General features: G+C 36.8%; 8 protein-coding genes across 10 annotated transcripts; 3 read left to right on the top strand and 5 right to left on the bottom strand.

The window, feature by feature from the left end:
* The first annotated feature begins 2,654 nt into the window (after window positions 1–2,654).
* On the top strand, window positions 2,655–20,481 carry LOC146157163 (uncharacterized). The gene is made up of 21 exons (XM_083388104.1): window positions 2,655–2,706; window positions 3,191–3,322; window positions 3,728–3,848; window positions 5,464–5,644; window positions 5,798–5,868; window positions 6,362–6,470; window positions 6,885–6,951; window positions 7,444–7,541; window positions 8,428–8,515; window positions 8,770–8,905; window positions 9,409–9,579; window positions 10,605–10,737; window positions 11,375–11,470; window positions 12,226–12,303; window positions 12,731–12,886; window positions 14,071–14,255; window positions 15,116–15,320; window positions 16,127–16,385; window positions 16,914–17,036; window positions 17,521–17,533; window positions 17,909–20,481. The coding sequence occupies exons 1-21, from the start codon at window positions 2,655–2,657 to the stop codon at window positions 20,412–20,414; spliced, it is 4,980 nt and encodes a 1,659-aa protein (XP_083244230.1). The 3' UTR covers window positions 20,415–20,481.
* A 4,899-nt stretch (window positions 20,482–25,380) lies between these two features.
* LOC146157162 (beta-1,4-galactosyltransferase 7-like) lies at window positions 25,381–31,071 on the bottom strand. The gene is made up of 6 exons (XM_083387625.1): window positions 30,608–31,071; window positions 29,751–29,877; window positions 29,284–29,382; window positions 28,764–28,847; window positions 27,207–27,314; window positions 25,381–26,236 (listed from the first exon to the last, which is right to left on the bottom strand). Exons 1-6 carry the CDS (start codon window positions 30,925–30,927, stop codon window positions 26,069–26,071), a joined length of 906 nt encoding a protein of 301 aa, XP_083243751.1. The 5' UTR covers window positions 30,928–31,071; the 3' UTR covers window positions 25,381–26,068.
* Window positions 31,072–35,620: 4,549 nt separating this feature from the next.
* Window positions 35,621–40,339, top strand: LOC146157161 (ketimine reductase mu-crystallin-like). Its single transcript, XM_083386687.1, has 8 exons — window positions 35,621–36,093; window positions 36,308–36,458; window positions 36,772–36,834; window positions 36,991–37,092; window positions 37,646–37,838; window positions 38,576–38,697; window positions 39,130–39,214; window positions 39,515–40,339. The coding sequence occupies exons 1-8, from the start codon at window positions 35,939–35,941 to the stop codon at window positions 39,592–39,594; spliced, it is 951 nt and encodes a 316-aa protein (XP_083242813.1). The 5' UTR covers window positions 35,621–35,938; the 3' UTR covers window positions 39,595–40,339.
* A 1,035-nt stretch (window positions 40,340–41,374) lies between these two features.
* Window positions 41,375–42,973, bottom strand: LOC146157160 (inhibitor of apoptosis protein-like). Its single transcript, XM_083386686.1, has 3 exons — window positions 42,914–42,973; window positions 42,482–42,733; window positions 41,375–42,361 (listed from the first exon to the last, which is right to left on the bottom strand). Exons 1-3 carry the CDS (start codon window positions 42,952–42,954, stop codon window positions 41,914–41,916), a joined length of 741 nt encoding a protein of 246 aa, XP_083242812.1. The 5' UTR covers window positions 42,955–42,973; the 3' UTR covers window positions 41,375–41,913.
* Window positions 42,974–45,566: 2,593 nt separating this feature from the next.
* LOC146157159 (lipase member K-like) lies at window positions 45,567–53,629 on the bottom strand. The gene is made up of 9 exons (XM_083386882.1): window positions 53,047–53,629; window positions 52,846–52,964; window positions 52,342–52,480; window positions 52,063–52,127; window positions 50,575–51,000; window positions 49,835–50,061; window positions 47,945–48,168; window positions 46,797–46,963; window positions 45,567–46,353 (listed from the first exon to the last, which is right to left on the bottom strand). The coding sequence occupies exons 1-9, from the start codon at window positions 53,246–53,248 to the stop codon at window positions 46,216–46,218; spliced, it is 1,707 nt and encodes a 568-aa protein (XP_083243008.1). The 5' UTR covers window positions 53,249–53,629; the 3' UTR covers window positions 45,567–46,215.
* A 6,586-nt stretch (window positions 53,630–60,215) lies between these two features.
* On the top strand, window positions 60,216–64,641 carry LOC146157158 (cerebellin-1-like). The gene is made up of 2 exons (XM_083388103.1): window positions 60,216–60,692; window positions 64,319–64,641. Exons 1-2 carry the CDS (start codon window positions 60,216–60,218, stop codon window positions 64,508–64,510), a joined length of 669 nt encoding a protein of 222 aa, XP_083244229.1. The 3' UTR covers window positions 64,511–64,641.
* Window positions 64,642–82,990: 18,349 nt separating this feature from the next.
* LOC146157157 (renin receptor-like) lies at window positions 82,991–88,012 on the bottom strand. The gene is made up of 7 exons (XM_083387577.1): window positions 87,879–88,012; window positions 86,659–86,814; window positions 86,452–86,549; window positions 85,816–85,944; window positions 84,912–85,127; window positions 84,300–84,452; window positions 82,991–83,943 (listed from the first exon to the last, which is right to left on the bottom strand). Exons 1-7 carry the CDS (start codon window positions 87,916–87,918, stop codon window positions 83,644–83,646), a joined length of 1,092 nt encoding a protein of 363 aa, XP_083243703.1. The 5' UTR covers window positions 87,919–88,012; the 3' UTR covers window positions 82,991–83,643.
* A 5,048-nt stretch (window positions 88,013–93,060) lies between these two features.
* Window positions 93,061–102,409, bottom strand: LOC146157156 (fibroblast growth factor 13-like). 3 transcript variants are annotated; one of them, XM_083386583.1, is made up of 4 exons: window positions 102,012–102,409; window positions 94,783–94,997; window positions 94,417–94,612; window positions 93,061–93,946 (listed from the first exon to the last, which is right to left on the bottom strand). In XM_083386583.1, the coding sequence occupies exons 1-4, from the start codon at window positions 102,109–102,111 to the stop codon at window positions 93,873–93,875; spliced, it is 585 nt and encodes a 194-aa protein (XP_083242709.1). In that variant the 5' UTR covers window positions 102,112–102,409; the 3' UTR covers window positions 93,061–93,872. The 3 variants fall into 3 exon arrangements, with proteins under 3 accessions (XP_083242709.1, XP_083242711.1, XP_083242710.1); XM_083386585.1 differs by lacking the exon at window positions 102,012–102,409 and adding an exon at window positions 96,312–96,651; XM_083386584.1 differs by lacking the exon at window positions 102,012–102,409 and adding an exon at window positions 95,863–95,987.
* Window positions 102,410–118,987: the final 16,578 nt, after the last annotated feature.

Below are 118,987 nucleotides of genomic sequence, written 5' to 3'. Positions count from 1 at the left end.
GTTAAAGGATCCTTTTGTTAAGGAGACACGCCTGATACGCCCCAGTGATTTTGATTCATCTGTTGGTAGCTATATTGACCAGAGTTTCTCAACCGCCGGCACGCGGACCGGTGCCGGTCAGCGTCAACTTTCCTCCGGTCCGCAAATATATTAAAATTTGATATCTCAATTGCAAAATTCAAGATGTTGAAGGCTTATCCATCAAATTTAGAACTTCGCCAGCTCCGTAATTTGTAGCATTGTGACGTAACAGAGATAATGATATTCTTTGGACTTCATTGTACGTCACAATGCTGCAACTGTTTAAAAGTAGGCTACAACTCGTAAGTCCTAAACTTTAAGACCAGTTGTATGTGAAAGCTGAGAAGCGTTTTAGTTGCATACTATTGCGTAATTAAATTTTGGGTTAACTTTGATGTTTGAAGGTCCACCGGTCTGCAAAATTTGTTTTGAAATTTGACCGGTCCGTATGCTTAAAAGGTTGACAAACACTGATATAGACAGTAAAAATGTTATTTGGGTTATTGTGTTTTTACAATCCATTCGTTGTCTTTTAAATAACTGTAGCCCCGAACGCTTTATGTCATTTTTCTCGCAATGTGTTCAAATTGTTCGTATAAAAAATGCATACAATTTTTACAACATAAATGAAATCAGTTATCCATCCGGCTTTTGTGTAGTACGGTCGTGAGTTTTAATATCTAGCCAGTTCGGACTTATTCAATATAAAATGGTAATATTGAATGATGGCAAAGTGAGATATTAATGACCGGTTTGGAGTAGACCTTTCATTTTTTAATCAAAGTTTACCATAAAAACGGTCAAGTAAAATATTCTCTCAACGCTGTTTAAAATTTCCCCGTTTCTGTGTTTTTGCTACCAAAGAAGTGTTGCGTGTTTTGTACGTTTACCATTACCACCTTAACAAATTTAATTATGCGAATGCTCCCAACGGCATCCCGGTAAAAGATTTGCTGCCGGCACGGCGAAAGACGCGCCTGTGTTATTTTTTACCAGGCTATCTCGTCATCTTCTTGAATGTATTTAAACTAAGATTTTAGTTGCATCTTTGTGCACTACACCGACAAAAATCTCCGTTGTGAGGTAACTTTGTGACGTCATCTTTAAAAAAGCATTTTTGTGTTGTTTCGCTGAGAAACTTATCTACTTTTACTTGTGAATATTCCTAAATGTGAATTTAGCGTTTGTTCTTATGATCAAATCGCCTGCGTTTTGTTAGTGTATTGCTGTTACGAAGATCTATGCACCTTTATGCATTGTTTTTTTGTCATGAGCTTATTTTCGTATTTTTGTTGACAAAGAAATATGGCGTTATAGACTTCAAACTTGTTTGACTAGCCGCAAAAGTTTGTAAGTATCTTCTAAGTGCGCCAAATAAGAGTGTATTTGTAATATTGCTATCGCTTGATAATGAGAGGCAGTTTGTTTGGCTGGCTTTTAGATCAAACCAATATAGGTAATTATGTGAGACCATTCAAAAGTTATTCACTTTTTTTGGGCTTCAGCCATAGAAAAGTCTATATTTTCCAGCTGCAATCTATATAAAAATATATATGACATTTCGTGGTTATCATAAGAAAAGTAAATTTAGCTACTCCTTTTCGAAATGTTAGATTAGGGATTTGTGATCACAGTGGTTTCTTTGATAGCAATATCGCTTCAAAGCTGAATAAAAAAATGCAACAGAGGATACGAAAAACATTTGGTTTATAGTCGTCGTTATCATAATAGTTCAATTGCGACGTTTTTGCGTCGCTTTTAACGAGCCTCTTCTTTCGCTGACAGCGGGCATTTTGATATTCAATGTGGCCGTGAAGTTTGGCAGCTATACGTAGCAGACTGTTCGCGTATGCCCTGCGGGTCACAACACAACGTGTCTTGTCTGACTGGTCCTCGGATCCTGGCCGCAGTTGACATTTTGGAAACTCTAAAAACTAAACGGCTGCTCAATTGGTTGCTGGAGTATTTTAGATTGGAATACGTTCAACTGACGGCCTTTCGATAGCTGTGAGATTTTTTTAGCGGCAGATTTTCGTTAGCAGTAAATCGTAGTTTAATATCAGGCTTTAAAGCTAGCCATGTAGTGCTCATAATAGGTATAATGTTATTTTACAGCTGGGAGTGCCGTTTAAAAAAAGATTCTCAGAGTAGCAAAAGTGCAATAATTTTCGTAGCGAAACGATGAACAATTTTGTAATTGGATGCATACACATTTTAGAGATGACGTCACAATGTTACGTCATAACGGTACATCTAAAACACTCAACCCGAGAAACCCGAGATTTTTAGATACATTCATGGAGATGGTGGGTTCGCCTCGTGAAAATATAAACAGTTGGTTAAAACAAGAACATTTTTTTACCGGCACGGCATTACTTCAAAAAATGTCTTAAAAAAGCCGTTTTAGCAGCATTAATTTTAAGGTTTACTTTAACCACTGCGTTTATTAAACACTAGTCTGTAAATAAAAATTACGCCAAAGTTCCCACCGTTGGTGTACCAGCTCAAGCAAAAGAAAAAGCAATGGTTTAATACTTTTAATTCAAACAGTTTTACATTTTAGGCCTTGTAAATGAATATTTATTCCTAATAGCCTACTATAGAATTTGGAAATAGTTGCCGAATGAGTGGACATGGAAGTTTGGCAAGCAATATTATCGGCTGTCCTCGTGGTGAGATTGGCAGGTAAGTTAGTAGAATGCTTAGTTGTCACAAATCTAATCAGCTGTTCTCTTTATTAAATTGCGAATTTCAAACATAAGGTCATACATTGATTAACTTAATCCATTAAGGTGACGTTTTTTAAATTACTTATATATATATATATGTATTTTAAGTATGAAACGCTACTTTAGGAAAAGCATAGAGTTTGCGTTTCTTGTTATCAACGAAAAATTCCACTTCGTAAACAAAAAGTCTGTATTAATATATATTCCCCATGAAATGATTAAATCAAATAGAAAATAAAAAAAAAGAACAGAAAAAAGAACAAGGTGTATGAGAAGAACCCAAAACAATAAAACTACTTTCAGACCCAAACCCTACTTTTTATAACTGTAAGCCTACTTTTGGCGCACTCTGTATATAGCGTACGATCGTAAAAGTCTGCCGGACTTTGCCGGGAAACTTAACGGCTGTGATTTAAAATCTATATAATTTCCTATTTCAGAGTCGGCATGCGTAGATAAGGGAGGCTGGTCGTTCTGCAACGCTGCACTGAAGGAGGTTGGAATGAGGTGCGCCTCACTGAAGACGAGAGATCGGGAGATGTGCCAAAAGTCGTGTCAGACGTGCAGCGATGGTGGGGATTAGGCTTACGCACTCACATTAGAAAATTAAATGTTGAACAACATTATCGTGCTTAACTTTCAGGCAGATATATGGAGGCCTTTTGTCAGATTTTAAAATGTTTCAATGTGTTTGTTTCACTGTAAACGTTATATTTGTGTTTAGAATACAGTTTATAGTGTAAAGGATCGGTAGCATTTTTTTAAAAAGGAGTAATTTCTAAAATCTAAAATCATTTTAATACAGCAAAGCAAATAATTCAAAACTAAGCTAAATAAGCCATTGAAAGTCAAGTTGTTCCTATAGATAAGTATAACTAAAACAAAAAAACAACTACGAACAATGTTTTGGTCGATTACCTGCCCACAGAGATACATGAGAGGCATATCGTTATTTAGTCATGTTTTTTTTTCTACAGCGGTGGTCATCACCCCACCCCCGTTCGCCCGTCCCAACCCACCAAATAACCCCCAACCCTTCCCACCTCGACTCCCCGCCCCCTATGTTCCCATCAACAACAACAACAATAGAAACAAGAGGTATGCATAGTTTGTTTACAATGTAAGCCTGAATATTAATAAATTGCAGTTTGGGCATATTGCTGGATTGTTTCGACTTACGTCATCTGGAAAGCCATATTGTCTAGGCCAGGGGCGGGCAACTTTTCCAGTCGGCGGGCCGGTTATGGTAAAATTAAGTACTTGGCGGGCCGTATTCCTGAATCGATACATTAATCGCGTATTTATCCACATATACAAGAAATATCGTATTTTGTTGTAGGCTACTGTTTTAAACGCAGCAACACTTTCATTGTACAGCAAACATACTGTATTTTTGCCGAATTTAGTAAAAAAGTAAGTATCTGGGCATTTAATCCTTTAAATTTGCGACACTCCTTGTCAACTTTTAGTTCACTGGCAAAATAGCTTGGCCTATTGAAACTTCTAAATCTAATTTTACCCACAAAGAAAACAAATAACCAAAGAATAACTATAACAGTCACTATTATTTGACGTGGAAAGCAAGTAGTGGGGATTGTGGCAGACTGTTGCCGCGAGCCACATTTTAATGTAAGACGGAAACTATCTGCGGGCCGCCCAAAATCCCGTCGCGGGCCGGCCCGCGGGTTGTATGTTGCCCGCCCCTGGTCTAGGCCAATGCTTTTCAACCTTTAAAGGAACCGTACGCACTTTTATTTCGGAAAATTTTCATCCGCACGAAACAAGCTTAATAAGTTTGCAGCCTTACGTTTTCCTTATTTGTAAAATAACAATGAAAGTTTTTGTGTACCGTATTAAAAACGTAAGCCTTAACCGATATGAAATAGATAGCTTAAGCCGTAATGAACCACTGAGAGACTATATTATTGTACCTGTAACGCATAGGAGGGAGCATCAGCTTATTTGTTTAATGCATTACACATATTGAAATATAATAATATGTACCATTTTCATCCGCACGACGCTTGTCATCCGCATTAATTTTTTTTCATCCCACAAGTTGAAAAGCACTGGTCTGGGCTATTTGACGTTATCTTCTTTGTATGAGCTACACGCTATACAACGAGGCGACAAACAATTTTCAATGCAAAAAAAATTGAGAAAATTCTTTCAACAACCAGTTTGGGTGAGGGGATTTTTGTGCTTTCGGTGCAGACAAAAATAAACGAAAAATATAACATCCCAATTGTCAAAATAAAACTTCCACGCTTTAATTTAAACAACAAATCTTATGAATGACATAATGCTCGGGACGACCGTGCTCAAAGTGTGCCATATCTGTATAGAAATAAAATACAAACTACATTAAACATCCCTTAGTGGAAGTATATTTGCGAAGTGTTTATACACATCGCAAAATCGCGCACAAAAATATTACACCAAAAGCAACATGACGTCAATAAATCCTCTATAGAACGTCTCTCATAAGACATCAAACCAGACACACACCAAATTAAAACCACCAAACCGAATGGCAAAATTTCAGTTCCCAAGATACAGTGGCCTCAAGAACGAAACTCCAGTGGTCAAACCAGGCCAAGATAAAATAGATGCAACACGATTGCATACAGGAAGCTGCAAGGTAGTGAAGTTAAGGTTTAGAAAACATAGTTTTACTTTACTACTGTTTTAAATTCAAATTGCTTATTTCCAGTGACTCCGGAGACCCGACATTTCCGATGTGGGCCGTCATACTTATTGTGGTCTTCATGATCGCCCTGTTCATCGCCATTACGGTGATCTTCTTCTGCTGCAAGAAGAAGCTGAAGAAGCGGAGGATGGAAAAGAATCGACTGCTCCTGAAAAGATCCGCCATGAACTCTTACCAGCAGCAGGTTTACAAAACTTGATCATTAATTGTCATATTCCGTTTTGCAATGCCTGCACGACTTAAAATGTATATATCATATCACCAAGCAAATCCAAGGGACACATGTATGTGACATGTACGGCAATTATTCTTATAAAAAAAACTTCTTTTGTTTCAGCCGCAAATTTCAGTTTGGGACGAGCGGCCCGAATGGACGAATGAAGCATTCGTGGAAGATGGAAACGGAAGGTAAATAAAAAAAACTAAGCAGGCTATAAAAAGTCAGTGTCCACATGGAGTAGGCTACTCCTGTATCGTGTAGGTCAGTGTTTCTTACACTTGTGACTTACGGCACCCTACGTACTGCAAAAAATACAAATATAGTTTGCGGCCTACTCACTTGCGTTTACCGTAAAATAAAAAGAAAAAAAAGCATTGTAAAACTATTTGCCAATTTATTGCATTCAAATCATACACAAACGATTGTACAACAAAGCGCACCTGTAGGGAAACAACAATTATAATAAGTTTTACACTTATTCAACAAATTTAGCTTAGTTTTGCACCCGGCAAACACTCTACTCAATAAAGTATTTAATTATTAACCGTATTTTAGCGTATTTGGGAAAATATGCCGCGGGCAGGAAGAATTAAACCAGTGGGTCGAATCTGGCCCACTGGCAATACTTGGGAGACTTCTTCCCTATGACATTGTCCACTTTTTTTATCTTTCCTCACGCAGAAATTCTTACCTTCCGGGACAGAATCGAAATAACTCTTCAGCTTGGATTCAGAACGACTTAAACGCAAGGGTGGAGTCAATGGTTCGACCAGATAACAGATATACCTTGGTAAGAACACCCCTTAAGTGATTTGAATTGCAATGAGCTGAGCGCGTCCTGCATATAAACAAAGTTTAATGTCAAACTCATATAAATTATCGAAAAAGTAGCGTGTAATGTGGCTGTGATACAATGTAACACATTGATAATAAGATAAAGGTTTATGCCATACTGCAAACACCTTCTGTTTTAGGACTTGTTGTCAGTGTGACAGGTAGCCTACTCGATGAAGCACGATTGTGCGAAAGCCTGTGAAGATATCAATACATTTTGTCGTTATACATTGCCACCTGATTATTTAGAATTGGCAAATACGACCATTTACGAAGATTCTTATTCAAGTTCCACTAAGTAAAACGCCTTTAGGCTTTATTTTAATGAGATTTGTTTTGCGGCTTTTCTTTTTAATGTTTCTTATTGCAGAAGAACGTGAACCTGCAACAGAACGCCGAAGGAACGATGAAACGTAAAGCACCAGCACCACCACCGGGTATGTATTAAAAAAGACTCCGAACCATTTTCCCAGGCGGAAGGAAATAGTCAAGTAGTGTCTACCAAATCTGCGGTTCGTCCACGATCATCGAACATATAAGACGACTCTATCGCTTGTCGAATTTATGCCAATTACTTCATTTGCCAAATCCCATTGAAGACTATAGCCTGCCTGTAAAATCAAATTTTAAAATAGCTTCAATTAGGCATTTACATGGTTTTGGAGCCGTTTAGTTTTGAAACAAGTAGGCCTATTGACTTTTTACGTTTGGATCAATCTTGCACCCACTCCCACCCCTGGAAAACACACTGTCCAACATAGGGCGTTAAAACTACGCCTCACTTAAAAAAAGATTATGAACAAACTTAAATAAAACTAAACGGATAAATTTGAAACGTAATGGCCAAGCATCAGCCATTATCTTTCAATTGGATTTGTGACAGTATGATTTAACCGAAACGCAATGTTGTATTGTTTGGCGCTTTGCAGAGCAAACGTACGAGAACCTACGATCGGATAAGGAGGGAACGAACAGGCATACATCGCGACGCGCACCTCCTCCCCCGCCCCCCACTGACCCGATGGATGTGAGTGTATGATTTGAGAGAAATACCACAATAGTTTTATTGATTGCGTTGCTATAATCATCAACTTATAATATATAGACAGGGTTACCATCTGCCAAGCGTAATAAATAAGCACGCTACTCAAAACTCGGGGGTGATCCAGTTTTTTTGGAGGGCATCCAAATCCAAATAATCCTAAAATCACTTAGTCTCTACGCCAAATGCACCAAATGCGCGTAAATACAAGAAACGCGCAATAAAAATTATAGTGAGGCCTAAGAAAATCTAAAATAAGACAAGGTGTCGGTATGCTAATCCTGTATATAGATCATCCTCGTTTCGGTATATAGATTTTCGTTTAAAGCCACAAGATGGCCGATACTTCGTTTTCTAATCCGATACCAATTCCCGTTCTTTTAGGCAAAAAGAAGCGCCGATCATATATAACCGGTACCATATGACTTAAGTAAGGCCAAATAGAGGATCAAATCAACACGTGCAAATCTAATGTTTTCCGGGATTTTACGAAAATAATATACTTTACCGTAAGGACACTTGGATACCTTTATTGTTGCTATGATATTTCTAAAAAATAGTTACATTTTTAAAGTGGAAAACGCTCAGTTATAGTTATAAAAACATGCTTGAAATGCTCGCATCAATAACCAGCCTAGTATCGGACAAGTAGCGATATTATTACTTGACGTCGGGTGTCTGCTCCGATCCGATATTGTCGAAGATACCTATTAAACGTAATTGAACCACGAACAAAATAATTTTAATTTAGTTCCATTCTTTTAAATTGCTTGTCATGGAATTTGTGCCTATTTGCCTGAAATGCATACTATTATTTATTCTGTAATAAGCTAGGGACGATAGTTACTCAGAAGCTATTATTATTTTAAAGGATTGCAGCACCGGTATAAACGAAGAAGTGCATCAATTCAGAAGTTTGCCCGCGATCCCAGTTCAAGAAAACCAGCAACAAAATACAAGTAAGAGAGACGATGCGGTAATTATCTGCTCCACTTCTAATTTAAACTTCTAATTAAAAAAGGGAACGATTTTCTTCAATTTATATGAGTTTTTTCATTTTGGTTTAAAATCATGTTTTTGTCGGTTTTAATTGTTTTTAATTTATTGTTTCTATGTTTTCTTTCTTTTATTTAATTTATGCTTGTTTTGTCAAATTACGGAGTTTAATGTTTTGTAGTTCATTCTGAGTTTTTATTATGCTTTGCTCTACTAGATCGAAGAACAATGAGTCACGAAGCTCCGAATGCAATGCAAAGAACAACGTCCACAGCGACATCTACCGGTACGCAAACTTTACCTGGAAAAGAAGAAGAGGGCGTCGACGAGCCGTCACCAGCAAGCACTACAGGGTAGGTCAAACTCCGAAAATGCACCCCAAAAATCACTGGTTTAAACGGTTGCCGTTCATTGGTCACCCCATTTAGAACTCGGCTAAGACTTGCATAATTATCTTCAAGATTTTTACCGAAAAGTACACGATTGATTAATGGTTTTACGAAGTTATGTAAAGAACAACAGAGCCACTATTTTACCGACAATAAGAGTAATTTAGCGGAGCTTTTTGCATCTTTTTCGGCGAAATAAACCCAGAATTAAAAATCTGCACGTTACTTTCAAAACGAACCAATATGTGTTTTCTAAAACGTAAATTTCTCAAATCGCAGCAATCATAAAAATGGATGGCGTATTTTTACATATAACTATGGTTCGTTGAATACTTAACACACATACATCAGAAAACAAACAGCTGCAAAATTTCTTATCATTTAATTTCGTTTCGTGAAGATATTGTTTCCTTAACGAAATCCGCAGTTTAATTTGTTCACGATCTTCATTAACTCCACGATTTCAGATCCGACCAAAGTTCTTCGTCTTCCGAGGACGAACACGTCCATCAGGAGGAGCAGGACGGTCGGCATCCGAGCAAGGCGGACTCGGAGGCGACCGGGATCGTGAGCATCCTTGGCGAGTGGATGAAGCACCTCTCGGCACAGAAGAACGAGCTCGAGGAATACTACAACAAGTAAGTCTCAGTGTCGGAATAAGGCTATTCGCACATTTTTTTATTAAGTTGTGCAACGAATGCCTTAAAGTGTCTAAAAGTGTTTTATTCGCAGCTATTTAAATACTGGTGTTATCGCGCAACTCGAGAAATGTTGAAAAGGCAGTCGCAATATATTAAGAGATTCATAGAACAAAGATGTAACACATGAGCTGCTATTTAAATATTTCGTGTATTCTCGAAAGGCGAAAAGAGCTTGAAAAGGCAGCTGCAACATATTCAAAAAGGTATACAAAATAAGTTTAAAATTGAAAGACATTTCTACGCTGCCAGTTAAGCGTTTTGTGGAACCACGCAAGTCAGCAAAGCTTGAAAAGGCGGTCTATTTAACGTTTTAACATTAAAATAAACGCAAAACGTTTATTTTGAAGGGCGCATTAACGTCATTTATTTACGCATTGTTTTGTAATATTGCTAAGTCTTATCGGAGAAGCAATTTTATAAATTTTAATTCCGAATATTTTAACATTTCGTGTCCCACTAAAATTGTTTTCCGAATTCTACCCAATAATTCCCTTTTTTACTCTTTGAGCTTTCAAACCCAATGTGGTCTTTTTGACCAAAAAGTGCTTTGGACAAATAACTTGACTACGACTTAAGACATTTTGTTAAATTATGTTTCCTAAAATTAAGTGTTTTCGTTTTAAAATTGGGTTATTTATTTCAAATTTGGAACGTAAAACAATTTGCTTATTGATCATCGCGTTTTTGATATTTTCGGTTGAAATAATCGGCCGATTTACCAATAATATTAGTTTACTGTTTTATTGTTACTTTAATGGCTTGAAGTTGACTTGCTCTAAAATTGTTTTGTTTTACGTTGGCAACTGATGATTTGGACTGGGACTGAAGTGATATTATTTGCAAAAGACTTGCCTTGAACATAAGTTATTTTACAAACGACTTCATTGAGACGCAGGTCATTTCAAAATGCCTAGTTTACAACACTGGTAAGCATCTTCCATTTAACTCCACTTTTTATCCAGTTTGACGGGCTACGTTGACGCACTGTCGATCCAACCAACCGACAGCGTATCTCAAGTCGGTGAAAACGACCACAATCTATTGAACCGAAACCTAACTGCCACCGATGCAATGCGAAGCAAATCACTAAATTACGTAAGTGACATCAGCGATTTTGTAAACGATTTGCGACAGTTAAGTACGATGCGATTGACAACGATCGGAAAATCGGTCATACGACAAACGGAGTAAAATTTCAAGTAAAGTTAAAACGTTGAGTTTTGATTCAACTTCAATCGGAGATTAATAACGACACCACCTAGGCACCTTTATACCTTTTAAACACCTAATGGTGTTACCTGGTCTAAATACTGCCTTCTTTTCCTGTTAATTTAATATACTGTTTGTTTGATTTTGTGTTAAATGGATTTTTACTCACGTAAATGTTTACACTGATGCTGAAATGATTTATGGCGAAGCGCTTGTAAATAACGCAAGTCAATGTTATCGAATAATATGGGAACATCAACGTACTAACAAAAACAAAATACTTTAAAAAAAACGTTAATTTACGTTGCTTAGTCGCCTTATACATCGACCGCAAAGCCATTTTTAACAAGGAAAACCCCTTTACAGCACATTTTTTAATGAAAAATATCACCAGTCTAACAACAAGTGATCTTCTACTAATCCGTAATTAAACGCTTTTACCGGTCAAAAGATAATTGCCTACCTTATAATGCGGCTTGTATTTCCTTTGTATCTGCTATACAGTATACACTATTGTCCGCAGAATGCCCGAATGCATCCGGATTTTCCCGACCCCCCGGAGTCCCTTTTGAACGGATGGAAAGAGGAGGACACCCATGATCTCCACAACCAGACGAAGGTGAGAAGATGCTTGTCAGATTAATTAACAACTACAGTGCAGCCACGGTCGTCGCAATTTACCAGTGTTGTAAACTGGTCGTTTTAAAATGACTTGTGTCCGAGTCAAGTTGTTTGTAAAATAACTGTCCAAATCAAGTATGTACAATAGAAACAAGTGAAATCCCATTCCAAGTAATAAGTTGCCTAGGTCAAGTCCCCAGTTCTTCTAAATCAATAATAAACCAGGTCAACTCCAAGTTAAGTCATTGGCAGAAAAGCTAAACGTTAACAAATCAAATAAGTAATCTCGTCCGATTGTTATAAAAAAACAACTAAACTAAAAATTAACAGTAAGGCATCATACACCAAGAAAGTTTGTTTAGCTTTGGTCTAAAAGACTGGAGTCATTTCATTTAAAAAACAGTGATTTATAAGTGCTCAAGTCGAGTTATTGAATTTAGGTGACCCAAGTCATTGAAGTAAGTTATTAGGCTACAACACTGCATTTAACGTACTGTTTTTCAAATTAATGTACTGTAAATGTACACCCTAACTTAAAAGAATAAAATACCAAATGATTGTCCAAATTCTGAATGTTCTTCTTAGACAATGAGTTCAGTTTATTTACAAGGATAACGTAGATTTTGTTTCATTCACAAGGATAAATGAAAAAGTAAATTTCGCAATGGTGAAAGGCAAAACAGTTTATAAACGTTTTGCTGAAGACGAGGCGTCTATAAAATTGAAAAACTAATATATTGCCCTATTCATAAGGTCGTTCGAGACTTGAAGTTGAAGTTGGCTGAACTGGAAGGGCTTCTCAAGGACGCAAGAGATTTTCAAGACGATGAGGTAACTAAAGGATAAGAAGCTGTCCTAATGACTATGTTTTATATGAAGCTATGTATTTTTTCCATGTTGCCTAGCGCGTTTGTTCGTAAATATTGTTATGAATACGATAAAATGATAAAAGGGAATCACAGATCTTTCAAAAAATCAATCCAATCTTCAAAATGTTATACAAAATCGCGAAACGCGACACAGTTGTTTACTTAGCTTTATATGATATAAAAATTATTTTTGGTAATGACAGAAATTAGTTTCTGGATATAATACTACAACATGTTATTAAATTTTCTGTTTTCCAAGAAAATTGTCAAACATTAATTTCGCTTTAGGAAACATAAAACAGCAAGTGTATTGCCGAAACGACATGCCAAAACGTTCAGTCTCTCATTTCTAATACTGAATTAACCGAATTTCTACCGCGTTTTTGTAGACAAATTACGAAACGCCGATTGCCCTCTACGACCTTCCCCCGCCCCCCAAACAGCAACCGGCGCGTACCTTGCCCCCTCAGCATACCAAGCAGCAAATGCAACAGAGAGCGGCGAAAACGCTTCCAACAAGAAAAGTGGGCAGCTTGACGATCCGGGTAAGCACCTAGTCGTTTAAAAAAGTCTTATGCCTAAGATTGTTTGAGTTCTTAAAAAAGCACAATGTCTAACTGGCGGCCGACTTAAGTCTAATTGCAAGGATACTCTGAAGACCTCAAAACTTTTGTGTAATATAAAAATGGTATTTTTTTGACCAACTCGGTAAATAGCGTTGTTTTCAGAATATAAAAATGAGTTCGCTAATTTAAATCAACAATTACGTTCTGCTCCATTTAAAACATAATATATTAAAATAAGCTAACATCTTATGTTTTTTTTTCCACAGCAAAATCTTGTTTCACTTAAATAAAAGTTTTAAAGGTTTTAATTGCTTGATAAGCCAAATGCTTCACACAAAATCAGACATCAAGGTTTAAAACTTACAATACAAAATATGCATATCATCAAGTTTATGGAATCATCTGGTTTTCTTTACAAATAAAAAGTAAAAATTAACAGATAGCCAGTCCCAGTCTATAAGCAATTTAAATATGAAGTCAAGTCTCTGTTGATGCAAGTCAATGAAATCAAAGACATTACCAACTGAAATGTCAAGTCATTTTAAAAAATAACAATTCAAGTCGAAGTCATGAGTTGCCTAAGATAAATCCCAAGTCATTGATATAATAAAACAAACGAAAAACCGTTAAAATTATATAACTCGTCCGAATATGAGCAAGATATTTTAACTTAAAACTAACAAAACTAACATGTTCCAATCTAGTCGTTTTACGTGCAAAACTTTGGATACATAGCTCAATATTATATTAAAATGTAAAATGAAAAAACACATAGTTTAAATCCAAGTAATTGTACCAAAACGACTTAAATCAAGTCAAGTCTTTTGAAAACAGTGACTTAGGTCAACTCATTCACTTAAGTCAATACAGTTCACTAAAATCAAAAGTCATTAGAAAAATATTCTTTAAACTTTCCTGTCTTAGTCAAAATCAGTCTTAATAGGTTGCGAAATATATTTCTCCTTTAAATAACTATAACTTATGAATGACTGACTTCGACTAAGACAGGAAAGTCTAAAGAATATTTGCTACCTTTAAATCATTGTCGTCATTTACGTGTAAGGAGTAAGGACGATGAGATATCTTCATATTTTACTCATTCAGTTTATCATCATTAGTAAAGTGACCTGTTCAACTAATCCCGATTAACGCGTCTGATATAGTCTCTTCTTTCGTCACTGGAACCTTTCGACGCGGAACGCTACGTGGCCAAGATCCGGAAGATCATGGAAGTGGCGTCTCAGCACGTTGCCATGGCGATGAATGCCAAGGAGTCCGACGCCCTGCCCTCCACCCGTCTCCTGCGCCAGATACACCACGTAATGAGGGACGTCTTGGAGCCTAGGATGTGAGTGGGAAGACTGGTCTGTGTAGGCTTTCCATTTTCTGGCCAATTTGGATTGATAGGCGTACCAAATAAGTGCAATCCCAAGTGTGGTTTAGGTTTAAAGTTAATTTGGATTATCTACAGTAAAATTCAAGGCAAAACTTTTGACAAAAACGTGTTATGTAGCCTACTACCAAAGTTTATTTCGTGATTTATATAGTTTACTTTCTTGTTTATTTTTGATAAGGCGTTCAACGATTACAAAAGAAAAAACACATGCTACAATTGAATCTAGTTTTGTCAGCTACATAAGCACCAAGACGACAAAGGCTAAATTATATTGTAGCCTATACTACACGTTTAACAACGAAACTTGAAAATTTTTAAATCCACAATAAAAACAATAAAAATCACACCATTCGGGACTAAGGTTTACCTTTAAAATACTTTTTGGTTCATATCGACAGATCACTTTAGTCTAAACAAGCGATGAAGTTGCATACATCAAACAGCTAAACTTATATTGATGTTTTATTAGGAGACACTTGTCTTCTCGGCGCAACATTGTTGTTTTTTACAGTCCGAAGTTGGCCAATGAATATTGATAATACTCGCTTATCACCAAGCCTTCTTAAAGAGCACGTCATTTAACTAGTGATTCTTAAGCTTTTTTAAACCAGGGTATACTTTTCAAAAAAAAAAGTGCCAGGCCCCACTAAAAGTGCTATATGTTTGCTCTGTCGCTACAGAAACACCTATGCCCGACCAAATGTATGCCAGGCTCAGGCCCCACTTTAATAATCACGTACTTAAGCAGAAACATGTGTAGCTTCCAATTCGGTGCAAACCTCTTTTGCAAAACGTTTCTGTTTTTATCGCAGGACGACCAACATCCTTCTCGCAACCCAAGCGGCGAACAACCTTACAGTCAAGCTCACAAGATCAATGGTCCAGGATCAAGCGGTTCTGCCAAGAGCAACAAGAAAAGAGGCCAAGGACTTATGCGATCGCCTTTGCTTCCTTGTAAAGCAGCTGCTCGAGATTTCGATTCAGCTGAAGAAAAATCTAAATGGGTTGCAGCAGCAGGTGTGTAGCGGCCTGAAAACTTTTTTCTAACATAGAAAATAAATCGTACAGTGTCTGACGATGTATGATGAAATTCAAACAGTGCTATTTATTTCAACATTACCACCTGAATTATACGATTAAATTATTTTTGTTTGATTGTATTTATAATGATTTAAAACGAATCTTTATTTATTTTGAACAGTTTTAGAGAGAATCCTTTTTTTGTTTCAATTTTAAACAGTTGGTCAAAAAACTCGACTTTTCTGATATGGTAATAAAGATAGTTTCATTCAAGAAAACTCCTTTCATAACACTTACAGCTGGCGGTAGATTTTTCTTCCTTTTTCATAAACTACACTACAAAAATAACACGATAAAGATTAAATTCGGTTACCTCCTGATCATTCTGGTAGGGAAAAAGTAAAGCTTTTAATATTATAAATTGGAGAAATTCTGACTACATCAGTATAAACAAGTAGTCTAAACGAAATGAATATAATTTTTAAATGAGTCAATTACAGTCAACAAATAGTAGTTTTCCACCATGGTTCCTTAAAACATAGTTTATTGATGTATATGCTGTATTTTTACCCTGTTAAAAACATTGCATAGAACCATTCGAGGGAGTCATTCTTTTTAGAAACATCTCGAGGGAATCATTTGTTACAGTTGTTCCCTCAGTTGTTCCAGGTAGTCGTTTTTTCAGGGGTTCCAGGAAATAGTTTTGCCAGGGGGTTCCAGGAAATCGCTTTAACAGGTGTTACAGGGAAAGCTTCTTTTGTAAAGTCTCAACTCACATAGCAAATACAACTTTCTTGTTCCAGGACACCATCTCCTTCGTCAGCGCGTTCTCTCGTCTCGCTCTGAAGGTGATGGAGAGCTGCTTCGGCCTGATGTGTCTCTTCCAGCGTTGCAAGAGTCCCACGCGCCAGGAGGATAGGAAGACTCTGCCATCTTCCGGGAAGCAGGAGCGGCACAGGAGCTACGAGAGCGCCTCCATTCCCATCAAGAACGCGCTGACTTCCGGCGACATCGCCAGGCTCAGTGACGGTCTGGCAAAGCTTGAGTCGCTGCTAAAGTCAGGTTTGTACAAAGCTTTTGATTTACCATGCTTGGGTTTCCAATTTGTGGTTAAACAAAAGAGTTATAAGTAAGTATAAGTCAGGTTATACAAAAATTTGGCTAAATGTTATGAACAATTTAAACAAACAACACGATTTCAGTTTAAGTCGTTGGCCGTCCAAGCCCCTTACTTTTATACCAAGTTTTCTGAATTAACCGCCCTAAATTTTTTCAGACAAGTTTCCTGATGTAAAATGTAAATCGTAGGTCAAAGCTAGAGCAGCCAAGTCGGTTAAATTATAAAGTTATTACACAAACAGATACCATTGCGCTTTTGTAAATCAATACAAAAACTAAAAAGTTAAAGCTTCAAGTACTCTTTAAGTATCATATTTTTAGTTTTAGTTTTACCGAAAAAAGCGCAACAGCAAGAGAACTCCTTGCTTTTCGCCACTGTTTAGTATAGGCCATGTCCTATACCTAAAAATGTAAAATAGTTGCTACTGTAAAGAAAACCAATTCAAATCTGTATTTATTTAATTTTGGCAGGGAAAATTCCGGAACTTGAATCTTCCACTCTTCCCAGTGCTTTCGCGTCGAGCAACTCTCGTCCGCCACCCAGCGAAACCGACATGGAATCGACTGTGACGTATGACAGCGAGTGCGACACATGCGTCAGGTTAGCTCTAACAAATAAACAACTAAAATTCAAATTGACCAAAAATTAAGTAAATTGCAGGAACAAACGTTTGTTTAAAACGAATATATAATCGCCTTGACGGGATTCGTTAATTCGAAATGTAGTCGTTTAATTCGAATGAAACCGTCCGAACAAACTAACAGGATGCTCTTTCGGCTATTTCTTATTTATTAACAAACTTATTTGAAACTTTTTGCGTCATGTGGGGCAAAGTTTCATTTCCTGATAAGGTTATTCTGTATAAGAAGTCGAAAAAAAATGAATTGTCAAAAAAACATCTCATTAGTATATAATGCCTCGCACTAACAGTAGGCCTATATTTACTGTCACAAATAAGTTAGTGATAAATAGGTCTTGCCTAAAACACCAATCTGCTATAATAAAGATGACAGGTATCAATAGACCTGAAGTAGGTTGCTAATCTAGTAGCAGCAAAATGACAGGTCTTTTAAAAAGTGTTGTACAGTAGGTATATGCCTTGGTTACATTGTTGAATAGGCGGCGGGCGAGTGCTGGTGGATTTGCATTCGGCGGGCGAGTGCTAAAAAATACAAATTGATACTAGTTAAATCGCAACAGACGGATGCGTTTGCTGGCCCTTAAACCCCAATAGACTCCACATGAAAGGCAAAGGCTTCCGGTAACGGCATTTTAAGACAGCTTACTCACATATAAAGAATATTAGAGCCAATACAGAAGTAGGTAGCACACTTTAAGGGCTTCAAATAGATTAAAATATGCTACCTACCTCTGTATGGGCTATGATATTAGTTCAACGTTTAACTTCCACCTTCAGCAATTATTATCCTTCGAAGCTTACTCACAAATATCCATTTAATTACAGTTGTTCGACGTGCGCCCCTTACGAGAGCAGTCAAGAGGGTTACGCACCCAGGAACCCCTACTACTTTCCCGGAGACCGGGAACGACAACATCAGCATGTGCTCCAGCAGGCCCCGCCCCAGATGCAAAGCCTACCATCGGTGATGCCAGCCCCGGTTGACCCTTATTCGAGGCCCTCAACTAGACCAAACAAAAGAGAAGAGAGATCAAGGTCCAGGGATGATATGGATCCGGTAAATGGGAGACCACCGACGCACGATCTTCCCTTTAATCCCGGAAACGATCGACGAAACGAGGAAGAGGAGGCACGTCATCAGCTCCTCTTGGCAAAGTATCTTAACGATCTGCTGCGATCGCAGGAGAAGAAGTCAAATCTTTACCCCAACTTTAAGCCACCACCGCAGGCTGTTGCACCAAGTGCGCCAGAGCCTAAAGCGCCTTCGGCACGCCCCCAGAAGCGTCCGGTTGCACCTAAGGTGGAGGTTGTGCGAAACCCGAAAGACAAGCCTAGCAAGAAGGACAAATCCGACAGAAAGAAGAAACCGAAATCACGCAAGTCTAAATCGAAAACAAAGCCGAGCGAAGACAAACCGGTTGACAAAATTGAAGATCCTTTACAAAAGAAAAGTATCCCAGAAGAAGCAAATCCAGACAAACCAGACGATAAACCAGGCAAACCAGAAAATAAGCCTGACAAATCAGGGGATAAACCAGACGAACCAGAGGATAGTCATGAAAAACCAGAAGATAAGCCTGACGAACCAGAAGACAATCCTGATGAACCAGACGATAAGCCTGACAAACCAGAGGATAAGCCTGAAGAACCAGAGGAAATTCCTGATGAGCCAGAGGATAAGCCAGATGAACCAGAAGATACCCCGGACGAATCAGTAGATCAACCAGACGAACCAGCGGATAAACCTGACGAACCAGAGAATAATCCTAACAAACTAGACGATAAGCCTGACGAACCAGATGATAATCCAGATAAACCAGACGATCGGCCTGACGAGCCGGAGGATAAGCCTGACGAGCCGGAGGATAAGCCTGACGAACCAGAGGATAATCCTAACCAACCAGAAGATAAGCCTGACGAACCAGAGGAAAATCCTGATAAACCAGAGGATAAGCCAGATGAACCAGAAGATAAGCCTGACGAACCAGAGGAAAATCCTGGTGAACCAGAGGATAAGCCCGACGAACCAGATGATAAGCCTGACGAACCAGAGGGTAAACCAGATGAACCAGATGATAAGCCTCACGAACCAGAGGAAAATCCCGATGAACCAGATGATAAGCCTGACGAACCAGAGGAAAATCCTGCTGAACCAGAAAATAAGCCCGACGAACCAGAGGACAAGCCCGACGAACCAGAGGATAAACCAGATGAACCAGAAGATAAGCCTGACGAACCAAAGGAAAATCCTGATGAACCAGAGGATAAGCCCGACGAACCAGAGGATAAGCCTGACGAAACTGAAGATAAGCCAGACGAACCAGATGATAAGCCTGACGAACCAGAGGATAAACCAGATGATCCAGATGATAAGCCTGACGAAACAGAGGATAAGCCTGATGAACCAGAGGATAAGCCTGACGAACCAGAAGATAAGCCTGACGAACCAGAGGATAAACCAGATGATAAGCCTGACGAACCAGAGGAAAATCCTGATGAACCAGAGGATAAGCCCGATGAACCAGAGGATAAGCCTGATGAACCTGATGATAAGCCAGATGAACCAGATGATAAGCCTGACGAACCAGAGGATAAACCAGATGAACCAGATAATAAGCCTGACGAACCACAGGATAAGCCTGACGAACCTGATGATAAGCCAGATGAAGCAGATGATAAGCCTGACGAACCAGAGGATAAGCCTGATGAACCAGAGGATAAGCCTGACGAACCAGATGATAAACCAGATGAACCAGATAATAAGCCTGACGAACCACAGGATAAGCCTGACGAACCTGATGATAAGCCTGATGAACCAGATGATAAGCCTGACGAACCAGAGGAAAATCCTGATGAGCCAGATGATAAGCCTGACGAACCAGAGGATAATCCTGACGAACCAGAGGATAAACCAGATGATAATCCTGATGAAACAGATGATAAGCCTGACGAACCAGAGGATGAACCAGATGAACCAGAGGACAAGCCTGACGAACCAGAAGATAAGCCTGACGAACCAGAGGATAAACCAGATAAACCAGATAAACCAGATAAACCAGATAATGAGCCTGACGAACCAGAGGATAATCCTGACGAACCAGAGGATAAACCAGATGATAATCCTGATGAACCAGAGGATAAGCCTGACGAACCAGAGGAAAATCCCGATGAACCAGAGGACAAGCCTGACGAACCAGAGGATAAGCCTGAAGAACCAGATGATAAGCCAGATGAACCAGAGGATAAGCCAGACGAACCGAAAGATAAGCCAGATAAAAAAACGAAAAAGCCGAAGTTCAAACTGCCAAAATTATTTGGCAAAAAGAAATAAACCGATTTTAGCGTCACATAACATTCGTTTCATTATTTATATTTGTTAAGTTGTTTTTATTTTTCCGCTTTCAACAATACAAGCTGCAAAGTGCATCTAATTACACTTTATTGCAAATAAAGCTGGATTTCATGGATCCCTTAGGATTACGTGGACCACTTTCAGGTAATCCACAAAGGCTGATTTAAATCTCGAGCAAAAAGAGCAAAAGTAGCGTTCCATTATTAAATTTGCCGAAGGCGCGAAACGTTGGATGAATTACATTCCTTTATTATACGATCATCCTAAAATAGTCCGGTCAAAGCCCTAAAACTGTATTCCGTTTATGATAGCTGGTCAGTTTGGGCCTTCAATATCGAAAATTATGAAAACATGCAGTATATTAGTTAGAGCTGTATAAAAACACACAACAAGACCCAAAAAGCAACAACATCTAAATCAGAATAATCTATTTTACCATAACACTAAAATCAACGACATAATAAAGCCAAGTTACGCAGTATTAACCACGACAAAATAAGTTCTAAAATCGTCTGAATAAAACCTAAATCTGTCGGAATAAGTCATTTAAAGGAATAAGACCTAAATGGCCAAAATAACGCCCAAACCTATAGGGACAGGTTATGGAACGGTTGGGGGAAACCTTATTCGAATTGGCCGTTTTGGTGTCGACCTTTGGGCACCCTACTTTGAAAGGCCCGGATTGTTTGCCTCTGTTTAGTGATAGGTACGGGTAGAATTAGAATTTGGATTAGGGTTGAAATCATTAGGAGAGTTAGTGATGAAGTTAGGGGTTGGGTGTTGGGTTAGGCATAAGGTGGTAGGCTAAAGGCCTTATTCTGGCCACAGGCCTTATTTTGGCAATTTAGGCGCTAATTCGACGAATTTACGTCTTATTTCGACTTAAACGTTATTACAAATATTATAGGTACCGTATTAGTCATATTTTGGTCTATTCCAAGCTGCGTTTCATGCCGTTGATGTTGTTCTATTTTCAGTCTTATGGCTGCGGAGTCCCGCTAGATATGTTGGCAAGTTCATCTTCCTCAGTTAGCGAATAGTCAACATTAGCCATTGGCATTTCAATGGAAGTGCTACGAACCCAATCATATTGCTTAATGTTTATTGATTGAAAATAGTGATGCAAGTTCATTTCCAGACGTGGTCCTTTATTTAAAACTAGACGAAATACCCGGCGTTGCCCAGGTTAAATAGAATATTTACCAGATATTTTAACTGGTTAAAAATTAATTTCACCACAATAATCATCATAATGTACAAAGTATACCTGAATTTTATCTGGTTAAACGAAATGAAACAATCCATCATACTGTGGGTTCTTCATCACTATTGCACGTTACGTTGTTACATGATAAACTGCTGGCCTCATGTTATATACCATGATTATGGAAGATAAAGGTAGTAATCAAAATATACCCAAAAAAAGTAATGTTACGGATAGCGTAAGAACTTCCTAAGAGGCATAAATAATGCAAACATATTTTTGTAATGTCATAACAAATTTGCTTTTTTCCTAAACGTTTGCACTGCGTGTCACTAAATAGAAATTTCAAATCATGTGATATGTTTCAAATCATGTCATATGGTGTGTCTAAAAAAAGGTTAACCTTGTGCTTCCCCACAATCAGAGTAACACCCCACAGCCTGTGTGAAAGCGGCATTAATAGAATGTCGTGTTTAATTATGTGACTTATCTGCGTGGCTCTAAAGATCTAATTCTTAGTCTCCGTAAATTGCCATTAAATTTTGCTTTAGTTGAAACAGTGTAAACATGTAAAATTAACGTATAAAAAGCAATTTTGTGTCTGAAATAGGTCACTAAAGGTAAGGCGCAAACGCACACCATTTAATCGCTAATCACGTGTTCCGGCATTGTATAATCTTCTTCCTGAAGCAACTATATGTTATAGCCGATAATTTAAAAAATACATTTAACATCAAACCAAATTGCAACGTTTTGTGTTTTTTTAAATGGAGCTACTAAACACACAACATTGGCTAAACACGTCTTGCCTATTTTACGTAACGAAAACCCGTGACATTTGTGGATCAAAAACTACCAACAAACGTGAAAAATGCGTAGCACCAATTGTTTAAATTGCGCGAAATTCAAGCAAATATGTCATCCCGGTAGGTAGCATACTGCATCCAACGAAAAAAAATCCCGTTTGAAAAGTAAATTTGCTTGGTGTTCAAACCGCTGCAATAAACGCGATATTTTGCAAACTCAGTCCAAATGTTGCGTAGTTTATACTCAGTTAGGGTTGCTGTACGTGTTTGTGTAAGTGTCTTAATACCTCATGAAAGAATCCTAATGAAACTTCTGGAATTAACGTAATATTTTACGCAACAAACACCCGTGACATATGTTGATCGAAAATCACTAACAAACGTAAAAAAGTCGTATCAGCAATTTTTTAAAATGCGCGAAATGTAAGCAAATACGTAATCCCGGTAGGTACCATGCATCCAACGAAAGAAAATCCCGTTTGAAAAGACAATTTGCTTAGTGTTCAAACCGCTGCACACGATATTTTGCAAACTTAGGCCAAATGTTGCGTAGTTTATATAAGTGTCTGTGTAAGTGTCTTAATCCCTCATGAAAGAATCCTAATGAAACTGCTGCAAAAAACGCAATATTTTGCGAACTCTGCCAAGAATTGCGTGGATAAACACATTGTAAGAAGCCATTAGGCTTAGACCTCAATCATTGTCACAATATTGTTGGTAAGGTTTGTGTTGTAGATATCCGTGTAGGTTTCCTCATGTTTTTATTAAAGTATGTTTATAAAGTGAAAAATGGTAAACCTTTGCACTAAACGCCAAATTAAGCTGCGTCCAACGTCAGAAAAACCCGTAACCCTTGCTTTTTACGTAATCCCGGTACCATACTTCTTCCAACGTAAGTAAAATCTCGCTTGAAACTGAAAATTGGCTACTATTAAAACCGTTGCAAGGATTAAATACCCAACGGCTAAGCACGTCAAACATATTTTAAGTTGAAAACAATAAAACCTATTTTTTATAAGGGCAATATACCTAATTTGATTTTTAATGTCCACGCGGGTAATTGCGCTTAAAAAAAGTTCTGCGCGGTTACGTTACGAGGTTTACAATTTGTCGCACGCGCGCCCGGGGAGAGGCGAGCACACGGCGAGGTGTCGCCGCTCCTTATGTTAGTCGACGACCCCTTGCTCTGCCAGCGACGACCGGGCGAACATCTTGCCACACACAAACACACACACATCTCACAAATATTTTCTTATGTTATGTAGATATAAATCTGAGTGGTCATTTTTGATTAAAGAATCATCTCCAAACAGCCTAATTTAACTTTCGTTTTCCAAATTCCTATTTTTTAAGAAAAGCTTTAATTTTATGTATGGATGAAAAAACATTTTCAGTTTTATTCTGCATTGATAATTTTAAACTATTCAAGTGTTGAAGTATGTCATTTAAATATTTCTAATTTTAATTCCAGAAGTCATATTCAAAAAGTTGCTAAGGTTAAATCCTACCATATTAATAAGACCAACGCCATAATAAAACCCAATACATTTTCGGTATATGGTCGAAGTGGCCTAAATAACATCTAAATCCGCAGGGAACAGGCATGAAACGATTAGGCGCCGCCGCCGCCGAGGCATTGGCTGTTCTAGTGTCGACGTGTATGCGCCATGTTTTAAACGGCGACGCTGATTTGACACCGGACTATTTGCCCTTGATAGGGGTTTTTGGCAGGTAATGGGTATAGAATTTGGGTTCAGAGTGGATTTTTGGAGGGAGGAGGTAAGTGGTTAAGTCAGCTGGGTGGCTTTGGAATTATGTAAAACGTTGTTTAAGTCATATTTTGGCGATTTAGGTTTTATTCCGCCTTTATGCTATTGGCCTATTCCGATCTTATTCCGACGATGTGGTATTCTGATTTTAAAGCTGGGAATCCACTAATTTCGGTCGCTAATTCTTAAAAATAATACAGAATTTTTGTAACTTTTTTCATTTTCTCACGACGCACCGGTTAAGAAACGCTGGTTTATTCTATTACGGTTTGTGTTTGAAACTTGTCTAGCCTGACCTTGCTTGAACGAAAACCCTGAACTGGTTAACTGATTACGGTAAGCCCCTCTGAAGGTTCGGCGTAGTCTAAGTCCTCTGAGATTAAAAAATACGCTCTGAGATTAAAAAATAAGTAGGACCATACTATAATTTAGTTGTAAATTTATTACACATCGAAGAGTTACTTTAACAGCAAGCAATCAATTGTCGACCGAGCCCTCTATGGCTACAATTTCGGCCAAACAAAATATTGGTGTGAATCTTTGACGGCCACAAATTATGGAATGCAGTTGTGGCACAGTGCAACATGCCATATAGCATGCATTGTGCCTATGGGCTGAATAGATTTGCTTAAAACGAAGATAAAACGATGGAAAAACTAGGCCAAAGTTCGCGTAATTTTTTTTGCGTATACGTAATTAAAACAGCCAAATATATAGGTTAATCCTTAGGTAGAGAAGTCTGGTACATCCTCGATATGCCCATGTGAATGTCATACCCATATATTTAAGAGAAATGGCGACTATCGTGATTGCTTTTTAAACTTAATATAGGAGTAGGCCTACTTGCCAAAACAAAGTATAAAACTGCAAACACAACAATTCTATGATCGAAATTGAGTATTTAAAAAAAAAATAAACAAACTATATGCCTCCTTTGAAACGATTGGGCCTTAACCTCGTCTGTGTATGGATGTGAACGCAGTGCACAGTGCAGACTTACGACGCTACAGCTAATGAAGGAACATTCAGTCTGCGAATATTATAACCTATACGGCAACTTAAATCGGTGTTGTAACAACTTAAGTCAATAATTTCTCAATAACTTGACTTCAGCGTTTTTTTATGTCATGGACTTGTCTTGAAATTGACTCTTTTTATTTCAAAATAGATGGACTTGGACTAAAGTTCTTTCAGAAATCAATTGTCTTGGACTTAATGAATTGTTTACAACACTGGTTGTAATGACTTCAGTCGTGCATTTACCTCAACTGCACTTCAACTGCACAAGTCATTGTTTTAAAATGACTTGACTTGACCGATGTCATTTACACAACGTACGTTAAGTTGCTTTATTTGAACACTCTTTAGCAAATGGTTTATTTAGGCTAGTTAATCAAATGTAAAAAATGTTGGTTTGGTATTTGCTTTGTATTTTGTGTTTGATTTGCGCAATGTTGGTCAGAATGCAACGTGTTTACCATTTTATAAGTTTAATTTTGATGCCAATGCTGTGACTTGAAATTGACTTGCGTAACCAATGACTTGGACTGGGACTTGACTTGCTATTTGTTAAACGTCACTTCGGCTTATTTTGCAAATGAATTTCCTGGGCCGTATGTCATTTTGCAAATGACTTGCCTGGGCCATATGTCATTTTGCAAATCACTTGTTTACAGTACTGACCTAAATTCACCCTCTCAAAGGCAGTCATCATGCAGCAGGAAAGCCCAGTCACCCGCGTACTTATATATAGCACCACGAGCAGCAAAGGTTGCAAAGCTCCGAAACAAATCCGGCAGCAGAGTAATCGAGCGATTCTTCTCGATACGACAGCGCTGCACACCGGGACAAAATCTAGCCTCCGTCGTATCCGGGATCGCACCAGGGCGTTTTGCTCGGATCACATTCCAGCATCACGTTGAAGACTGTAAGCGGCGCTCCTTCGATAACCATCCGCACTTTGGATTGTAGCGTGAACGCCACGTTGTCTACGCCGGAGTCCTGGTCAATTATGTAGTTGTTCTGCGAAAAGCATTAACGAAAGTAAGCTTAGTTCTTAATTTTGTCTGTTTAAGATTTTTTATTTGTTCAAGGTTAGCACCTAAATTTGAAGTAGTGATGTCCGACAAAACCGGATAAAAGTCGACACCCTATGCTAAGTCATACTATCGGTACTTTAAAAAATAGGATGGTATCGGTCGAAATTAAAATAGGAAATTCAGCCATAATTTGCGATAAAACGCAGAAAGTTTTATCTTGAAGTAAATATATCCAAAAATAGTGGGATAACAACTTAACCAAACACCTGAACACTTAAGCCAATTCTCTCGTTAGAACTTGGAGAAAATATCCTAGAACGTTGTAATTCATCTATTTTACTATTGTGCTTTTTTGGGACTTCTTATAAGGTTATTGGTATTGGATCGGGTCGCGATACTACTTGTCTAGAATTTCGGGTAATTTTCGGTAGTGTCGGGATGAGCAGTCATGTATCGAAAATGCCTAAACTTTAAATTACGACCAGTAGATAAGAGTCAAATCGACAACAACAACTAACAGTTTACAGGTTGAAATGAGCAAAAAATCGGCACATAAAGACCCGGTTTGAATTCGGCATTTTTATACCGTTTCTGTTTTATTTTTGTTACAATTTGTTGCTAGTAAATCGTGACCGAGTGGGGTTGGAAGTTTAGGCTGAGAAAATATTGATAAATTTCGCTTTCATTTAGCGAATACGAGCAATACAATCTGGAGGGAATATTTTTCTTGACCAAAGGCCTAATTGTAAAGCAGGTGGAACTCTATGATAAAATAACGACAAAGAAGGGAAATATTTCGACTGCCATAATGTCAAGTATTGCATGGTAAAGACAGCGATAGTAAGGGAGTTTTCTCTTAGCTTGGTTACGTTAAACTAATACAGGAGGGTGGCCACAAAAGACGTAAACTTCTAGAACTCTGCCAAATGAGCTTTTTTCGGAGGGTAACTTACCGCGTCCTCCTCAGCGTTTTTTCGAGCTTTATCTCGTGGCCGCACCGACTCGTCGTGTATGTTGAGGAAAGTGTTAAACCCACTTGTCAAGCCGCTTGGGCGTTGAACCTGAGGTAAAGGTTTGGGGTTAGGTTTTAAAGGTATTTTTTTGTCGCTATAACTACTGATCAGGGGCGTATCCAGAAATCCAAAAAGCGGCGGTTACGATTTTTCAAGTGAGGAAATTCCTTATTTACCGTCTGAAGTTAGTGATTAAGGACGTCATAAAACAGTGACGGGTATCACGTCCTAAAATAGTGATTGTAATGAGTGACGTTAAAAACAAAAAACTCTAATCAGAAACAGTCAATTGACATTCAGACCAATGGTTGTTAAACTTTTTGCCTTTTGTCTAATGTGGCATTTCTCTCCATAGCTAGAAGGCTGGATCAAAAACATATGTTCACGCGAAGAGAAAAAAAATTATATATTGCGTTTATCGAGAATATTTTTGTGGTAAATATTATTACATAAAAATAGAGACTTTCAAACGCGCGCGACAGTCAAGGTTTAGACCACTTTTAAGAGTTTGCTTTGAGTTAAAAAAAATTCTGTTACACCATCCAACAACGGATATTAGCGCAGAAATCGAATCGAAATTTTACGATTTATATTTTTGATTTTACTCTTTAAGTAATTCAAGTGCAGATAAGTGTGTATTGTGCTCCGTGTGTAACCGAGCAATATAAACAGGCCGTTGGATACAAATAAAAATCGTTGAACGGCTCTTAACAGGGGAAAGTGCTAAAAAACGCATTTATTGATAAAAATGAACCTCACGTCTACAAATATCCCTGAGGTGACGAATTGCTATTACAAAAAAAATTTACGGCTGCTTTCCTATTTTCGGGAATTCAAAAAATGCAAAAGTTTCCCCCCAAAAAAAGTTCATACTCTCAGTTAGCGATTTGTCTTTAGAGGATATATATCCTAATTAATTTAGAAAAACTGTCCTGCGATTTTGGAAATGAACTATTGCTTTAGAAATCACCTAATTTTGTTTTGTTAATTGTCTTTCATTTTATATTGGACCGCTACAGAATTTTTTAAAAAGGTTAAGAGTAACTGCTTTACGTTTATTGATCATTATATGCTATTTAGCCATAACCATGAAGTAATTTTATTTTATATTTTACGAAATATTTAGGTAGGGTATCAAAATAGAAAATGAAAAATCTGAATTTCTCTACGCTTTTCATAAGCCCAAACCTTAAAAAGCATTTAAATGGTGAAAAAAACAGCTGTAACATTAAATAAATGCGTAAATGAAGTTTTAAAATGTACATATAATTATAATGCAAACTTGTAAGTGAGATGAATAAATATACTAAATTGAAAATATCAATAGAAACGTCTTCTACTTCGGTTGGAATTTAAAACAACTATATTCTGTAAATATGAGCTGCAAAAATTAAAGATATTTAGTGTGCCCCAAGCTATAAACTTTGTGTTATCTAGTTTGGGCATACTTGCGCCGGCTATCAAAACAAACAAACTTGAAACAAAAGTGCCACGAACCTTCAGATCGCTCTGAAAAACTCTAGAACGCAGCTCACAATCTTCACCACCCCAACCCCACTTCTTGTTGGTCATACCACGAATCTGCACAAGGCATAGACCACATTTTAGGGAGCAGTTTTAACAATAATAAACTGGCTGTCAAGGTAATGGGATTAACAGGGTGGCCACACAAATTTATGAAAACAAGTCAAAAATATTCAAACTTTTCAAAGAAAATTTGTTGTTTTTTAAAGGCTTAAAATTGGACCACTAGATGATTTTTTTTATTACTTATGGTTTAAAAACAAAACGTTCAGTATCATTGTCTTGATCAACACAATCAAAACTAGTTTATTAATTTCATTTTTTACTGGCACTTGCTAAACACATGACTTAAGCTAAACATAAATAAAAGTTTAAAGACAAAATTTATAAATTTTAACCATACCTAGATAATCCTTTATCTGTTAGGGCAAATGTATGCACTAATATAATAAAGGCCTTTTGTGCCACAGGCATATCATAAGTGGCTGCAAACCTTTTTGAAATCTTTGTATGTGAACAACAGTATGCCACTGAAGAATTTTCCTCTGTGGTTTAATGGATGATACTCTGGGGGTGACAAGTGGTACGGACCCTTTAAAACAAGAAAAAAACTTTTTGTACTTTAAAGAAGGTTGGAATTAATACAAATTTCTAATCATTTGCAAAATTATTGTATTATATACATACATTTACTAAAAATCTAAACCTTCCAAAAAGGCAATAAATAAGTTGTAAAGCTTTCATCAATCAACAATTAAAATAGTCAAGAGTTATGTGAAACGGGAAACAATTTTTTTACATAAAACCACAGCCTTCTGGTAGACTGTCGGACACATGTTGAATATTTATATGCCAAACTGAAAAAGAGAACTACCACACTGCTTAATAAGTACGTCGAGGTAATTAAACACAACAATATAACATCATAGCACTTCTTGTACATATATATACTCACTAAACCTTGTCAGGATAGTCGTAGCGCAATGATGGGTTCAGTGGCAAAATGTCAATATCATGAATAGCAAAGTAGTCAAACTCATCTTCTGTCATCAAACAACCAACATTAATTAAAGATGCTCGATTGAACCTGCACATAACTGGGTGAGTTTTCACATAAGCATAAATCAGGTGATAAAAAACAATAATAGCTTAAGTTCAAGAAATTAAGAACAGTAGCTGCAAAATATAGTAAGGTTGTAGAATTTTTCCTATCCTTTAGTGGAAGTTTCCTATTCATGCAACTAAAATAATAAAATTGGAATATACAAATTTAAAATCCAATAAATTTTGCCAGTAGACTGTTGTATAGACCAGTGTTCCGTGGGATCCAGGTGTAACTTGATAAACTTTCCTTATTATTTAAAACTTTTTAAAATCAATGTTTTATTTAATTGGCGTCAAAAATTAAAATAGTTTTTTTAACAAAGTCAACTGCCAGAAAATGAGTGCATCCTAATTGTACAATAATAGATTTTAAACTTTATGCAAAAGCTGAAGGGAGATTATCTTCATATGCTTGCTTCAAAAAATATAGACAAAACTACAAACTATCAGGCTTAATTTTTATTGTAAGGGAGGTCAATTTTCAGGAGTCGTCTTAATTTTCCGGATTAAGACATTTGAGAAGAGTGTATAATCATAACATCAAAAATAAAGGAATGAAATAAATTAACTTTTTTGCCTCTTCTGCGCTAGAATAATATAATGTCTTGGCCGCCTTAAAAAAAAATTGCAGAGACCTGCTGTAGGGCAAAATTAAAGTTTCCTGCTAGAATTGAAATAATTAAAGATTCCAATCTGACTAAAACCAAACCAACCTGAAAGAATCCACTTGGTTGACAATCACAATCTCATGACGTGTTTTGTGCTCATTGAGGAATTTATGTAAATGCGGAACGAAAACAAGCAGTTCTTCGAATGCTCCTCTGTACGGGACCAGCACAGCCATTCGGTGAGGACCCCAGGCTTCTCTGTTGCTGCTACAAGCTTCAAAGCACGACAATTGAGAGGAAAAGCCATCAGGAGCAAGTCTACGCAGCACATGCCAGTTTGTGCCCAGCCGTGTTACTCCATACATTATAACAATAGCTAGGCCAGCAAAACCTAACAAAAATCGTTTGGACTGTCGTACGTTCATTGTTGACCATCTTAAAAAAGAATGATTTTAAAGTACATATGTGGCGCTTTTGAGGATATTGCACGTAGAAACAACAGAAAAAAGGTACAGTATCTAAAATACATTTTTTTAGCATTACATACACTAGGGGTACAACAGGGCATATTTTTCAATTTTCTTAACATTAAAAAATACCCCCAAATAATAACATCCCATTCGTGGATATAGCTCACAGGGGTCTATCGGAATTTATTATCAACAAACAATGTAAATAAATTTATCAATTACTTAAAGGGAAACTAACAAAGTAAAAGGGTATTAGCAACAAATTAAACTTGTTTTCTACGACACTTGAGCTAATCCAAACGTTTTGACACAATGCCACACCTGGCAGAACGATTAGTGGACCCTTCTGTAAGAGGCAAAGGGGATCTTTCAGAAATTCATTGTGGCCTGTATGTTGCAGTTAGAAAAACATGTTGAAAGAAGAAGCCTTGTCTGGTGAGGAAGCACAGTGTCAAACTAATATCTACATGTAACAACATCCGGCGGAAGGATGAACGGAACCTATTTTAAAAAGGAATTGGCGCTAGGTGACAGTTAAGATAACTAATTTGGTTCAGGGTGGTGGCCCCTCTATTAAATAAATGTAAAACTGACTTCCTTGGTTAATAGTTGTAACACCAGAGAGCTTTCTTGGGGGTGCGCACTGACTCTTAAAAAGCCACCTGCTAAACAATGCGATTTCCCTTTAAACCACCAGAAAATGGATAATGCACGTAAATAAGGGCTCTTTCAAAAGTTCAGGTGTCCCCTGTGCTGCCTGAGCAAAAAATTTGGATTGGCTGTTCTGCTGTGCATCACCAATTTGCATCAAACTTTGTAAATATTGTCAAGTTGTTAATGATACTGCTGAGAGAATGGTCAAGTTAAACACTGATTACTCATCGCTGATGATAATTGATGCACAGCACCACGACGTCGATACGTTAGCCTCTGCAAGTCGCAGAAAGAACACCGGCGATTGTTTCCGTGCTTTAAAAAATCAATCTTCACAAAAAAAATGATTTTTGTTAGTTATTTGCAATGCTTCTATGTGTTGTATATGCGTATTCCTTGTTGATGTATTACAACTAACATTTTACAATACTATTTGTCATCGTTTGGTTACAACATCCTATTTAGCAAGTTTGAACAATAGGGGAATTCCCATAATTTCAGGATTTGGCTGTCAGCACCCCATCCGTCAGAAATCAGTGCAGTTCTAAGCAAAAAGGTCTACGACAATCAGTGCATTCAAAGGATCAAAAAGTCCGACTTTTAGACTTTGAGGTCTTGGACAATGCACTAATTTGCATTAACAAATGTGCATAAGAAGATTAAGTTTAACAATACTGACCCAACCAAACCCAAACGCTAACCAGCGCCCTAACCCAAATAATGTGCGATAATTTAATAATTATAACGCTTCAGGCCCCAATACCTCAATTTGTGACGTAATAATCTTAAATACAATGGACGAGAAACCATCTTCTGTCAGCTAGGTTTGATCTCCATCGAACTTATGACACGACGAACCATGTCTGACTGATGACAATATTGTGGCGTCGTGCCTGAAAGCGACTCTGTCCTACCCATTGGCAAAGCGCGCGAACTTAAAAGCTAGGCTATATAATTCAGTCGTGATCATGACGGAGGCAAATTAAATGAAAACTTTGGAGATGTCAGTTCAGACTTTTTACACTTTCATTTCGATTAATTATCCATTTAAAACGCCCATATGTGTAATACTAAACTATTAATAAGTACAACCGGGGGCAGGCCATGTCAGATGTCACCATTTCTTAGATAACTGTAGTGTGTTGTAATTTCAAACAGATATTATCTGATTTAACACAAAATATGGGCACTCCTTTAGTTATGTATGTATAAATTACCCAAAACAAAGGTCAACAAATACCGCATACAGCAACGCAGATTGTTTGGGTGATGGTGGATCAAGTGTTATTATTACTAATAATAAATATAATAACACTTGGCCCACCCAAACGCTAACCCACATCCTAACCGAAATAATGTGTGTTTGGTATGCGGTATTTTTTGTTATGTTTTTTTGCATAACTTTCTATACGTACAAAAGTGAAGGAGCGCCAAAATAAGATATATCGCGATTTTAAATAGGAATATTTGCAATAAAGGAATTAGCATTTAGTATCAATTTTAAGAACCAAAAACTTTACAAAGCTTAAATTTGTTTATGAATTCAAAATGAATAAAATTGAAAGGGATGCGGAGCCTATTAGAAATAACTCGGGTGCAACTTCGGGACCCTACTTTTCAACATGTTTTAACCAGGGCTACCCAACATTTTCTACGAGCCCTTTTAGTTTTCCAAATTAAACTATTCACAACCCTTACAAGAGATAAAGGAAACATTTACAAGAAAAGCGAAATTATTTTTGTTGTCTAAATTATTTTTGTTGTCTTAATGCAATCATTTGTTGAAACATAGTTAATGTAGGCCTAGTTTTTGCAAAACGTTTTGCACGAACGCAGTTTGGAAAGTCCGAAGCCCTAATGCAAAGAGGTCACCTCCTAATCGTATTAATTGTCACCTAGCGGACATAGCTTTTTAAAATAGGGTTCTTTAATCCTTTCGCCAGATGTCACACCGTGTAGGTATTGATTTGACATTGTGTCTTCACAAAGAAAAAAGCTTCTTCTTTCCAACAATGTAAAGCTTGTGTTGTCTAACTGCAGCACATATTTGAAGAGCCCCTTCTTTTGGTGCAATATACATTTTCTGGTGGTTTAAAGGGAAATTGCATAGTTTAGCAGGCTCCTTTTGACGAGTCAGTGTGCACCCCCAAGAAAGCTTTCTGGCGGTTATAACTCTTAACCTAGGAAGTTAGTTTTACTTTATTTAATGGTGGGGGCACCTCAAACCAAATAAACTATCTTAGCTGTCACCTAGCGGCGATTACCCTTTACAATTGGTCATTAATCCCTTAGCCAGGTGTCGCACCATGTAGATTAGTTTGACATTGTAATTTCACACAGGACAAGGGAGACTTTGAGTGCAAATATTGCAATTGGAGGAGGGGGCATGATTAATATAGACAACTACTTGTTACTTGTTAGCCTTGGACGTAAATGTGGAGGCTGATTGAAAACAAATCAAACACCCATTTCTTCAAGGTAACATTCTGGAAGCTTCCTTAATGAAAACATAGGAACAAACTATGCAGTTATAATGCGTATATTCCTCCTGCAAACATTGTTTTGCGCAATAACGGCTTGCAAACAACCCCTGAAAATTTTTGATTCGCAAGAAAACAGCTGTCCATTTTGGCTAAACAAAACAATAAAATATCCTTTAAATGTATTTTTATACCATCACTGGTAGAATCTAATATCAGTTTTCACCAGGACTTATTGAATAAAAATGGCAAGTAACTACAATATCACTTTTGCAAAATGATTCTCTTTATTCATTTGCTAAAATTAAATCGAACGAATGAGCTTTTTACAAAAATGCAACAAAAATGTATGCACTTGTTTAAAACGAGTTGTGGAAAAATATGATCACATGCTGAAGTGTGAAACTATGAATATCATTGATTTGCCTAAGGGTTGTAAAAAAACAAGATTAATTTGATAAAACCCTGTTCCTTCAGCTTGACCCTAAATTATTTTTAAATTTATTTACCTTATTTTTGGGTAATCAATTTAGCTAGACTAGAGGTTACACTCTGTGTGATTTAGCTAGTTTGGAACGTTATTAATATTATTTGGGTGTGATTATCTCTGTTGAGAATATAAGAAAAAAAGCTCTGTTGTACCCCAAGTGTCTCTAATGCCGAAACGAATTATTTTGAATACCGTACCTTTTTATTTTGTATTGCTTTCTACGTGAAATATCCCAAGAGTGCCGTTTAGCTATATCTGTACCGGGACATGTAACTGGCTGCCACAACATTTCATGCTCGTTATGTGGTCCGCTCTAAAAAATAATTGCCCACCCCTGATGTAGACCGTGTACGACATAGGAGCACATCCGCGCCATTTAGGTATTGTATATTTCAACAGGGGTACATGACCACCGTCCACCATGCTATCTGAACTCTACTAAGTCGAAACTAAAACAAACTACCATTGCATTTCAAAGGGCATACTGTCAGGTCGCTTAAAAAATTATTCTACATTAAAAAATTCAGCGTAGCTCACTTTCAATAAACAACTTACAGCGCAGTAAAAACTAATCTCATCAGTTAGGTGTGCAAATCGTTGACTTGATTGCAGTAGAATTGAGATACGGCTAAACGTCCAGGAAAACCGAATGCTTTAGAGTTTAACTGGTCAGTTAACAAGCAGAATGCATTGGAAAGGAAATATGCCAAAATGTTTTTAACAAGAATGCACAATCAAAACGAACATGTTAAATAACAAATACAGACGCTTGCTCTCTACAGTATAAATATGCACACATGTGCACATTATGTTGTACCTCAACTGCGCACTCGGTGCACATCAAGTACACATTTGCACAATGTGCATGATTATTTTGAACCTGCCTCCATATTGTCTCTAACAAAATCACATCCATATATTTTTAGGTATGTAAAATGGAAGAAAAGTGTAACATTTTACCGTTGAAATCTGTGTAACATTTTACCGTTGAAATCAAGTGGTGAAAAATATGCAAACATGTTACTCCACAATTATATATTTCTGTTGGCCATATGGTATTCATATTTATTGCAACTTAACCTTGTCAATTCAGCAAAATACCTGCATATAACAAAGATTGTCTCAAGTAGTGATCCATAGGTAATAATACCAAAAGCTAAATGTATTTTCTCTGCAGTTAAAATCACAATTAGTGGTTATTTGTAACGTTTTTGCAATGTATGACTTTTTGCAAGAACTGCAAACTGTAAAAACCTGAAATTGATTTTGTTTTGTTTAGACATCCTAAAGTAGTCACAATAGAACAACTTGTTTAGTGTTGAATACTTGCAATTTCACAACAATGCCTAACATTCCAATAATCACTGAATCTATGGTTTCCAAGGCATTGAACTACTCCGAATTAATTCCAGCCATTGAGCAAGCACTTGCACTTTTTTCTCATGGCAAAATAGTTCAACCTTTAAGACAAACAACAACATTAAAAAAGCACAATGGGTAATAATTTATATAAGTTTGATTGATTTCCTACTTTTTACCTAAGATTCATTTTAAATTAATTAAATCCTCCTATAGTTAATGTTAAATTTAATATCATATACTCCTAACTATTGTTGCATTAAGTGCCATGTTTTGTTTTTTTAAATCTAACAGAAATACAGTCCATGTTACATTTTTATAGTTTCAAAATGTTATTGTATTCTTGTTTTAGCTTTTTGATGTCAATGTGTGCTTTTGATGAGAAAAATGACGCCATGTCACTGAAGTTAATTTCTCTTTATCCTGACAACCACCTAAAAGGATTTCCATCACACCAATGTAAAGTTATGCATTTTGAAGCAGCTACTGGAGTGTTGCTTGCAGTGAGGATTTGTCTTAACATTGTTTAAATGTATACTGGCCGGCCATATAAACTTTTATACAACCAAATACAAGGATATTCATTAAATACTCAAAGTATGTAAAAAAAAGATTTTTAACTACACGACTAGTGGTTTGCAAATCTTAACAATTAGGAATTTTAGTTGGACTAAAGCTTCTGAGATAGCTTAACTGACAAAGGTTTACATGGCAAGATGTGATATTTTGAAAAATCTGTTTGATAATTGTAATATCAAACCTGTTTAGGTATCAGTTAATATTTCTGTGAGTAAAATGATTTTTTTTTTGTTTCAGATAATAGAAGCCGAAACCCTAACTCATTTCAGGACAGCGGCAGCTTCTGCTGTTGCTACAAAGGTGAATTCAGAATATGTTCCATATGACTCTATAAGCTGCAACAAATCTTGTGATTATGCGTGTTGCATATAATCATGTTTTTAACTAAAATTTGCCATTTTTTTATGTCTTGCATATGGTGTCAGCTGTAAAATGTTGACTTTTTCTTTTCTGTAGTATTTGGCATCACCAAGCTCCAAAATCTTGGCAGTCCTTGGAGCAGGTGACCAAGCCCGGAGCCATTTATATGCTCTGACCACTTTGGCGAATTATGAAAAGGTTAGTCCTGAAAATCGTTAAGTTTTTATCCACAAAAGGTTTATTCCAACAAGATATCTAGCTAAAACGCTTTAAACACCTTGCCGGTAAAAACTGCAAAGATTTCTTGTAGGATTTTTTCAGCTAAAGCAAACTTTTAGACGCAAAGCGATCAAATGCTATGCCACCAAGCTCCACCTGTAAAATCTCTTTGTGTACAATCGTTAAGCTCTGTCATGTCCTAAACCTAGACAGCGAAATAAGTCTGATTGATTTTGGTACAAATAGAGAAAAGGCGCTCTACAGAGAAAATGTTTTGTGTCTATGGTCGACCCAGGTGCAAACAAGTGACGAAAGACAGCGTTTTAAGTCTGATTTTGTTTTTGCATTAGCTTAAAATGCTTGACCCAATTAAATTATAAAAAATTTCTACTTTGGACAGTGAGTTGAACCCTGACAAAAGGGAACAAAGAGGGGGCTTCATAATTTAATGGCCTGAAATATTGGAAAAAAACGAAAAATATCTTAAGAGTCTTTGGATAGGTCACATTTATTGTAACTACTTTTTGACTAGATTTTTATTTGGAATCGCACAGAGGAGAGAGGTCGAAAGTTGGTGGAAGAAGTCAAGCATCTCGCGCCAACAGTTCGCTTTTGCTCAACAGTCAGGGAGGCAGTTTCAGACGCCGACGTTGTAACAACATGCACAACCGCGTATGAACCTATTCTGCAAGGAGCATGGTTAAAAGACGGCGTTCATATAAACAGTTCAGTAACGCTAAGGCTTCCTATATAACACCTGTCACTGTCCGGTAAACATCGATTTAGCAACTAAGGTTTGCGAGAACGTGCAAGAGTCGTGTCGTATTTCGACCACCCAAGTTTCGCCTTTTAACGAAAAAGGCTTTTGACTGGCCGGTTGCTTTACACCACATAAAACAACCGTTTTCGAAACACAGGTCAACTGTGCACCCTTCCGGATTTTCCGAATTTATAGTATTTTGCTGGATTTGCAAGATTTTAATACATATGGCAGTGGTTCTGACCTTCGAAATCATAAATAGATTGCGGCCCCCATACAAGAATTTTCGTTAGTTCACTGTAATGTCATAATTAACGGAACTGGAACAACACGCATTAACTCTACGCAACGTAGAAAAATCTAATTGGATTTATTGCACTGTTCCAGTTCCGTTTATGGTGACATTCTAGCGAATCACCTACGGAAAACTCTTGTAGGGCTGCCGCAACTTATTTGTTGTTTCTAAGGGGTGCCGCTAGCCATAAAAGGTTGAGAAACTCTGCCCAAAGAGTTCTTGAATGTACCAATTGAGCATAAATCAGTCCTTAAAAATTCTCAAAAAGTTCTTTGCTCCCTTGAGCATAAAAAATAGAAACTAGGTCGAGAACCACTGATATATATCGTATTTGTTTTCAGTAAAAAAACAAAACAACATAAACTATCGCAATAGATTACATAATTGTGGGAAATTGCAATTGACAGGCGTCGGTGGTTGCAGGCCAAACTGGCGAGAAATGGACGACGACTGCATGAATATGTGTGACGTTTACGTGGACAGCTACGAGGGATCGAAAGTCGAGTCGGGCGACATTATTTTGTCCAAGGTAAACCCATTACTAAAATAAAAACATTACAACAAGTATGGTGGAATGTTTCTAATTGCCCGCCTTTACTCATTACCACTTCGGTTTCTTTTTTTTATAGCAAACTAATCTGTTTTGGTACAACTTTTATCTTTTACAACTATAATAGGCATTCTACAACTGTGGTACCAAAACTTTTTACACGGGCCCGGTAAAAATTATAAAACTGTTCACGGACCAAAAACTAAAGATCGAAGTGAATAGAACGCATAACTGTAATCTTTTTTGTATGTTCCTAAAGCCGTCTTTGCGCCTCCTAATACAAAATTTTAACATAAGCTATGTATTACTATTAGAGATAAGATTTACAACGAAACGGCTATTTCTTCAAATTTTTATTGAATTTACCCACAAATCAGTGTTGGTTTGAAAACTTTTATCTGTTATTTTCAGAAAGAAGTTTCTGGGGAATTGGGAGAGGTTATAATGGGAATTAAGCAACCTGTAAAAGGCAAAAACACAATCTTCAAATCTTTAGGTAACGTAACTTTTCCAAACGATAACGCGTATTAAGATATTTTATCCTTCAAAAATGGTTATAATAAACGATGCCAAGCAGCACAGGGCTCATAGGTTATGAAAAGTGTGCACCTCGTCAGAGTAATTTATGTAGTTGTTGAGTTTTTAAAAATTTGCTTAAAATGCAGTACTAAATAGTAAAACTCCATTTACTTACCTTTACTGTTCTGAAATGCCATAGTTTGTGCATTCCATCGTTTCGAAGGTCATTTATTTGTGTTATCAAAGGTCATTTGTTGATTTTGTGTTTTTTCTGTAGGAATGGCTGCATGGGACGTAGCGGCCGCATCGCTTGTGTGGCAGAAGTATAAGGACGGCAAGATTGTCGACGAATCATAAGCATAGCTAGCCCATTGTACTATTGTAGTATAGTTTTACGGGGAAGAGGGGTTATATTAAAAGTATGTCCCATATTATATACGCGGTGACGTAACGACCTGGTGCTACCCTTCAATAGTCCTGTCGTCCGCAAATGTCTATTTAAATAACAAGGTGTTACTTATTAATGCTTGATGTGATTGCGACGTGCTGCCACCTTCATACGCTTTGTAAATGTATTATAACCTACTTTATTGCGACCAATTTGTTGTACGGATAGCCTCTTTGTTTGTTATGTTTCTTTTTTACTTTGTTGTGGCAACAGAACAGTAATTTCACAAAACGTACCGGCCCTTACGAAGTGTAGTAAGAATAGCTTTTTTGCGCTCCAACGTACCCTATCCTTATTATAATGAGCAACTAACTATGCCCAGTACGATTTTTCTACCTAGGTTTACGATGTTTTTGTTAGCAAACAATACATATTACATATATACTGTATCTACACATCTTGAAATATCATATACTTATTACTTATGTTTCCTCTTACCGCTTGCCTTTAATGTAATCAATAATCTATTAATCATATTTCGCTATGACCGCTTTTATGCAGGTGATTTAGTCGCTATGCAAACCTTTCCACTCGCGAGCCGCATTTTAAATTCACTAATTTAATAACGAACCACATTGAGTTGATAACTTTAATACTATGGTAATTTTGTGGTGCAATGATGGCATAGAACGTGGGAGTATAAGCTGTCGCGAGGGCCACTTAATACTATGGTAATTTTGTGGTGCAATGATGGCATAGAACGTGGGAGTATAAGCTGTCGCGAGGGCCACAGCACAGAAAGCTGAACATGCGGTTACAAAATATGGAAACGGTGCATTTTAATGAACGGTTTTATTCGTTGTAACAGCCAAATAATGTTCTGCTTTGGTTATTTGATTCAGTACACTGTACAGTAGAGTTACATCACAGTGGATAAACCTGGTGAATACGAGGCTAGGAAATAACAATACTTATTTGTCAACTAAGGGATCCCATCTTAATCAATTTGGATGGTACTGTTTAGCTAAATTATTCCCAAACAAGCTGTAAGACACAACGAAACACGCATGCTGCTCGCGAACTGAAGTTTTCCTTTCCTTGCTATATGCGTTTCAAAACTATCGTTATTAGTCAAATTATATATCACTTTTATATTATATCGTGCGTATTTACTCCAGTGACTTTGAACAGTGTAACCTATTTTTGTATTTTCAAGTAGGAAATAAGCCTTCGCTATTGTGCAATATTGTTTTAGTTGACTGTTATGTTGTTGGGCTCATTTGCCACGTACGGCTTTCAGTTTATTTTCATTTTCTTGGCAAATTTGATATCACAATATTGTCGTGTGAGCCTATTTATAGAATTTTTAAATGTGCATTAGAAAAGCAAAGGCTTGTTTTACTAGGGGTGTGTGGTGTGTGGACGATCTCCTATTAACATACTATTTGACTATATTCGTTCATATCTAAAATATTTTCTACTAAAATATAATTACGTATTTTAATAAATGTTAGTTATTATTTAAAAATCCAATTCATGCTAAACATTGTTTATCTGATTCGATTACTATTTCTTCGCATGGCTTTGTATTACTAATCACTATGCATATTGTTGTTGGACTATCGCTATTAATTATCTGCCTGTTGTGTCGTAGTGGAATGTAGATCATTATTAATGACCAACAGAAATCTTTTGTGACCCTAACTCAAACTGTTTACTTATTTCATGACGGTAACAAATAAACTTTTTTCGCAAAATTGCAAAAATCTGTACTTTATTTCGAATGCAACCTTATTATTTTGTAAACTCAAGTCTAAATCAACCATTAATACGATTAGAAAATATTTTGTAAAAATTGCATACTATGTTTCAATCGTTCCAATAAAACCTACGACAGGTACGAAAAGTATAAAAAAAAGTATAAACATCACTAAAACTGAGAAAGCAGCCTGTTTTGTAACAACTCGCATGAGGAAAATGAATCGCGCCAATACACAACTATTTTCTCAATTTTTGCGCGGCAAATTGGGCAAGAGCGAATGGCGAACGCGCACACTGCACAGGCGCACAGATGACCACAGTCACTGTTTCTGAGTAAACAAATTCTACATATGTTATCCTGTTCGATGTCCTCAAATTCCTGCAAGATGTTGCTCCTCTTTGGCTGTAAAAGTTTAGAAGCTTGCCCTGCTGAAGAGCGGGCCATATCAGGGACAATGACGTCAAAAAAGCAGGCTTTTTTTAGTTCTTTTTGCTCGCGGGATGAAAAACGAGCCGCGCTGTCAAAATTAATGGAGCTGACATGATTTTGACCAATATTGTTGCTGGCAATTTCTTTTTACTTCGCCGTTAAGGAATGCTTCGTGTAGCTGAATCTCGCCTACAATATCTGTGACGGACTCAAAATGTCGTTCTTCCAGTCGCAATTTGGACTCTACCACGGCGACAACGATTTCAGGATCAAACCCAAAGTTTTGTGCCTCCTTTACCACTTCTGTTTGCATAGCTTGAGACAAAGTAGGTTTTTTTGTCAGTGTCCGAGTTGTACAGCGTAAATTGTTGATGCCACCCAATATTCTGACTTTGGAGCGAGTTGCAGTAGAACTTTCTGAAGTAACAGGATTGTTGTGCGAAGTGGGTCTTCGAAAAACATCAAAAGGTCGCTTAAGGTTGGGAAACATTTCGGCTATTCTTAAAACGTACTCCATTCCTTTTGTTTTCAGGACGTGTTCACAGCTGTAAAATATAGTGAAAAAATATTTAGCCTTAGTAAATATTAGTTGCCACCGTATAGTGTTCATATAATCGATGTTGTTTGTTAGTTTGTTAATTAATACAAACAGAAAGATAACTTACTCTGGATACCACTTGGCGTGCTCGAACCAGGGGTCGTCATTAGCCTCGAAATTTTGCAAACCCCCGTTGCAGTAAAAGCATTTTACACGATCGTAGCAACCGAGATAAAAGAGCCCGCTTTCCGCAAATTTCAACGGCGTGGCTCTTGTTTTTCTTGGCCACTTTTCGTCGAAAGTTCGAATTCTGTTTTTGAAAGCGGTCATGTTCGGATTCCATGGATTTTCGCATGAAAATATTTCTTCGAATCCTTCCCTACAAAAACAACAGTTTACTTTCATTACGGTTATTTGCGTAGATATTTTGTGTAAATTATCATTCAATAATATTATTAGCAACGCAACATTTGTTTCACATTAAGTTAAAAAAAATGCGACAACGAAATTAAAATTATTTTGTGAAATAAGATTGTATTAACAAACTAATATTTCTTACCGACAAAAGTATGATGAACACTCGTTTTTTCGCCGATACATTTTGTATAGTTTTTCTAAATTGATTTTGTTCGAGTTATGTTTCTGAATCCTACACCCCAACCTTTTATACATTATTTTTTACAGCACCAGTGCTTTCGCCACCAGCAGGGGAACTCCCGTGTCTTGCGCTGTTAGCTTACAACTATTATTGACAATGTTTGGTCACCGACGTAATTAAGCCCATGTTCTCCTTTAACATTGTTAAAGTTAGAGTGTTTTGTAATACCCCCGGGACCAACACCGCAATAGGATGGCCCACTCAACTGGCCCCATATATTTACTTTGGTACACACTTAAAAGGGGTTTGTTGGTACTGCCGTACTGGTGCAAACTAATTTTGGCGTGAATTTCAATGGTATTGTTTTGGCATAGATAGGCTACATACACAGATGAATTTAATGCAAATGATTCGCACCAGTTTCAACTGAATTATATCCAAAAGATGTTTGAAAACCTCGTTAAAATAATTTTCGAAGTAGGCTATAATGTTGATAAAAAAAACAACTCCTTTGGTGGTTTTAATTCTCTACCAACGTTTCGGTAACCTATGCAAGTCGCCTTCGTCAGGGTGAACAACGATTGTACCAGAGAAACCGTTTTTTGAATAATGTTACTGGTAGCAACAGTTTATATAGGCTATAATGCTTTCATCATATACAAATGTTTAATAATTTCAACATTTATTAGTATGACACAAAATTTTCCTTTCGCATTACTTTTCTCTATAAAGACTATGTCTTGGGCAAATGTTTCTATGTTAAATTTTTACTGATGTTCTGTTTTGCCTTTAATGTAAGTAACATGACGTAATGTCTGTGCAACAAAATACGTTTGCGTCAGAAAAAACACGTATCCCCTTCCGGGAATCCCCTATCGGTAATTTGGTTTGCGTACAAAGGAGAGATCTCAGTTGAAAATAAGCTAGTAAGTACAAATATTATAAGGATTAGACAAGAAAATAATGTTTTTGAAAATAATCTCAGAATAATTATTACCCGGCGTAAATGTTAGTTGGATTAAAATCTAAAAAAATGATTTAGTAATTTAAAGAATGTATGAACTATGAAAAAGCATCATTTTCATGATAAAATAACAATGATATTTTTTTTACTTCTGTGGGGAAATATTACTTATAGCCAATTTTTGTATATAATCACAAACACCCTTCCCCAATGTAAAACTTCTAAAAGTGAGTAATGTAACCGAACATTTGGCAACTGAGAAAATTTTCTAAAAGACACTTAACAGGAAGATTTTTACAATAACATAAACTAAAGAAGGTGAAGTGACGTTATATTTGACCAAAAGATTATTAAGTTAAAACTGGTTTAGGCTTATAAGGCTTGAGAGTAAATCTAAACCAACGAAATTTTGTCACTAATAGTACCGCTGGTAATTTCAATTTATATTCCAAACCTATTTATAACCCGAAATTGAACTGGTGCAATTTTAACCGACTGTACCATTGTAGGAAGTATACCCTGATGAGTGACAAAATTAAGGTTCCTCATTAGGGTGAAGGGAGAACTGGTTAGCTACAGCTGGAAGGGAAACTTTTTTTTTTCGGCTGTTGGTTGAACTTGTTTAGTTTCGTGCGGTTTCAGCAGTTCCTGCGCCAGCCAAAAAATGGCGTCTTATGTCCATTTGCGTTGTAATCATTATGACGCGTTCGTCCCGCTGTTGCAACATCAACGACAACTATGGTCGTATAATAAAGAACATCTCCAATTTGAAACTCGGGGTTGTTAGTCGCAATGCAGTTAGCGCCAGATGAGGCTGAAAGTTATACCAGGGGTCACCGATCTTTTTCATTAAGGTTTAGATAACTGTAAAGAATAAAATTCGCAGGCCTGATAAAAATTGTGTATTGACCTTGACCTAATTATTATAAAACAAAAGAATTAAAACGAAATTTTAAACAAATAAAAAGTAAGATTTATAAAATTGTTGTTCAATTTAACATTTCTTTTTTCGCCATTTGCACGAATCTTTTATTTTCTAATGTGTTTATCCTGTTTTGTGGACAGTATTTTAGCAACTATAATTCGCATATTTTGCGTTCATTAAAAATAAGCATCTTTTTATACATTAGCATCATACACTAAAAAATATCGTACCTTAGAATAACAAGCTTTGCCAACTTTTAATATTCCGCTTCCCCAGTATTTTTATTACATATTTTCTATATGACAATAAGCTGGAGCCGGGGGACTCAATTTTTTACGAGAACACATAATGTTTATACAATTCGACATTGGCATCGTGTGTTTAGGTGTAAATAAATGCGTTGTATAATTTTTCAAGCTTCGCGCAAACTTTTTACGTAATTTTTATGCAGCGTTACAACTGTGGAGCCAACAGCCGTCATACCATGTTTGTCAAAAACAAATTGATTAAAGCCAATATATCGGCACAAGTATAATGCTGTTTTCTGTTTTACGATTGAGTCGTGTCTCCTAAACTAAAGTTTATTTATGCCAAATAAACGAATATGTTGACTATAGCTTGAGTGTAATCCACAAATAGCATATTGCTTTTAATATGATATGTATTTTAAATCTGGGGGCGCAAGGCACAGAACAAGTAGGAAAGAGGCGCGATAGAAAAAAATATCAAGAACCATTGCTTTTATTTCACACTGTTTGCAAATTTACGTGACACATGAAAAAATACCCATGTCATTAAAGGCATATTCGCAAAAAAATAACATCTAACGAAAAGAAAAATAATGACATCCATCAGTGTAAAAAAGGCACTTACATACACACTACGAAGGAAACTATAAAATGAAACGGAAGAAGTGAACGTTTTTACAGGTTAGGAGGTTCTGATTCAAAAAGGTCTAACAATTCAAATAGCAGGTTACAATATTCCCGAGAAACAACTTGTACGAAAAATTAACAAAAAATTATAGTAAGCCAGTCACCTATTTTCGAAAATCAAAGACAATGCAAATCGCAGTTTAAGCATAAATATAATAGCGGATAACAAATGTAGGCGTCGCTTTACAAATCCACCACAAAACATCTCGAAGTTAACAATATTAAACGATTTTGGCATCTGATGGACTGCCCTGTGTTTCACAGTCTTCGATATAATGCACAGCAATCGCAGGTTTTTTTTCTTGTATTTTTGCTTTGAAAACTGTGCCAGCTACACTGAGCCACATATAATGGCCCGGGTACGCGAGGAATTAAACATATGGCGTCTTTGCGTTGCTACTTTTCAGACCTGGTGTATGTGCGGGTCGCATCAAAACGGTTACAACTCGTCGTTAGCGCGCCACTGTTTGTGGGTGCGGGCATGCTCCGACTCCCGCACGAACTCAATCACGTCCTTGTATACCGAGCCGGCCGCCGCCTTGCCCCACAAAAAATCCAAGTGGTCCCAGCCTTCGAGCTGCAAAAACCATGCTCAGTGTTATGCGAAAGTCTGTTTTCGTGCAGGCGAGTCTCGATCGCGAACGTTTTAAAAGCTACATCATTAAAATCGAGACAGCGTAGTGGAAAGAGTGTTGCTGAATCGTCAATAAAAGTTTATGAATATAGATCGGTTATGTTTTGAAAACAAAACGATGTTGAACGATGGCTTAGAAATTGTAAAATCCTTATACGTTGCAGAACAGATGTTTATAAAATGTAAATAAATACTGACGTTACTTTTTGAAGTTTAACTCAATTGATGACATGTTACTTTGCCAAACTACAAAAACGCCTTGGAACCAAAATTTAGAATTTTGATAAAAGAAGGAGAGAAAATTAGGTCATTGCACTTACGTTGTTAGATTAGTCGATATAATTTCTTTCAGTAAAGGCTTTGTGCGACGAACCAAAATTACTTACCAGTTTGTAGTGAAACAGGCTATTCAGTTTTGTCGCCAGCTTGGCACTGTCTTCTGGATCGGCCAGTTGGTCCTCGGTTCCAACAAAAAGGGCCAGGGGTGTCCGGATGTTAGACACGTTGTACTCTGGAGGCGTTTTGCTGCCGTACGCTTTTACGTTTTCAGATTCTGTAAGCAAATACTAACTCGTAATTTCAACTTATCATGGTTAAAGTTAAGCGCTAATTGTTGTTGAAAAATACTGACTTGATAATTTTAGACAACTTTGTACCAATGGCCACTTCAATTTCCATGAGATTGCCAATTAATTTCAAGCACAAGCCCACCGATTTAACATTATAACTACAATAAGACTGTCAAGTCATCTGCGAAAAGCAAGTCAAGTTACATTCGTTTAAGTCATGACGAATAAAAAGTGTTATCTAACTGGCAAATTCGTCCGATCCTGAGCGATTTTTTTGATTAAACAACAAAAACGTAACCAAAAAAGTAAAACTCTTACGGCCAAGTCAAGTCATTTATCCGAAAAAACTTAAACAAGTCAAGTCATTTGGTCAAAAGACTTAAAAGAGACAAGTCATTTAAAAGCCGCGACTTAATTACACATAATTCAAGTCAATCACTAAGGACCTTGGGTCGTTACAACAATGGTACAACTTGAAGTGGTTAAAGCTCCACTCAACGTTGTTTCGCCCCCACCCAGACTTGAACAACAAAATTTATTTTACCTTTCAAAAATTTGATTGGAATTAAAATAAGATCATTTTAGTTTTTCAAAACTAGATTGGAATTACTTAAATCTCAAAAAAAAAACTAAGTACAAACTAGAAATACATTTAATTTCTTTCACAATCAATTTAGTTTAAATCGCAGTTTATTCTAATCCGAATGTGAATTGCCAATATTTCTGTGGTATTTTTTATAGGTTTTGGCTTTTAAGGTAAAAAAGGTTTTGGCTAAGAGACTAAATATGCCGTTGGACAAAGTAGCATTTTTAGTAAAATCCGAATTAGATTAGATCTAGAATTAGAGCACACAGGCAATTCACAAATTAGATTCAAATCAGAATTAGCCGCATTTTGCTCTAATTCATTGAATTAGAAAACTAGAATGATCTAGTTGTCCAAGTCTGCCATCCACCCATCTTACCCGACATGTAGTCCCACTTCTGCATTCGCCCGGTCTCGACAAGTTGCGACATGTGCAACAGGTTGTGCAGCGAGGTGCCGGCGGGGGTGTGTGACGAGTAGATAGGCATGCGGTCCGCGTAGTAGTGGCCCGGATGGACGCCGCTCAAGAACATCATCAGGTTGTTGCCGTGGTAGGCTACGCTTTCGCCAATCGTGTGGTTGTGCGTCTCCTGGTTGTAAATCCTGCGAATTTATTCACTTGTTTTGCGAGGGATCTTAAATCAAAAAGGAATTCTGCTAAAGCTACGTGTCATATTGTGATCATAATAATCAGTGTTGTAAACAAGTCATTTTGAAATGCTTTTTAAATCCCAGTCAAGTCCTTTGTAAAATAACTTAAGTCTAAGTCAAGTCATATGCAAAATAAAAGTCCAAGTATTTTCGAATAAATAACAAATTAAGCCATCATTAAAGCAAATCAATTCCAAGTCAAGTCCTTGTCATAAAAATTACACGTTAAGCTATTAAAATTGGGTAAACTCGTCCGATTATGAGAAATTTCTTAACTAAAAATATCAAAAAGACAATAGAGGGCTAGCAAATAATTTTATGTGCAAAAATTAGGATAAATAACCCAATTTTACGAAAAAATGCTTGATGAAAACACTTAATTTTAACCCAAATCATTGTCTAAAAGACTTTTAAGTCAAGTCAAGTCATTTGAAAACAGTGACTTAAGTGCACTTAAGTCAAGTCATTACAACACTGATAATTACTTAATGACAATTAAACATGGAACCTAAAGCAATCTTACGTGTAGCGCTACATCCTCGGTAATGAACGAAACAATCATAATGCGTAAGAGCGGTCTGGCTAGATTTTAAAAGAACCAGTTGGCTATATATCACAAAGATCAATGGCAATATACTTTCAAATGTTGTATATGGTATGCCGCACACAGCCACGTACTAAAAATGAAGCTTTATTATATTAAAAGGTAATTTATTTTAAATAACTGAAGGAAGCGCAGAGACACCTATATGTAAAAAACATCGATTTTAGGTGCAAAATTTAGATGGTTAAATCAGAATACCAGCTCGATTTTAGGTGTTTTTAGATACTGATGATGCTTTCAAGAGCGAAATATATTTATGATGTAACATCAAAACAAATTAATTTTCGGTTTATTAAGTTCTGTACTTGTAGTTTAATCTTTATGATTGATGTGCAACCAGTAATCGTTTTTCACCATTCGGGAATCAGATAGATTCTGTTATTCGAAAGAAGATTCTGATTATATTAACACCAGCTCTATAATCTAAGCACTTTCGGAAATAAGGAATCTCCCGCAGACAATAAAATGTAAAAGAAGGATTCTTACTTTGATATCAGATGATTTTAAGACTGTTTACAAAAACAGATATAAAACATAAAATCATTTCTTGAAATTTTACAGAAATATATATTTCGCCCGATTAATAAGCATCATCAGTTTTTTAATTCGAATAATTCATTCGTTATGATTCATCGAAAAATACTGATGATGCCTATTAATAACGCGAAATATATATTTCTGTAAAACTTTGAGAAATGATTTTATGTTTTATATCTGTTTTTATAAACAGTCTTAAGATCATCTGATACCAAAGCAAGAATCCTTCTTTTACATTTTATTGTCTGCGGGAGATTCCTTATTTCCGAAAGTGTTTCAGCTTAAAGAGCTGGTGTTAATATAATCATAATTTCCTTTCGAACTACAAGATTTGCCTGATTGCGAAAGGTGAAAAACGATTTCTGGTTGCACATGAATAATAAAGATTAAACTAAAGTACAGAACTTGCAAACCGATATTCAGTTTGTTTGGATAAAACAGTCTTAAGACACCAGCTCTATATGGTTCATTCCTCACTTGTGTAGCTTTGCCGAGATGAGGCGAGACACCGGGGAATGCGGCAGGATTTCGGTGGCGCCGAACAGCGAGATGCCGAAGTGTCCGATCTTGCTGAGGAAGGTTAGCGACTTCACTGGACTCGTGATGTGGGCGAGGGTGGCCACCGGACCGAGCGCAAACATCGTCCGGATTTTCTTGTTCATTTCCGGGTCTTCGGACAAGCGAGCGAACGCTATTAGGGAGCCCTGGAAATACATTGCGGAAGAAAAGTTACAAACGACTTTATATATTTCAACAAACGTAGTATTTCAGGAGAAACCGGGATCGCATTCTGTAAACGGAGTTATTATCCTGCAGCCAAAGCCACAATTGGTTTAGGATGCAGTACTTACCAAGGAATTAGTGAATTAGGAAATCAAATACATTTTTAAGTATGTTTGATTCAAAGGCGTGGCTTATAAGAAGGGAATTCTTTGCGGATGTGGCGCTTGTTCTTGTTTGGCTTTCAGAGGTAGCGTGCAAAATAATGACAAACTAACGAAAAATGTACATTAGGCGAAAACGGGACAGAGAGCGACCAAACAACTTACTTTTGCCAAACAAAGTTTCAAAAACTCTAATGAGGACTTAATGTCTCAATTGTCTACTCAAGTCACTCGAAATCTACTGTAGCTAAAATCGTAAAACATTTTGTACAAGCAGCAAAATCAAATCGCACAATCCAATTACTTTCTTTACAATTAACCAGTCGTTCTTACCTGGGAGTGACCGACGTAGTACAAGGTCTGATGGCCCGACACTTCCAGCGCCTTGTCGACCATCGCCGGCAGGTCCTTCTCGGCCATGTCCTGCCAGGAGAAGCGCCAGTAGCGCTCATCGCGCGCCGCGTCCATTGTCTCATGCGCGCGCGAGTATGTGTTTCCGCGCACGTTGCCCAGCCAAACGTCGCAGCCGGCGTCGGCGAGCAGATAGGGCAAGCTACGACCGGGCCCGCTGGCCACCCAACAGGCCGAGTCGGCCAGGATACCGTGCTGTAGGAAGACGACCGGTCGCGTTTCGATCGGGTCGCTGCCGAGCCGAGTTGGAGGGGAGTGTGGGATTCGGTGCAAGTGGAGCACGTACCCGTCGCTGGTGGTTGCGGTGTGAACCTCGACAGGGTAGCCGGCGTGACGGATCATTTCCGGCTGTAGGAGTCACATAAACGTTTGAGACGCCGTTTAAGATTTTTTGTCGCTTTTATAGATTTGGAGGGATGATGCACAGATACTCTGCGTTTTAATCCTACACCGATGCCGGATGTTTAAGGCAAAATAAGAGCGGGCCCCCGATTCGATAACTATTTTTTGGTATATGAAGCCTTTATAAGTAATAACATTCAGATACTAATCGAACTTTTAAACCAGAGGCGTATAACATACGATCCACGAGTGCATTCAATGGTAATATGTTGTTGTGTATTTTAATGAGATCATTAGAATTTTTACATTCTTTACACCAACAATGCTTATACAAAAATTTAAATATACCATAATTTGCTGTACTGTCTTTGGATTAGACTGAGCCTAAACCATTTTTACGCCAATGATGCATTTCGCTCTTTGTGATGGAATAGGATGTGCTTGGTAACATCAAAATGAGAAGTTGGCTACTGTGCAAAAAGCTTAAAATGATGAGAATTTGTGTTGTAGCTGGTAAAACGGGATGTATTTTATTTATTCTACTTATACTTTGCATGTTTATGAATGGTACAGGGTAGGTGTCGTACGATGCCACAATTCGGTCATCGTGTGCTACTCACAAATTGCACAATTAAAGAGAATGTCCTTAAATTTGTTTTTCATATAACCAATGTGTCCCGCGTTAAAATTTTACAATGGAATTTATCCCGACTTAAATGTTGCACCGCCCTGTTTTAAACGATATGTTTTAAATGATATTTTGGGTTATTGCTTGTTGCTTCTTATTCTTTTACGACATCAGTAATTTCCTATGGGTTTGCTAATAAACCACTGCGGCACATCATTGGTTTTACTGCATCTTACAAACCATGGTGAAGTTTATGAAGTTTTACGTTTGTCAAACGTCACATTTTTTTGCTTTTACGTCGTTTCCCAACCACTTTTACAAGCCAAGCCCAATTGACTGACGAGTGACGAACCTGCAAGCTTTAGAAGCACTGCGTATGTTCGAATGTTTAGTGTCTTTCAGAGTGCGCTTTGCAAGATCGAAATGTTGCTTCGACTTACGGTTTCCATTGAACATTCCGGCGGTATGTCATTCATTTCGTCTATTGGGTCTTTGTCTTCTTCAGCTAAAAAATAACAACAAGCAAATCTCAGTCACTCGGCAAAAAACAGGTTGTTCTGCAAGCATGACAGATAGTGGTAAAATCACAGTATCAAGTAAACCATAATTAATAGTATAAACGCATTCGGGTGGCATTTCAAAAAAATAACGTTAATGTAAAAGTTATGAAATCGTGGTCAGTTTCACCTCAGAAAACCAAATTTAAAATTTGTTCTTACCCGAGGTTTCGGCGGCAGACATAAGTTGAGCAGAAAAAGAGTTCCAATCAAACTCAGCGATGTGGTTCTTGAAATATTCAGTATCAATTCCCAGCGTTGGCATCTCAGGCAAACTGCTGCGCAACTGTTCCAACTTCACCTGAAGAGTTACAACCAATTAGGTAAAAAGAAAAAAACAGAAACTATTTTTTGGTTGTGTTGAAGTAACAAAGTGAACCACGAAAAACAATGTTGGCGAAAATGTGTTACTTCCTAATTCGGCCATAATATATAAATATGATGTTAGGGAATCTGCTATTGGCGCAAAAATCGTTAAGTTACCAGAAAATTCCAATTAGTGGGCTACTAACGATCGTGTTCCATCAAGATCACAGTAACTGGTGAAGTAAATTAATCCGACCGACAAGATCTACAGACGAATAAATTAATTATTAATGTACTGAACGCAAAATTCGTTCACTTAAGTATGACCTCAGGTAGTTTAACAAGTTCTTCTTTTCTCACCCTTCCAGCTTCCAGACTTGACGCGAGAGGGTTTTCGCCTTGCATAAGATCGTTCAAAAAACCGTCGACGCTTTCTTTGGTTGCTACAAAAGCCGACTGAATGTTTTCATGCCATTGCTCTGTCCACCGACAAATGAATAACGATTTACGAATATAAAAACAGTTACTTTCACAGGATCAACCGAGCGTCAACTTACTTACCTTCCTGAACTACTTCCTCACCATTTGCGACACGCCCTGTTACCGACGTCAGCAAACTCGAAACGGCCTTGGTCGTTACGCGATACCAACTGCTAGTCATAACACGAGGCTCAACGGATGAAGCGAACCAGCCAAATACCAGCCACAGACAAACAATGCTTTGAAGGAAGTTTTTACTGCTGTCGGCATTCCAGCGTGCCATTAATATTGAGTTAAATTACTTACACCGCATTTCCAAAACCTTTAGATATTACGGAGGAAATATGTTATGTATCAACAGTAATATACAAAGTTTATGAATTGGCAAATTGATTAAGAGAAACACGTTTCCGTTTTAATACAAATTTGGCACAATAAATGTTGGTGACTAAACAAAGGATATAGATTAGCTATTAGCATCTGACTAACAACCTATTCAACATAAACTATTACACAGTGACCGGCGACTATATTAACAAGAGAATAACAACTTGTTAAAAGTTATTTCGAATTCGTTTCTTCCCTTATTGTTTCATAACATTCTAACGACACTCCAAAACTAAACTGCAAGCATTACACGCAAGCTAACTTGACTTGATGATACGGTAAACAGCCCTCAAAAAGACCTTTGTACCGTTCGAAAAAGCTGGGCGTCGTCATCGGAAAAGGTAAACAATGCCTTTTCAATGTAGCACCATTGGTGCCATCACTAGTTACTTTACGGTTGAATGCACATCAGATTTTATAGGACGTTCCATATATTCTTTATTTAAACAGGGGTTACTAAACTACAGACAGGGATTACTTTAGTTGGCCAGCGGAGTTTTTCCTTAATGACGATAAAATTAGTTTAATATTGTAGGATTCCATTTAATACTAAATTTTGATGCTAAATTGAATTGGAAGACAATTTTATTTCTCTCTCTTTAGTTTTTGTTAAACAGTTGTTTAATTTTCCTCGGTTTAAAGATAACCGCTATCCAGTAAATAACGTTCGACTAAAAAACATTTATCTGGTCCTTTATGAAAAAAGTTGTCTTCTGATTTAAATCACCTTGCGGATAATCTTCATCATCTCTTGACAAGTCTTAAAGCAGGGTTTCTCAACCGTGGCCCTCGGCCCCCCTGGGGAGCCACGGAGCTATCATTGGGGGGGGGGGCACGAGCATAAGTCTGTAACAATGTCGTGGTATTGCAAAACCCGTGTCACTATTTTGAAATTTTTATTTAAACTCAAACTTGTAGTGTTAAATCTTCTTTGACCTATTGTAACGCATTTTTGCTTACACGTTAACTACTTGCTATTCGTAAAAAGTTTTGCAACACTCGACGTCAAGCTTGCAATTCCTTATCTGCTAGCCTAATTGCCAATCATTGTTACGTCACATGCAACCAACATTTGTGTTTTTTCCTGTTTACTCAGTTTTTTTTGGAACGTTTAACCAGCATTTTATTAGTTTGTAAACCGCAAGTTGGAATAAGAGTAAAACTAATACAAGCAGTTGAACATTTTTTTTCACAAAATAATTGTTGTTGTTCCATTGATTAAATGTTGTGGTATAATTAATTGGGTTAAGTAGTCAAAGCAAGCTTTACAGAGCGAAGGATAGTTGATTTGAACATACTTTCAAAGAAGTTTACTGTTCAAAATACGTTTTTACACGAAGCTTAAACAAGGTTTTGTGTTATTAAATGTCGAAAATTCGGAAATGGTGCGAGAGTTACGTCTCTTCTGGCTTCACAAAAGTTAGACGAGACGGCCATAATTGTGCGAAGTGTCTGCACTTCTCGGTGGTGATGTCAAATGCGTCATTACTACCTTCAAAACTAAAAAAGCAACCCCGAAGAAAGAATGACGATACCAATGTTATTTCTGCCAAAATAATGCGATTCGACCAGGAAGCGACGTTACCTTATTTTGAATTTTAAGTGTATTTTTTCATTGGCTTTCGTTCAATCGAAGTGTTTTTATTAACGTGGTGAAATAAAATAAGTGAAAACACGTTAGACACAATTTTAGATTTTTTTTATAATCGAGGGGGGGCCACGAGGATTAAAAGCCTTTCGAAGGGGGCCACGAGGCATGAAAGGTTGAGAACCACTGTTTTAAAGCATGCGCTGACAGCTGTTTTATAGCCAAGGCACAGTGACTCGAATGGCTTCGTTTGTTCTTTTACGATAACCATAAACTAAAATTTTTCACTTCCATATGGGCGATAACGCTGATCAACAGCAAATTTTAAACGAAGATGTGATAGATTGATTCTTAAAGTGTTTTCGGCGTTCATTCTGAAAATACTTAAATTTTGCTAGCACAATCAGGTTTTTAAAATATTTACATTTTACTTTTTTGTATTGCTGTATTACAAATATAGGCACATTGCTTAATTTCGAGATGTGTACAAATGTTGTTTAAACAAGTACTCTGTAGTCTGTAGCACTACAGCAGAAAAAATCCAAATGAATAAACGGGGAAATAATTGTAAATACCTGATAGAAATTCTATGGTAATGACCTGGGTTAGGTGCACAAAAAAATTATATGTCAGACGTTTTCAAGGGCCATCTATCTTAGCTCTGCATTGTTTTCAATGCTTTTTTTCTGAAAATTTAAATATTAGAATATCTTAAAAACGTGATGTGCTATCAGAAAAATTAAATGTATATGCAAAATTAGCGCAAAAAATACATCAAGAATGAAACATTACATTATTGTTTTAAAAAAGTGAAATTTTGTTGACCAGTGTAATTAAAAATAGCTGTGTAATATTTTAATCGTAATTTTTATATAGACGTAAAGAAAACGCAAAACAGAAGTGCTATAAACAAGTCGTTTTAAAGTCCCGGTTAAGCGAATCAATTTTTAGTCCATGTCAAGTCATATTTATCAACTGACATAACACGGCAATAGGTTGTCAAAACTATGATTTACAATCAGGATACCCAGAGGAGCTGTTATTCATTAATATGATTACTTGTTTGCCTTTTAGCTTTGTGTTTTTGAACCAGAAACCTACAAAATTAGTGTTTTTAAACCGGACCCGAACCGGAACTTTATGAACCGGATTTGGGCCATTTTTTCCTAACCTAACCAAACCTGAACCGTTTTTTGTAAGATTTTGAGGATGCGAACCGGAACTGAACCGAATATTTTGTAAAAACTGAACCTTAACAGAATCCGAACCTGTCAAGAAAGCGGTTCTCTCCCGTATGACGTCACAACTCGTATTTTGCACAGTCAAGGTATGCCATTTTCAAAATTTTATGAAAAAATCGAATCGGAGCTGACCCACTTTTGCTTCACTTCCATCATTTGCTGAACGAGTCGGAGACATTTTGTGTTACACGAAACCCAAGGTTTCTTCTTTATCTACTAAAGCAGGAGTCGGCATCCTTTTTTGCAATGCGGACCGGTTTTAATACAACTTTTTGCAATGAACGAATTAAAATGCATACCTTTTTTCGAAGACTTTCCTGCCTGAACATCAAAACAATTAATTATTTTATATTGGACATTGTTTATAAACATTCTTTGCATGATTTTATTTTATTACACTTTAGGGTGATAATGCTTGAACTTAAAAAAAAAAGACATTTTGGCCTAAAAAAAACCTGACATTTATTTGTTTTGAACCTCACGAATGCTTGTACGAATTATGATTTTTTTTATCGTACCAATCAACCATGGGTATATTTAAACGAAAGTAAATGTGTTTTAAATATAAATACATTTAGTTGTTTTTGATTTTTCTGGCCTTTTTACGTACGTTTTGGGTTTAAATCAAAATTTTAATTTGGCAACCCTGCTACTGACCGCTAACGATTTTCTCGCGAACCGGTATTTGTTTTGGGCGGTTGCCGACCACTGTACTAAAGCACGCTACGGAAAATTATAACAACAGATGGTTAAAACAGTACTCTAATTCCCCCAATGACGCACGCCTTCGTGTCAAATGCCACGGTGAATGTATGGCACCTGTCACAAGATGTAAGCTTTCTTTCTTTATGGTTAATTTTATTTTAATTTAATAATTTTTTATGTTTTTTTTATTTTCATTCGTTCTATGTAGAATTTGCTTCATTAGTTTAACACCTGCTAAATTTGGATGATTCATATTCTTAGCTGATTCTTAATACGTTAACTGGCTAAAAACAAACGAAATTAATCGTGATAAAATTGAAGTGGCACCAATCAATACATTTTGAATCAATGCTATTTCAGTCCTTCGATACGAAGAAAAACAATTCCTTTAGCCGCAAGATTGTCCATATTATCTTAGCGGCTGTCGGCAGTTGGTTGAAACTTTTTAATTCTTTGTTAATAAACACCAACCCATTTTTGTCTAAATATCCTCTTAAAAAAACTTGCCGACCACTGGTTACTTAAACACCTCAAAGAAAGTAACATTAAGAAAAGTAAGAAAACGTGTTAGACTATATTTAACACTAAATCACCATAAAGGTATACAAAGAAAGCAGCGATGCGCTGTTACGATGTCCTTGTTCAGTTTATTACACGAAAGGATTTTAAATGAAATAACAGTGACGAGTTTAAAGATTTACAAACACTCTCCCAACAATACAGATTTTTGTTGCAGATTAAACGGCAGATTAGCGTAATGCACCTTGTAATTGGCGCTGAATACGTTTACTGCGAACAAGCCTAGAGCGGCCGCATCGTTTTTTATCGGTTGTGAAACTCTAAACCGGGATGCATTCAAAAGACGTTTTAAGACTGAAATTAGTTGCTTGAGAATCTGATATGACTACTAAATAATTGAATGCTAGCCTATTTTCGCGATTTTTCGCAATTTGCAATGTATTTTAACACCGGCCCAACACCCGACGACAGAAGAAGCTATTTCGTTACCAATATAGACGACGAGCGACTTCCGTGCAACTTTAAGGCTATTACGTTGAGTTGCCATCTGATAATACCGCTTTAAATTATTTAAACGCAGCGGTGCTTAAATAACACAACTTGGCCTGGTAGAATCAATGAAGGCGCGAAAACAAAATGAAAAGATGCAGATTCACGTTTCACATCGGAACAGACCAAAGTGTGCTGCATAATTTTAGATAATTGACCACAAAACGTCAATTGACTTTCGTAAAATATTTATTTTCCCACAGTCATTTGTGCTGCTAATTCAAACGAACTGACATTACTCACATTAAGCGGTAGCAATAATTACAACACGGGCGTAAATTCGTTTAGACAACTTTGTATGGTGCCGAAAGATGTGTAGCAATATTAAAGTCTCAACTGGTCCACCCGCGTCAAATTGAACTCGAAGCCAAACCGCTAATCACTATATATACCCGGCTGTATAAGGGTGCACGGCAAAGTTAGAAGTATGTGCACGAAGTTTGAGCTTGCATCAAATATTGATGGGCTCCCAAACTCGCTGTAAAAACTATCTTCCTTTCTTAATAATAGAGCGAACGTCGACGCAAAGAGGCGTTAAGCGAGTTTTCGCAGTCATGCAAATCACACTAAAGGAAAGCTGAATACCGAAGCGTTTCGCTTGTTGTGTATAAAACCGGCCACATTTCAGACGGTGGCCGAGTACGGAGGTCTATAAGAGCAGCAGCACTGTAATTGCGATTCTAATTTTGGAGAGTAAGATCAGTTAGCGTGAGATCGCTCTGCGTGCTTGTTTTAAGGCTTGTTTTACTGAAGTTTAATTGGTACGATTTACTTTACTTTGATTTGTTTACAAAAAGTGTTTAATTATCAGTTATGTGTTTACGGCTCTTTCAAACACAGCTAGTAGTATGTACTTCGACCTATAAAAGAATATATACTCGGTCCATGATATTAATTTATAACCACCGATAACTCATTTTTATACAATAAATGCTAAATATTTTATAACAAACCGTTTTCACAAAAATGCAACCTATCACCATTACGAAATCGAATCATGTTTGGTTTAAATACTGTTAATTAAGTATTTTAAGTTTACAATTCAGAATGGTCGTCCTTACGGGTTTTCTTGGAATCTGTTTAACAAATATTAAACTTAAATTAAAGGGGCCAAAGATTTTGCTTTTTTTAATTCAACGGAAATAATGTGACTATTATGCAGTCGATTTTAAACTGATGACCGTAAATTAATCGATTTTTGGCGTAACCAGGCAAGCCGAGATTTCGATTTTTACGTAACGTCAGACCGCGTTTTGTTTATATCTGTAACTTGTGAATTATGTCTAGAGTATTTTCATGCGATTTCGTTTAAAGCTCGGTAGGTACTTTAGAAGAAGGCACGAAATGTTTAAATGCTATAACATAATAGAAACACTACGTTCAACAAAAATTATTTCTGTTTAGTTAGAAACCAAACAAGGAATCTAAATTTTTAGGCTCGGTTTAAAAAATTTTCCAAACAACTTTTTATTACAAAGAAATGCCGTTGATTTAGATATTCTATAAGTATATGTATGGGCTATATAGAACGTAATGTGTGGTTTAGCGTCTGTCACGATGCAACAAGTGTGGTCAGGCGTTTTCAAAGCAAACTCGAACAGATTTGTTCTTTAGCCGATAATGTGTCATGCGAATTAGGGCGGCGGGGAAACGCATTTGACATTTGTTCACGGCGCAGGTTGAAATTGCGAATCGATTTTTCTCGCATGACGTTCGTAAATTGTATTTCGTTCGTTTCGCTTGCTAGGGCCACTGGCAGCGTTTTCTGCTTATCTGACAGCCCTGGGCTTGTAATCTCGGGATCTCCCTAATTACTTTTGTTGAAAGTTGAGGTAAAGCTGTTTTATTTACCAATACCCGCTGCTTTTGTTGTTGTTAATTCTGCCAGGAAGGTGATTTCAATCTATAATTTTTTTGACAAACGTGTTACCCAACAACAAAAATAACTTTGTTGTTATCATGTTTTATACAAGAAACTCTGTAAATTATATAAAGCGAAAGTATACATTTTTTTTCATAAATTGAACATGATGTGTTACACGTATAGAATTCTGCAATTTTCATGAAAAAAATGCAATAAAAGTTTTGCCTTTTCTTTATTTGAATTGTTTTATTTACTTGCCCTTTCCAATTGAAAACACTTTGCCTTAAATTGTTTTGTGAATTATCCGACTTTTCAGCAAGTTCAAATCGGCTTTTTTATAACAGATCTGTCCCATTTCAAGCATACATAGCGTGCAAAACTCTCAGAGCAAATAGCCATGAAACGTATGTTGAACGAGATTATGGACGTGCTCTTGCGGTGCGCGCTGCTTGGCGTACTAGTCAGGTCACAATCGACCAGAAGCGGCGGCGACGGTGCTTCGACGGGAAACGAGCAATCCAAGGCCGGCCGCTTTCCGACGGCGGACACGACCGTGGCACTCGAAGGCAACTGCGTGGTGGTTTGCGACGCGGTGCAGAGCCAAAGCCGACAGACTTTTGCATCCACAAGCGGCTCGAGGCGCGTCGCCTTCGCTGTCCAGCAGAGCGCCAGCCTAGGTAGGCCGGGAAGGCGTGGCGCCAATGGCGAACGGGAGGAGTTTGTCACCATAACGTTCGATCACATTGTGATGAACATCGGCAACGGGTACGACGCGCGAACGAGCACCTTTATCGCGCCAACGTCCGGCGTCTACGCGCTCGATTTCAACATCTACAAATTCCGCAACCGCAACACGCTCACCGTGGTGCTGACGGTAAGCAGGATCTAAGCAGGGTTTTAAAGCAGGGTTATAAAGTGGCGTTAAGCAGGGTCTTAAAGTGATGGTAAGCACGGTAATCAGGGTCTTTAACGAGGGTCCAAATGTGACGATAAGCACTGTAAGCAGGGTCTTAAACTTTTAGGGCGCGGCGAAGCAGATGGAGCAAGATACGACATATAATCGGGATCTCTTCTTCTATTGATCCCAACTAACATTACAAACTATAACCAGAGGAAAAAATTGTAAATTCCCAGCAAGATCCCGGGGAGTCATTATAAATTTCCACCAACAATTTTGCTGTTAAAATCTTTGGTTAAAGGGAAGAGATGTGACACATACGCGCACTGCTCCATAAAATGGCATATATCAAAACGATTTTGACAGAACAAAATTTGTGAGGTCATTTTATTTTCCTAATCATTAAGAAAACGTTTACTCATTCTAATTTTTTTTATCTAAATTATGTTTAGCCGTCAATAACAACCGTTTGTGTTAAATTTATATATAGCACTGACGCAAACATACAAATTTATACTATTATCCTTATAACATACAGGCTCAAGACTGAAATTGTTTTTTGACCAGAAGGCTCATAAATCTCCACGCTATGGCACAGAATCTCCACTATGCAATGTATTCTTTGAGAGAAGATTCAATTCTTTGTTATTGGGTGTAGAATACATTGTTTTCGTATTCTTGTACTGAATAGGTTAAGTGAAGCTAAGCGCTAATATAACTCAAACAAACGGAGGGGAGTTCACATGTGAAGCGCATTAGTCAAAAGTATATTAGATTCTTTCAGGACAAGTAGTTAATTGGACGTTATACAAAGGCCAATTAGTCCGTTTTCAACAATAAAACACAAAACAATATATTATTATCGCCACTGAAACGTATATGGATCAAGTTACCGGTCCTCAATATGACACTTGGCGCCAAACTTCCTAATTTAATTCAGCTAAGGTAATTTTAGATAATCTTACTCACCAGATCATTGCAATTCTAGTGACGTTATATTTAATAAAGCCTTTTTTCATCTCTTGTAATATATTGCGGACATGTTTCAGCTGCGTTACGAATAAGGCCACTTTAATTTTGCATTTTATAACGTAGCAATTAAACTCGAATTTAAATTAGACGATAATATAGAGCAGATTGTCAAGCGCATGAGTAAACCTGTGTGATCAGAAATACCAACAAATTTCAGCTTGATCTTAAAAAACGAAAATAATTTAACGGCTGATTTGATCTCAATGTTAATACTGGTATATTATATCTTTTATTAATCGCGTGACGTAACTCACACAGAATCTCTAAAATTGCACGTGTTCAATACTCCAGCCAATCTTTAAGGTGATCTCATATTTGACTCTATCGTTTATGATTTGATTGACGTTATTATGCACGCTGTTTAGAAAACCTGAAAGGTTGTGTTTAATGTCTTCTCATCGTATCATAACTACTCGCGAAGCGAATACACTGTCTGTGGGTTACATTCGCTGTAAAAAATCCTAGCGAATCAAGCGCTCTCCCTTATTTATTGTATGACGTCACTTATTTCTTGTCAGTTTAATAATGCAGTTGAACTTTTATTTATACAGAAAATATATTATCTAAACATTGTGGGATTTAACACGAAGATCACGCTTTTTTCCGGTTCGTCAGAGAACAAAACATAATTATTGCCTAACTTTTAGGTATTAGAAGATAACAAAAAATGTTTAAGACAAACTTGCAGATTTGACATTTTGAACAGTCATTTGAGGTATCGTGTAAAATAATTAGCAAGAATTATCGTGTAAAATAATTAGCAAAAATATATACCAAAACGTCAATTTACAAAGCCCTATTTTTCTTGTGATTATTGAGATTTTTCTATGTTGTTGATGATTTAATTGGTTTCTGTAAATCAATTCAAATAAATAAACGACTTAACAAAAGCAAAAACTTATTTCTCTTTAATGCTTGAAGATAATAATGTAATACAGTGCTCCGCAACCTTTTTGACTTGCGGCACACCAACAGAGCTGAAACAATTTGGCGGCACACCTACGAAATATGTAGCTAATGTCAATAGACGACATTTGTAAATATCCAAGGTAGCCCAGAGAAAATTTGCGACTCGTGATTAAACGCGCCGACGGCGCTGAAAATTTGACATAAAGAATTCCTATATCTTTCGAATTTGCGGTTTTACGGTTATAGCCTATAACGTTTATCTTAAGCCGGCCATGCAATTTACACCCCCTTACAAAAGCAGATCAGACAACATTGAAGGCTTTTAATAGCATATTCGAAAAAATGAAACCTGACCTTTATTCTTTTTTGCCTTGATATTTTTTTAACGTAGTTTTTGCTTAATTAATTTTTCAAAACAGCAGCCAGGAAAAATTTAAACAATCATAAAATCCAATCATACATTTGCAATAATATTTCAGGGGATTCTTGCGCATGAATAATATATATCTCCCTTTTCATTTTTGGAAGTTTGAAAATAATAGCTGTATTTTCATACTCCTGGTATATTTAAAGTAGTAAAAAAAACGAATAAAATTTGACATCCGGCGATAGAACGTAGCATATAGGTTTTAAAAGTTTTAAATATTAGGAAAAGTCCATCAAGTTAATACTGAAGGTGAAAATACCTGCCTTGATGTACATCTCATTTTAATTATCAAAAAGTACCCCTAAAAACGCAAGTAAATACCTCGGCAAATGTCGCGGGCTGACATGATCTCACGGCACACCGGTTGCGGAGCGCTGATTTAATATCATGTGTAGATAAAACTTTTAGTACATATCGCCGTTTACAGGTTTAAGCACGAAATAAAATGTGTAGAATAATTTTACGATTTAGTTGGAAAGGTGATAACGCATGTTGTCAGGCAGCGACCTTGCATCAAATCGTGTGAAACGGCAATAAACTATATAGTCATGAAAATCGATCTGACCATGCAGGTTGTGTGTTTGTTGTGTGCCAAACAGCTATAAAATTTTAATTGGGGATTGGTGCGCAGCTTGGCAAGTTCGCCGCCCCGCTGTGCCCAGTCGCAATTTCTCACTTGAAATATTCATGCTAAGCGGAAAAAGGCGTCTGGCGAGCAAATTGTTCGAATTCACTTTGGTGTTCGTCTGCTAGTAATTGTAACTTTACGGTGATTTTAAGACTAGCCGTTAACTGTCGACCTATAGAGTTTAGCCACTTCTTTAAATCTAAACTTATTAAAACTCACCTTTTTAAATTTACTGCCACTTATTCCGTTAGTGTTTAGTTTTATTAGCTAACCACGGAGCACCTTCGTATTAATAACTAAACATAAACACATTAATCGAAAACAGCTCCTCTGGTAACTGTAATTCTTAACCAACGTTGAAATTCACCATGACGAAGGCGACTTGTATAGTTTGCCCAAACGTTGGTTAAAAATACAATTAGCCTACCAGAGGAGCTGTTTTTGATTAATATTACTATGCCTGGTAGCAACAGTTTATATATTCAACATAAACATGTTTGTTTTCTTGTTTTAATAAACTTATTGCTCATATAAACTATATAAGGTTAATTGTGCTGTGTCAACAACATTCTGCGTACGCAACATAATAATAATTTTTTATTGCAGATCAACGATGTTGCCTTCCTTACCGCGTTCGCCAACGCTAACACGGCAACCCAGGAGCTTGCTCACAATAGCGCCTTGGCCCATCTCTTCGTAAAGGATCGCGTCAAATTGCAAATCGTTGAAGGAACGTTGGACGGTGGTTGGCAGTTTTCCACCTTTTCTGGACATTTGTTATACGAGGAGCGGTTCTGAGACGCCGCATGAAATTTTGTTCTTTTTATTTGTTTATTCACGCGACGGCAATAGAGTTCGGACTGGGTAATCGGTTGTTGAGGGATGAGATCGAAACCGCCCTCCGCTTCGCAACTCGGCATTCACTGAATCCTAACCGCAGCATGAGCGTTCAGTGTTAGTTCACAATGACACTAAACCAATAACTCTAGCTGTTCAAGGCTTAGACTAGTGGTTCTCAATCGGTGTGCCGCGGAACCCTGGGGTACTATTTCTAATGCTCAAGGGTGCCGAGATATATTTAAATCTGTAAGAATCTGATTCTTCCCCAAATCTTACAACTTTTTTTGCAAAGATTAAGAGAAATATATCCAATTATAACTTCCTACTTTGAGTTGATGCGTGTTGTTCAAGTTACGTTTTTTGCGACATTCTAGTGAATTACCTACGGAAAAATCTTGTAGGGGTGCCGCAATCTATTTATTATTTCTGAGGGTTGCCGCTGGCCATAAAAGGTTGAGAAACACTGTCTTAAACAAATACCGCCTTGTCGTTCTTAAGCTATCACCCTGTTTTAGAAATGATGTAGCCTTTTGGGATTGAACTCAAAGATGAAAATAAATTAACTTTATGTGAGCGAATCGATCGTGTTGTGGGAGAGTCGCCCGAATGGTACAAGTTGTATAAACAAAATTGTACTATAACGCACATTTGTTCATTAACTTTTACCAAAAGAAGTCAAACATTACCAAAGTAAGCAGAACAAGAGCCCCTGACGTTCGATATTTGTCCTTCTTTTCGACTTTATGTTTCATATAGCTTCAAAGCACATAATGTTAATAAAATAGTTTCCTAATTCAATAAATTAGAGCCAAAAGTGGTTAATTCTAATTCTAATCTCGTTTGTGAGTTGCTTGTATGCCCTAATTCTTGTTCTAATGTAGTTTGGATTTTTTTTTATTTTTTATTCTTTGTTCTAATCTAGTTCGGTTTGTTTTTTAAATCTTACTTTGTCCAGCAGAATTTTTAGTCTTCGGCAAAACAAAGAACTTAGATTAAAACTCTTTACTTGATACTACACGTAGGTGAATTTTAGAGTCTAAACAGCACAGGCTATGCTAAAACGCATAAAATTGGAACACTTATTTACTATTCTCATTCTTATAAGAAAAATTTGCGATTTAAATTAAATTGATTGTGAATAAATTTAAAAGGCTTTTCAATTGAAACCTTGTACATATAAACGCACGAGTTCGCCTAAAAACCGGCATTCTTGTAGTACTTGCTCTACGGCGTCACCTAACGACGTAACTATATAATATACTCTTTACAAATAAATATCGTCCACCCAAACAAAAATTATAGAACTGGCTGTTCCCTCAGAATTTAAACTTTGCTATAAAATCTTAGTTGGGGATTTCACGCAATTACTTACCATAAAATCGCTCTTGAATCATATCACTGGAAATTAACCTAATAAATAGGAATGAGTTAATTCAACCATATGTGAAATGAAAAAAGACGGCAAAGATTTTTGAAGATTACCGTTGAAATAGCAAAATAAGATATATTTTTCATCAAGCTGTTTTTCAAATTGATTAGAACCGCAATTTAAAAATAACAAATAAGTTTTAAACCTTTAATAACCTTAATTTAGGGTACCTTAGAGTAGGGCTACCATATTTTCAGCACTCAAAAAGAGGACATTTTTGGCCGGCAAGTAAAACGAAAGTAGAATTGTTACTTTGGGGTTTAATAATGTCGTATGCTGATTTTGGGGATGTTTGGTTGTTTTATTAGGCTATTCTCGGATTAATTTTCGATAGGAAATTTGGTGTTACTGGTCGACTCGAGCGCAAATATTGATCCATTTGTTGCGAATTTTGCTGTTGGCGGCTACGAAGAGAGTTACTTATAAGTGACGATTTAAATACTACGTTTTATAATGAATAGTCACATACCTTTGCTTTTGAATGGGCCTTTTTACATGTGAGGTTCGGTTGCAATTTTTCTGGCGCAATGTTTGCAATAACAATCAAGAACAGAGGTGGGCAATTATTTTTAACCGCGGGCCGCGTGAGAAACCTAAAATGTTGTGGTCGGCCAGGTCAAAAATAGGATCTCAAATACACGCAATATGACGTCATACTCTGACGCTATAAAACAAATAAGCCAACAAACTTCTTATTACGTTTGAAGTTGTGCGAAAATGTGCAATTTAAGTCAAAATTAAAGAAAGCCACAAGGCGTCGCGCGAAGCGCGGAAAAATTGCGCCTATATTGGTTTTAAAATGTAAAGTTTAATTTAGAATTAGAAGGAGTCGCATCAGGCACAGATAAAAAATATACATTGTTGATATATTGGCGTTTATCAAGTTATTGGGCACGTTGACCCAAAATTTAGGATTGAAATAGCCTACGTCAAAATTTGGCACAAAAAAACTTAACAAGTTTTTTTTTTTGATTTTTAAGGCTTCAAGTTACCGATGTGTTACTTGCGGTACGACGGCCAAATTGCAAAGACGATATAAATGGGGAGAAACACAGAACATGGTATTAACTAAATTAGGTCGAAAAATGTGAATCGGGATAATGTTTCAGAGTTTAGAAAACGGTCGGTATTTTCTATATTTCAAAGACGGAATACTTTCGACAGAACGCAAAACAAAAGATATATAAATACAATTTAAATACAAATATTAGACTAAGTTAAACTTTCGTTGGAGATAGTGCCATAGTGCATAAGACGCTATTTTCTGTTAAAATGCCGAAAAATTGCGTGGAACATACGAGAAAGACAGAAGAGATTCGCGCAAATGGCGAAAACAGTTTCCGTTTTATTGTTTAAAACAGGCTTAAAATAGAGGTTGGCGGGGTCATGACTATAGATTTGTTCCTGAAAAAAGTGTTTACGATACAACCAAGAAACTCGTCCTTGTTTTCGCTTAGCCTATCTATTTTAAGGAAAATAAACCGCGGGCCGGATTAAATTAGCGCGCCTTATGTTGCCCGGTCAGATAGAGAAGGTAGGGCTGGTAGGGCAATATGTTGGAAAGCCTTTTTTATACCAGCAATTCAGCATGTTTGCTTCAATATTTTTTTTTAAATAAATACAACGTCTCGCCTAAAATTATTGTTGAAAGTATAAGCAATTAAGTCGAAAAATAGGACATTTGGGCATTTTTGAGCGTCCTCGGAGGAATTCACTTTTCTTGGAATAAGAGGACAAATCCTCCTAAAAGAGGACATATGTATGGTGGCCCATGACTGCCATCCTGTTTTTTTTTTAATTTAACAAAAAAAAAAAAAATTTAAAAAAAAAAAAAAAAATTTAAAAAAAAATGAAAATAAAAAAAAAAAAAAAATTATTGAAAAAAAAAAATAAATAAATAAAAATAAAAAATTATTGAAAAAAAAAATAAAATAAAAAAAAAAAAAAAATTATTATAAAAAAAAAAAAAAAAAAAAAATTATTAAAAAAAAAAAAAATTATTGAAAATTTCGACGTGGCCCAGGACTGCCATTCCCATATAAAACGCATTACGGTCGGACCATCACTGCCAATCATAGAATACCTTCTATTGTGTGCTGTTAAGTTCCAAGCCAGCGCAGGGAGGTTTGCCACTTAGTCTTTTAGGCCTTCTGGTGGGATTCACCAAAGGGAAGTTGGCAGAGTAAACAAGATATCGATTAGAAATTTTTACACATTACTCAAAGCAACCTAACTTAGCCAGCAATCAGACTTTTAAAAAAATCATATTTATGATATTAATATTCAGTAATATTCGGCCCTTAAATTAAAATGTGCCCTAAGTGACTTACATAGGGTGATAGCTACGAGTCTACTCTTCAAAATAAGATATGACTCGACCACCAATTATTCGGGGATAAGTTATTAATATTCCTTCAAAAATTCATAAAGGTCGAAAGTTTCAAATTTTGTCAAAACGTTTATAGGCTGCATCACTTAAGCAACCTGGCCGATCTTTCAATCAGGCTTTATCAAAACCTTGACAAGTTGTTATCAGGTTTAAGGTTTTGCGCGGTCAACTTGGTATTCTATGATTGGCAGTGATGGTCCGACCGTAATGCGTTTTATATGGGAATGGCAGTACTGGGCAACGTCGAAATTTAATTTTTTTTTTTTTTTTTTTTTTAATAATTTTTTTTTTTTTTTATTTATTTTTTTTTTTAATAATTTTTTTTTTTTTTTTTTATTAATTTTTTTTTTTAATAATTTTTTTTTTTTTTTTTTTTTTTTTTCAATAAATTTTTTTTTTTTTTTTTTTTTTTTTTCTTTAATAATTTTTTTTTTTTTTTTTTTTTTTAATAATTTTTTTATTTTTTTGTTTTATTTTAATTTTTTTTTTTAATTTTTTTTTTTTTTTTTTTTTTAAATTATTATTTTTTTTTGTCAAATTGAAAAAAAAACAGGATGGCAGTCATGGGCCACCATACATATGGTAGGCCTACCGTAGAGTTGAAGCGTAAAATTCTCCTTTATGCAAAGTAATAGGTGTTGAGGGTTTAAGCATGAGTTTCCGAGTTTTATGACGTTAGCTTGTACTTTACATGTATTGCTGTTTTAATACTGTTTTGAAAAAAATAAACCGTTGAACTATAAAGTCTTTTAGTAGAGCCAGCCTTACATAAAGGTGTAAAACAATTATTTCAATATGTTTGGCTTTATCTATTTAACACCGACTTGATTCGCTTCTATTTTTAAGTCAAAATAAAAGTGTTTGGTTGATATCAGACATTTATTTAGAGTTTGTTGGTCGAAAACTGTTGTTTTCCGAACTACAATGTCTTTTTCGTCAAGTTTTAAAACAATTTTTTCGGATTTTAAGCAGATATTATATTTAACTGTCTGTAAACTGCTGATCAAGGTTATGAGAATTCACACAGGTGGAATAGCAATATTTTTGAAACAGATGATTTCACTTTTAAAACTTTAAGGCAGTGGTTTTCAACCTTTTTCATTCCGCGACACATTTTGACAAAGTAGCTAACGACCCCTTCCAAAAAATTCGTTGAAAACCGAGCAAAAAATACTCTTTGTTAGCCCTCGGTAAACATGATTCTGTATGAAATAAGATATTAAAATGTTCTTATCATGTGAAATAGCAATAAAAATATCCAATATTATTTTTTATGTTTAGCAAATGCTATACCTTACCCTTAACAGTCGTTTTGCTCAGGCTAGGATAGCTACCATAGGCCTGTGCTTTTTAATCACGGGTGTGTTGCACTCCCCAGGGACGGTGTACCAAGATTTTAAAGAGTGTACCACTTTGAAGGTGTGTACAAGAACAAGATACCTGGATGGACAATACCTAATATTTCTCGTGATAATAATTGTTTTTGTGATGTAATAATTAGTTCTTTGTCTCAATGGTAAATTTTTTTGCAGTACAGTAAACCAGGGTTTCTCGCATAGTTGCCAGTTAGGATTTTTTAAAGCCAATTTTGAAAATTTAGGCTTTGTTTTAACCTCTTTGGATTTTATTTTTTCAAAAAAAAATCCAAATGAAATTTGGCTTTTTCAGGCTTTTTTCGTTTTATTCCAAAATATCATGAATGTTATGTTAAGAAGAGATCAAACTAACACAAAAAGAGAAAAAAATTCCAAAAAATATCACAAAAAGAGAAAAATTGCTAAAAAAAATTAGCGAAAACAAAAAAAATTGCCAAGAAAAAATTCCTAAAAGAGAAAAAATAAAGAAAATTTGCCACAAAAAGAGAAATTCAATGTACCAGCATGACCATTTATTGCATTTTTTATTTATTTAAGGAAAAACATAGGCTTGTTAGAGTTTGTAGTACATTTGGCTTTTTTGGCTTTTTTTAGAGTAAGTTTGGCTTTTTTTATTTTTTTCATCTGTCAACCCTGGTTTCCCGAGCTGTGGTCCGCGGACCATTGACGACTGTATAGATAGGTGGTCTGTGGCGATATGACAAGAAATTAAAAAGTCGCACATATACGTTGTACAGTACGTAACCTTACAGAGATAGTTGCCGTAGTTACTTACAACATAATGATTTCGCAAGCTTTTGCTGTCTTTTGCTATCCAGTATCTAAATATTGCTTGTTGCGCCTTCGTTATAGTAACAAAGTTGTTCACGAAAAAATGGCGTGTACAAGTTCTTCAGTTAATGTAAAAGTGTGTACTGTTCCAAAAAAGGTTGACAAGCACCGCCGTAGGCTACCTATGATACCGGAAGCTCAATATTTAAGCTTATACACCGTTAAAATAATATAGTCTGTCGCGCAACTTGCTACCTGGCTGCTCACTGTTTAAACTTTTAACTTTTATAAAACTGTTCGAACATTCATTGTCAAGAACATTTACTAATATCATTACAGTTAATTTTTTATGGTAACTAATTAGCATTCTCGAAATAGTGATTGGTATTTTAATTGTCGTCTTCGCGACCCCTATAGAGAAATGACAAACGACCCACCGGGGGTCGCGACCCCCAGGTTAAAAACCACTGCTTTAAGGGTTAGCCTGCATTTAGAGAGCAAACACGTTATGTAAAAACACTGTGTGTAAGGAGCTTTACCCTTTTAATGGAATGACATTAATTACAACTAAGCTTAAGTTAATTAAAAACAAAAATAGTTGGCAAGGCCCATAAAATTGTATAGTCACATATGCGAGGTACGACAGAAAACTTTTGTCAATGTTATTACCCGATAAATTCATGCGTTTTATTGAATATCAAATAGAATAAACAAAGTTCATGAACTTTAACAATTTGGCAGGAATATATTTTTATTCGAAACAATGTGAGCAAAGTTTGCTAACAAAGGAGGACAAAGGGTAATGTAAACTCGTTGACTTGTTTATTAAGTTTTGTTATGGTTGGCAAAACTAAAATGTACACTTAGATGTGACCATGTAAAAGCCGACGCATATGAAACAGAACAAAAACTGAGCATGCCACGAAACTGGGACCAAAAACCCTTCAGTTGGTTTGAAACAAAGCAGCTCGCAAAATGTACCGAAAACTGGTGCAAAAAATTGGAAAAAGCTATCGAAAGGTTCAGCACTCGGTCCGTACGCTACGAACTAGTACCTCGTATGCAGCGACGCAAACTGCACCTGACAAGACTGAGGAGATTAGTAGGCGGGTACAAACTGATGTTATAAAAGAGCAAAGCCGACCAGAAGAAATCAGCGATAAAGGTAGCATTAGTAACCGTTCTGGGACGACGGGACTTTATTGCAAAATCACCTTAAAATGTTATACATTAGTGCTCCGAACCTTTTTCAGTGACTGCACACTTACATTAGCAATATTTAAACTTATCGGTAGACCTAAAAAGAATACCTAATACGACACCAGGCATAAGGCACGTTAATATAAAGGAAGCCAATTAAATGGAAAATCGTTTTTAGGTTCAATACACGAAAAGCGCAAAAATACTTACGTTTTCTATTCTGTTATCTACAATTTTGCTGTTTTATCGTCCTTAAAATCCCAACCCTTGCCCAAGTTTTCTGTTATGATGGCGGACCAGAGGACATCGAGGGTTTTAAGAAATTGCATATAGAAAAATATTTATTTATTAGGTACGCTTTAATCATTATCAGTTTATGTGACAGAAATCTAGTCAAAATTTACTGATTAAAGGTGGGACGCAAATCTTATTGTTCGAAAATTTCAATTCTTATTACTCGAAGTTGCTTGTTATTCAAAGATCGGGCGCATTAATTAGCACTTCAGGTGTTAAACGGGTACAGCGGCGTTGAAACGGAGTCAACGTTCAATTCGGGCCAACAGTCTAGGATGAGCCTAAATTTTTGGATTCGGGCCTACAGTCTTGAATAGATAACAAGTCCATAAGTATCCGCATTCTGAACACGTCTGAAGCCCCACCTCCGCAGCACATAAGGTTTGCAAAAATCTAGATTGCAGCAACAACGTCCGAATTTTCGGCCACCATTTCTTCTTTTATTCTTGTTGACAATTTCTCCTAGTTTGCCTGGAAATTGCATTTCACCTTTTATAAGTAAGGTTTGAAAAGATTTTTGTCACATTAACTGTGATGGTGATACAAGTTTAAGTTTGTAAACGAAAACCTGTACCGATTTTTTTAAATATGTTTTTAAAAGAGTCGTAGGCCTACTGATTCAAAATCGTTTTAAATAATTTGCAATTTTCCGAGATGTGCTTACAGAGATGAAGTATAAAAACCCAAGTAAACCCTTTCAAACTTATTATTTATTAGCCAACAGATGTTACGGTATTAACTAAAATGCTTGTTCGCAAAGTGTAATCCTCGTGGAATGGTGTCAAGAATGATTTGGTTTAATAATCCAAAAATATATAGCTGGCTAATTAGTTATTTCAATTAAATCACTAACTAATCTACATAAATAAAAATCAAAAAGTTCGAAACGCTTCTCAAAAAAAAATAGATTGTACGCTTATAAGCTTGCTTGGCAAGAATGAACGATTGAATTTACAGCAAAAAGTGTGTCATGAATGCCTTTTATGTTTATATTTTAGAAAAAAAATTGTTTGTTGAAAAAAGCACTTCTTCATGTTCGAATAATGGAAGCGAAAGCAATCTTTGGGTGGAGGTCCTAAACAGCGAAAAATACCAAAACTGGTTAAAAGTGGGTCTAGCAATAAGGTAACAACAACATATAAATCGTAATTGAGACTGGTAAACAATATCCAAGTTAAAATAGGCTATTAAGTATTTGTAATGCATTTATTTGATTCTATTTTAAGCGATCAAATCCATATCGCATCATTAGAGTCACACAGGTGGTAATCGTCGTTATCGTTAGTATTTAATATATACATGTGGATCCAATTTTTTAAATTACACATTATAATTAACGCCCCCGTGTCTATAAGTAGGAATGAGTTTTAGGTCTTATTTTGTCGTTAAAAAATAGAACAGCTTGCGACTTTGTGGCACCGGTCGTTGAAAAAGTGGTTGAGGATATGCATTCCTATCTAATGGAAAAGTATGGCTCATCAACGAGCAACAACTTCAGGTAAACTTTCTTGTAGTAGAGTAATGTCTGATAATCTTGGATCGTGTCGGGATCTGATGCCAGGTGGTATAGTCACTCGTCCACAGGGTCGTATTGGTGCCGATCCGAAGCCAAACTAATCTAGTCACTTCGGCCATGGTTTGCAAACTAACTAAGGGTTTTCCACTTTGTACAAAGGCAAAAGGGGGGTTGGGCCCACGGTTGAGAAACGCTGGTGTAACCACAAACTATTTTCAATTTTTTACTCGAAGACCATACAGCGATCATATTTTGGAACGGTGGATTCACGACGTCTCAAACTTCCACATAAAGCGCCCGTCGCCATCTCACCTTCGTCGATCATGTGACATCAGCAAGTGGCCAACGCCAGAAGGATCCTGGGAAGTTGCCAAAGTAAGCACTGGACACAGATTAAGTATGCCTCTTGCCTATCAACTGTCGGATAACACCAATCTCCAATATATGTGCAGTGATCAAGTGGCATTCTTGATACAGGCCTTTTTTTATAAATATGGGAGAGCTTATCATTGGTGCAGGGAAAAAACAGACTTTCTTACATTTAACAATATGTTATTTATTAATTATTACAGAGTTGGATCAATTGTAATTCATGTAATTAATTACAGGTTTTAATGTAATTGCAATGTAATTGAAGCATTTAAGGAAGGTAATTGTAATTGAACTGAACTAATACAATTGATACAGTTCTGAATTGTTAAATATATAAACAATTTAACCTAAAGATTAGGTGAAATGTTCATTTCCAAACCTATAAACACAAATTTTTTTCGGAAGGCAACTTATCAAGACAAACTTTTTTTTGTTTATATCCTGCAATTCGATTATAAATTACAGGTTTTTATGACGAGTGGCTTCGAAGCAAAAGGCACTTTCGGCGCAAATTCGTTCGACGCAAGTGCGTTGTTCAACTTCATGAAAAACTGCCGACTCATGCAAAACTACGTCGGCGATTTTCGCAATGTCACCAACGTCATTCAAGTAAGATTACACAAATCGTAAAACATGTTACCTAAATATTACGGTTTGTATAAAGGTCTTGGTTGTGATGAAATGTTCATAAACATGCCCTGCCGTTGGCCAGCGCAACTTTACAAAAATGTTTCAAGTGAATTTGATTGGCTTACTGGTCTGTGATGATTTTACGAATGACTTGAGTAGGTAATTTTAAAAAGACTTGTTTACAACACTGGTCACATAAGCAATTCAGTAATTCGTAATATGCAATTCAGTTAGTTGCGTGTTTCCAGGATAAAGTTTAGTTCTTTACAAAGAGTGCGTAAAACATTTTGATTATCTATAGTTTTTTTTATAATTTTTTTCATTTCAAATAACAAAAAATACACAATCGTTTAGTTAAAATTATATAGTGTTAATTTGCATCTAAATACAATGTTACCCTGTTTTGGAAAATGTATTCAATCCATAATAAACACCATATTGCAGACGCCAAAAACTTCATTTTACTTAATTTATTGAATAGACAGCTTTACGAACTTACAGCACACAATACAAACACACATCTCAACATGCAGTTTAATTCACAACTTCTAGGTTGACGAGATTTCGATATTATTGTTTTGTCAGGCTCGCAACAATGCAATGCACTGTCCAAGAATGGAAGTAACCAACGAGGAACTGGAAAAGCAATTCGAGCTGATTCTCTGCCTCTGGAAAGACGCCAGCCTAAAGTTTTACGTCGATCAAACTCTCGACTCAAATATCTTATTGAGCAATTTACTTCAGGTATAAGGTCGCAGTGATGCAACGAAGGGTGTTTGCTAATCGAAACAAAACCTGTTTACGTTATGGATTATATAACTACTTGTTTCTGCAAAGCAATGTTCACCACTGCGTTTTCTATATATTAAAGTTTTTTGTTTAATGTAAATTAATCCAAAATGACTGTTAAAATAAACATTTTGACAGTTAAAATATAAACATTTTGACTGTTAAAATAAACATTTTGTTGTAATGAGTAATTTTGCGCAAAAGTCCCAGTTAAGTCATTAGTAAAATAATTTAAGTCCAAATCAAGTGTTTTTGTATAAATAACAAGCCAAATCCCTGTCAAGTCATAATTAGAGCCAGTCAGTTACAAGTCAAGTCAAGTTGACACAAAAATTAAAACTTAAACTATATAAATTGGTATACACATTGTATAGCAAGTAAGTTGTTCTATGTGTAAAAATTAGGATAAATAACCCAATTTTACAAAAAGCGCTGAATGAAAAGACTTCATTTCAACCCAGTCAGTCATATGACAAAAATACCTTTTTCAAGTCAAGTTAGTTTGCCCAAACGACTTAAGTCAGGACTTAAGTGCACTCATAACAAGTCATTGACTTAAGTCATTACAACACTTGCTGGGAGTATTAATGTTTTTTGATATTCCAGCTAAAGGCGTTGAATTTCAACGTTAAATCAGCGGCATGCAATACGTTAAACTTATTGGAGGACAAGATAATTCAACCAGCCAATCCCGACTTGCTAAATCCATCAGCAAAAACGGCTTCTGTAACGGTAAGATTGAAAAAAATGGTTGCATATTTTTCTACCATGTGCAACCAAGTAAAACCCTTTCTAGTAGTGATTGTAACTCGTAAATATCATTTGGTTATCTTATTTGCCATCCAACCCGATCCCACTACATTTACACCTTTAATAATAATAGTTTAACCCGAAGGAAATAAATAACTGCTAACGTAAAATATTTGCACTCTCCCAACCCGACTAACTTCTTTGTGAAACAAATTCTATTTCATACGACAAAGTTAAGTAAATATTGGAAAAATCGATTAATATAAACAAATATAACGCTCTCGTTCTACTTTCAGTCCTTGCGTTCTTTCGTGGCCAAGATGTTGGCGAAAACTACAACGGCAACCCGGGATGTCAGAAGAGTTGCTTTGTTGTCACCTCAGTCGGATGTGAGAGACCACCTCGTAGGTGGGACACAGCAGGTGCACATATGGCTGTATTTCGAACTACGTATACTGTATCTGTTACGTGCACCATCGTAGACATCGTAGGAACATTTTAGGTTTAACAGACTTATGAATGGGTTAGTCATGTGACCCACGTTACTTTTTCTTGGGACCCTTTATACTTGTTCTACAACAAATTATCTAAAATAAGCTGCGAAATTCTCAGAGAAAAACTTCATTAAAATGTTATGAACAGATTGGTTTGCTTTCCAACCAACCACTTACAACCATCTATTTATTGTTTACAACAGGTAAACCCCCTCGGTGAATATGTCAAAAGATTGCAACAATCGTTTCCAAAACACCCAGGTAATATACAACGTTTATCCACACTTTTCTAAAATGTTGCCGATTATCCCTGTTTGAAACCATTTTCTAATCGATTAGAATCTTTGTGGCTTGTTTTTACGACTGTTTTTCGTTTGCGTAAGCCCCAAAATTGTTTAAAACTAGATATAAGTGTAACTATATATTTTTCGACATGAGAAAAGCTGCTGCCGTGGCACCTCTAATCTACAGAAGCGTGTCGGAAACCAGCGTCAGACAAAAGAACAGTCGCGAAGTTCTTTACCAAACCGTTAATGGACATTTGACCAGTCTTGGAGCGCCCAAGGTCGCCTTTCGAACTCACCGAATGTTTCACGGCCTTTGTTCCGAGCGTCAAACACAAGGCAAAAGGAAGGCGGACGACGGCAAAAACGACGGCGAAAAGCCTGGAACGTCGGCGAAGAAGCGCAGACTTAATAAGGACAGGCCATGCACTTCAGTGAGTTTCTACCAAAGACTTTTGAAAAACTTAAAACCATGTTCGTGTCTAAGTCAACAATGTGTTAAATCCACTCAATGCTACAATTTCAGAGATTTAAATCAATTACTTTACAGTACTTTATTACAAAAAAGCATACAAATTTTCAACAAAGGTTACCAAACAAAATCTGAAAGCATTTCCGCCAATTCATGTTTATATTATAAACTTTTACAAGGAGAAAAAGAAGACTTTTGGTGGCGGTGGAAGCGGAGTCAGTTTTACTGCGAAGCTGAACAGCTTTCTGAGCAAACAAGTAAGAACTTGAGCAATTTTCTAGATTTCGTCGTTTGTTCGCTTTTGCCGACTTATGTTGAAGCAAACGGTGACTTTCGTACTGTGTGATTGAAATTGATTATAATTTGCACAAAGTCGCAAAGGAATAGTATACCTCTGTGTTGCGCTCAAGTTTTGATATCATTTGAATATGAAAACGCTTATGTAAGCCATCACCTTACAGGCGTATTTAATTAACAACTTAATGCAAATGCTTTTTCGTCAACTTTTTAGAGCTGTTTTATTTTTTTTTAAATATATCCCTGTTGACGTTTTGTAAACCAAGACCTTCTTTTCTCACAGGCGAACAACGAAGGCGCCCAGTTTAAAGACAAGATCGACGACGAAGGAAAGTTTCATTCGACGGTTGAGTTTTTGTCAAACTTCTCCATTCTGGGTTCGACTCCACGTGATTCAGTAGAAGAGGCGGAAGAGGAGGCAGCAGTAGCGGTAGGAAAATAAATTATCTCAAAACTCAGTAGCAAAACAGAACGCGTTATTTACACTTATACTTGAAATTTGAATGACCGTTGAAGTCTAATACTTTTATAAAATGACACCGTGCATTGCCACCTTGGGAGACGGGGATGCGAGCACTTTTTGCACAATGTGCCGAAAAATGTGCACGCAAAAATGTTCAAAAATGGTGCGCACATTTTAAAATACCTTCGAAAAAGGGCACACTTTTTTCCAGAATGTGCGCACATTTTAAAATGCGGCAAAAATGTGCGCACTCGCACATTTCGAGAAAGTTAATGTGGGCACAACTCCTTACTCTAACTTCAACTAACATTCTGAAAAAAGTGCGCACATTTTTAAAGCCACTTTAAAATGTGCGCACTTTTTCAAAACCATTTTAAAATGTGCGCACTTATTTGAAACCATTTTAAAATTTGCGCACAATTTGAAAAGTGCGCACAATTTTGACGGCATGTTAAAATTTGCGCACAGTTTTTGTACATTTTCGCGTGCACATTTTTTAGCACACCGTGCAAAACAACGCCACGTACCTTGTTGCACCTTTGTCACCCTTCTATATTATTAAATTAAAGAACCAGAATAAATTTCACCCGGCCGATAAATTGTCCGAAGTCAGATTTTTACGAATTGGTTATGTAGCGTCATTTACAATTATATTCCAGGCCTTGACGTGGCTTGGAAAAGATGTGAGCACTAGGGGAAATTGCAAGCTTCTCTTCGACACCTACGGCCACCATTTCTGCCAAGCTCTACCTGTATACAAAACCAGGGCTGTGTCAAGTGCGCTATATATGACCCTACTTCAATTGATTAACAGCCATTCACTTTATCAAATCGAGGAACTGTCTCCGCAGCGCGTTTTCTTAAAGGTAAGTATACCTGTTTGCGAAAAACGTGTGGATAAAACCTTTCCTTAGTTGATTAAAGTAAGTAGGCTGTGAGAAGAAATCTTCTTCCCAGAAGAAGGCGAATGAATACCGCATTTAATTTTGATAACCTTGCAACTATATTTTAAATGACGAAAGTAAGTATAATCAAAATGATCGTGTAGGTAGTATTACAACTTTTAAACAATTAATTAAAACGATAAAACATGCTAAATTGATAGAACACGGTGAACGATGTTTTCTTAAGTGTTTGCCTTTCTATTTGTAGTTACAAGACGAACAGGTGATGTCCTCCCCAGTTATAATCCTTATTATCTGTTCAACAACATAACGCCGAACCACAATCCCATAACACATACTGCCTTCAATATGAAATCTTAAGTTTATGGATAGACCGACTATTTAGGTTTCCTGTGAACAACAAGATTATACCAAGGATCAATTAAGGAAGATGGCCGCCAAGTGTGGTTTGGACGAGGCTGGGATTAAAACGGACCAATTACTTGACATTCAAGGTAGAACTTAAATATGAAATATGTCCTAATTTAAAAGCTGTTTTCGGAAATAAAACAACTATAATAATATTATGTGATAGTGGTGAAATATTATGTTAAAGTGGTGAAAACTGCTTGTTGATTTAATCCGAATTTTTGGTTGTTAAACAAATTGCAATCAAAGTAGGTAGCCTAAGTATTTATTAAACGTTCTTCAAAAATGTCCCTGCCTTTTCATGAGTTACCACAATATGTACACCAGCCTAAAATCCTCTGCATCAACTCGTGTTTTTGTCACGGCAAGGGATATCGATATTAAAATAAGAATTTAAACATGCGCGCAGGTGCATTTAGCGAATTTTGCTTGAATGGCGGCGGAACGCTTCCTATTTTCGAATTCGACGAACGCACCGACTGTGAAAACAGTGGTATCTGGCGAAAGTGCACGGCAACCTCGTTTATCAAGGACTGTTTGACCAGCCACTTGAACGTGACTTACGATCATAACTCGGTGGAACATTTGACTGATGAGTATGATGCTTACGCTACCCACCTTATGTATCCCGATTTAATAGAGGGCACGTCTTTGTTGGTAAGATAATGGCTGTGTTTAATGGATCAATAAAGTTTTTTCTGTGGTTGCAGCTATTAGCCATCGACACTAAGCACGTAATTAATTGAAAAACAACACAACCTACAAAAATCATTACAATTTTGTAAATATGCAATTTTGAGATAAAATCCCGTGAGTCTTCAACCAACTAACCGAATCAGTCGATCAATTAGGATATTAATGCAAACCAGGCTAATGCAAGCAAACTCGCCTGCGGCACGTCCTCCGGCCATACCGGATGTTATAGTGGATCGCCTGATTCGGTTGGCCAAACTTACGGTGTATACCTAATATTATGTAAGCCGTAATCGTTGATCAATCAACAACTAAGAAGAGCTAGATCACAGTCCTTATACATGTAAGTGTATGCATCTTTGAACTGGACATTATTCTGACAAATTTAACATAAACGAAGCTCCATTGCGTCCATTTTATTTCAGCGAAGATTGTTTGTGCATTTTCCTTTTACGACACTATCTGAAATATTTATTGACCCCTTTAGCCGAGACGAAGTGTGAAATTGTCACAAGATTCTGCTGCCAAGAACATCTTGCAGCGACTTGGACAGGACACAAGCAAGCCTGACATGCTGTTAAATTTCACGGAGAAACTACAAAGATATGCAGATGATGTGGATCTCATTCCTGTTTATCACACGTTTCAAGTTCGTGCTAATAAGATAGTGAAATCTCGCTGTACAAATGTAACGCCGCTACGAAAATGCCAATTAGTTCTTTTTAGTGGTTCCGTAAAACTTTGTTAGTAAGTTTTGTAGACCCGCAATAAATCAAAATAACTACAATATACTAGGGGAAGTGTGGGACCCCTGGAAAGGATTTGTTTTTTTGCTAATACCTTTTGAATTACAACTCAAAAACACTCGCGGTTATTTTCTTTGGAAAGCTTACAGCTATGGGTACCTACTTGGAAACAAATAATTGAAATCTGACATATAATTATACTTTTTAAAAATAAAAAAGGTAACTTTTTGTTACATAGGTCCCACCCGTAAGGACCTATGGAACACCCAATGGGATCTATGGAACAAAGCATGACTGCATCTAAACACACTGCGCTGAGCATTCCTGAAGTGCATAAGGCTCAGTTAATGGTGTAGAAATAATGGCACAGAATTATAATAAAACCACATAAAAACGGGCACAAAATGCTGAAATGATATTTTTTTTATTTCTGGTAGAATTTGCAACCCAGGTTTCTTATATCAATAAAAACAAAATAATAGTCAAATTTAAAAATAATAATAGTCAAATATGCGATTTCGTCGATCCACTCATAGGGATGTCATATAGCCTAATTCATCCACTCACAATAAATGGTTCGAAAATATCCACCGTATGCAATTCCGCTATTACAAACTGCAATTGACGGCAATATCAGCTTTAAAATTTGGTACTGCGCATGCGCATGTCCGACTCGGGACTCTGGTAGTTTTACGTAGTCTTACTCGAGTCCCGAGTCCGATTCCTTCGAGTGCCGATTCCGACTCAGTTTCCGCAGCCCTGGTCCTAAGTGAACAACCCCTTGTTATATGGTCTTGTCTTAAAAGTTGGCATACTTTATCCTTAAAATCTAAGAATATGATCACAAAATGATCGAGAGACCAATGAAACAGACTGTTCCAAAGGTCTTCTAATTGCCATTTTTAATAAAAAACACTCATAGCTAGCCAGTACTCTCAACCAAATTAATCAAACTAACTTTCAACATGTAGCCTACCTAGATATCCCCTCTCTCCACAAAAAAATATTCACTGCTTTAGAATTACCTAAAGACTATCAAAACACCTTACGAATATCAAGCTAAACAGTACCAGTACATTTTTCACTTATAGAAAAGTGAAAAATTTAAATAAACCAACCATTTTCAAAACCACGCTGTAGAACTTTTTGGACAAAGTTCTGTACACAAAATCTCATTTCCACGACCAAAATTTTATATAGTTCCGCCAACATGGGGCGCAATATGCCAGTGTTCCAAAGAGTTCCTACTTAAGTAGCCTTTGCAAATTGCGTGAAAAATTGACCTTATCTCATCTAACGAACTTGTGGTTTACCTTAAAAAACCAACGTGTCACCTATTGTGTACTTTAGTTTGTGTGGCATCTATTTATAAATATGTTTTTCTAACTTAGTGCTACCACCGTTAACAATTTATTTTGGGTCATTTTAGATCACTCCTCTCTTCCCTACCGCAACGCAGTACGAGTGTGTAGCATCAAGTCCTTGTCTTCATTCAACAAGTCAGGAGTTCTCCATACGAAGCGAAATCACCGGATTTGCAAATGCCGTCGACGCCCGCGAATCAGCAGCCCGCAACGCCCTGTTTATGTTGGGCCAGTTGACTTGCTAATTTAACAAACTTTAGGTTGTTCGTAAACGTGCGAAGCTTTATTTGTGTTGAATATACCTGGATTCCATCACCGTTGTTCCCAAACAGTCGCCCTTTTCTACTATTTTCTAAACTTTTACGAAAATTGGCATTAGACTACAGCTTTTTTCTGAAATATTTGTATAAGGGCTTTGGTTTGTTTAATATTGCAGGTAATTTTGCAATATTTATAGTTGTTTAAGCTATCTAAAATATGCCGTATATTTTAGCATTATTGTTTTTTTGGCTTAAAAAACGTTGTTTGTGTAATTATATTTTGATGCGCAAATGTTGTGTTGCTGCACTTCATTCGCCTGTGAGCACTGTGAAATTGCAACTTATTTCCGGCGACGATGATAACATCTAGTTTGTAAAACATTTTACGTTGGCGGCAAACTATTAAATTTACTGAAAGTGCATTTGTTTAAGACTGTGCCAGGGTCATGTGATAGGAAACACTGCAAATTGCAATACTAGTTAGTTGGTTGATGCTACTAGGTCAACATGCATAAAAATAAATTGGAATATCAAACCACAATAAATTTATTTGATGAATTCATTAAAACAAGAGCCTAAACATTACAGCACCTTACAAACACACGCGATCGGAGCTTTTTAACATTGTTAGACCGAAAGAACACTTTTCAGTCGTTCATGTTTTATTAAATCGTGGAAAACAAAGACGACACGACAAACAAAGAAAATATTGCACAAACAAGAACAGAGAATAAGATGTATGTGGAATTTATTTTTAAAACCGAGTTCGGATCATGTTTGCTATTATATTGAGAAACACATAAAAATGATCACTTCGAAAAACTGTTTAAATAAAACCGGAAAGTTTAATGGACATTCAAATTTCAAGAATCTGTTGATTTTATAGTAAAGAATAAATTACATTAACGAACTACATACCTAAATAAAACAATGTGTGCAACTGTCAAAAGTAGAACTAAGCATGTGGTTTACAATAATTAATAAAATAAATACAAAATCCTTTAAAAATTAGCAATACACTCACTGTTATTGAGTTACTTATGTTATCATAGTTTAAAAAAGATTAAATAAACCTTGTTTCAGCGGGATGAGAAAGAAACTCATGAGCCCTTATTTCTTGTTTGGATAGCTACGGACGTTGTTGTACGAAAAAAGCCCAATTTAGTACCACAAAGGAAGCGAGAATGAATTACTCCATCTTGATGCGAAAGGATGTCATACGATAGATGATGCTGTCCCAGCCGGGATCCATAAACCAGATGTAGTAGGCCGAGGCGAGCGATGCCAAGGCGAAGATGACCGTGATCCAGATGAAGAGATTGATGACGATGGCATAATCGGTCATGGTTGGCTCGGCAACGTTTCCTATTGGCTCGGCATCGGTGGCGCGACGGTTGCGGATCACCTCGAAATCTCGCTGCCGTGGACCGGCAATGTTCAACTCAGAGAGCAGCTGGCCGGCGTACAACTCGTTTAAGTCGTTTGCGAACTGTCAAGCATATTGTGATTATCAAATCACTAAGACGTAAAAGGAATTTTAAAGCCTATACATCAAGATGTTGAAAATTAAAAAGAGAGATATTTCGAAATGTTCAAAATGCTACGTACTTCTGTATGGGCTTTGATATTCTTAAATACTACAACCTTCAACCATTATACTCCAAACCGCCACTAGTCAAAATTCAAAAAAAATATTTAAAGTTTGTAAAACAACTAGCTTATGACTTAATTTTTGTATCTTTAATAAAAAAATACCTTTTTAATCATTTTTTTACATAAATGATGAAGGTAAATTTCTCTAAACTGGCCAAACCACAGTTTGTAAGAAAGGTAAACAGCACAAACCTGTGGAATAAATGTTTCAAGAATTTCCAGAGCAGTTACGACCTGGCATGACTGCACACCATAAGTCTGAGCCAAATCCTGAAGACCGGTCAGTGTGAAATGAAAATTGTCTGGGAGGTTGTCTTTGGTTACAAATGCTGATTTGCCAGTCAGCTAAAAAATAAAAGCATGACATTAAAATCGCCTTTACCACATTTGGTTTACCAAAATATTCCTATTTAGCAAATGACTAAACGCTGATTTCCTTAAAACAGCTAAATAAAAGTAATTTTAGCCAGTGGTTCTCAACTGGGGTGCCGTGGCACACTGGTTGCCGTTTCTAATGCTCAAGGGTGCCAAGAGATATTTGAGAATTTTTAAAAATCAGATTTTTGGTCAACAACTTTTTTTTATAAAGATTAGAGTGGAACAAATCCAATTATAACTTCCTACGTTGTGTAGAGTTGTTGTGTGTTGCTCCAGTTTCGTTTGCGACATTCTAGTGAACTACCTACGGTAAAATCGTGTATGGGCGCCGCAATCTATATGTTATTTCTATGGGGTGCCGCTAGCCATAAAGGGTTGAGAAACACTGACATTACAAAAAATATATGCTGCATTTCCTGTGGATACCTCAGCTAAAACATCCTTCAAGGTCTGAAGTTCACTTAGAAAAATTGCATCTGCTTGCTGAGTCGCATTAAGACAAGAAGGTTGCAATGAGGAAAGAATGGACTGCGAGGTAATAAGGTGGTCCTTCATTTCATTAAGGTGCGCAACGACCTGAGGTTCGAAGATCAATCTGTTACTAAGTGGAATGTTGTAGTTGACACCAGAAAAGAAGAAGTCCTAAACATAATAAGGCAATGAACATTAAGAGAAGAAACAGTTTAAAATAGCACAAATGGTGTTTCAAACTTTAAACCAGTAAACCAGTAACCAAAACATTTTTTTTTTATTCTGGTGAATTTTTAAATTTTAACAAAACCAAACTTTAGTTACTCTAAACACAAAATACTTTACAGTTAAAAACATTTGTTTAACTAAAAAGTTTGTATATTACTCCATATTTTTTTCAGGTAAGGCAGGGGTTCCCAAAGTGGGGGTAAGTTTGACTTTTGAAAAACTTATTGCACAATTTTTTTCAAAATGAAAACATAAAACACAACTTTTTACTGAACTATGTGTTATTTTAAATGGTTATGTTTGGCGAAACAGGGGTGTTTAATTCTGATGTCTATACACTTTCTGTTCCCTTTGCTAGTGTAAATTTCAGTATTTTTAATTTGATTTCTAGGGAAAAAATACAAAATTGAATTTAACAACATATATATATATATTATATATATGCTACCATGTAGTCATAACATGTTCTAAGATGCACAAAAATATTGGGTACATCATTTAAACACACTCAGATAAGAGGCCACCAGTATATCTTTACTGTTTGTTATTTTTCTATATTTGGTATGCTTTAAATCATTCTTTAATCATGACTACTTTGTTTAGTCATAAAATGTCAGTTCAGTGGGGATACCTTTTGAACTCTATCTAATTCCAGGCACATAGGCTTGCTTGTTTCATCACTAAAGGAATCAACGATTGCGCGATTAGTTTCCTCAAGTGAAAGTTCACCATTTCCAGATGTCCAATACATGGCTACAAACTAAAACAAAAGCTTCAATATCAAAAATACATTGCAATCAAGAACATATTTTTTATACAATAAATACATAATTAAAATATTTGTTATACTGCAATATCTGTATACATTTTAATAATATAATTGCTTACTGTATTTTAAAATACATCAAAACTGTATGTTTATTGCAGCAATAATATTACGGTTACCACTTGCCACACATTTTTCGGAAATAAATTTAAAGACATTTAAAAAAAAAATAAGAATATTAACTAGAATAAACCTATAAATGGTTTGGATATATTTTGAAACCAAACAATATTAATACCATGGTCAACACAAGAAAATATAGAAATAATGTTTTACTTAACACATAACTTCCCCAAAAAAAACAAAAAAAAAGGTTTTTAAACAATTTTTTAATTCGCTAGATTAAAATGGAGTCAAAACATTTGAAAATTGAAAATGGCAACCATGAATATAAACAAAAAAAACTCATAGGGAGAAAGCATAAAAAACAGTGCAACATACCTTATCGTCCTGCATTGAATATGACGCTCCAGTTGGAATTCGCAAGTCAATAAGCAAGTTAGCTTTTGGTCTGTTGAAGATATCTAATTGCTCAACACCTGTAATATACAAGTGGTTATGTAAATCAGTTCGCCATAACTGTTTCCATAATCGATAAAAGTGTTACTTGAAATCAAAACATCAAGCAATATTTAAACAAAATTATACCCTCCCAAGAGTTAGTCCTGGATGTTGATAGACCCATCAAGTAATTAACTACTCGACTTATGTCTTCATTTTTTAGTACTCTATGGCTGGTTTGAAGTTTAATACTGCTTGGAATAGTTGTAAAATACAGATCTGCATAGCATCGATAAGTCAGACCTGTAACACAAAAATGCCACTCGATTAAATTTCAGCAAATGTATGGCCTGGATCCTAAATTAAAAAGTATTATTGTAATACTAAGCCTAGAAAAGAGAAGAAATGGCCTTCAAAAAGCAACAGTCTATAAAAACACAGAAGACCAATTTAAAAAACCGAGAAGGCCAACAAAGTCGCTTACTCAATAAGCATTTCAAATTCAAAACTCTTTCACAGTTTACATTTTTTTCCTAAATTAAAGGGTGCAATACATAATTTGAGTGTGCACCAAGTTGGAAAGTTTGGCCTGAATCCCCCGCGCAGTAGCACTTTCAGCCGCGGTCACAGCCGCGCATTTTATAGAAAATGTGTTCAGCCGCGCAAATCTGACTCGAGCAAACGCGCAAACTTCTGTATGAAACTTAACAAGCACAAAAAAAATTGGCGGGCCGCATACTGAAGTTGCATAACATTTTTTAACGCTAGTTTATAAGACGTATATAATATAATGCATCATATAGAATCACTTGCGAAACGCTAAAAACGCACAGTTCGGCGATTTGGTCACGCATCAGTGGACATCGGTCATGTGTTTAGTGACGTCAAATTAGGTAATTTCGAGTAATATTGCATATTAAATGCTATCCAACTTTTTAAATATTTACCTGCGCACTGCGCCCGCACACCAACCAAAAAAAAAAAAGCGCAGTGATTCAAGTATTCTATGAACGCTGTAAGTTTAATATAAATTCGAAATTTACAACTTTCGGTAGCCTGATGGTTTATTTTCAGCGGCGCAAGTTCAAGTCGAAATTTTATTTTCAGCCGCGCATTTTTTCAGCTGCAAAACATCTCCCCCGCGCAATATCCAAAGTTTCCAATCTGGAGTGTGCACACAAATCGTTTTAAAAATATCAGGTGTGGACCTGCCACACAATGCAGACTAAGCCGCACAAATTTTATCAGTCACTTTAATAGGGTGTCTTAACTTAAGGTGTCGACACTTTGCTGCCATGGAATATTAGTTACAAAAAGCAGGTAGGTTACAAATGTACAAGTGTTCTTTAAAATTGTTTTATACTTACAGACAAAAATGCAGACTGACAAGAACCATCTCAGCTTCATACTGAGTATAGAACGATTTAAGACAGTTCAAGAAAAAATTAAAATAACTCTAAAACAAACAAAAATAAATACAACTTATTTGTTATAATAGCGAATCTATTCGAATTTTTATTTATCTGAACATATCAAACAGCCAGTTTTATACAGAATGACTTTTTTAAACAATAAAAACAAAATAAACTAAAACTTTAATAGCAAAGTAACAATTTACAAGATTTCTGTAGTTGAAATTCACTCAACCAAATCCATAATAGGTCCCATGATTAAAATGGTTTTGTTTGGTAAATAAAGAAAATTAGGCAAAAAACATATTATCAATAAAAATAAATTAAAGAATAAAACAGTATAGTTGCAAATGAAATATAACAACAAAACTAAGAATTAAAAAATTTAATATATTGCAAAAAATATAATATTTACGTATATATTATTTTCCGATATTTGCTGATCACGGGAAATTCTGCGATCATGTGACAAAACTAGGTGGCAAAAATATTTAATTTTAAAGGTAGGGGACAAATATTATTAATTTATTCAACTATTTACCATTAACTTCAAAAGTGAATCAACAAGAAACGCATTCATAAAAATGTAAAAATATTTTTAATACGTAAATTATTAAACGTCTATTTTGTGCTAAGCTCTTAATTTTAACTTGACGCCATTCCAAGAGCTCAGGTGACCCTCCGAAAATTGTATTGACATGTCGTTCTCTCTTTTTTGTTGCCCCTTCATTTTGCAGCTCTAAAAACGGCAAAAAATTACACTTTGGCAAAATAGCAACTGACACATTTAGCACCATTGACCAAACTAGGTGTGAAAACAATATTTTACGGCAAGTGACTGTGAAGGAGCATTGCTAGTTTCGTGTCGACGACCTATGTTTTTTGTTTGCCCTCCCTGTTTTTTTTTTATTTTTTTTTATTTTGTTTTTTTGATATTTTGTATTTTGTATTTTGTATTTTGTATTTTGTATTTTGTATTTTGTATTTTGTATTTTGTATTTTGTATTTTGTATTTTGTATTTTGTATTTTGTATTTTGTATTTTGTATTTTGTATTTTGTATTTTGTATTTTGTATTTTGTATTTTGTATTTTGTATTTTGTATTTTGTATTGTATATTTTATATTATATATTTGATTTTTTTCCTTAACTTGTTTCTGCAAGCAAAAACAGATATGGACTGAAAACTTCCCCACTTAACTTCTGGCTTTAAAGCGAAAGGGGTTCAAATATGGCGTCGTAGTATTTGGGAAATGATCGAAACATATATTTGATAAATAGAATTTACGTAGATAATGCGTACGGCCATGTTGTTACATTTTTGCCAGGTAACATGATCAAAAAGAAAACATTATCATTTTCTTAAAATGGTTTTACGCCTATGGCTTTTGCCAACATTTACTCGGGAAATTTCTACCATGTCTTTTTCCGAGCAATCACCGTTTAAACAGACTTTAAATCTGAAAACTCTTTTATGTGCCTGATACGCCACCTTTTAAATCGAATATTTTGCCAATTTAAACCAAATAAACAAAGTGCTCTTTGACTTATTTTTGTAAGGCACCATGTTATGACGTGACTGTGTAACGTCGTCGCTAAAAATGCAATAAACTTAATTATTTTTCTCGCTGCGCCCTTGTACAATTTTAAGTCGTGTAGGCTTGGTGTTGATATGTTTGAATGAAGTAAGATACAAAACAGGTGCAAACTGAGTGGTGTACACTACCCTAAGGTTTCGCATTTAAATTTGAGATAGTAAAATATGCTGTTTAGTCAGAGCAATACGTTATTTTTCTAAGAGAAACTTCTTTCTAAAAAGCAAGTCGCACGCGCCCACTGTTACTAAGACAGGCCCTTTCGCACAATGAACGTTGCAGGTGTGGGATAATAAAGCGCAGCAGGATGCCAGCCGCCGTCGCTTTGCGAGCTAAATAAAGCAAGTGATATGAACGCATTCTCTGTTGAAGTTTTTTTGCCGCTAGATAGGAGTTGATAGCTGTAAAGGACTAAAACGATGGCGTCATTGTTTTTTTGTCCCCCAATTAGAGGTGACTAGGGTGCGGACTCCAAAGCAAATGTAACCCTTCTCTTAAAACTTAATTTAGACTATACATACAAAATTATTATAAAATTTAATGGTTTTTGTTTACAAAATTACAGGGACTACATCTTTCATATTTACAAAAAAATTCTCCACCCGCCCCTCAAGTCACCCTCTACCACAACATTTTATGTTTCTCATGCGTCCTGCGGTAACAAACTAAATGCCCACCCCAGCGCTAGACGCTCGCTCGCCCAATAACACCCTATTGATACTTGATTATTAGGCGAAGCTTATCGCGAAGTAATTGGTCGCCCGAAAAAACGCTGACGCCGCATTGAAAGCAAGCATTATAAATGTGTCGCCGATATTCTGCTTTGAACATCCCTACTCGCAATGCTTCCCTGCGATAATTGTACGGTGGGTAAAAGTTTATTCACGGCCTTACCTCTTTGTGCATTACCGCGACAATACGATGAAATACGATTTGGAGAATATTGGAAAAATCGTATTTGGAGAATATTTGCTATTTGCACCTGTTTTGTGTGTTGCTTCATTCCAACATATCAACACACAATTTTAAGTTGTGTAGGCCTGGTGTTGATATGTTGGATTGGTAACATGCGAAACAGGTGCAAAGAGAGAGAGGTGTATATTGCCACCGGATTTCGCATTTAAATTTGCGCCGGTAAAATATGTTGTTTCTTAAAAGCATTTTGTAATTTTACTAAAGAGAAGCCTCTTTTTAAAATGCAAGTCGCACGCGCCCAATTTTGGACGAGTCACAATGAAAGTCTCACGCGCGGGACAATAAAGCGCAGTAGGCGTCCAACCGATCCGTCAAAGCAAGCGAATATGAACGAATTCTGTATGGAAGTTTTTCTGCTGCTAGATAGCAGTCGTTAGCTACAGAGAGCTAAAACGCAATGTTTCAGGTTTTTGTCCCTAAACTAAAGGCCCCTGGGGACGCAGCCTCATAAACCTCGACATTGCACCTTCATACCACTCTACGCCATGACTGAAAATTTGAAAGTTCTACGATGTATATTTTATCTATAATGCTCAAAAAATTGGTCTGAAACATGTTCGAGCAAAAAGAAGTCCCGAAAATAAATTTTTTCGTATAATAAGCAAGGTGGCAAAAAATTGATAGCTGTTGCCCTAAGAACTATTTGCAAGCCGCTTGATTCGCACTAGTTACCAATCGTAAAAGGTGGCGTTTTGCCGGTGCGTTTGTATTAGGCTACACTGGTATCTTTGTCGATGCTTAAGTAGGCCGAAAAAAAATTCGCGTTTGCCCTTTACCCAAGGAAAACATCTTTTGTAATCTGCAAGTAGTTTTATGGCGAAAGAGGGTCTTGAAACGATTGGGAAATTTTTTATCGCCTCTTCGTATCGTTCTTCACTGTCGAGTTTAGCTGGCCACCATATTGTTTTGCGTGGTATATATCTTCTGTGATAGGCTTAGAAAATTGGTTTTACTATTTTGTACCCTATCGACCTCAAGAATTATTTTTTTACTGCTACAGGGCAACAAGGCATGTTAGCTGGTGGTAATTACCGTCTCCGTGCTACTAGTTGTAATGGTTTTATAGCGGCGAAAAGAATAATTTAGGTTCGCTCTCGTCTTGGAGCTGGGTTATAAAAATTAGTGTAGAAGACAATAGCAACAAATAAAAACACTTCACCTACACATACACTTGTTAGCATCGCGTTAAACTTACGACTGTTATCGACCTATTTAGCTCGAGATCATCGAACTCCCTAAAATTATGTTTCGAAAGAAATGCAAATAGCCTATAGGATACACTATATAAGTGGTCGGCAAACATGTTTGTCGCTACTTAATAAAGTACTCTTTTCAGAGTTATTGGAGGCCCACTACGTCGAACATGGCGGATCCAGGATATTTGTTTTGATTTGGAGGCTTTAGAATGACGTCCCAAAGGTACGTCATAAGACAATTCTTCTAAGAAGCACTTGTTGTTCTCGGACGAACTCGAGCGCATATATGAAGCTAAAATCCAGTTGGCGAAACTAAAATCCAGTTATCCATGTAGAATAGCGGGTGATAGGTGGGTTCAGAGCCGCCATTTATTCCAACACACCAACAAAAGTTATTGCGTTCACTCGTTCCTATACGAATGCTTAGCCATCATTCCCATGAGAATTTGTTCGGCTAAAACACTGAGCAAAAATGTGATTGCATAATACTCGCAGGCGTTTATTAATGCAACATCCAACCAACCGAGCCTGGGTAAACTGCTAGATCACGTGACTCCGATCACATGTCCGTCTGGAAAATCCCAGACTACTTTTAGCCAAACAACAAGGACAAATTTGTAGCAATAGGTAATAATACTGGTACGCTTTTTTGCTGTTGGAACTGGCCATTTGATTTTTTCGGCCAGTTTTGCGTACGAAAATAATTAATTTACTTAAGATCTTTATTAATATCGCTAAATTCAATCAAAATACCCAATTATTGCTATATATTTAAAAAAAAAATTTGTTAGAATTTCTATTGGTTCTAGTTTGAACTTTGCTTATACTTTGTTTAATTGTTTTGGCATGATTCATCATAAACTGTCTTGACATGTTTCTTTCGCCAAACAAGGTAAACTTTCAACTGCCAAGAGTAAATTGTACTTTTTTTAGTGTAAACATATATTCACTGTGCTATTGTATTATGGGTTGGCGAAATTCAAGGTTACATTACGATCGAACGTATCATTTATTTTTTTAGTTTTGATTTTGCATGAACAGTATGTTTCTGCATGCCAGAACCAATTTTAAAGTAAACCTTATCAAAATCGATGATAAAACAGTAATATTTTAGGTGTCTACGTATGTTTTGAGAATCTTAAAATCTCAAGCATCCCAACTTAAATAGATCAGGCTGTTCGTTTTTGTATAACCCGGCACCCAACACAACAAAAGGGTCTTACACTCGCTGTACGAAATGCTTGTCCATTCAAAAGTGGGTCAGTATTTTATTGAATGCTGACTATTTGTTTCTACTGTACAGCGTGTTTACAACAATGCACAGGTGAACTACTAAACAGCTCGTAGATCACTTTCAGAAACAAAAAATCGCTACGACTTACATTTTATTTTATTATACGATTCAAGTAAATTCTCATGACACATTCAAGGATACGGTAAAAAAGAAACCTGCTTTTGGCGTTACAGCTCTTCGCAAAAACACGAACCACTAGTTTTATTCGCAAAATGCAATATTTGTAGTAAAATGTCTTTTTGTATGTAATATACTACAAGTTTTGCCGATAACACGAGTTACTGTGTATTGGAACATCAGCGGCAGTACAACAAATTACCGTAATACGCTCAATATTAAATGTCTGGCAAATATCGGCATTAGACGTTGATAAATCGACAGATTGTGATCAAGGATAATCAAGTGATGTTCTGATTAAAGCTTAACATAACGGATAAACCTTCAACCGTTTATCCAAGTAAACAACAGGTCCCGCAACAGGGTTTGGCGGGTAGGGAAACCCTCACAGGATGCATAAACGAGACCGCATTGCTTGGTGGAGGCCTGGTAGGCCCAACGTTATATAGCTTTTCTGCACAGATGAGTTCAAAACACAGATGCAAGCCAGGTCCATAAAGAAGCAATGAAAACGACTTTGCAGCTGCAGAAATATGACTTGGTCGATTCACGATACGGTCAAAATGGAACGGTTTGACAGATAAACATTTTGAATCCAAATCAAAACCGTCGGAGTGAACTACCGGCGTGGTGCATTGATGTGTTCAAAGATTAATAAACATGTTCGGTCCCGCTCACAGTGTGTGTGTGTGTTCAAATCATGCGCGCGCTCTTGCGCAGTTCGTGTTGCCCAGGGGAGCGACGGCGCGCCGGAACAGGACGGTTTTACGAGTTCACTTTCTCTTCTTGGCGTCGGCCCGGTTCACTGCAGCGATGTCGCACAAGCTTGGCTCTTTGAACATGTGAACTGTGAAAAATGTAAAAACAGTATTTTTAGACCGATAGAAGGTGTCGTTTGGGTTCGCGAAAGCTAACAGCTTTCCACGCAAACACGAATTCTCCGTTTTAACAAGTTTTATTGTACAAAAAGCGTGGTACATTTCGCGAGAAAGACTTTTTAAAAGGTGGCATAACCGGCGACAAAATATTACAAAAAATTTCTACAAATAAACAGAGAAATATTTCGTTTCTACTAATGGCGTGAGCAGGACTTGTCATAAAAAATATATTCACAAATATATTTAGCAGACAATGTAACGCATTCAAAAGATACGCAACATACTAAAACAGGGGTTCTTAAACTTTTTTCACTGTTGACATTCTTTTTTTGCTTCACGTGGACCACGGTAGGCAAGCAAATTTTACAGAGATGACGTCATTCCTCTATTTAGAATTAGACAAAATACCAAGGTTTTTTCCTCTTATGCTTTTGCTCACCTTCAATGGGCTTTGGTACGAAGTGAGTACACGGCTTGTTCTTCTTGGCGTGCGATCCCTTTACCGGGACGCCGTCCTTGCTGATGCCGATGTTCCACGCCCGGCCGCTTTCCAGCTGCTTGTATAGGCACGACGTGTACACCACGAAATTGTCGAACACCGACTCCTTGAACTTGCACTCTGACGTGTAGGTGTCCTGTGCCAAAACAAAAATGTCGTCATTGTAGCAACATAAGTACGCAAAATTTTGAAAACACTTTAATAGTTGTTTGACCAATAAATAGGAATCATTCTTAAAGATAGCCAGAAATATCTTTCACGCCATATAAAAGTCGGCCAAAGTAGGTATATGAGCAACTAACTTACAGTGGTAAAGAGGCGGCCCTCGCTATTCATTCCGATGTAGAGGAGTGTGTCTCGATGCTGAATGGACACGATTCGGAGGCCGACCGGGATCAGGTAGAACACGGTGGAGTCCCCATCTTCCGGGATCCCCAGAACGGAACCGCTATCCCGGTCCACCGAGAGGTAAAATCCCTGTCTTGAGAACAGCTGCGTTTCTACGCCCTTCAGCTGCGGCTCTGTTGACGAAACATGAGAATGACGTTACAAAATGCAATCGGCGCCGATTTTGGCGTATTATAAAATTCAAGTTAATTTTGGATTTTGAAATTTTGATAAAAAATAATACTTGCTGAAAAACCGGAATTTTCTACGTCAGTTTCTTGTTAACAATATTTTAAACGGATTTGATTCAAGTTTGCTATTTTACACAAAATCACCTTGTGTACTAGGTGCCAACTTAGTGAGGTAATGTTTGCCTTTAAAAGCCTGCGTTTTTACCTGGTTTTAAAACTGTTCACACCGTACCGAAATTTCAAAGTCAGAAGATTACAGATTATTAGATTTGCGTTGTGCCACGAAAGCAGTCTGCTGTTATCAAGAAGTTGGGAGTGCGCAGTTTGCTTTTGCACGCTTGCATCTTGCCTAATGGGTTGGCGTATTTTAAATCCGCCATTCAGCCGAAACCCAATAATCAATGCGCCTCACGTCTCGGGCAAGAGTAAAACAAACACAGCATCATCAGTAGAAATCAATACCAAGTTTTGCGCTCGTACTGCAGCGGAGAAGATGTTAATGCCGCATTGGCATAAATAAAATAGTTAAAAAATAATACGATCCTAAAATGATCGCGTTCTAAGGGAGTTTGTGATTTTCCGATCTGAACACGCTTTACGAAAGCAAGTATTATGCCAAATAAAAATAGTATATATCCTTGATGTTATTATTTCACGTTTAAACATCTTTCCACAGAAAAGTGTGTGGAAAACGCAAGCGCAACCGACAGCATATTTTTCATGCTTCTGTTCGTTCACTCTGATCAGTATAATCTGTATAAAGAACCATTACATCGTTAAACAGACAAAAAAACTGTCGGTATCGTACCACGGTGACTGCCTGAACTCGACTCTTCGTGTCTAGAAATCAGTATCGACGCTTCGTCCATCGCGGAATGCGAAAACTAAGTTTTCAGAAAGAATTTGCGAACAAGATACCAGCAGTGAAAGAGCACACCGACTAAACTGCATCCTTGTAGTTCGCCGCCACTTTCTTTCATAACTCTTTAATATTTCAAGGAGCCGCGGTTAAGGCGGCTTCGCGCGGTGAAAACATTTACGTGTCTTGCTCAAAAATTGTCGTTTGCCAATGAAATTTTTCCACAGCATGACGCGAAAAGTTAAATTATTCATCGCGACTGCGGATGGGGCCGCTTAAGGCTCGGCCGCGCATCACTTTAAACGAATTGCTTAAATTGCTTTTAATCCGATAGCTGCGTGCAATTACGACAACAAAATTAGAAAAAATGTCGCACTTTAAACAGCAAACCGTCGTACCTTTATCCGCCTTGTTTTGTCCAGTGTTCTTGAACTTATCCATACCTGTAGCTTCTCGCTTGCGTACAATACACTAACCTCTGACACGTTAAACTCGAGCGCCAACGATTTCACTGCAACCATTAGCAGCGGTAGTCGGGCAGTGTCTTGGTTAACGGTCGGACTGCGACTGCCTGCAACTCTCTGGTCGTCGATTAGGTCAAACGCGGTCCTCGGCGGCGGGTGACGGGCCACGTGAATTAGCAGGCATCTCGCGCGCACCGCAGCGCCGCGAAGGCACTTAGAGCCGCGCATAAACAGCGCCGGCCAAATCACGGCTCTATAGAGCGCTGCGCTTTTAGACCGGATGAAGTTCTCTCACTGCCCGCCGTCCCCCCCACCGTCGTTTGGCGAGTCAACGAAAAAACGGCTTCATGAATATTTTAGCGCTGGGCCACCGAGAGCCCATGGCGTGTGTCTAATTCGCTGGCGCGATTGAGCAAGTTTCCGAGATGACGTGGCAGTGCAGCGAAACGAGCAATTTCGCAAACAAGTAAGCCTCGATCGATGCGAAGGAAGATTTCGATCCGACTTGACGTTTTCGGAACTGGCATAAACAGTGTTTTGCACCTATCTCCCTTCCTCTTCTTTCTCTCTTTTTCTTAAAATCTTTCAAGCGTGTTGGTGACGCCATGCTACCTTTGTTTATGCGTGTTTCTATTGACAGTTATTTTGACAAGTAAAGACCGGAATAGTCTGTATACGTATTTTGTTCTCTTTTAAACGTTTTAATAAACCGCGAAGCCGTTGCTGACTCTTTCCGTTCTTGCACATGGAACTATCGCAACATCTTTTTCTTTCTTACACTTCATTAAAGTTTCAAGAATTTATTTAAATTGGAATTTGTGCATTAATAATGCAATCGCCTATAAGCACGCGATGCTGTTTTTGTTGTACATTGGGGCAAGCGTTGCACTACGTTTGTCTCTCGAAGAGAAAAAATAAACTTTTACTGGTCTTGTACACACTTTTCTTTATACGGATGCTGTAGAAATTTAGACTACAGTAAAAGTCCATATCAACCTTGTTTCACCGACAGGAACACATTATTTGTCGATTCTATGCCCATCGATCACTGACAAAATGGAGTCAAAAAAGTTTAATTGATACTTGTGCTTAGATATATATTGAAACGCAAAAGTCACTTTCTCCTAAGCATTTGTAGTCCAAACCTGCATTTGGTTTGAATTGCTTCAGACTAACATTAATAAAAGTGATGCGTTTTGCAAAGCCTCTCTAAATTGCAAGTCCATTTCCTGTACGTTACAACATGTATATAAATTCATTATATCATCCTAACTCGTTTTTAAAAAGAAATCTTTGTTTTTCAACAGCCTTTAAAAAACCTTTAACAAATTTATCATTTCATTCCAACACATTTTCCCCCTCCGTAAAAAAACAGTTATAAATACACGTACCGTCTGTAGCCATACTTGTAGCCAGAAGAAATTCCAACGTAATAAAGCCTTGCGTACGGCAGAAACTAAACTAACGGCAATAGCAAAATGCTGATGCAGTCTCTGTTGGGGCAGCAAAGGTTTCATGGGACCATGCGAGTTATTAATATTCACCAGGCATTGTTATTGTTCTCCGTGAAAGTCATTAAAGCAGCCAGCGTGGTTTGGGAATAGCAAACGGATAGAAAATATCACGTAAAAAACAGAAAACAAATTGATCGATTAAATGTTTCGCAGAGCATGTAAAAGCGTGCATTTTTTTGGTTTTAGGCAACTAATACTAAATGTTTTGAATATTACTGGGTTTTGTAACCCTTTAATGGAAATATATCACAGTAAAATTTATGCGTTACAAAGTGTATGCCTGGTTACTCTTACGGGTTCATAGCAAAAAATATATTCAGTATTACCAGTGGTGGAATATGGTTTGTTTTAATGTTACTTAAAATCTTTATAATGTTTTTTTAGTGGATAAGTGTTTCTTCGGTAATACTTTCGTTTACACCAAAGGATCGATTTTATCGGTTGCTATGTTGCCTGGTGGAGCATCTTACATTTGTTTTATTACTTTTTTATTTTTTCAAGCACAACGTTTTACTAATAATAACTATTATTTTAGAAAGCAATGACCATCTGTCGTATGCTATAATTGTCAACAACGTCCATATCATTCTTATAACCGGAACTTTATTAAACATGCGACTTATGAGCGACATCGTGCGGTAAAACAAAACCAATAGTGTTTCCGTCAGTAGTCACTAAACCGTACGTAATCTCACGTTTTTTTCCTTGTTCGCTTCGTCCTAGCATAAATTATTAAAAGAGTAAAGTAATCGATTCCTCAATTCCGAGCGTCATTGAATGTTACAGAGAAATGGGCATTTGTGTAATTGCAGACCTTAAATACACATGACGCCCAGTGTAAAAAAAATATTTTTTTGATAAAACATATTGTCAATTTTCAAAAAAATTTATTTAGATTATCTTTGTGTTTTGGCGCATTTAAACTACAAGGACAAAACTTAAATATTATTATAAACTAAATTAATACTGTTATAGTTGACAATTGTTTGTTTTCAAGTCAGTTTCGCCTTTTTAACAAGTTTTGTTGCTGTTTCGTCAAACACTCAATATCGGGCCCGTCAAAGGCAAGTTTAACGCAACCAATCTTACATGTTTGCCAGGTGTCTGATGGCTTACAGCGTCATTAAGGTTTAGAGACGGTTCTCCTACACACAGGAAACACGAAAATCGATAAACGATTGACAAATGTGGTACAGCGCGAGACAAGGTGGATACAGACCACCGCTTTGCAACCACGACAAGTTTACCGCCAGGTTTTTAGTCGACCCGGACGCAACACGATGCAAACTTTCCAAGGTCGCTAATTGGTCACATGAATATTTCAGCCGAGTCTTGGGCAGGCTATACACACGGTTGGCTTGTCGGCTTGCGCAGCGAAAAACGGCACCACAAGATACAAGCGTTGGAAGATTAACTTGCTGGGAATTAGCAGGCTAACAATGTGTAGTGGCGATTGTGAGTAGCGCTTGTATATTTTGATAGCCGCCTGATAAACATTTTGGGTCTAAAGAAAAAACGGTGAAAATCCGAAAAACGAGTGAAAATCCTTTGATTTTCTATGCAAATTGGGGTCTGAAGAAACACGGGTGAAAATCAACGAGCCGACTGCTTTCAAAGCGGTAACGGAATATTGCCAGGGTTGGCAGAACATCGCACGAGTGCATTTCTAAAAATTGGGAGCCTTGCGCTTTTCAAGGCGTTCGCGAAAAGCGTCTTAAAAGGCGGCCGACAACATATTCAAGGGCGCGTTGCATTACATCGTTTCGTGCGCGAAAGTAATTGCATCAACAGGTAAAGGGAAGATACCCGACACTGCCGCGGCGCGCTTCGTGTCAAACTGTCTTGCTGTAATCTGCTGTAACGTGTAGACTCCGCCGTCCTAAGGCCACTCGCTTTCTTGTATTTATTGCCTGGCCGTGCATTTGCTTCTTGCGCGTTTTAACGCTTTCGCGTGTGCATTTGCAATATTAAATGTATCGGTTTCAAGCGCAGCAAAAAGAAATGGCTCGAAGAGTTGAGAGCTTTAAACACTCCCGATTGGGAAACCCTTAACATGACATCTAAATGCTCAAGGGAAACAAAACCGCGTTCTTCACAGAGAAACTTGTAGTGAGAAAACACAACTGAAGTAGTGAGAAATGTGCAACTCTATGAATTTGGAATATTAGGCTCATGCAAATCTTGTTTTTGTGACAACTCTCCCGAGACTTCAGACTTTTAGGGCATATTTTCTTATACTGTCTAGTGACGGCTTCATTCTGAAACGATATGTTATTATTTGGCTTTGCGGAAGACTACGCTTGAATGTGACATTTTCACGACTGAGATAATGCTTGGCGCCAGTGGATCGCGTTGAAAAATATTTTATATTCATAGACGCAAAATTGAGAAGAGCTTATACCGATAGGTTATACCCTTTTAAACATTATATTGTATACTAAAATGTCAAGTATTGCGCGCAAACGCAGTCAAAGATCATAAGCATACGAAGAAAATACGTAATCTATTTTTTTGTAAAACTTTACTGCCTTCTTTCGTCTGCCTACATATATCGTGTTTACGTGTTTACCTTGTGTCGCTGTGTCAACAAACGTCGGTAACCTCAGAAAACAAATGTATCGGTTTTATTGTTTGTTCAGCCTTTGGTTGGCTAACTCTGCATATCGACAACAAGAGAGCGTAAGATGTCGCCGCTTCCTGTCGCATGCCAATTATAGGATAGAGTTTACAGCCGTTCCCTTGTTTTAAATTTCCCTCTGACTTCCATTGCAATAAAGGATTTGAGGAGTGAGACTGCAACTTCCACGAGCGTGCTTTTTCCGAAAACGCAATAAACCACTGCGGTCAGGCGCCTTGGTGGGCCAGTTTCGAAATTTCCAATTTCCCTGGGGGTCGCGCCTTAGGGCGGGCAATTTTACGCCTACGCATCGATCGGGGATTCGCTGTCATTGAACCGATGGCGACTTTTCGTGTTTTATACCTGCGTATTACACGGGTGGCGATTAGCTTCATAGGGCGCCGTGGCACTCAAGTGGACGCTGCAAGCTTAACGTTCGGCCTGTAAAAGGTCATTTTTTATGCGTGATATTAAGCCGGGTTAATCCGCGAAGGAACTTTGAGTGACTCTTGCACGGCGACCAGAAAACAAAAAAGAAGCATTTTATTTCGCCAAAGCTACATTTTTGTTACCGCGAACTCGTTCAAGCCCCGTAAAAACTGTTGGTGTTTTTTAGAAAAAATATTTTCCGCTCACGTTTAGGTTGTTTCACAACAGACCGATGTCTTGTAAAACGATAAGGATATAAACCAGGGCCCCGGTTTTGGTGGGAAATCAATAGAGCGAAGGCCTGTAATTATGCACTAATATCGGCGTCGCGTGTGGGTATACGCAATTATATGGCCACACCTGCTGTGAAATGCCAATCACCCTTTAACAAGCACTGCTAAAACAACTCATTTCTACCTTTTTCATTGTTTTGCTAAACTTTTACTGAAACGAAATCAATGAAACACTGAAGGGCGCTAGCACTTGTTCGAAAATTTAAAAAACACTGTACCAGTAAACTTTCTATTTTTAGGTTGACCTAAAGCAAACTTGATAAAATCCAAAATTTTTCTTTTAATATCAACAAATATAAGTTATATATAGACCAGAGCTTCCAAAATTCTCGATTCCACCCTTTAAATTTAGTAAAAAATTTCCCGACCCATTAGGCTTGACAGTGGTGCAGTAAACATTTCTTGTTGTTGTTCGCTACTAAGCATTCGTTAAAGTAATGTAAAACTCTAATAAATAATAAATTTTGAAAGTTTTTCGTATTTACTGAGTTAGAAAAAATAGGATTTATTTGAATATTGACAATTCTGTTTAAGTGATATAGGCGTGACACTTTCATTGTGAGACACCGCAGGGACTCTCCCCCTGGTTTGAGAAACACTGAAATACACGATAGTCTGATACTTGTAGATTCTATGCCCAATTTTCAACTTTGGCCTTTAGTTGTATTTATCGTTTTCAATAATTTTTTTAGACTTGCAATTTTCTTGAAACATGCGAATAAGCATGGCTGCAGAGCCTATGTTTATACGACAACGGTTATACAATTAAAATATTTCTTACCTTCTTCGGGTGTGCGGAATTTCAGTCCTCGGCCACACGGACACTTGAAAGGCATAGGCGGAGAAACAGTGGCAAAGACGTGCAGGAAAAACTGATGCATAGCAAGCACCCTGTCCGTTCCCAGCACCCAGGACGGGTGGGCCAAGAGAAACTTTTCGCGAGACGTCGAGTTTACAACGAATCAGATTTAATCCGAAATAGGTCGTTGTGAAGCAGTAGGAAGTCAAATATATTTCTGCGCCCAATTTGTAGTTTCTGAATAGGCCACACAATTCTGTCAAGTCTCTATGGATATTGATTCTGGCTTGGCAATTGGTGCAATAGCGTGATCATCGATTTGCTGAGTTATATTCTGTGTCTGGCATTCTTTTGGAGATCAGAAATTATGTCACACTAAACAATTGCAGCTATACCTGTGGCGTAAATTGAACAAATCAAATAGAGTTACAGACAACAAAGATAGGTGCAAATATAATTTAAAATAGTACTAGTTAAGTGGAAATTCCATACACGTCATTTTTCTGTCGTTGCTTATTGTAACGGGCTGTTGTACCTTTACCATTGAAGGGCAAAATGTATGAAACGCTAGTTCGTAAAATACTTTCGCTTCAAAGCAGCCTTCGAAAAATCGATACTAAATAGTTTATCTGTCTCCAACACACACAAGGCATTTACAAACCTCAAATTGTGTTAGTGCCCACGCCATTACTAAATCAATTGACTGGCGAAGGGTGGCCGCACGATTTTTTTACAAAAGCAGGTAAACAAATGTGATAAGTGACAACCATTTTCAGCCTGATCTGAATACCAAACTAGAACGAAAAAAAAAATGCTACAGGAAATTTCGGTGATTGTTATAAATTTAAATTTAACAACCGAATAAAAAGTTCGCAGTTGGTAAAATTCGCTATGTAAATAAAACAATATATATCGCTATTCTATCTTGACCTGTTGTCGTCCGCTCTTCGTAGATAGCATAAACTGTGGGAAAAATGTAAAACTCCAGCATGGTCATCAATCGACACTTGTCCATTAACACGAAACGCTTAAAACCTGTGTTGTTTTGCTCATTTAAAAGTCTATAATTATTTTGACACGAGGAGCCCCGGGCGTAACCGAGTCGTGGCTCGCCCTTCAGCTACAATAAACGATATTCCATCATTGTCTTATTGGCGTTGTAAATTCAAATAAATTATTTTACACGCGCTATTGCGAACGACATTTATTTTTTTTAATTTTACACGAATCAAAACGCGCGGTATTAAGGGTATTGTCGCAATAGATTAAATTTAATAGTAGTGTGTCGCAGTGAAGTGAAGTCAAATTTTCAAAAAGATGTAAACCGGTCAAATGGGCTACGCGCAAATATGTGCCAAGGGCTGTACACTGGCCTGCAGGACGTACTGTATCTGTTGCACGCCTTCAGTCCATGTTACAAAATAATACTGCAGCATACAAATTTCATTCGAAATGTGACTGAAGACTGTTTTGAAAATCACCATAAAACCTACGCACAGTTGTACATCTCATGTTTAGTTCTTCTTACTGGTGATATACCAGCCTGTCTAACCCTGGAAGTACATATATAGATACTTCATACGGCGCTTGTCGCGACAACGGTTGCCTATATGCAGCTCAATTTATGCCATCTAGGCAGATACGTAGCTAGTAATATAAATAATTTACGTGGCCAAAAGTCTGTGTATGGGCCCCTCCAGGGTAAAATGTAAACTCACCCTGATTTTAATATAGGGTTAACATCCACGAGACCTGCTTTAATTACTGGGCGAAGCATTTAATACGTGCCTTCGCTAAACATATCGTCTATCTGATTATCAGGACGTCCGTAAGATAAAAATATCGCATGGCACCTGGAAAAGCGAACTTGAATATTTCTTCGAACCTATAGTGCATATGTTCGCTCGCCCAACTCGGTTCTTTCCTTACACGGATACTGCTGCTGAATGGAGAATAACAAAACCCTTTCACTTACGAGAGATTGTGAGACGAAAAACGCGTCTGCTGCAATTTCCTGCCTTTGCATCGCCGCTTTTCGTTCATCGATTTTGACTGAGTTGCGAAGTCGCGTCGGTGCTTCTTATAAGCTGATACCGTTCAGCAATTACACTCCCGCTATACGGATAAAGCTTTTGTCGACCGAGCCGGCGGTTGGAAGCTTTTAGGCGGGATTGCTCGTGACCTTTCGCCAGATGTTTGACAAGCTCAGGTGTCGTTCGTCAAACAAATCGCACATTCCTTTGATGCATATTCCTATAAAAACACGCCGAAACGAAATTCGCTGTAAGGCCAACAAATTGCAAATGGGTTAGGGCAGAATTTACGGTAAGAAAATGGGAAGATATCAGGGTGTCTACTTTTATGAGCATATCTCATGGCACTTAAACGAAGTCCCGAACAAGGTTTGTGTAAACTTGGAAATATACTGCCGAGGGAAACCGATAAGAGCATTCTGGATTCCAATTATCACATCAGAAAATAATGTATGACAAATGTGGTCTCAAGGCTTAAACGTGACAATGTTACAATTTCGTAGGAATTTTTTTTTAATTTAATGTGTCACGCTTTTAAATATTTAAAGGGAAATAAAGCAAAACAGAAACGAATAGACTTATGAAGCAAAAGCACAGCGTCATTGTCGACAAAATTTTCGACATTTGTTTTACTTACAGTATTGATAGACAATTGAGACTGTTGTTTATGGTCTTAACAGTATAAACAAACAGACAAATTCCGCGAGGCTTAAAATTATTGTTTGTCTTACTTGCTGCAACGGTGTTATTGACACTCTAAGTCTAAGCCCATGAAATATGCATTTACCGCTGCGCTAACTATTGGGAGGAACAAACGTTATCGTAACCACGTCGCGCATTCGCAAAGCACCTTATCGATTTGTCTGTCAAAAAAGAAAAACATACGTCAATCATCTATCTATGCAGTATACACGTGAAATGAAATTTTAGATTTATTTTATTCATTCCAAAATAAAGAGTTGGTCATTAAATAAACTTGGCAGAACATATTTTTGCGATATGACTTCTAATATAGCTATACTTTGATATTAACCTAGAACAGCCGGAAATTTATGATAATTTGAGTCTTTGTACTCGGTTGTCGAAACGATAGCTCTTTGAAATGTTTAGTCTATGTATGGTACTCGCTGCAAGGTATTACCGTATACGTATTTGCCTGTATTGTTATTAAATTATAATCTTTTTGCGTATAACACGTATCTCTTTACGAATGTGACAAAACATTCAACGCACGTGTCGGTGAGTTTCGCCCAAGTAATAACAAGACAATCGCCGTCTGCACAAAAGCGCACATACTAAACCAGTCCTTTCCAACCTTTTTCAGTTCGCGACCCACTTTTAATGCAAGTTTTATTGTGCGACCCACAATGAGATATGATCAAACGAATGAAAAACAAATTAATGAGAAAAGAAACAATGCATACATATGTGATTTACTATTAATGCGAAGCATGAGCTTGCATATTAGATTGTTACGTATTCGTCATATTGTTGCATAAATGTTACGTTATTATAATACTATAATTTTCCAAATCTTATAGAAAACTGTAACATTTAGAATTGCTTCGCGACCCACCTGAAACAGCTTTGCGACCCACCAATAGGCCGCGACCCACTGGTTGGGAAGCACTGGACTAAACGACTCCGACATCGAGCAATTGGAGTCAATGGCGGACGACGCGTCGCGGATTGTGACACTGGCCGACGACATCCATAATAGATGACGACCGCCTGCGTCAAATTTCTAAATACGTCAACCTTGCGCAGCTCGGCCAAGGTCAGGTCCCTGGCCTTATGACGAGCCATGTCGCGGGCCAAGTGCCGTGACTTCTTTCGAGCGATCGCCGTTTAGAAAACAAACCCGCTGTTACAACGTTAGCTGGAAATGCAGGTTCGATCTCGACGCCACCGAGAAAACGCGATTAGCAGCGTCCGAATTGGATTTGTATCGGCGCGAGCCCAGAGCTTCCGTATCACACACACACCTATTGCCCACTGAAATCATCCAATTCCAGGATCGCTTGGTATAATCAATAGGGCGATTTTTTTTTACTTGGCCAAAAAGGTCAAATTTTGTCAAAATCTTCCATCGAAGTCAAAATCAAATTCAAATGCACAAAAATCCTTTTGTTTCAATTCCTAATATCTCAAAATTATGTCCAAAAATGTATTAAAAGGTAAAAATTGTTGCGCCGTACAAACTCATATAGAATGACATTTTTGGGACTTCTAAACTTTCTTTCGTAAGCCGTTCAACAGCCTGAAAATTATACCCCGTATATAACAAATGTGACTATGTCGAATAATGTGCGAGTCTACTTTATGTGTCCAATGTGTTACGTGGCATGCCGTAACTTGAGCTGCACATTTGAGCCCGAGTTCATTTGAGAACGCAGTTTTGTCGAGATTAGTTGTTATATGACTTCACGTTATGACTCAACATTGTGCCACCATCTATCGAAAACTCCACACAATGAGCTTAAATTTTCACCTAAATTTTTTGCATAATTATTCGTCTACATCTTACACAATTAGAAATTGTGACATAACAAGCAACTTTAATGTGCTATAGATTCTGATTTACATTTTACAAATGCTATTAAATAGTATACGCCACGAAAAAGACAAAATCATTAAAAAGGCATTTTTTCGGCCTTGGCGGTATAGTTCGTCTTGCCTACTTTTTTAATTGTGGCCGATGGACTTTCGACACCTCAAAAATCCAAAACAAATTCAACAAATTGAAACAAATACTTTTAAGTTATTGCTGATCAAGTGACAATTGTGAAATGTTATTTGAACAAATACCCAGTGTCAGTTAAAATAAATCTTGTTTATTGATTTATATACAAATATGCAAAAGCAATAAAGGTTTTGTGTTACCACAAGGGTATAGTTTGCCATAACTTAGCTACAATTTGTGCTCATCACGTGAGACTGCATTTGTGCTCGATATGCGATTAGCTCGTATTCCTACCGCAAACAGAAAAATCTGAGGTATTTCGACCAGGATCAGATGTTTAGAATCGAGAATCACTTCCAAGAACAGACATGTTTTGAGAAAAGTGAAAGAAAAGCCAAAGACAACAATGTACAAAAAAGAGAGTGTAAGGATTTACTATGAGCGGCGTAGAGGGTGTACCCAGTTAAATCAGACGTTTCCACCGTGAAACGAGTCCGTGGGGTCCATAAAAATGGCTGTTGTTGACGTTTTTATCCGGCGTTGGAGTAATTTTCAAAAACGAACTAGAAAAGTTGTGTTATATATCTGCTTTGTTCCACTGTGCAAACGGTGCAAATAATTTTGAAAACGAACGACTATTAAAGAACTTACGACCACGAAATCCCCTATGTATATAATTCGTGACATGCTTACTAACACATATCCCTTAAAAAACATACATATGTCCAAACCAGTGGTACGACGTTGTCCCATCTTTCAATGCACAGTTGCACACGCCCACAAAATAATAGGCTGTATCAGTGTTTCGCAACCTTTTTCCACTCGTGTCACTCGAACCGAACTAAAACAATTTGGCGGCACACCTTTGGATATATGTCGATCGATACTAGACAATATTAGCGGATATTCTAGGCAGGCAAGAAAAAAAGGAGCGAGTTATGGTAAAAAGCAAAGAAGTCGCTAAAAATTTTACGTATTACACTCCTTTATCTTCTGATTTTACGGTTTTTCCTTTCCTATAAAATTTCGGAAGCCGGTCAACGTCCTGAAAATTGTACCCCCTTACAATATAGATGATTAGGAAACAGAAGGGCTATAGCAGGGGTGGCGAACCACTGTCCCACGAAGTGACTCACCACAGATTTCTAATGACCCACTTGTCTCTCTAGAAATATCCACAAATGCAAAAAAGCAGACAACTGAAAGCATTTTGTTTATCGCTGTAAAACGTAAAGAGTGGCGGTCCTTTAAGGAAAATTAATAGTTCGCAGACTAAAAGTTCTAAAAACTCTGGTTAAACCAATAAACCATGGTGAAAACCTTTCTGCTGAACTCCTGTAACCCATAAAAAATTCTGCAGCATTTGTGGACTATTTAGGTTCTTGATATTCGTGGGAATCCGAATTTGAAAATTATTTTAAAACCTTAAATTACCGACGCAGAAAATAACAACGACGCAGCAGCAAAGTTTCGCATAATATTAACATATAAATAAGACCCACTGGTGCATTGTAAGGATTAAGGTCTTGGTTGTGACCCGCACGATAAAAAGGTTCGCCAACCCTGGGCTATAGCATATTCGAAAAAACCTAACATTGGTGCTTTGTACATTTTGGCATATAATATTTTCGAAACACCTAACAAGACTAAAATTATACAATAACAAAATGCCAATTTACAATGATATTTTATGGGTTTCGAGCGTATGGTTAATCTTTCTTTTATGCATGATTTATGGTGATAGAAGGTAACAGGTTTCAAAAAAGCTTTAAATATTTTAAAAAGTGCATAAAATGACACTTGAATTACAGCATAAGATCAAAATTCCTGCCTTAATGAGATGTTCGATTGATTATTACAAAATACCCTCAAACACGCAAGTAACACACCTCCAAACGTCGCTGCACACCGGTTGCGGAGCACTGGCCTATATTACAAAGCTATTAAACGCCTTATTTCCTGCGTGTATCATTTGCCAACACTGAGAGGCTTGTATCTTTTTATTATATGTTGTACAATTTTAATTATAATTCGTTTGTAAACCAGAAAAAATGTTAAAATTATCAAAAGGTTTTGCCTCCAGCTATCTGTTTATTGTATAGCCTGACCTGCAATATCCTTCAATTATATGTTATTGAAACACGTTTTTTGCTAAGCGTGGTAGCTTTATCCAGAAATGGCCAACAGTTTTGTTGTTGTTCAAATATATGACCATTCCGTTTTTTTACTTTTACGTGTGATGTCTAAGAAAACCAGATAACGTTGAACAAGGTTTTTGATGTGTCCAAAAACTGCTAATTATGTATCCTAATCACATTACACATGTACAACCTACTAAAGTTGGAAAGTAAAGTTGTTGAAAATTTTGACAAATATTTTTAGCACCTGGTGGGCGACGAGCTGTTTTACATTAAATTTTCGTGAATCGTAACAAAATGATTGTTTTATTTTCCTATTTTAAAATAATTGCATACCTCAATAAACTTGCTATACAACGTGATCATATAGCTGACTGGCATGAGTGTTCATAGACTATGTTTTTTTGTAAGGGGGTACAATTTTCAGGACGTTGACCGGCTTCCGAAATTTTATAGGAAAGGAAAAACCGTAAAATCAGAAGATAAAGGAGTGTAATACGTAAAATTTTTAGCGACTTCTTTACCATAACTCGCTCCTTTTTCCCTCGCCTGCTTAGAATATTTGCCAATGTCGTCTAGTTTCGATCGACATATATCCAAAGGTGTGCCGCCAAATTGTTTTAGTTCGGTTAGAGTGCCACGAGTGGAAAAAGTTATTATTTTGTGAGCGTGTGCAACTGTGCATTGAAAGATGGGACAACGTCGTACCACTGGTTTGGACATATGTATGTTTTTTAAGGGATATGTGTTAGTAAGCATGTCGTCACGAATTATATGAATGGGTGGCTTTATCGTCGTAAGTGCTTTAATAGTCGTTCGTTTTCAAAATATTTTGCACCGTTTGCACAGTGGAACAAAGTAAATATATAACACAACTTTTCTTGTTCGTTTTCGGAAATTACTCCAAGGCCGGATAAAAACTTCAACAACAACCATTTTTATGGACCCTACGGACTCGTTTTACGGTGGAAACGTCTGATTTAACTGTGTACACCCGCTACACCGCGTATAGTAAATCCTTACACTCTCTTGTTTGTACATTGTTGTCTTTGGCTTTTCTTTCACTTTTGTCAAAACATGTCTGTTCTTGGAATTGATTCTCGATTCTAAACATCCGATCCTGGTCGAAATACCTCAGTTTTTCTGTTTGCAGTAGGAATACGAGCTAATCGCCTATCAAGCACAAATGCAGTCTTACGTGATGAGCACAAATTGTAGCTTAGTTGTGGCAAACTATACCCTCTTAATTGTTATTAAGAAACACGCAGATGTGGATCCAGGGGGGTTCACCAGGTCATACCCCCTCAATCTCTAACTTTTGCCAACTTTTAAAGCGAAAATACCAAAAAACTTCTCGCTTTGCAAGAGCTGTTATCCGTTTTTGCTACGTTAAGTTTTAGGCAAATTTATTTTTTATTTGCAATTTATCTATCTTTTATTTAGTATGCGATATCGCCCCCGCCAAAGGTGTTCGCCCCTAACCAGTTGTATCTTTTTCGCCCCCGAGTGGGCAATTTTACTCTCTTCGTGACCACTGCCCAAAAATACGCTTATTTAGATTAAGTTTGTATATACATTTCCTTTCCGAAACGACCATGGTTTATGTAGTACGGGGTTCTTAAATGTGGGGTGCCCTGTATATGCAGGTAAAATATATGATATTTATGGACAATCTTCGAATGGTTTACAAATATAAAACGGCTGTTTTACACAGCTCTTGTCAACAGTTATGTATTGCTGCAAAACATTAACCCGGGACTATTAAACAGCTCACTGGTACGTGACTTAAACATGAACATGGAGACAGCAGAGTGTCTTGTGATTGTTGACCATAAAACAGAAGGTTAGATTTACTAAAAAAGTGGGAATAATAAACGCAGTTAGTGCTGCTTTCAAACATTTTTTACGCAGGTGCTATAACGTAACAAATTGATTACTTTGCCCCGCCAATTTGGTACAGATCGGTTAGCAACGATCTGCACACTTGCTCGTTCGCTTATCATATAATAATAGACTTGCCAATATAGCTTTTTTGGAGTCAATTATAGCTTAAATAAATTTAACATAACAGAACCTTAGGCGTTAAACTATATACAACAAATTTTTAATTTGCCTATATGGAGTAGTCAATTGGAGCGCCAAATATAGCCCTGGAAAACTTAGTTTTAGAACTAATAGCTTTTAGCAATCCGTATTGGTAAAATTGACGCAGTTTCTCTTGGGTAGAATTGTTAGCTACTCCGGCTTACCATATATCTTGCATGTAAAATTTGTAGTTAACGGACAGCTGAGGCAATTCCATGCCGGGGATTATGATTAGTCTGGTCACGACACCACGACTTTGATATGTCCATTGATCAAAAATTGCAATCTAGGCTAGAGCGGATTTCGTTAAATTACAGACATCAACAGGAAGCAAATTGTTTTGGGACAAAATGTCAAATCGTGCCTTTCTTTACTTGTTTACCTTGTAGTATGTATGAACAATATGAACATGTATTGGTAAACGACTAACGGAATAGCTTTGATTCCGACAGGAGTGTACCATTGCCATGCCTAATAACGACTGTTTAAATACGCCGTTAATTAATTATTAGCGTTTAACCTGTTGGTAAATGCACGTGACTTTTCATATATCTCGAACGGCATAATCCATAAACACTTATTTTGAACGCAGAAATATGGATGTTTGTTTAAGTTTATTTCTGTAACTTCGGCCTTTTTATGTGTATTGGGGGCATATTCTTATTATTAGATATTTTAGCTTTCTAACGAGCGCATTTTTAATCATATTTCTTTTTAAAATACTTTCATCTAATTTAGTTTTATTTCGTTGGAGCATATGTCACTGAGACGTTTACTCCTTTCTAATGCATTGATTGTCTATACAGAAGCTTCCTTGGATCGGAGATCATGACGCTTACGGAAATCCTTAACTGTTATTAGGAAGATTATCTACCAAACAGCACACTTGCGTATAGTCCTGCGGCTTATTGTTTGTGTTTTTAAAACTGTTAAAGTTTAGGATGATTGTCAGCAAAAAAGGATTTAGGAAAAGTCAAGAAAGGTATGCTGCGCGTTTTGTTTTTTTTAACTTACTATGGTGCATCGCATATGTTATATTTGGTGGAATAGATTGGAGGGTTTTTAATTGACAACTTAGCAGAAATATAGTTAAAAAAAATATATAACTAGACTGCCACCTGAGAATCCTCGTTTATAATGAACGCATCAATGTTCCCTCTAAAAATTTCACACTGAGCAAAATTTTGTTGAATACTATTAATGAAGTTTTTGGAATTAATGTTCAATTTTACAAAAAATGTAGACTTTAATTCATATGTAGCTTCTCGTTACTTTTGTGCTTTTCGACACTTTGCTCATTTATTACTAAAAAAAGTTTTCTATGCGATTTTTTTGTTGGAATTGTGCATTACTGAACCCAGCCATTGGTATAGCGGTAATTCAATTATGCAAAACTTTGACAAACGGATGGCCCCCTAACATACAAGCAATGGATTTAAACAGTCCTTATAGTCCAAAGGTACCGAGCCATTTGGCGTTAACGTGCAATGTCTACTGCAAACTTGTGCTTGATTTACGGTGTACGGACTGAGAACGAGCGGCAAACTCATTTGACATATTTTTGTTACGTTCTCATAAAAATTTCGCTTCTTTTTAAAAACTTGCCTGCGCTAAAATCGTTTTTATATTTGTTTGCAGTGAACTACGATGGTACTCGCAAAGACCCATGTTGAACGGCTCACAGGCGATTGACCCTCGGACTTACTGCAATGTTTGCTACAGACCACCTCACGAGCCTATACTGTACTACGTAGCGAGGTAATTAACATGCAATCAGCAAACATAATTAATTGATAAGAACCTCAAAGTTTAAACAAAGGTACTAGTTACCCTGAAGTTGACACCCGGTGCCTTCGTGGTTTTATATAGGCTAGCAAGTAAACCAATTTTATAAGAAAATCGCCATGAACAATACTGGGCTTAAAACAATATATATAACGCTTTTTACTGCGTGAATCGCAAGCGGTATACGAACAAAATAACTATTATATTGATTAAAAAATAATTTTTGGTATGTAAACAATTGCGCTAAGCTTTAATTTTTTTATGATTGCTGTAGTTATGTGGCGCTGTTGCAAAAGTAACACAGGAAGACTCATTTTACTTTTTTAATTAGAGTTTATGTCAGGTGGGTAGGTTGATAATGATGCATCTTTTAAATTCGATGTTATAAATAAAACCCCTCGATTTTGAGGTTTAGTAAACCTATTTTTTACCTGATAAACAACAACCTGTACGTAAAATATTTTGAATCGATGAGTTATATACGCAATAATATACACGTGAGGCCTGTCATAAAATACATATAATAATGACCACTTCAATTTTTTGCAGTGTGTTTCATCCGACCAACCAGACCTTTAACTTTTGGACGCACTTTATTCCCTTTCTTTATTTTCTCAACAAATACATTTCACTTATCATCGGAAATAACTTTGTCAGTGAAAGTTACACTCTGCCATATTATTCACATGGGTTCGGTGAGTTAATAAAACGTTTAAATTATTATTCCTAAATATTTTCGCAAAAAAATGTTAGATAAATTAAAGCAGAAAACTAAAATGTTAAAGAACATTTTCGATAAAAAACAAATGTTTTTCATTATTACCGTTCAGGAAAATATTTCATAGCTCTTTACCCAGTCCTTACTTGGGTGACAAACTAAAGTGTGAAGCACAGCAGACAAATACAATATACAGAAAAGATAAACTTCCCTAATAGCAACGTTCCTAAGGGTTCAAATTGTTTTATCCACAGCTTGCTGCATTGTCTTATTCGCCAGTTCCTTGGCACACATGTTCGGAGACAGATCCCTAACGTCTTGTCAGTGCTGCTTCGCCACCGACGTTTCTTGTATTTTCCTGCTCTGCTATACGCTGAGGACCGCGATGGAGCATTACTTTTGCACGATGAATGATTACTGCACCTGTAAGATCGCGTCTACATCTGTATACTGTAGTGCACTTTGCTGCCATGTATATAAGGATTTTTGCCAGAAGCCGAGCGGTAAAAGCTGTCCCGGCGGTTGAGAACCACTCGCTTAGAGCAAACCGGCGGGTTGAAAACCACTCGGTTTGAACAATGATAATTAGACGGTCATAGATCAGGCCGACTTAAAAAAATGGCAGGCACGAGCAGATAGCAGATTACTGTTTTTTGGTTCCGGCAGATTACTTTTGGGGGTTTACGGCACCCTTCATAAAATATAAATAGTCCGCGCCACCCTTAATGGCATAAGTGGTTAACTGTACTGTTTTATACAATTAACCATTTATACAATTAACCAAAAACTGTTCACGTCAACTGTACACAAGGCAGAAAAAACATTCTGGATTTGTGAACCTCAATCGTACATAAAAGGTATATCAATAAGCTCATCAATGGAGCTAAAATAAAATCCAAAAGGAATTCATTTCCTCGACACTCTTGGCCGTTAGAAACGACACCCCTGTTGGTAGCCACACTGGCTTATAAAAGCAAAACAGTACCCAACAGAAATACGCATAATCAACCAGGAGCGGGTTAGAGGTTTTTTTTTATTGGGGGTGTCCATAAAGTTAAATTTTTATTGGGGGGTCCATAAAGTTAAGATGACGGCGAAAAGTAATAAAATAAGTATCCATAAAATACCCTTCTTATCGAACGTGCAAATCAAATCGACCATAAATACAATCGAAAGGTCTGAAGCCAACCGTCAAGTGCGATAAATTGGCGATCAATTTTGCTTAACTTTTTTTTAGGAGACGGGATATTTTATTTAACTTTAACATTTTTCGGACCGAAATAACAGAGTCATGAAGTCTATTTGTATTGTGACGTCAATTTATGACGTAATTTTGGAGCATTTCTTGTCCACCGGGGTCCATGCAAAGCAACAAAAATTTAGGGGTCCGCGGTAAAAGAAGTTTAAGAACGCCTGGTCTAGGATATTTTAAACTATAACTATAAATAATGATGGCCAAAACACAAAGAGCATGGCGATTATTTTATAAGCGTTTTTTTGCGAGGTGTTACTAACAGTACAAGTGCCACATCAGAAATACGTTATAGAAAAAATTGCTTTCGCAAAATCGACTACGACACCTTAAAAATACAAAAGGTATGCGCAAAGCGCGAAACAAATTTGCATTTAGTATATGTTCAGCATGATGTCACAACTTGTATTTTAAACAGCTATAGTTTAGTGTTCAGTGGTTCTCAGCCTATTTTTCTGCTACATAATAATCGTATGTATTATGTCAAACAACTATCTACCTTTATATTTATCAGCAGCATATAACTCATTTAATTGGGTACTTAAAACTCTCACAGAAAGGATAGATATGGAAATAGTTAGAACATTTTATTAAAATTAGGAAATACGTATTTTGTTTGCAGGGCCTTACACTTTAGTTTCTGATACGGTTTACGGAATTTACTTGGTGTCGTGCTACTGGGCCTATTTGTTTGCAACAAGCCGAAGATCACACTTAGCATCTTATCTCATATCTGTATCTATCACTGTTGCGTGTTTGATCGGCACTTTTCCATGCTTTTTAAGGTAATTAAAGACTATATATAAGGGTACAACAATGTTTATGCTTATATCTAAAATGTATAACTATTCATCGTTCCCGTGATTTTGTTTATTGGTTGAAACTCATTTCTGGTCAAACCAATATCAAACAAATACAAGTTTTTGCTTCAGTCACTCCTTGTTACCATCGCTATCCATAGAAAAAGTGTTTAGGTCATCCCACGCGCTTGTACAAAATATGACTTGGGCACTTTTTCTATGGATGGGGATTGCAACACGCAGTGACACTTTGAAAATCATAAAAAATGGCTTACGCAATTCGATTATGAGCGTGACTATATGACTATTTTAAAAGATTATGTGGCGGCAAGGTATTGGTACGGTACTATTCCAACTCATTCCTTGCCGGGCGATTTTTCTCTTTTTTAAACAGATATAATGTATTGTAATTTAGCTTTAACATATTATAATTCTTCTAAATCTTTTTGCTTTTTTAACAAAAAATGTTTTTTCCACTAGTCATTTAAACTTATGATGACAAAAGATGAAATAAATTATTGAAACTATTTTCAACTTTTTTATTGTATTGACAGGTCACACCGAAAGCCCTCGACAGAGTATAACCGAATTAGTCGGTATGCTTGTAGAGCGACTGTCCCGGTATGGCCGGAGGTCGTGAGTTCCGACCACACCGCAGGCTAGTTGTTTTACCAGCCTGTCTTCCTTGTCATTTGATCATCATTGATCGACTAATTCAGTTAGTCTGTCGAAGGCTTACGGTGTACTATAATGGTGAGCCGTTATCTTTAATGAAAAACGACTTTAGGGCTGTAGATCACAGTTATTGTACGCGGGTATATCTTTCATTTATTTCGACAGGTTCTTTCTTGATACTCGCCCCAATGTGGAACATTTGAGTTATTACGTTGTTGTTAATCCAAGGACACTTTATAAGATCCTTATTTTGAACGGCCTGTCCGTAATCACCTACAGTCTTCAAATACCAGAAAGATTCTCGCCAGGTAAAAAAACGAATGTCGTTTTTTGCCTTAAAGCGATATATAGTGATAGTAGTAATGGCAAATAACCGAGATTGTTGGAATTTAATGTTCTATGTCCAACGCATTACACTGTTTAGAAAAAAAGTTACAAAATTGGTCTATTTATAAAAAAATGTTTTTTGCATGGTCTATATTTTTCTTTGGTATAACGAATTTCATTATTGGTCAGTTACTATAGGCCTACGTTCGTTGGGGTGACCTGTGTAGGACACGTTAAAGTAGAGATACAACTGCTAGAGAAACTGTTTTATTTGTTATAACTAGCAACATCAACAAACTGCGGACACCTAACCCCAATTGAGGCAACTTACTACACCTTGACGTTTTGGTGTAACCGACAAAGCATAACGTCACTATTTGTTCGAAACCTAGTTCTTATATGGGCTTGTGACATTCCTAGTACAATTCCATCGCTAGTAAAACTGACAAGAATTAGTTTGTGTGATTGATAAGTTGATAAAACCAAGAGCTGTCTTGTTTTGCAGACACTTTCGCAATTGTAGGCAACTCTCACCAGCTAATGCACATCTTAGTGGTGGCGTCGAATGTATTTTCAAAGCAATATGTTTGGAAACGCCGTCGAAGATATCCGGATGGAAGTGGCAAAAAAGTAACCTAACGATATGATGAAAACTCACAATAAGACAAGCAGAATAACCTAACCTATGATATCATGCCTAAGACCAACGACAAAATAAAGCCAATTGCACAGTAATATGGACTGCAGAATCTGATCTTAATCTGAATGAGATCTAAGCCTGTGGGAATTCGAACAAATATATACATTTATCGAAAATAATGGCTTTGTAAAACTAGAGGGGTGGGGTATGAGACGCAATAACTAAGGGCTTAACCAGCTCACCAATATTTTGAACTGAATACAGGCATAAGTTATTTTAGCTAAATAACATAATGCATATTATTTGGGTGGCTGATTTGGTTCAGCCAACCCGGTGTGATTTGTGTCACGGCTGTATATCACATATAGGCCTACATAGCTGACATTTGCCATTAAAGTTTCGTAATTCTAAACATTGTTTAGTGGTTTGTAAATAATTTAATATCATAAGTTTATTTGTTATTGTTTAAGTGTTTTACGCTGAATATCAGTTCTCTTCTTCGAACAATCCAACATCACTTTCTATTTGATGACACAATTTTTTTTTCTTTTACTAGGAATATTGCAGATTCGGTTTTGAGGCCGGAATTATTTCAAAGTGTGATCGTCGGATTACTTTTTGTCGCCGCCTTTAACACTTTTGGAACCATGCTGTACTGGAAGTATTTATCGACTAATGAAAATAAGAAAAGCAAATAACGCCACATGCTTAAAAGCTTTTAAAATTCAAGTCGAATAACACGATTACGCCAACTTTATCGAAAGAGTTATTGTCAAATCACCATTCCTCAAGCTAGAACAAATCAAGTTTACTTACAAGATACCTAAATTAAAAAAAAAACGTTGTTTATAGGCGTATAGTGATATATTTGTGCCATTTTGTTTTTCAGAGCAACTCTGTTATAAAAAGGCCTGCAGTGATTTAACAATGTTTTAGGTCTACAATTTTTTCTGAAAAATCTAATATAACTGAACACCAGAAGTACTTTAAATTGTTTCCACGTTGATATAGAAACTATTAAAATATTTTGTAAAGTTATACGTTTGTTTGGGCATATTATTTTTAAATTTACTTGAATTTTTGTTGTCTGTTAACTGATGAGAATGGTTCTTTTTAAATGCTTTTTTTAGGTTGCCTTGACTGTACAGTATAGCTTTCAGAAATAGAATGCAAGTCATCGAGGTTATTCGTTTCGATTAATTTATAAATTTTAACAAAATAAATTTCGAATACTGATTATTGGTAAACATTCAGCAAGATTATCATCTAAATGGACTCCAGCAATAAAAATGAGAATATACCATAATTTACATCGACGCAGTTCAGAATAAGACCATATTGGGACGAATGCTATTACTCGGAATAAGGTCCAAATAGGAATAAGGCCTAACCGCCAGAACAGAATTTAAAAAGCCTCTTACCTAAACCTGGACCCCACTCATACCCCATATCTTAATAGGATCACTTTTCGTATTACTTTGAAAATGATTTTATGAGGCATGTGCTTACTTATTTTTTTCTTTCATATATTGTAATCTATAAAAACAGAAAAAAATATGTCGCTATAAATATGAAACGGAAGCAGTTACATTTTCATCTCACAAAGAGCGCAACCCAATAAAATTGTTGGTAATGTTTAAAAAACAAAACAATAAGGGTGTTGCAGATTAAAAATATGTGTTACCATTTTTTTTTATACGTTTTTAGGCAAAAAGCAATTAAACCAATAAAACTTGTTTTAAGCAAAACAAATATATTTGAGTAATCAATTGTGGTACGCATCTATACACAAATCTAGTGTCAATTGCGTTTTTGGTCCGAA

Source organism: Ascidiella aspersa, chromosome 4 (genome assembly GCF_963924565.1).
Source record: "Ascidiella aspersa chromosome 4, kaAscAspe10.2, whole genome shotgun sequence".
NCBI classification, from domain to species: Eukaryota; Metazoa; Chordata; class Ascidiacea; order Phlebobranchia; family Ascidiidae; genus Ascidiella; species Ascidiella aspersa.
This window is presented reverse-complemented; position numbering and strand designations above follow the sequence as displayed.

Coding starts and splice junctions, on each gene's coding strand:
- LOC146157162 (XM_083387625.1), bottom strand. CDS start 30,927: ATGAACGTACGACAGTCCAAACGATTTTTGTTAGGTTTTGCTGGCCTA. Junction 29,878..30,607: donor AACCAAGTGGATTCTTTCAG/GTTGGTTTGGTT, acceptor AGTTATGTGCAG/GTTCAATCGAGCATCTTTAA. Junction 28,848..29,283: donor CATACAAAGATTTCAAAAAG/GTTTGCAGCCAC, acceptor TGCCTTGTGCAG/ATTCGTGGTATGACCAACAA.
- LOC146157161 (XM_083386687.1), top strand. CDS start 35,939: ATGCCTAACATTCCAATAATCACTGAATCTATGGTTTCCAAGGCATTG. Junction 36,459..36,771: donor CTACTGGAGTGTTGCTTGCA/GTGAGGATTTGT, acceptor TTTTTGTTTCAG/ATAATAGAAGCCGAAACCCT. Junction 38,698..39,129: donor GCGACATTATTTTGTCCAAG/GTAAACCCATTA, acceptor TGTTATTTTCAG/AAAGAAGTTTCTGGGGAATT.
- LOC146157159 (XM_083386882.1), bottom strand. CDS start 53,248: ATGGCACGCTGGAATGCCGACAGCAGTAAAAACTTCCTTCAAAGCATT. Junction 52,128..52,341: donor GTCTGCCGCCGAAACCTCGG/GTAAGAACAAAT, acceptor GTTATTTTTTAG/CTGAAGAAGACAAAGACCCA. Junction 51,001..52,062: donor CGGAATGTTCAATGGAAACC/GTAAGTCGAAGC, acceptor TGACTCCTACAG/CCGGAAATGATCCGTCACGC.
- LOC146157157 (XM_083387577.1), bottom strand. CDS start 87,918: ATGAAGCTGAGATGGTTCTTGTCAGTCTGCATTTTTGTCT. Junction 86,550..86,658: donor CAGGACTAACTCTTGGGAGG/GTATAATTTTGT, acceptor TGTATATTACAG/GTGTTGAGCAATTAGATATC. Junction 85,128..85,815: donor AATTAGATAGAGTTCAAAAG/GTATCCCCACTG, acceptor TATTATGTTTAG/GACTTCTTCTTTTCTGGTGT.
- LOC146157156 (XM_083386583.1), bottom strand. CDS start 102,111: ATGCATCAGTTTTTCCTGCACGTCTTTGCCACTGTTTCTCCGCCTATG. Junction 94,613..94,782: donor AGGGCCGCCTCTTTACCACT/GTAAGTTAGTTG, acceptor GTTTTGGCACAG/GACACCTACACGTCAGAGTG. Junction 93,947..94,416: donor CGTACCAAAGCCCATTGAAG/GTGAGCAAAAGC, acceptor CATTTTTCACAG/TTCACATGTTCAAAGAGCCA.
- LOC146157160 (XM_083386686.1), bottom strand. CDS start 42,954: ATGTATCGGCGAAAAAACGAGTGTTCATCATACTTTTGTCG. Junction 42,734..42,913: donor TGTTCATCATACTTTTGTCG/GTAAGAAATATT, acceptor TTGTTTTTGTAG/GGAAGGATTCGAAGAAATAT. Junction 42,362..42,481: donor CACGCCAAGTGGTATCCAGA/GTAAGTTATCTT, acceptor TATATTTTACAG/CTGTGAACACGTCCTGAAAA.
- LOC146157158 (XM_083388103.1), top strand. CDS start 60,216: ATGAAACGTATGTTGAACGAGATTATGGACGTGCTCTTGCGGTGCGCG. Junction 60,693..64,318: donor CGCTCACCGTGGTGCTGACG/GTAAGCAGGATC, acceptor TTTTTATTGCAG/ATCAACGATGTTGCCTTCCT.
- LOC146157163 (XM_083388104.1), top strand. CDS start 2,655: ATGGAAGTTTGGCAAGCAATATTATCGGCTGTCCTCGTGGTGAGATTG. Junction 8,906..9,408: donor TCACCAGCAAGCACTACAGG/GTAGGTCAAACT, acceptor CCACGATTTCAG/ATCCGACCAAAGTTCTTCGT. Junction 16,386..16,913: donor TGAGTCGCTGCTAAAGTCAG/GTTTGTACAAAG, acceptor TAATTTTGGCAG/GGAAAATTCCGGAACTTGAA.